This window comes from Colossoma macropomum, unplaced genomic scaffold (assembly GCF_904425465.1).
Source record: "Colossoma macropomum unplaced genomic scaffold, Colossoma_macropomum, whole genome shotgun sequence".
Taxonomy (NCBI): Eukaryota; Metazoa; Chordata; class Actinopteri; order Characiformes; family Serrasalmidae; genus Colossoma; species Colossoma macropomum.
In genome coordinates, this window is record NW_023494802.1 from 7,399 (window position 1) to 111,811 (window position 104,413).

Consider the following 104,413-nt stretch of genomic DNA (forward strand, 5'->3'; position numbering starts at 1 on the left):
TGGAGAAAATTACCAGGTGAACTTACAGTTTTCCTCTAAAGAAACAGAGCACTCTCTATTTGAACATTTTAATAGCTTGTGCAGTTAAAACAACACCAAGCTGAAGCTGACTTTTTATTTATATTCCAGTTACATACCAATTATATACCAATTACTTTCTTGTGCACTTTTTAATGTGGAACAGAAAATTTGAATAAGGCAACTTCTCAAATCAAATCTTCAACTCTAATTTTTATATAAGTTATATAGTATTTTGAAAATTCTTATCATGAGTAGTCCCACTAATCTTCATGTATGCCATTATGTCTGTCATGGTTAACAGTGTATCATGGATTTTGTGATTGTAAATTTGTGAGTTCAAACCATGCATTCAACATGGTGGTGGTAGTATGAGGGAAGACTGATTAAGGGAGGCAGGAGAACTCTGAGAACTTGGGCTGGAGTTCTGGGCAGCTTCTGCCTGTAGCTAGAGGGCCAGATCCCCCCTCAAACCTGTAGTAGGATTAAGAAACTGGGAAGAGATGGGGTAGCAGTGGGGATTATGAGCCCTTCGTCATAGGAAAGGAAGGTGATGTGAATTTATAGGGGGTTCATTTGGAAGAAGGGGTTTCAGACATGCCCCCCCTCAAACTTCAGTTATATCATAACTACATTAAAACTCTTAATATACTACCATACGCTACTTACATGCTGTCATTAAATGGTATTAAATGTATTACTGTTACCATTTTCTTTGGTGTTCAATGTTAACATGGCATTCAATTTGCTGAAGAATGCACAAAGCCGTGTTTAGGACTTAAATATTAGGACTCTGGACTTGGCTTGAGACTTGCTGGGACTTGAACTGAGACTAGACTGTCTTGACTCAGGACCTGAGTATCAAGAATTGAGATGTCCTCCTACTATGGTGAGATCCTCACCTAGATTCCCTCTCTATCATCACATCCATCCCGAACTTCTAATATGTCACTGTTACCTGAAATAGTGTGACGGAAACAGAATGTCAAATTCAAACTTCATGCCACAGCTTTTTAAAAAAAAAGCGTCGAGCCACTTTACCTAAAAATATGAACATACATCTAGAAGATGAAGAATATTTCAACATGTAGTTGGTTTCAGCATCGCTCCAAAAGTGTTTTGCTGTATCTCGCAGCAATGCCGCTTGCTCATTTCTGGTACCGCAGTCTGTTTTTGCACATGCGCAGACTGAGAAATCTGAAAGAAATCAGAGTAAGAGTTTACATGCACTGAGAAATCTGATTACTGAGCTAAAATCCAGCTCTCTTTATCAGATTTCTTAATAAGATTTCTAGACCTTACTCCGATCTAAGAAATCGGAGTCTGCTGTTTACATGACCATTTGAATAATCGGATAACTGCAGAAATCCGATTATGACTGGATTACATGAGTGCATGTAAACATGCTCACTACAAACACACTGCCTCATTAAACACACATGACTCAGCGCATCAGCTAATTAGCAAGAATTTCATGAACGGAATTCAGGGTGTTAGTTGACACCAAAATGCGAATCTCTGCAGCAATTTGCCTGGAAGGTCCCCAGTTTGGCATGCCTGTTATAGAAGAAAGGGGACGCAGAGTTGTTAGGTCTGTTACTTTCCTATTAGAAAGTATCTGTGATGACGTAAAAGTTCAGATGACAGACTATGAGTGTATGTAATGCATGACCAGTAAAAGCAACCTTGCGTTTGAGCTGCACCAAGCCTACCGTTTTTTCATTTCACCACATTTACATCAGGTATGCCGCTCATACATCTGGACATAAGACCTCAGAACAGATTATTTGGGGGTCTGGCTCTCTAGCTTAAAGCAGAAATCACCTGTAACTCCAGCCCAAGTTCTCAGAGTTCTCTCCCTTCTACAGTCATACAATCTTCTCATGCTACAACCATGTTGAAGACATGGTCTGATCTTACAAAGGATCTCTTACATCTCTCTTATGTGTGTGCGTTTTCTGCAGCATGAGAATGCCTCAGTGCAGATGTTTGACCACCTGGTGAAGGTGAATAATCTGATGCCTGAGATTGTGAAATATGGCCTTACAACAAATGACCTCACCTTCATCAAAGAGCAAATTGAAGGGCCTCAGGACGACACCGCCTCGGGCAGTAAGGTACTTCTGAGCTGATCTCTTCCAAGTATGGGACATTCCACTAGAGTAACAATATTTGTGTTTTATTGTTACATGTTAATAGGTGTTGCTATGCCAGTTTTTATGGGGGCTCTAGCCCCCCTTAAATGTTATCTAGCCCCCCTTTCCCAAGTAAATGTACATTACTAGTCCAAATCATCCATTGTCCATTCTCATTCACAAAATACTGTAATAGCAGGGTGCAACATAAGTGAGGCGCTGCCTCTGCCATGCTATCAGAGATTGATTAATGTAATGTTCAACCAATCAGATCAGACCTTGTAAGCTGTAAGCCAATCATATCAGACCTGGGGGAGGGTCTTTAGTTTTGCTGTGCAAAGTAATTGGTAGTTTATATCCCTCAGTTCCTCAAGCTGTAGATGGAAATTAAGAGGCAGCAACTCCATCAGATTTCACCAGTTAAAACAAAACAAACAAACAAAAAAATGCATTGATTGATCATTATTTCCTTGATCAAATTAATGTATTACTAAACACAGGAGGAGGAGAGGCTGAAGGAACAGATCTGATAGAGATTAGTGATTATGAATAAAGTGAGGGAGAGTTGTATAAGCTTTGAATTAAAGTTAATGTTATATTTAAACAACTTAACTGAGAAAATATTAGTCACTATGATCATGAAATTGTCACCTAGCTTATTAAACAGGCCTACAAAGCAAAATCACACTCTTTCTGGCAGTTAACTGATCTATAATCTGTGTATTTGAATTATATATTTAGGACTTTGCAGTTTATCTAAAAGAGCGGGATAAAATTTACTTCAGTCCTTTGCTTGATCTGTGTCTGTTGTAAGTGTAGAGTGTTTAAGTCATACTAGCTCTGTCCTTTATACAAACTACAAAAAGCCATTTTGATATTTTTTCTGGCTGTTTCTACTCTAAAAGTTCATGATGAATATTTTGGGGCCATTAAAAAATTCTCTTGGGGGACCACACCCCCAGGCCCCTTAGTACAAGCTTAGCCCCCCCTAGTGATGCCCTTGAACATGTTCATGTACTAAAAATAGAGATGAGAGTGGGCAATTGACTATCATGGTCTTGGTACTTAACTGTCTGTGGTCTGAGGGCATTTTCTCAAATAGTTCATATCTTCTTAAATCCTCCTTTAAAGTCTCTTCATATAACATGATACTCATATGTTTCATATCAAAATGCTCCGTTATCTTCATCACTACTTTCCAAAACCGCTGCAGCAACTTCAGCAGCTATAAACTCTCTGCACGTCATTTCACATGAGTCTCCGATGTGGACAGAATGAAGAATGAAGGGTTTCAAGCGTGATGAGTCAGTCCTTAGTGATGTGTCCATTGGTCAGTTCCACGTGGTGAGAGGCAGATGATTTGTATCTCAGCCCCTCTTCATGGCCTCATAACTCCGGATCTTGTGATAATATGGAATGGAAAGGGCGACTCTACAGATGTTTGAACTGTATAGCTGGATTATTGCAAAGAGAGAGAAACAGATATAGAAACATCGAATTTCATGCACGAGTTTGTGGACCCCAGAGGGGTAACCAAGTAGAACACTACTTGAAATTCACAGATTTATTTTAGTTTGCCTAAGAACTGCCTGTTTTTGAACATGGTGCTACAGTAAAAATAGACCAGCGTTAAACAAAGTGTTTTACAGTTAGCAGACATTAGGAAATACTATCTGGGCTTCAAATAAACATTTCAAATAACCTTTAAAGGTACAGTCCCGTAATTGCACAATTTCACATCCCAGTCTAGTGGCTATTTCACTTTTCATGGTTAACTGATGTGCAGATCAAGCAGCATGTTGTTGAAGATCATCAGTAACTTTGTAAGGCTATTGATGTAGGCTATAATCTTGTTTATAAAGCACAACATACATTTCATTCATGTTTATTTTTAATTTCTGAGTAACTGATTTTTAATTTCAGAGAACCACAAAACTGTTCTAAATGCCATCACTAATTCAAATCTCACAACAGCCTTTCTTTTCCTCCAGTGGCTGTACAAGGGCAGATCGGAGGAGAAGTCTTTTTTGTATCAGATTGTGGCAAATAAAAAAAACGGCATCGACGTGGACAAGTGGGACTATTTTGCAAGGCAAGTTTATCATGCTGTTCAAATGTGCGCATGACGGTTAACAGTCATGCGCAACAGCCATCTGTTTCTCTGCATACGTTACCCTGTTCTTCAATAATCAGGGCCCCCACAGGACCACCACAGAGCAGGTACTATTGGGTAGTTGATCATTCTCAGCACTGCAGTGACACTGACATGGTGGTGGCGTGTTAGTGTGTGTTGCGCTGGTGCGAGTAGATCAGACACAGCAGTGCTGCTAGAGTTTTTAAACACCTCAGTGTCGCTGCTGGACTGGGAACCGAAAACATCCAACCAGCAGCGTCTTGTGGGCAGCGTCCTGTGACCCACTGATGAAGGACTAGAGGATGACCAACACAAACTGTGCAGTAGCAGATGAGCTATTGTCTCTGACTTTACATCTACAAGATGGACCAACAAGGAAGGAGTGTCTAATCCACTCTCACCAGCGCAACACAGTTTGCCAAACTGATTCACCTTGTTGGTCCTTCATAGCTTAGCAAGTGTAACTTTGCCCGGATTCGTCTAAAAAACTTTACAATGTGCTGCAGCATATCTGTAAATCTGAAAACTCACCCAGTTTCCCAAGAGTTTGGTGTAAAGAGTGACTCCTCCTCATTTCTCATACTGAAGACAGAAGAGGAGATGAGGAAGATCTATTAATGTGAGGAGGAGCATATACCAAACTAGAGCAGAGATTTTCCAGAACAATTATTAAACCAGTGAGCAGCCAGCCAAGATATTTCGCACACTGTGCCAGGGGTGTTCTTCTGTAGGGCTCTTTCATAAGGCCTGTCTGAGCTTCCATGTTGATTTGGTGCATTTAGGATAAAGTTAATGCTGTTTTTAGTTTTGTCTGTGATGTCACTGCTTGTCTGTTGAATATGCTGTTTGATTTCCTTAATAATAACTTTAAAAAATATTCTAGATTTTGCAAAAGAATTTCTGATGGAAATGTTAAATGTGAAAATTTTGCTTTGGCTGCTCTGTTCACTTACTGTCTTGCTTTCTCTTGATGAACAGAGACTGCTACCACCTGGGCATGCAGAGTATCTTTGACCACCTCCGGTTCCTTAAGTTTGCCCGAGTGTGTGAGGTGGAAGGGGAGAAGCACATCTGTAGCAGAGAAAAGGTGTGTGCCATGTCCCCTTATTCTAGGAAAATTCCAGAAATTTGTACTAGGAGTAGCAGGGTGTCAGTGTGAATGTATGAGTGGGAAGGGGTTTGGCAGAGGCTGGACAGTTGGGTGACACTTTATTTTGAGTGGTCCTTTTTGATACAAGATTTTCTTCCGACAGCAGGGATATGAGGGTTAGGGTTAGGTGTAGGGTTGAGGTTAAAGTTAGGGTTAGGATTAGGGCCAGGGTTAAGGTTAGGTTTTGGATAGGGTTGGGCAAGGTTAGGTTTTGGGTAAGGTTGGGTAAGCTTAGGTTTTGGTAAGGCTGGGTAAAGTTGGGTAAGGTTATGTTTTAAGTAAGGTTGGGTAAGGTTGGGTTTGGGGTAAGGTTAGGTTTTGGTAAGTCTGGGTAAGGTTGGGTAAGTTTAGATTTGGGTAAAGCTGGGTAAGGTTGGGTAAGGTTAGGTTTTGGGTAAGGTTGGGTAAGGTTAGGTTTTGGGTAAGGTTGGGCTAAGGTTAGGTTTTGGGCAAGGTTGGGTAAGTTTAGATTTGGGTAAGGCTGGGTAAGGTTGGGTAAGGTTAGGTTTTGGGTAAGGTTGGGCTAAGGTTAGGTTTTGGGTAAGGTTGGGTAAGGTTGGGTTTGGGGTAAGGTTGGGTTTTGGTAAGGTTGGGTAAGGTTAGATTTTGGTAAGGTTGGGTAAGGTTAGGTTTTAAGTAAGGTTGGGTAAGGTTGGGTTTGGGGTAAGTTTAGATTTGGGTAAGGCTGGGTAAGGTTAGGTTTTGGTAAGGTTGGGTAAGGTCAGGTTTTGGGTAAGGTTGGGTTAGGTTAGGTGTTTGGTAAGGTTGGGTAAGGTTAGGTTTTGCACTTCAGTGTATTCAGATGCTTCACTACTGCAACATCTCTGATATGTTGTTAATGTGTTACTGATAATCTTTTAAAAGTTTATTAATCATCTACAAAGGACCCCTCCAAATAAAGTGTTACCAACAGTTCTGCAGATTGCTGATAGTAAAACAGCTCTCCCTTAAAGGCAAAGGGTAACAGACAAAAGATACTCGCAATGTGCGTGCGAGGGGGGGGTCGGAGAAAAGTTGGACCGATCCACTGATTACCAAGAGCAAAACAACTCTCCTCTTAAAGTTGCAAACACCTGCCCCACATCGAGGTGGAAGCCAATGATGTGGCAGAAATTTTGGGGTGGCATCTGGGGCGGCCAGTCAGAATTCAGAGAAGACACAGGTCACTCCAGCCACAGCTTTAAAACCATGCATGGTCAGATGACCACACCCAGTTAACCAAACATTTTCAATGTGAGCTGGAAAAATGACTCTCTTACTATTGGCAGAACTGCAGTAGGAAACACTGTGCAAAATCACAGCTGGACCAGGTTAAAAAGACTTCATCCTCAGAAAATTTTACAGCCGTTTTAACACATATGCGGTTACTTATTGATGCTGGAGGACTGTCTTACTGTAAAAGGATAATATAGTTTGCTCTGCAGAATGATTTTACAGAAACAGGGTGACCAGTATGAGTACCAACATTTGAAGTTAGCAAGCAGAATTTTGTAATTTTGTCTTCAAGTTCATTGACTTTTAATGTGTTTTCAATTTTTCAACTGAACATAAATCATGTTTTATACAGGAAGTAGGTAACTTGTACGACATGTTTTACATGCGTTACCGCCTGCATTGCAAGGCCTATCAGCACAAAGTGGGTAACATCATCGAGTTTATGTGAGTACCATCACCTTTCTTTTGTTTTTGGATTTCTCCCTTATGACAACACTGTTGATGAATATGTTTTATCTACGTAAAGATACACAATGGAGTCTCTCAAACAAGTAGTGCTTTTCCACTTAAATCCCAGATTTATCCCGCTCTTATCAGAGCGTCGCCGCTCCCCAGTTTCAGTCTCCATTTGCCAAATGCTTTAGACGAGCACGCTAATGTTATTCCTCCTAATAAAAAGATACACGTTCAGCTCTGTCTCCTCATTATTCACCACCATCACTGTAATATTTCATCATTAACACAAGATGTAAATAAGAGGAGACAATAAGTTTGAGATTTTTAAAATGCAGAGTTAGAAAAGAAAAACATCTCACAAGTGAAAGCAGCGCTTTACAGTATAAATAAATGTAGAAGAAGAAAATAAATCAGTAATTTAATATAAATGACTGAACACTAGTGGAGGAAGATTCTGCTGTTATTGAAACAAGCTGTCTGATGCTGAAACAAGACTAAACTTGTATTTAATTTAAAACTAGTTCTTAATCTCAGAGCAGACATCTTACAACAGGACAGTGATTTTACGATTAAGATCCCAACCAGGACTGAGAGAGAGAGAGAGAGAGAGAGAGAGAGATTGGACCACTGAAGAACAAAAAACTACTATTTAAAAATCAGAAAGAAAATGTTTCTGAATGAGATAAAACTAAATCCGATAACAGAGAATGAAGAACCTCTGGAGAGGAAACTGAAGAAAAAAATTACTGTAAGACGGTGCAAACAGAAAGCTCTTCTAAGTCCAAGCAGTGAATATCAGTGTCATTTCATTCTCTGGTAGGTGAAGTATGTTGGGACATTGAATAAAATGTATTTTGTAAAATATGCCTAGTGAAAGAGAGAATGATACAGATTTTACCATTGAATTACTCAACTTTAAGATTTCCTGACTAATTGAGGCATAAAAGACAAATTCATGATCAGTTTCAGGAAATATGATTTTAATGATAGAAACTAGTAAATAACTTTTAAAACAAGATCATTAACCTTATATTTCCAGATCTTAGATTTTAAATCTTAGCAAGTACGGAACAATTTGCAGTGCACTGCTGTCTGTGTGTGTGGTAGGATAACAGAAGCCTTGGTGAAGGCAGACCCTCACATTGAGATCGAGGGATCTGAAGGAAAGATGTTCAAAATGTCAGAGGCCATAGAGGACATGGAGGCTTACACCAAGCTCACAGGTAACATCTGTTGCATTGCTTTTAACCATTAGCCTAAATTCGACTATGATAAAGTCTGTTGGCACTCTGTTTTTGTACAACAATATATTGGACCTATAAGGTAGCTCATAAGTGGTCAGTGAGTGGGGTTTCTAACAAAATGAAAAGTGAGGGTAAATTTCATACACAGTGCTGCTTGAAAGTTTGTGAACCTTTTTCCATTATGCTAATTGTTATGCTAAACTGTACAACAGTAAGGTGGAGTTACAAGAGCAAGGTTTCTGATAAAATGGACAGAGATTGTATATGTGTTATGTATCCGCACAGGTCAGTAAGTGGCAGTAACACAGTTGCCTGGCAAACAGTCAGAATGCAAAATATACAATATATAAATGATACCAAGTTGTCAGAAGGTGCAGTAATACTTTACTTTTTACTAAACCTGCTACAAAACACTGTCATAAATATGTCATCAAAGGTGTCACATGTTGTCATAAGTTGTCACAACAGATTCAGATTTAGTAATAAAACAGTAATTGCCTTTTTTAATGTCATGCCAGCTTAAGTCACATGCTATTTATGGAGTGTACTCCATTTCTGTTTCTTTAAAACCTATTACATTCATGATATCCAGGATTGTATGTAATGTAATGCATGTCAGAGGAATACATATTCAGAATACAAAAATTCAATATCTGTATTCAGTCCAAGTTACATTTTGTAAATGCTGTATTCAGAATTCAGTTACTTTTACATTTTTAGGAGAATTCTTTTAGAATACCTTCCAACTAAATAAATAGGGAAAGTGGTTAAAAAGGTGAGAACACTGTATGGACAGAGAAACAACTGAAAACACTCTTGGACCACCGAAAACCGAGGAATATGTTTGTGTTGTTTGTCACAAAGCTCAACATAACAGGAGTTAACATTTTCACATTTCTATACCACATCACCTCTGAAAAACTGTGGGCTATACGGTTGGCTAACTAGCTTAAGCTAACTACCTAAATATAAACACGTTTACGTGTGACATGGTCATCTTTTCCAAGTTGTTGTTCATCAAATGTAATAAGCAGCTGTAATTCACTCCCACTTTTTTGTTATTTTCTGACATGAAACCTGAAGAGGAGGGAACACAAGTTTACCTGATTTCTTTTTAGTTCACTCTCATGGTGTTTTTTTCTTTTTCCATGACCAGATGGATCGTTCCACTTCATCCTCTCATCCTTGACACGAGGGCAAAGTGGGGCTTTTGCGTAATTTATAGGGCCCTATGCATTGTACGTAGTGAGAGTAGAGGGCTCACTGGCTTTGACTGTTATATTTAATCATTTTTGTCTGCTAGAGTTAGTAGACTAACCACCGTTGACCTCCTCATCCTTTTCATCTCGTCAGCTTCTTCTTCAGTTGTCTCCTCAGCTTGCGAGAACAAAGAAGTACATATCGAGGCCTTGCCCACCATCGTTCTGCAAAGTCTTGACCTAGTCTAACCTCTGATTGGCTAGTACTCATTGCCCAATATGTAGTTTAAATGTATTCTGAATATGTTACTGAATGCATTTAGGACAGTGTATTCAGTATTTTGCCCAATTCTGATGATATCAAACATTATGACATATTTCCTGGCCAGTAATGGTAACATGACACTGTTATGTTGCTGGACAAAATCTGTGATGGCAGCGCATGACAGCGTGTGGTGTCTGCCATGACATGTTTATGGCATGATTATGTCAAAGTTATTCAGCAGGGTACAAGTAAAGTTTAAGTCAAATATGATCACCCATGTCCCATGTCGCGTCACACTCTGACCTCCTTGCTGGACATAAACAGGTCTCTTTATCTGGATACTACCATAACTAGAAGTTTAGAAGAAGTCTGCTTTGTTTGAACCATCTGAATGGCGAAAGACAAAATTAGCACTACTGTAATACTGTAATTTAGTTTTATGTTTATTTAATGTTAAAGCCATCGTAGGCATTTGATCAGAGTTTCATGCACTGCCAAACATATCTTGTCAAATCAAATGATCTTAAATCTAGTCTAAATATTTCTTATATTTCTCCTTTTGAGATGTTTGCAGGAATAAGATTATTTAACTTAATTCTAGACTTTTAAAATTTGTTTTACATAATTTAATTAAGCAAAATTATCTCACTATAGTGGCAGATAAGTTTACTTATTTTTAGAAATCTGCTTGAAATAAGCATAATTATCTGCCTATACAATGAGATCATTTTGCCTAATTAAATTTAGCTTAAAATGTGAAAAATCTCTGGAAATTAGTTAAATAATCTCAAAATCTTCCTGCAACCATCTCAAAAGAAGAAATAATAGATACTTAGACTAGATTTAAGATAATTTTACTTGGCAAGACATAAAGGTAATAGATTTATTAAAGACTTCCTTAGCTTGTAAGTGGGTCCCTCAGCCTGAAAGTGGCACAACATCCCCATCAGACTTTCATTCCTGGACCAAAAAGCCAGAAAGTAATCTGGATGGATGCTAAAAATGAATTAATCCAAACAGCAACAGTGGACAGAATTTAATCCTCATTACCACAAAGGAGCAGCCAGGATATTTGAAATTGGACCAAATATCCATCACGAGACATTGAACTATAGCATCTAGGTCTAGTTTATTCAAAGAACATGTTAAGTTCACAAAAGTGCAGTATTTGTAAATGTTTTGTGTTCATGGTCAAGTTTTTTAGATAGCTATCTAATCTTAGAAGTCTGATACATGTATGATTACAATAATTTGCCATGCTCTTTGACTCTGACCTGACCTGACTCACCCCTCCAAAGACCACATCTTTGAGCAGATCCTGTACTCCTCCAACCCTAAACTGAGCGAAGCTAAGAACATCCTCCAGAAGATCATCAGCAGACAGCTGTATAAATGTGTGGGACAAATCACACCTGAGACAGTCCTTGAGGCTTCACAGGTAAGAGACAGGATTAATTTATTACATTTAATTTAATTTAAATGTATTTCTTGTATCGATTAAAAGCAATACAAATATTTTTTTTGTACTTTCACTGCATGAAGTATACAGTGCTGTGAAAAAGGTACTGAAGAAAAAATTCTGCTCAGCCCTACCTGGCCCTATGTGAAAAAGTAATTGCCCCTTCAGGTGCAATTTAGATTCAGTTTCACTGCTACACCCAGACATGATCACTGCCAGACCTGCTAAATTTAAACATCACTTAAATTGAACCTGTCTGGCAATGTGAAGCAGACTAGAAGTTCTCAAAAAGCAGCACATGATGCCATTGCTGAGGCTCTGGGACTCCAGCAAACCACAGTGAGAGCTGTTATCCACAAATGGAGAACAGTGAACAATGGTGAACCTTCCCAGGAGTGGCCGGCCTACCAAAATTTCACCAAGAGCGCATCGACGACTCATCCAGGAGGGCACAAAAGAACCTAGACAAACATCTAATGAACTTCAGGCCTCACTTGCCTCAGTTAAGGTCAATGTACACGATCCCACAATAAGAAAGACACTGGGTGAAAATGGCATCCATAGGAGAGCTGCAAGGTGCAAACCACTGCTGACCAACAAAAAACCCACAAAGGTTCATCTCACGTTTGCCAAAAACATCTGGATGACCCCCAAGACTTTTGGGATGATATTCTGTGGACTGATGAGTTAAATGGTGGAACTTAACCATGGTGGAAGACATGGATCCTGTTACATCTGGTATAAAGCTAACACTGCATTCCAGCATAAGAACATCATACCAACAGTGAAACATGGAGGTGGTAGTGTGATGGTCTGGGGCTGCTTTACTTCTGCAGGACCTGGATGACTTTTTGGAATTGATGAAAACATAAATTCTGCTCTCTATCATAAAATCCTGAAGGAGAATGTCGGCCTGTCAGTTTGTAACCTAAAGCTAAAGTGCAGTTGGGTTATGCAGCAAGACAATGATCTGAAGCACACAAGCCAGTCCATATCTGAATGGCTCAAAAAGAACAAAATGAAGGTTTTGGGGTGGCCGAGTCAAAGTCCTGACTTGAATCCCATTGGATTACTGTGGCAAGACCTTAAAAGAGCAGTTCAGGCTTGAAAACCCCCCAGTGTAGAAATTCTGCAAATAAGAGTGGCCCAAAAGTCCTTAACAGTGATGTAAAAGACTCATTCCTTGCAAGTTATTGCAAATGTTTGACTACAGTTGTTACTGCCAAGGGTGGCACAACCAGTTATTAGGCATAAGGGGGCAGTTACTTTTTCACATGGGTGATATAGGTTTTGAATAAATCTTCAATAACCGGAATGATCATTTAAAAGCTGCATTTTGTGTTTACTTGTGTTGTTTTTATCTCATTAAAATTAGTTGGATGATCTGAAACATTTAAATGTGACAAATTAGCAAAAATAGAAGAGAAAAAAAAACTTTTTCACAGCTCTGTAGTTTAGATGCGGTTCCCTTTTTTTGCAGGAAAAGCTGAAAGAATATTCCAGTGAGGTGGCTAAGGCCAAACAAAGCAGCAATGATGTGGATCTAGAGTCTGAAGACTTCATAGTTAGGGTAAGGAAAAGAAGCCTTAGTCCTTTTTCTCAAATTTTCTAAGTTTTATTCTCTCTTTTTTAGATTGGCTAATCTTAAAATCTATATTTATATAACAGGTTGTTGACCTGAACTATGGGCAGAAGGATAAAAATCCCATCGATGAAGTCTATTTCTACTCTAAGGAGGACCCCACCATACCCATCAAGATCGACAAGAATCAGGTAAATTCTCAACCTCTTTTGTTCTTTTTTTTAAACCATTATAAACAATGACGGACATTGGTGTTGATTTCAGATTGTCATTCACTGTATCTTCACCTTTTTTGTCCTTCAGGCTACACAACCAAATTCTAGCAATGAAGCATGATAAAGTCATAAGAGATAACAGTCCTGTAGTTTATCAATCTGCATTTGCCTGGTGTGATGAACAAGTGCAGATTAACGCCAAGTCCAAACTCACAGTGGACGAGTGCGAGCGAATATTAGATTATCTCATCTTGAGTTAGGACATCTTAACCTACTCGACTGAAGTTGACAATCAACTGTCATGCCTGTTATCTAGCGACGGACCATACACACACAACCGAAACGTAAACACGCAATCAAAATAATATTGAAAATGTAAGTAACAGCTGCTGTTACTGATAAAAAAGATGAAAACTAAAGTGTAATGAACTGTAAGTTGTGAATACTGTGAGAGCGCCCCCTGCTGTTTATCAGAGCATCCCCGCTCCCCAGTTTCAGTCTCCATTTCCCAAACGCTTTAGCCGAGCGCACTAATGTTATTCCTCCTAATAAACAGACACACATTCCGCTCTGTCTCTTCATTATTTACCACCGTCACTGTAATATTTTATCATCAACATTAACACACCAAGGTAATAAGTGGGAGTCTGCAGCGTCTGAGATTTTTAAAACGCAGAGTTAGAAAAGAAGAACATCCCACAAGTGAAAGCAACGTTTTACAGTATAAATGTAAAATGTAAATTCAGTCCTTATTAAAGTTGTCAAGATTATTAAACTTAAACGTTTTCAGACTTTAGATGTTTCTGTAATGCGACCCCTGGGCTATAGCCCTGAATATTTTTTAACCAGCTACGAACCTCAAAATATTAACATACCACACCTTTCACCCCAGCTTGTTTGCACAATATTCTCATTGTCCATGTTTTCATTCAAGGGGCACTTCACCCATTCCTCAAGCTCCAGAGCTTTCCCAAATGCAGCTATTGACTGTAATGTTATTAAAAAGACGGAGAGAGAGTGAGTGTGTTTACATGCACTTAATAATCCGATAACTGCAGGAAATCAGATCTTGTCAGTAATCCAATCACTGCGCTTACATGTTCTTGAGTAATCAGATAATGGGGAAACTCCAGGTCTACCTGGCAGTAGTCAGACAGTAATTAGATTTCTGCTTTACAACCAGCCAATAAACTTAATAAAGAAGAAAACGTGACATAAACGTAACCTAAAGCTCAAACTTCATGCTGCAGCTTTTTGTTAAAAAAACATTCAGCACTTTACCTGAAAATATGACCATACCTCATCTAGAAGATGAATATTTTGTTCAGCACGTAGTTGGTTTCAGCATCACTCCAAAAGTGTTTGCTGCTGTCTCACGGCAATGATGCTTGCTTTTTTTTTCCGGTACTGCCTGCTGTTTCACACATGCACAGACTGAAAATTTTACAGGTTCTAAAAAAATCTGAAGGAGTCATAGAGTGAAAGTTTAAAGATAATGAAATTTGATTTATTTTCTGTGAGTGCTGCCACTGTACTACAGCCAATCAAATCATTACAACAGCTCGTTATGACATTGCATGTTTGGAAGTTGGACCAACCCACAAATGTATTTCTGCCTATACCACTGGTGGTACAGCACACAACCAACAAACGCCACAATAAACAAGATCTTATGTCCTGCAGCAAGAAGGTTTGTAAACCAACATAGGAGATGCTGTTAAGCTGTTACTGGCTTTGATGCTCTATCCTTCCTGCAGGTCTCCAAGATGCTGCCGACGAGATTTGCCGAGCAGAAGATCAGAGTTTACTGCAAGAAAACTGTCAAGAAGAGTTTAGAGGCCGCCAAAAAGCACTTTGAGCAGTGGTGCTCGGAAAAGTTCTCCAAACCTCTGGTACCTTTGACCTTCTTTACATAGACTGTGTGTCTGTCTGTGTCTGTTTATGTGTTAATCTTCTTGTTGTTTCCAGGATGGTGATGTCATGGCAGCAGAACTCACTGACCAGGACTGCCACATTGCTGACGACAGTGAAAGTGGAAGCCAAGTGCCACGCGGTTATAGAAGAATGACAGATATTTACAAGGCGATAAAGAAACACACAAATACATCAAAGTAACTGTGTGAATAAATGTACTTGCATTTGTTCTATTTTTCTTTCTTGGCTCCTTCTAATCAGATTGTGTTTTTGGGTACAGAATGGAAAGAATATAGTCAAGTCCTTAAGAATTTGGACAGTGACACAATTTTTGTAATTCTGCCTCTGTACACCACCACAATGAGTTTGAAATGAAACAGCCAAGATGTGACTGAAGTATAGACTTTCAGCTCTAATTCGAGGGGTTTAACAAAAATATTGCTTCAATGGTTTAGGAATTACACCCATTTTTTACATAGTCCCTCCAATGTGTCACTGTGCAAATACTTATGGACATGACTGTATTGCATTTTATTGTGTCTTTCCATAGTTTTTTTGCATTTAAATCCTTACATACCATTTCTTTTTATTCAAATTATTAATCGGTACGTTTGGTCTTTGTCTGCTGCCAATATGTTTTCTTTCCACCTCCTATAGAATGCTTATAGTTGAACCAGTGTGTTTAAGAGATCAGTACATAAAATTGTGTAGCTTTTTTTTTGAATGAGAAAAGAGTCAGATTCTTCAAATGGAAATTTCAAGTAATATCTGTACCATTTCAAACGTGCAAAAATTATGTTTCCACAGTAAAGTAGCATATGGCAACTCGAGTGTGGTTATTTGACTGCAGTTATAACATTACATAACATCAGGTATTAGCATATATCAGCATATATTATATATATCAAGGTGCAAATAAAGAGGTATACATGTGCAACTTAATGATCTGGTCACTTCATTTGACTAGTATCTGAATTGTATCCTGATAAGATTTTAGCCACATGCATTTACACTTAGTAGTCAAATATGGCTCTGGTTAGTCGGAACTGAAATCCGATTGCTGTGTGGGACAGAATATGTAAATCCATTTGTTTTGCGCCAATTGATTACCAATTTCTTTTGTGTTCGGTCTCTTCTTGGTTGCTATGTTTATCCATATAGCTCTCAAGCATTTTGTTTCATGTGGTGCCCAACCATGTGCATCTTTCATGATTATCTTCCTTGCAGACATGGCCAGTGACGTACTGCATGGGGAGGAGTTTCAGTTATACTGGGAGGGGTTTTGGAAAAACATGCATTTACACTACTATAACATGTGGCTCAAATGCTTCTCAGACCATCATCTGAAATGGTTTGAGCGATCAGATTTGTATCTGTTTTAAATGCATCTTAGGTGCATTTACACTTGCATTTTTATGTGGCCACATCCAGATATTATCCTGATATTCAAGATGCATGAAGTGACCAGGAGTAAATGGGGTCAAAGTCTGCTGGAATTAGCTGCTGGAGTAATTGATCATGACTGGCCAGGGTAGAGCTAGTGAGAGCTGGTTCAAAATGGGAGGGGCGATATCTGAAAGAATCCCTCCTTAAAAGATGGCTCCCAAAGCTCCAGGGCAGACCTGGATCATGGAGAGACTTGGGATGGATATTTAATCATTCAATCCTTAATCATTCATTCTTATTTTCTTTCCTTGCCTCCTTTCCTCGCATATTAGCTCCTCCTGAGGAATAAATGCAAGGATAAGATGCAAGAACAGAGGGACACCAAACATATTTGTCAATTCAAATGCCCTTCGCTCAACCATCACTTTAACAGATCTGCCGATAATAAACAACTATATTCTATTATCATCTGACTTTTCACATGGGAATGCTTACAATTCAACCAAATCAAATTTAATTCACTTTCATCATCCTTTGGCAGTAACATCCCATTAACTTTAATCATCCAAAGACTACACCAGGTGGATGCGGACCCATTTTCTGGCTCACAGATCATACTGCTTCCATCTTTGAGCACATATACATTCTTAAAGTGCACTTGGAGGAATCGAGGAGAGAGAACACTTGAAGAGGAAACGTGTGCAAGACCAGACCCTGTCAAAATTATGTTAAGACCAAGACAAAACCGAGTCCAAATGATGTTGAGACCAAAACAAGAGAGACCACATCATAGGCAGAGAGAAGACCAGAAGTTTGGTGTGGAAGAACTTGACTGGCCCTCACAGAGCCCTGACTTCAACCCCATTGAATACCTTTGGGACGAACTAGAATGGAGATTGCGAGCCAGATTTGTTGTGTTTGACCTCACAAATGCTCTTCTGGATGAATGGACAAAACGTCCCACAGACACACTCCAAAATCTTGTAGAAAGCTTCCCAGAAGAGTGGAAGCTGCTGTAGCTGCAAAAGGGGGACCATCTCTATATGTATGTATATGAATTTAGAGAGGGATTCATAAGTGCTTCTGTGGGTGTAATGTGTAGGTGTCCCAATACTTTTGTCCATATAGTGTATGAGATCCACCCACAGTTAATGCAGGCAGGATATCTAGAGGCAAGGGCAGTCTGGCAAAGAGCTCCAGAGTGGGGGCCAAGGGTGGAGCTAGGTTTGAGCTGGAGCTGAAAAGTCCATGTGCTGGCTCCTCTCAGTTTCCTGCAACAGGATGTAACTGTCGCTTAAAACTGGCATGGTTTTAAAGGTTTTTCTGTATCGACAAAATGCTTCTGATAAAAAAAGCATGCCACCAGCTGACTTAAAGGAATATTTCAGCATTTTCAATCAAATCTCTATCTGCAGAATACAGCTGATTACAAAGGGTTAACTCTGATGAGAGTGTATATACAACTGTAAAACCCAAACCGTGAGGCTTCTTAATAACACGGGACACAAGAAAAAAGCCATATTTCTGTATTTTCTTACTCCATGTCTTTTTTTTATTTAGTTTTTAGATACAGCACATAATGCAATCAGCAGGTACAAAGCCACTGTGTCTGAGGAGGAACTGACCATCGGCAAATATTATTAACGTCCACTCTCTCCTCATCACCACAATCTCTTAACACGCTTTAACTGCTGCTTATAGAGACTGTTCGTTTTTCTTTCTTTTATTTTTTTACTTTACTATGCCTTTTTATTGTCTTTTTCACTATTTATTTTCAAAAAAGAGCGCGGCAATAGGAAGAAGTTTACATACAATATTAACATATTCCAGAAAAAAAGGTTGGAAAGTGAAGTGAGAGGAAACTGCTGCTTAATTCAGAGTTATCTCAACATAACTGCACCAAAAGTACACAATGAAAACCCACAGGTTTCACAAAACACATTCCCTTCATATGAAAATAGATATTTAATGCATTTAATTGACTACATGTGTTTTTTTAGACTGAATCTATGGTGGTTTAAATATTTATCATGCATCTGACTCCAGTGGGTCATCACCGTGGGTTTTGGTCAGAAGGTCAGAAAGGCAAAAAACTTGAGATGTAAGTGCAAATTTGGACCACTAATCAACAGCTAAGTATAACTGAATCTGAAATATTTTTATATGAAAACTTTTTGTTTAAAAAAGCATAAAATGTTGGGAACAAATATACTTATTCAATTTAAAATGATTTATCCTATTTATCTGAACAAAAAAGAGCTTAGCAAATCTAACAGCACACCAAATGAACTGTGTATTATACTCCACAGTGGTCCAATCTAACTTATGCTGTTAAGATTAGGCAGCTTTTTTGCTCACCTTTAGCTAAAAGTGTCATTATTTTGAGTCCATTATAAACCACGGCCCTGAGAGCGCCCCCTACAGTAAGAGCTTTTCCTTCACTCCACTCTCCAACTGCATAAATGACATTGCTCCAAATGCACTTCATTTAGCGCTGGATCATTTTCATTAAATAATGTACATATCAGTAGCTAGGATGCTTTTTTTTTTTTAGAAAACAAAGTTGGAGTCCCACCTGATCATTTCCTAATCTTCCAAAAGTCATATCAAACATATCAAATAGGAAAATAAGAAATGCTCTAATGGCGTTGGATCACTAATAGCATGAGTGCACATATATAAAAAATGATAGTGAAATCCTTTGAGGAAAAAAAGTTAAGCAAAATACTAAATGACAATCTTCAGGTTTATTTACATTCAAAATGTGATAGTTGATAAGTGATTCATTCTCGCCTCACCGATTCTTCCTGGGTATCTCTTACATGACTCTTATCTGCCAGCATGACTCAAATTTTTTGAGAGCGTATTCGTATAGCTGGACTCTTACTAGCCTTTACGATGGAGAGGAGAGTCTAAACATGGGCAAGTGTTCCTCCACAACACACAAAAGAGTGAAGGAAACAGCTGCCGAAACAACAAACTCACACAAAAGTTATTTCACTTACCTAGGACCTGGCAGGTCAAATGGCTTTCAATGAAAAAATTCAAGAAAAAATTCCAACTTAATTTATGCAAACATGCACAATTTCAAACCTGTGTGGCAAATAGTTTTTTAGTTATGATTTTTTAAAGTTGACCCCAGTTGCCTCAACTATTTGTGGCCATTTATTTTCTTAAAAGAAATTTCTTTTTTTTTTCTCAATAAGGACAGGCATATCTTACTATTATATACTATTATATAAAGATAAATTTACAAGTTTGGTATTTGTACTTCATGGTTTAGTAATTTTCTAAGCATGAAGTATACGAGGAAAAAACTGATTTACAAATTTTCCTTTACAATGCTCCAGGAAGTCTATATCCCTTTTTTCAAGGAAACATATTCCACCATACCTTCAAAAAATCAGAACTGAAAAAATATTTGGAACACAGTTTTGAAATTTCGCATGGATGTAAGAGTTAAATAGATTTTTTTTTTACTGTTTTCTTTCTCCTCCGAAAAGCCATGATGTGGCCCGCCAAGTCCTAAGTGAATTGTGGAATAACTCACAGTAGTTCAGTTCCTTTGTGAGGCTCCACAGCTGCTTGTTATTGATGGACTGAACAACGCAGCAGGTTTTACAGTGTCTCGATGGTCATGGTTGATGGGACAGATGCAAAAAAGACACTTGGTACAGATAAAAAAGGAGGAACAGGAGCCATAAGAAAATTCTGTAAGGCATCTCATCAGGATTCCAGCACAAAATAGTGACTGCTTCAGCACTAGGGGTTAAAAACAGGCACGACCTCACACACAAATCGCTGTATTAGTGTTCATACTCACGACTGCCTCTCATGCGGTTAGTTGCTCCAGCAAATATAGAAAATGCTTAGCTTTCTGATTGAGTAAAAGCACAAAAAGCACAAAATTTGGCTCCACTGCTGCTGTTGAATTGACTTTTTTAAGGTTTTGCCTTATATCGAGTTGCAACAAATACACTACTTTGAATACATAACACCCTCTGGATGACAATACACCGGTAATGATATACATATATGATTCCTGAATCTTTCTTAATGGTTCAAAATGAGATACATCCATAAGGAAGAATTATAAATGTCAGACAAAGAGTTATACACTGTATGCATATGAGAGTAATAGAGTATTACTATAGTACAATGTGGTACTATAGGACATCGGATTTAACACATTGGGAAACTGGTTGTGATATAGACTAAACTGAAAAGGTTTTATAAGATTTTGCACTAAGTAAGTAAACTCTGAAATGTGTGCATTGAGGAAAATGTGTCTTGGGGTAAAGGTTTTGCTTTAAGGTACAAAAGGATGGATAGATGTGCAGATGTAAACCAGGCACTCAGACAGATAAAATCTTAAAAAATGCAAAATGTAACAAACAAAAATAGATACATTTATAAAAAAAAAATGTGAAATAAAATTCTATAAAGTGAAAGAAAATAAATATTTGAGTATAAAAAAGTGATATGAACATCATGAGAAAAAAAATCATCAGCCCCACATAACTTCTTATTTGTGGTATTGGTACTTTACTTAGACTTCAACCTACGTAACTTCCTCCTTCTTCCTTGACCACTCTTTCTTTCTCCACCATTCTCTCTGTTTCTTTTGTCTTCCTTTCCTCCCTTCTTTTTCCTCCCTGTCTCTTAATCTTCATTCTGGTGTGCAGTAATGACCCCTTTCACATTACACCACTTACAACAGAAACAGAACATTCCCTCAGACTTCCACACCACACCAGCAGCAAAAAACTGCAGATTTACAAGAAAAAAAAGATGTAGTGTGAAAGAGGCATAAGAACAGAGATGAGGACATGGCACTCAGTAACATTCCCTATGAATACCTGATCTATGAAACCGTATCATATAATATTAATGTACTAATGTTATAGTAATATCCACTTCAGAACAATGACTGGAAATCATTTGCAGTTTTTTTAAATGCATTATGCATCATAGATGTTGATATGAGATTAAGGCTTTGGTTACACTGCAACAAATCATATCTTGTATGCAAATGGAATCATCCTAAATCTAGTCAAAATATCTAATATTTCTCATTATAAGACGCTGCAAGAATGTTATGATTTAACCTAATCCTAGAGTTATTTTTACTTGCTTTAAGTAATTTTTAAGTGAATTTATTAAGTTTAAAACTCTTTCAAGAAGTAATGCGGACAAATTTCGATTTGATAAATAATGGCAGTAATTTTGCTTGTTTCATGAAATAATGATGGAATAAGACAATTTATCTAGATAAAACTACATATTACTTAAAGCGTGTAAAACATACCTAGAAATAGACTGAAAATTATCCTTCCAGCAATATCACAATGAGAAATATTACATGCTACAATATTTTTTCGCCAAGATATCATTTTTTGCAGCATGGGGTTCGAATTAAGAGTTGAATTTAGAGTTATTTTAATGCTGACCCTCAGACTGACCCTAATCCAAACCCCAGGAATCGCTGCACCCAGAGTGTTCACAAGAAACGTTACAGAAAGAATAACTGCTTGGTGGGAAGCAAACATGGGCCAGCAGGAGAGTGGAGAAGAGAAGAAGGAGGAGGAATACAGAATTAATCCCTCACTCACAGCCGTAAACACTTCTTTGGAGGTTTCAGTGATGTGGAATGTGTCTGGAATGTTCTGTTCACCATGTTCGTCAGATCAGTGACTGTTTTTTCATTGGGATGAGTCTAAAAGCCTGGACAGACTGAACTTATTTCTCTTTGACTATAATTATTTGATGATCTTATGTGTATTTACCTTCTCATGTTGGACTGTTGGATCAAAACTGATGGACAATAAAATGTTTGTGTTGTATATCAATGGAAATTAAGAAAACAATCAGCAAAACCAAGTGGAATAACTTGGATATTATTGCCGTTTGTCTTTACACTCTATAATGTTTACAGCATTGGTTACTATCACAAACAAACCATATTTAGCATCGTTGTTGCACCATAATAGCTTACACAATGCAGACTGAAATATGGTAAAATGTATTTTTAGATGTTTTGTTCAATGTTTCAGGTGATTAAAAGATTAAATTGATAGTGATCAAAACGTGCCTGTTTGTGATTTCTGAATGCTGCTGTTGTTTTCATCCTGAATGTGATCAACAACAAAGCTGAAAATCTGTGTTTGTTAACAATGAAGGAAGCCTTGTGCATGTTTTACACAGTGACAGAAAACAAGTTTAGCTCTGATTCTCCAAGTTGACACGGTTCACTGTGACCAGCGTGGATGTGTATCATAGCTCTTCTGGCAGCAGATTTAAACAAGTTTAAGGGGCCACCACCAAATTCATGTGATAGATCGCTCTTATCAACAGGGTTAATATAATTCTATAATTTTTCTACAACCAAATCAGTTTTGTATTGTTGAAAACAGTGATTCCAAATTTTTGAAAAGTTGTGGATACATTTTATGACATTGCATATCTCCAAACATCAAAGTAAGTTGTCAGTTCTCTAAAGTCTATCCAGGCCTTTAGACGAAAGTGAGTGTGAGTATGTGTGTGCTTGAAACTGCTCTAATGTTGTCGGCAGTGGCGAAAAATTTGCAGACGTTTTCAGTCCTGTCGTGTCTTGTGTAAAGATTTTCAGTCCCAGAATGCTCTGTTTCACACGGGCAGTATTGGTATTAATCTGTATGTGAAGGAATGCCAGTATTGGAGTGAACTTGTCAGTCCGTTCATGTTAGTTTCCCCCCAGGATGCCGGTGACGGAGTTGGGGAAGCTCATGCTCGGGGGAGGCATGTTGGGATTGGTGGGAGACACGGCCCCGGAGCTGTCGTGGTCACCAGCTTGGCCATGGTGGTCCCTCCGGCCGCTGTACTGACCAATAAACGAGCCGTCTTCGTTAAACTGGATGTCCACGCTGTCCCCGTACTCAGCTAGGCTGTCGTCACTTCCACGTTTGCTCTCCACACACAGCGACGGCTGGCTCATGGAGCGTTTCTCATCGTTATCACTGCTGAAGAGAGAAAAAGTTCTAGTTTTAAATGAACATAGTCTAGCAAACAATCAAATTTGCATAAATTTATTCCTTACCCCAAAAAGATATGTGGTGTCTGAAGTTTCCTTGGAGCACCAAGTAGCATGGTGCTACAAAATGCCTAAATGATTAGACAATTGCCTCAACTGTGTGGAGTTGCTCAGCTCTAACAGACCTGATTTTGTGGTTTCTGACACTGTATACTATAAACATAGACTATAGTATGGACAGAATTCAGGTCACTGTTGTTTTGGCTATGCAATGTCCATACGTTTTTCCAGATAACACTTTGTTATACAGTGTCAGTGATGAAGACATGCAGTTAGCACCATGCTAACTAGTGGGGTATAAGCTTCCATCGCTCCTTGGTCAGACTTTATGTGGCATATATAAGATTCTGACTGTGATTCTGATTATTATAACTTACCTCTCCAGTGATCTGCATTGTGAAAGCATTTGGGAGAATAAAAAGTAATCATTGGCCAAATTTCAGTGATAACATTTGAAGCAAATAAATAAACTAAATAATAACAATACAATTTAACAAATGTCATCACTGTCCAAAGAAAAACAAGTATCTCCAAAATAGTAACTTTACAGGAGAGGGCAAAAAACGTTCTTTACTTTTAATGTAAGTTAATGTAAAGAGATTTCCTACCGAGCAATTTTGGAGCATTTCTAATAGTCTACTCATCATGGACTGTTCTCACACAATGTCAAGAAATTATAATGACAAAAAAGGAGATTGGACAGCAATGATGGTTTTCAAGCCACCCAAGAGATAGAAAGACAACTGTAAATAAAAATTTAAATGATTTTGAAAAATCTTCAAATGACATATGGAAATTATTAGTAATTTAAAATCTAAGTAATTTGTAAGAAATTCAGGCAATAATGAAATAACAATTTTTAACATTTTTGACATAAATATAATACAATACATTTAGAAAAACAGATAAATAAATATCAGTGGTTTACATATGTGCAAATATTTTCCAGATTATGATTAAACACTTTAGAATAATTATTTGTCTAACAGCATGAGAAAAACCCAGAACTGACCTGTACTCTCCAAACGTCTCGTCCTTCATTGGTCTAGCCTCTGAGTCCACCCGGCCTTCCTCTTTATCTTTCACTGTAAACGAGCAAATAAATAATTTTTTTGAACAAAGGACTTTCCAAAGATTTTGACTCTGTGGTTTGTCTAAAAAATATGAGTTATTTCATAAATAATAAAATATGTTTTGGTAGATGTGGAGTGTGTACAGGTAAACCTACCTGTACCTATTTTTTCAGTTTGGGAGGTGTACACGACTGGAATATTACATTTTATACATGTATCTGCAATATAATTTGTTTCTTATGACTGAAAACATTGATTTAAAACTTCTGAACATTAACCGGTTATGTGCCTGTCACTGTAACAGTATTTCAGTGTGTGTTAACCTGAGTATTTGCCGCCCTTGCTTCGTTTGATAAAGCAGAGAATAAGCAGGATCAGTAGCAGCAGCACTATAGCGCTGATTAGTCCGATAAACCAGCCCTCAGAGGCAAAGCCATTCTTCACCACTGCAAGCTCTGAGAGTGAAGAACGAGAAATGAATGTTGAAGGAAGAATGAGAAAGAAAACAAGGCAAAAGGAATGTCAGCAAAAATAACCAGACAGCCTACCACTTACTATAAACCACACACTTGAAACTCGACCTTGCTCAAAAACTATGTACATCTGACTGGGGATGGTACTGATCCGATACCAGGTCCAGTGACCAGGCACTGGGCCAATATCATAGGAAAGAAAGGAAGAAATCCAATACGGTCACTAATCTAGTCGGAAAATAGTAAAGAATTGCTTGCAGGGCTGCAAAGTAATTTAATGTTTTTTATAATTAGGCACCTTTTAATGTTAATTGGTTTTTGCTTATGTGAGTACTGTTTACTATTAATAATATTATCAAACTGCCCAGGGACTGCAGACGAAACTCACGCCAACACACTCACACGTGTGTGACCCGCTGCACTGCTGCGATGTCATTTACCATTATATCAAGTGACCAGAACCATGTACTTCTAATAAAGTATACAGTGTATGCAACATCAGAGTATGTCATACCTGGCCCATTGGTCTGCAGTTCCTGCATCCAGATGGTTTCGTTACTGAGGCGGATCTCCAGCACGTACTCTGTTCCAGGCTGAAGGCCCTGGAGCTGGTAGAAGGCCAGAGCGGAATTCACCTGCTCCGATTCCTCCCAATGACCTTCAACTGAACACAAACACATACAAACGAAGGCTTAACACCTATTCAAACTAAGGCCAAATCCCATTTCACCCCTCGCCACTACCACTTAGCCATACTCCTCAGTTTTGTGAGTTCACGTCTAGGGGTAGGGTGTCCTGATTTTTGTTGAGATAGTGGAGTAGCGCGAAGTGTTAGGGCTACATGGCCCTCCAAACGGAGGTTTTTCAGAGGCATAACAGACGAATAATTTCTTTATGAGAACAAAAGAAAAACCGGCAAGATGGCTGCACAAGCCACCAAAGAAACCCACAAATGTGAGTATTTTCTCTGATAAAAAATTATGATAACCATTTTATTATCTTAGTTTAATGTTGTTTCAGTGTGCTATGTTCCTTCAGAACAAGCATAAAAAAATCTCTAGTATGCTGAATTCTTGGTAGCTAGCCAGCTTAATTTTCCGTTCCACCTTAAGTGGTTCAGCAGTTACATTTTGGTGCCTCAGGCATCGGAACTGCTGCACCAGTAGAGGTGGAACAGGAAAATCTGAACAACAAGCTGGCGAAAGAAGCCCTCCTCTGCTATCACTGCAGACTGGCAGGGTCGCCTACAAAGCACCGTAACCTGTTAATCAAGTAATGTTGCTTTTTATTTAAGGGTTGTCCCATTTCGTGGGGAAGACTCCAACCACCACCCCTTGTAACTCAGTTCCAAGGCGCAAGGTGACACTCAAAAACAAGGAGTAGAGGTAAAAATAAGAAAGGGGCTTGGGCCTAAGTAGCTTTTTTCCCCAACAAAGAAAGTGATATGACTGTTAATATCATAGAATTTCCCCACTAAGTCTGAGAACACACTGAAGATGCTGGAAGAGGACTGATTTCTAAAGTAGCAGCAACGATGCATTTTGCATTTGTGTATTAAGCACTGCAACTGTAGGGTGCATCACACTGGCTACACCTCTACAGATAGACACTGGCTGTCAAAAGTTTGGGTTCACCTAACTTAGCTAGCTTACACATTTTAAATGTAACACTAATAGGCATGTTTCATTTAACACTTACGTATATGTTTTCTTTTGGATATTAATACAAATGACAATTATTTCCAATATACAAACAATATCGCCTGTGCAAATACTTGTAATATTAGTGATGAAGCTACATTGTGAATAAAGTCAAAGGCCACTCTCACTTTTTTTAAACCAGCTTTGAAACAACAGCTTTAATTTGTGCTTTTAGCAATAACTATGATAAACTAAAACTTGAAGTAACAGTGAGACAATTTAAATTACAAAAGTAGGCAGTGCCCCAAATCTTTTGACGGGCGGCACATAATTGTATATAAATTGGTACATGAGTCATAAACAGACATTTATGAACACTCATGCAGACAGGATCATCTGTGTAAATAACTCTGTGTAAAGAAAATGTTTACATTAACATTTATAAACTATAGTAATGAATGCAGAGTTACGTATGTAATATAAATGTATAATTAGTTCTTAAGCATAGATCTTTCTAATAAAGTGCTATGCTCCTTGCTTTCCCCTCATCCCCTCTCACCACTCTTCCGGTAATGAACGGTGAAGCCAATGTTTCGGCGTCTGTGGCCTGGCACCCAGCTCAGGTTCACGAATGTTTCTCCTACAGTCACATTCACAGAGGATGGAGGCTCTGAACAAAGACAACAAAGTGCAAAAGTGATGAACAAATTCAAATTAAGCATCAGCAGAATAAAATTCAATGTAAAAATGCAGCTGAAGTGAATCGGCTGCATTGATTTTGGAATACTTAAAGTTTACAATCAATTATAATTTTAAAAAGTACACAACAAAAAAAAAGTTTTTTTATTGAATATTTGAATCACATAAAAAAAAACTTACACCACCAAATAGGGATTACATGAACTGAAATATGAAGTGTAGAGTTACCGCCGTCAAGCAAGGTGGAGCCGTTAACTCTGGCTGGATCTCCGTCTCCTGCATTAGTGAGGGCTCTCAAGTCGAAGAAGTAATGGCCCTGTGGGTTCAGGTTGCTCAGCGTGAAGTGTGTCTCTTTGGGATCATCAATGGGCATAGTTTGCAGTGTGCCAGGAATGTTCTCTACAACTAGGGAACCAGTAGGAAGGAAATGAGCAAAAAAAGATATTTCTGAATATTCACACTTAAAGAATAATGCTAATGTTATAACATTATAACATACTATAAGTATTCATCAATTGATTATCAGTAAGGTCCAAAGGTCAAATGCTGAGGGTTTTACTGGGTTTACTAGCTCAACTAGCCCCTTATCTTACCTTAAATGTTGAATATATTAGCTTGTTAACATGCACTTGGAATATAGCATATAAAAAATGACTTAAGATCTAAAAAGATCCTTCATTCCGTCATTTTAGAATGGCATAAAAGCTATCTTAAGATAGCTTTCGTGCTATTCTAAAATGACAAAATAAAAGAAAAACAGGACCTAAACACCTGCCTAAGTACCTAGACAGTTAGCTGTTTAGCTAAAATTTGCTAGCCAGGAGCTGTGATAGGTGAGATTTGTTTTGCTATTTAAACATCATTAGCTGTTAACAGCAATTACTAGTTGAATTCTTTGTCAGAAATGAACTTATAAACAGGTAACGTTAAAACGATTCCGGCTTAATCTTAGTCAAACAAGTACCTCTACAGGGAAAATATACTCACAGAGGTAACACAGAAGAAGACATACGTACAGAAGTAACATATTATAACATACTGTAACTGTACATCTACACAGTGGACCTATAAGGTAGGCATTTCTAATAAAGTGGCCAGTTAGTGGAAGCACAAGGTGAGTGCTTCTAATGAAGTGGTCAGTTAGGGGAAGCACAAGGTAGATGTTTCTAATAAAGTGACCCATGACTGGAAGTAAAAGGCAGAGGTTTCTAATAAAGCTAACGATTTAGTCTTATTATTCAGTGCTTTTGATTTAACTCTTAATATGTGTTTAAACAAAAGAAACTTCTGAAGATGCTGCTAGAACAGTTACATGTGAACAGTGAAAGTGAAACCTACACTCTTGGCACTTTAGAATATATCCTTTGAGGACTCCGTTCATCTTGTGTGGAGGTCTCCAGTAGAGGGTGAGCTCGGTCTTTGATGGACTCTCAAGCTTCCAGATGGAGGGTGGGCCAGGGACTGAAACCAAGAGGAACAAATTAAGAATTAATTTGTGTGCATGGTGATGAAAACACACAAAGAACATTTCAGGTGCTATTTTTTCCAGGTTTTTCCAATCATATGTGGCACAGAATTTAAGCATAAACAAATAAATAAAATACTAAAATAAAACCAAAAAAACCCACAAAACCTAAATTATTACACTCAAATCTTCTTGACTTCGATTTTCTTAAATCATTTTAGGCAAGTGTGTGATGATTTAAGCATGCAGCTGGCACCATGCTAATTGGTGGGGTATAAGTTTTCATGGTAGCTGCCTTAGCCTATTAGCTCCAGTGCTAAAACTAAATTAGCACAAGTCTTGGCTGACTGACTATATTTAGAGTAAGTGAGAAAACTGTGTAAATGTAAATGTAAATTCAAGTTTAGATGCTGGTTTGTGTTGTGTTACCTCCTTCTGGTGTGCTAAAGTGATAAGTCTCAGAGTGAGGCCCCTCTCCTTTGCTGTTGAAGGCAGTGATTGACAGCTGGTAATCAGAATAAAACTCCAAACCACTCAGAACCTCCTGTTCTTTCCTGTCTCCATGAACCACAATCACTCTGCTCTCCTCCTCTCTCTCCATGTCCCTCAGGGCCAGCTCTCTTTTACCTCTGTGATCATGGATGCCTTGTGGATGCAGTCTCCGCAGATAGATCTGCAAACAACAGATAAACAAATGTAGTCACAATAATGCCACTGAAAGGGAGCAGGTGGTTAACTTACTAATTAATATACACTTCCCGGCCACTTTATCAGAAACCCTCTCCTGTAGCTCCACCTTGCTGGCGCACAGTTTGAGACTATAGCTCATCTGTTGACAGTTTGTGTTAGTCATCCTCTAGTCCTTCATCAGCGGTCATTTTCTGACTACAAAGTAGCACTCAGCTGGATATTTTTAGGTGATGGACCACTCTCAGCAAATAAGCTTCCATAGATGAAATGAAATTCCAGGGGTCTACAAAAAGGTGGTATTAAAAAATTCTGGTTTACTGCACAGTGTCATCACAGCCAGTGCAGGACTCTTGTGCTGCTTATTTGGACTGCACCGGCCGTGTTATTGGCCAATAAAGACCAGATCACTGACCATTTTGGATGCTGCTATTTCAACAGATGAAAATACTTTTAATTGAATTTCAACAAGAAGTCAATGCTAGGGGGAAACATAATTTGTGCAGTGTGTAGATGTGCTATAAAGTTTTCAGCGTTGTGAAGCTGGATTGGGGTCAGTGGCCCACAACTTTTACCAAATTCTATATATTTTTCCCTAACTCACATTAACCTATTTCTATTAACACTACTGTATACTCCACCAACAACGCTGTGTCTGATACACTCAAACCAGCACCGCCCACATGAGTGTCATTGCTGTGCTGAGAATTGTCCACCACTGAATCGATACCTGGACACCAGCAGTCCTGTGGTCAGAAACTGACCAATGATAAAGGTTGTAGAGGGAGACTGATAACCTGTGAAGCAGCAGATGGACTACAGTCTGCAACTGTCCACCTACATAGTGGATCTATAAGGCATATATTTCTAATAAAATAGCGGGTGAGTAGTAGCAATTTATATGTATAACAAACACCATAATAACTGAGCAAGTTAGTGATGATTGAGTATGCAGACATACCTTATAGCCTAGCAAATGTCCACGTACAGACTCTCTACTGACTGCATTCCATGTGACATTAATAGCTGTGCCGTTAATCTGGGACACTCTAATCCCAGTTGGGGGCTTCTCAGGAACTGGGGGAAAGGAGGGATTTCACATAATTAGTAGCAAGCAATAAAAATAAGCAAAGAAATGGTCAATGTGTCTAGGTAAAGAGAGCTGTAAATGATTCTAAAATGACTGAGAAAGACACCATCAAAAATTAAGTTCAAATAAAATTAATACAGAGCATTATGCACTAATAAAATTAAGCTCTAATAAAACTGACATTCCGATTGAATGTATAATAAAATGACCATCCATAATATGAAAGGCATTATTTAGAAAAACGTACGGTCTTCTCCTGAATGGCCAATTTCAGAAGCAGGACTGGGACCTTCACCCAGCTTGTTAACTGCTTGCACCTTGATCTCAAAGGCAGTGAAGGTGCCGGTATTGTTGACAGTGAATGGTGGATGGAACACATAACCATGCTCCCATTTTAGTTGCTGGCCAGCCGACTGACGCCAAAACACCTTATACTTAAAATCTGGTCCATTAAAGTGTTTCCGCTCCATCTCCTGAAAGGAAGACAAAAAAAGCAAGTCAGAGAAGCTGTCTGTGTTGTTTTCTTATAACAATATGTTTCTTTTCTTGTGCTGATGGAGTCCTGCAGGGATGCACACTGCCGCTGCCGAGTATTGTTTAATGTCTCAATGTTATAAAAAAACCTAGAACAGGGGTGCACAACTCCGGTCCTAGAGGGCCGGAGTCCAGCACAGTTCAGTAATTTACCTACTAAGACACACCTGATTGCATTTATCTGTTAATTGACAGGTTTAGTGGGTTTGAGTAGAGAAATCTCCAAACTGTGCTGGACACTGGCCCTCCAGGACCAGAGTTGTGCACCCTTGACCTAGAAGCTCTGTGTTAATGCCTTGTGTATATTTATCTTATATAATAATCTTATATTAAGCAAACATGATCACTGGTATTAAAAACTATTTGTCCCCAGATGTTTGAGATGATATTGGTGACAATCATGGGAAAGATATTTAAAGTGGCGTCCTTAACCAACAAAAGGCGTTTCATTCATTCATCTTCTAAGCCGCTTATCCCCCTGGGTCGTGGGTAGTGCTGGAGCCTATCCCAGTACACTTTGGGGAGAAGGCAGGAAACACCCCGCACAGTCCACAGCAGGGCAGACATATACACTATATTGCCAAAAGTTTTCAATCACCCATCCAAATCATTGAATTCAGGTGTTCCAATCACTTCCATGGCCACAGGTGTATAAAACCAAGCACCTAGCCATGCAGACTGCTTCTACAAACATTTGTGAAAGAATGGGTCGCTCTCAGGAGCTCAGTGAATTCCAGCGTGGTGCCGTGATAGGATGCCACCTGTGCAACAGGTCCAGTCGTGAAATTTCCTCGCTACTAAATATTCCACAGTCAACTGTCAGTGGTATTATAACAAAATGGAAGCGATTGGGAACGACAGCAATTCAGCCACAAAGTGGTAGGCCATGTAAAATGACAGAGCGGGGTCAGCGGATGCTGAGGTGCATAGTGCGCAGAGGTCACCAACTTTCTGCAGAGTCAATCACTACAGACCTCCAAACTTCATGTGGCCTTCAGATTAGCTCAAGAACAGTGCGTAGAGAGCTTCATGAAAAGGGTTTCCATGGCCGAGCAGCTGCATCCAAGCCTTACATCACCAAGCGCAATGCAAAGCGTCGAATGCAGTAGTGTAAAGCGCTGCCACTGGACTCTAGAGCAGTGGAGACGTGTTCTCTGGAGTGACGAATCACGCTTCTCCGTCTGGCAATCTGATGGACGAGTCTGGGTTTGGCGGTTGCCAGGAGAACGGCACATGTCTGACTGCATTGTGCCAAGTGTAAAGTTTGGTGGAGGGGGGATTATGGTGTGGGGTTGTTTTTCAGGAATTGGGCTCGGCCCCTTAGTTCCAATGAAAAGAACTCTTAATGTTTCAGCAGACCAAGAGATTTTGGACAATTTCATGCTCCCAACTTTGTGGGAACAGTTTGGGGATGGCCTCTTCCTGTTCCAACATGACTGCGCACCAGTGCACAAAGCAAGGTCCATAAAGACATGGATGAGCGAGTTTGGTGTGGAAGAACTTGACTGGCCTGCACAGAATCCTGACCTCTTACCCATTGCACTACAGATTGAAAGATGTTTCATTCCAGAATAATTCAATTGGTTTTCATTATTATGTACCCCTGTGATTGTCTTGTGTTATAGGGACATAAATGAAAGTTATATAGGGACATTACCATTACACTGCAAGGAACCACAACTTAGTTTTAGTTTAGTTGTACAGCTTGATTAATCTACAGCAACCAGAAAAAACTTCAGTAATTCATATCAGTAATATATCTTTATCTAGTGTCTGTGTCCCACACTGTCCCAGAATGTTTCAGAGGCAATTAATGGGGCATAAACGATAACAAAATGAATTTAATGAATTGGTCCTTTAAGTTTAGAATAGGAAGCAGAGCAATAGAGCAATACAATCTGGCTGCAGACATGCACTCTCAGACAGATGCACTCTCAGCCCCAGTGACGCCATGTGCACATGCACTCTCTGCCACGACAGCAGAAGCGGCCCAACGGCACGTTAACTTTTGTTTTTTTCTGCTCCGCGACATCATCACCTAATCCACTGTTCATCCATAACACAGCTAGAGAATTAAATTGAATGTACCTTCTTGTTGTAAAAAGTCAAAGAACCCATTAAAAGTGTCTGTTGGTTCCTAGTGGTTTTCAGCAGTCACTGATGGTATTCTGTGTTTTTCTGTTGGGTTGATATCACCGTGTAAAGAATTCTGATCATTTAATCAGGTGAATTGGGACTGATTCCAGATACATTTGGTTTCCTTATGGTCTCTAACGGCAACCATCAAGCCAATTCCCGTTAGGAAGCAAAACCCTCAGGTTTTATTCCTAATGGTTTTGATCGTCTTCAGCAAGGCTTTCATGAGTTTCAGTTTGTTTCTTCTGTGAATAAACCCGACATTGTTGTCTTATCGTGATTTTATTTTGAAAGTTTCCATATTTAATGATCTTATTATCAGTATGACAACGTTATAACGTTATTCAGTGTAAATCTTGTTGCCCAACAGTGCGTGGTTTGCTGTTTTTCCTCATAAAACCATTAATAGGCTGGCGCTGGCCAGCTCAGGCTCAGAGTGCACAGTCTGCAGCCAAACCCTTCTCGTTTATATGTTCATAAAGAGTATATCTGCTCTCTGTGTACCTCCCATGTGATGACCATGTTGTCCGGGTCAGTGGACTCGCTCCTCACATTCTTTGGGTAAGCATCAGGTTCTGTACAGACACAGAAATAAAGTCATCACACAAAACAAATCGCTTACATTTTTTTATATGTGCAGGTGAGCTAGCATAAAAAACGATGTATTTTTCATTTTGTGATCATGTTCCACCAAAAAGTGAGAGAGGGGTATGGCTGTGCTAGTAACATACTTGCGGGAGGTGTTGTATATGATTCTGATGGCATGCTGAAGTCACTCATCCCGATCTCATTAACAGCTGCCACCCTGAAGTGGTAAGTGCAGAAAGGCAGTAAAGGAATCTCAATGTGGTTGATTTCTGCAGAAATTTGTTCTGCCACCTTCCAGCCACTTGCCTCTGAATGCACATCTTCTCTCATTTCTATCACGTACTCTACAGAATGGCAGAGAGGAACAGGCAGTAAAAAAAAATAAATAAATAATAATAATATGAACGTTTTTGATTACAAGTAATTTTCATGGTTTTATTCACACTCAAACTTATAATTTTCTATTATACTGTTAAAAGTCAGCAGTCTACTGAAATTAATATGATAAACATTTCTTCAGATTTATCTTCAGACAATCTCAGAGAACATGTGGACTATTAAAATATGGGCTAATGAGCGTTTCTTTTTAGTTTTTAATTACCCAACACAGGGCTGTTGTTTTCATTTCCAGGGGTCCAGGAGAGAGTGACACTGCGGCTTTTCTTCTCAGAGAGCTGGAGAGAGTGAGGAGCATCCGGCTTATCTACAGAAAAAATACGAGAAATTCCTACTGAGAAACCTGGGCCTGTCCCAGAGAGTGAATCAACAACTCTTACCCGTATTCACTCACTGATTCTGTAATTCAAGCATTCACTCACTTATTTTGTCATCCATTCACTCCCTTATTGTCTAAGTCACTCAGTTACTTACTTAATTCTTAACACTTAATTCTCTTATTTTCTAATTGATGCTCTCAAATTCACTGATTCACTTACAAATTCTCTAATTCTCACTTATTCTCACACACTTGTTCACTTATTCATTCATCTACTCCCTCACTGACTCACTCATTCACTCCCTCTCTCACCAATTCACCCTCTCACTCCCTCACTCACTAGTTCACTGTAAAAACTCAGGGATTCCAAGATTTTATTTGTTCGTGACTCACCAACCACAGTAAGGGACCCAAAGGCTATGTCCATGTCCAGCTCAGTGATGACCTCACAGCTGTAGCGCCCAGCGTCCTTGTGCTGGAGGTCCGTGATTTTGAGAGAACCGTTCTCAAACACTGTGTACCTGCGTGATACAACCAAACAGATTATTACACTCTCAAACCAGATGTGTTCTGTTTCTTTGGTTCCTGAAGCGGTATTTAAAGAACTTCTCAAATATTTTTAAACCTAATCTAATCAGAATTACCGCCTGCCCTTTGGCTTCTATCATAGTTTTCTAAGTACAGGGAAACTTATTGTCTGGAGTAGCAGATGGAGATAAGGCTTAAAAATGCTAAATCATTCCTTTAAAACTATAAAAATTTATGTTTACTCAACAAAATTTTACATTCAAAGCCAAAGAAACAATGACATTTTGTTTTGAGTTTGAGTTTTGCAGTAAAATTTAAATATCAGAGACATTATAGTTATTCTCTTTAAAAAAAAAAAACAAGTGTTTACTTGTCATCCTGCGCTGATGTTGTGATTTTCTGGCTGTCTTTCCTCCACACGATGGTGGGGTCCTTGAGCTGAAGGTCCACTTCATACTGGCACTGCATAACTCCAGACTGACCACGTTGAACCTGAAGGTGCCCTGGAGGGCTTATAATCTGAGTTCTGTCTGAAAAAAAAAACAAAAAATGGCCCATGTCAGTACACATATGGTACCTATCACTTGCTCCCAATTTTTCTATTTATTCATACACTGCTCATCAAAAGTTTGGAGACACCTACTGTTTCTAAATATTTGAACACAAATGAGCATGCTTTGTTTATGGCTACACAATAACTCAACATATTAAATAGCTGTTTAGATAATACTATAATTCCTTGCTCTGTTAAAGTGAACATACAGTTCTACCTTGGGAATAAAGCCCAAAGCCACGCATCTGCACATTTTATAGACACTATAATTTACCTTTCTATAATACTCCCATCTATTACAGAGGTCTAAAAAGTAATTCTGATCTCGAAACCAGACCCTCAGTCTTAACCTTAAGTGGTCACTCACTGCCTGTCAAAAGGATTCCTTGCATGTCATAATGTAATTTACCATATTAAAGCTTAATCAGGTTTATTTAGAGGAAAACAACAGCACATATGTAAATATTTACCCCAACATTAGTGACAGTGCTAGCTAGGGAATACGCTTGCTCATTTCCACCCATTGTTGTGATGTCATCACTCAAAAGCAGTCAAACCTTGTTTAACCCTCTGGGGTCTGCAAGGATTATCTTCATTTTTGCAAATATTCTTAAATTTGCCTTTAAAAGCAATTGAATACGAAATGATACCCACATATTACACTTTTAAAAATGTTTAGAACAATCTCAGCTCTCTCTATGATGAGGCCCTTTTGACCTGGAGCACTCTGTAAAGAGATAAATGGACCCAAAAGCTGAAAAAATGAAATCTGGTTTTAGAAATTCTTCATACGGCTTGTGAAAACAGTTTTACTCATGTGGACGATTGTTCTGGTGCTTGAAATGGGTTTATCAAAGTATAAGGGTTACATAAGTAGTGGAATGTATGAATAAAATAGCTGACAAATGTTCTCTTCATTGCTTTTTCCAAAACCGCTGCAAATTTCTACATACCACTGTGCCCAAGACGACTGAACAAAAAATGAAGTGTTTTCGCTGTGATGGGTCAGTCCTTTGTGATTTCCTGAGTGTCCATTAAAGCTCAACAATTTAACAAACCGTAACTTATCACATTAGCTTTTGTTAAACAGTGCTTTACTGACTGATTGTCAGGTAGCTGCTGTGAAACTGAAATAACAGAAGAAACTCACAGTCTGAAATAATATTAAAATTGCAGTATGGGGGGGCGGAGCTTTTTTATTACATGCTTCATAATTAATTATGGTGGGTTTTGATATGACAGCTTGCAAAACTGCATCTCCTTACTTACTCAGAACCTCCAGGATGGCAGTAATGGACAGGCTGGAGTTTTTCACTGAGCAGAAATAGGATCCTGCATCATCTTGGCTTACGTTCGTGATCTGTAATGTGCCGTTGGTCATCTGGGACATTTTAGGGTTGGACAGAACCGGTTCTGCTCCATTACTTTCCCTGAAAACAACACCAAAAATATAAATATAGTCACGGTACAGAGTGACTGAAACAGATCTAAAGACCAAAACAAGTCACCAAAACTATCACCATACAAGCAATGAAACAAGATACAAAAAATTTACATTAAAAAACGCAAACATTTTCGTTTGTCGACCAGCCAAAAATATCCAGCCAAAGACGACTCTGTGGTCAGAAACTGACCATTAACCTTTGTGTGGTGTTTGGGTCTGTGGGACCCATTTTCAATGTTTACCAAAAGAAAAAGTATTGCGATTTGTTATTATTTCAATCTCAGATTCCTTGGCCTTTGCTCATTTTCTGTGAAGAATATATAAAATAACACATTTTCAGTGACTTCACACTGTACACCCCCTACACATTTATATTACCCATGTGGTGCTGTGTCCCTTCACTGTATTCTCCTCCTACATCGCCTTCTGTGTGTGTGTTTGTTTGTGTATGTGTTTGTATATGTGTGTGTGTGTATGTGTGTGTGTATGTGTGTGTGTGTGTGTGTGTGTGTGTGTGTGTGAGGGTGGACAACATGGACAGGCTGCTGATGGGCTACAGCTGCTAAAGGAGAACCATACGTTGACCACTTGTGATATTGTAGCATCTGGTATTTTTACATAAATTGTCATGGCTGTATTGATTTAAAAAAAACAATAATGCAGTGGATCCACCAGACCACTGAGTAACAAACACATCAACACCACATAAGGGTTAATGAAGGACTTAGAGCAGGGGTCTCAAAGTCTGTTCCTGCAGGGCTGAAGTCCAGCACAATTTGGTGATTTACCTAGTTAGGCACACCTATTAAACCTGGCAATTAACTGATGAGTTAAATCAGGTGTGTTTGAGCAGAAAAATCACCAAATAGTGTGGAATTCTAGCCTTCCAGGAGCCGAGTGTGAGACCTCTGGACTAGAGGAGCTACAGATGAGCTACAGTCTCTAACTGTACAAGATGGAGCTACAAGTGAGGCATTTCTGATAAAGTGAAAACTAAAAAAAAATAGAGGAAAAATAATGTGTTTGTGTCTCACCAGCTGATCTTCGGTCGTGGAGAGCCGAAAGGTGCTGCAGTTGAGGGAAGCAGAACTGCCCTCTGTCACTCTGTAAATCTCCTCATCTTCAGTCAGCATCTGAGGGGGGAGCTCTGAGAGAGAGAGAGAGAGACAGAGAGAGAGAGAGAGATAGACATTAATGAGAAGAAAAGAAAGAAAGAACGAAAGAAAGAAAGAGAAAAAAAAGAAATGAGAAAAAAGAGAAAGAAAGAAAATTTAATGGGAAAATGGGAAAGTTAGACAAAACAGAAAGAAATAAAGAAAGAAGGAAAAAAGAAAGAATGAAAGAAACAACAAGAAAAAAAAGAAAAATATGTGAAAACGTAATACGTAAGAGTAAGATCAAAATAAATATGAAAAGAAAGATAGAGAAATAAAAACGAAAGACAAAAATGGGAGGAAAAAGATGAAAAGAAGAGTAAGTAAAGAAATCTTAGATATTTGTATGATTGTATTGCAATATTGGTTGTAATGGCTCTTTATTGAAGGAAACAATGTGGTGTCCTGTAGGGCTGTGGACAGTGACTGACCGATGATGTGGATGTAGGTGTTGATCAGGCTGCTTCCGTATATATTGGAGGCTTCACACTGATACACTGCAGTGTCACTGTAGTGAACGTTACTCAAAATCAGTGTTCCCCCCGTAACCTGCCGCCTCCAATCTTCATCCGTCTCTACAACACACAACACACACACACACACAGCAGGTTAGTAACACAGAACAGGGCTTCAGTGGAGAACCGTGACTATTCAAGTTAGAGCTTCAGCTCAGGCCATAAATGTCAAAACTCCAAATTGGGTAATTTTATTGGTTGTTTCAAGGTTTTAACCTTTTTTGGAGATTTACCATTTTATTTTAGACCAAAAGGGTCCAAAATGAGAATACAGATCTGTATGCTGAACGGACTAAAAAGCTCCACTGCAGTTCTAGAAGTTACTCAGTACTAAAGTTGGTTTTTGCTACGTTTTGTAGCTTCTACTTCTACTTAAGCTGTTATTTAGGAAAGGTACTGCAGCGTCCCGCTGCTGGCTTGTGCAGCCATGCAGCGCAGCCACACACGTGGACTCATGGGAGCGCTGCGGTCGCAGTAGCCCTGCGTTCACACCAGCAGCATTGCAACACAACAAGGCAGACTGGGGTCATTCATTTTGACCAATAGGAACTGAAAACTGAGCAGCATAGAACGCACTTTATCTCCGCCACCATGAAACGGTACGCTCCTGTTCTGCTTCCTAGATAACTGTTTCTACTAGAGGTGGAATAATGGCAGTGGTGCTTTCGTTGCAAATAGACAGTAATTGCAAAGACCAAATACTGTTTTCCTCACATACTGATTGCACAGACACAGGGATTAAATACAAATAAGCACACAAGCGATTTCTCACCAGGATTTTTATTTTTAGATGGAACGCATCTGATTTGTGCTTGGTGTCAATGAAACCATGGCAAAGTTCGAGTTAAGAAACACCCATCACCCATGGGTGATGAGCAATCAACGATTTGAACGCAGGGTAAGAGAGACTTTAACGCGTAAATAAGCTGTTGTTAGCTGAAAGATGTGCACATGTGCTATTTGTGTCATTCTGTGCTGGGCTGTGGGATAGTAATGTCAGTGTTAGTGCCAACTGTTAATCAGAAGTATATGGCTAGAAGAGACCTGCCTGCTATCTCGGCCATTTCAGCAGTGCTGAGTGGCAGTTCTCCCCTGCTGTGTTCAATAAAAGAGCATTTGCCTTTACAGTGCAATGTGTCCCATGTCTTCCTCTTCACCGACGCCACAGTACTTTTACTGCAGTCATCATTTCATTGCAGTAACAACGCTTTTACTGGAGGAGACTGTGTTTGTGTGTCTGCACCTGATATAGGTACTCCGTTGATTTTCCATGTGATATGAGGGGTGGGGATGCCCTCTGCTTGGCAGTCCAGCCGCACCGTCTCTCCTGCAGCGTACAGCTGACTCTGAGGCTTTTTAGTCCAGTACGGAGCGGCTGCAGAGAGAAAAACACAAATAATTTTCCTCTCAATAATACCTGAATATCAGAAGATGTAAAAGATGAATGACAGTGAGAGATGGAGCAAGACAGAGAAAGAATATGTATGTGTGCACTGCTGTTTAAAAGTTTGGACTCACTTGTCATATTTGCAACTGTTATTTGTTCATACAATGTGGACTTATAAATGGACCCCTAGAGGACTGCTTCAACCTAACTCACTAACTCACATAAGGCTGGAGCAAAAATGTAGGGCGTCTTGGGGCCTATGAGGACTGTTTTGAGAACCTATTTTATAAACTATTCACCAAAAGTTTAGTAAGTTTAACAAGTATTATTTCAAGATCTCTGTTAACAAGAAGTGAATAAAATGCACACCGAAAATCTGATTTCTTGCGTAGTTGTTCACCATCTTTGCACTGGCTGGAGAAGATGCTTTATTTATTAAACTGCCTTCAATTAACTGTATAAACTTAATTTGCTTTTCAAAAATTGTTTTCATATAAATTATCTTGTTATTTGTCAGTTGGCAAAACTTGGGCTGTTTCTTTTGGTCCATTCTTCATGAAATTTACACACAGTGTAAGAGACAACAGGTACTTCAATTATAAGTGTATAAGCAGTTTGGAAACACCTTGCTTTTCAAAAATGTTTTTCATACAAATCATCATATTTTATTTGTAGGTGTCTTTCCTTCCTCCCAATGACCTCTGGGACAGGCTCCAGCACCCCCCGCGACCCAGAAGGATAAACCTCTTAGATAGTGAGTGTGTGTGTGTATATATATATATATATAGTTTAACTAAGAACACTATAATGTGTGCATGCACGTGTTTGTGTATAATTACCTTTCACTTCAACTGTATATAAGTGTAATAAGGACCCCTGTGAATTGTTGGCTGTGCAGGAATATTCTCCATCATCACTCTCCAAAATTTCCTCAAAGCGCAGCCAGCGATCAAAATTCTGCACTGAGGCTCTGTCAGGAGAAAGTGGGCCATCTTTTCTCTCCCAGGTCACAGTGGGAGTGGGCCTGGGGCAGAAATATGAAATATGACAAATAAGGATGTAATTAGTGGTGGATGGTTTTGATAAAACTAAAGTATTACAATCATAGGGTCATAATATCAAATGATGTTTAAATTATTAGCATTAATGAATTTAAAGAAGGAAACATACTGTTTAATTAATGTTTACACATTCCAAACTGTTCTTCACTCTGAAGCATACCACAAATTACATAGGTTTTCGTTGTTGTTATTTAAATTAATATTGTTGTGTGACAGTGGCATATACTTACACTACTGTTTGAAAGTTTGACATCCCTCTTTTCAATAAAAAACTATTTGTTTTCAGATAAATGTATAAAACGATTCTAATATTCCAGTCCTGTTCAACTAATAATTAGTAAAATCGATAAAGAAATGTTGAAAATAATAACAGAACTGTAGAAGATTCTAAAATGACAGAGATTTCTGTATAACTTTGGGAATAAAGTTAAAATAAATAGAATATCCAGAGATCACAAGTAAAATAAAAAAACTAACAAAAATAGGTACATACAGTATATTACTTATAATTTAATTAAAAAACGGAACTGTTGAGGAATCTAACATCTTGTAATGTTTAAATCCAAACTATTTATGATATTACTGTATATAATATAACAAAAAATGTCAATAGGGCAAGTGATTCTACGTTAAATGCACATCACCCAGTTTTCAAGTTTAGTGTACATCACCCAGTATTGGTAAAAAAAAAGTCATAAAAAGGAACAGTGAGAATATGTAAATGTGTGTAAGGTTTGAGGAGACATGATACAGTATGACAATTTATATTATAGTGTGATATATACTTTTGTAAATGCTTGCTTCTACTGTAGGTGTGTTTTGAGCCAATGGGTTTTCTATTCTGGCTCAGTGAGCGTTGTACTTACAGGCCATGTGGAATGCACTCCAGTGTCAGGGTCTGTCCTCGGAGGGCAAGGTAGTGGCTGCGTGTGCCTTCGGGCCGGTGGAGACGCGGCTTTCTGTTCTTCACCACCATGTTAGCTTTAGATAAAACAGACAAAGCCAATGAATGGTGGAATAGAGCATATTCTGATATATAAGCAGTACAGATGTTGTTTTTACTGCTTATCTTAGATGTCTTACATATTGATTGTGGTCTTTTCTAGTGAAGCTTACAAGAATGTATTTAAAACTTTAATTCTATTGTTAACAAGAACCACATATGCATTTCTGAAGTATTTTAAAGAACATATCTCCTACATTTTTCTTTTATCCCCCCCACCCCCCGGAGGATAAGCTAACTGTGTTCAGGGCCACAGAATCGTTCGGTGGGATGATGTAACGAGCTAGCTGTTCATTGATTGGTTCTACATTTACATCTGTATCGTGACACCGTATACTGCAGCATTATTTTACAAACAGAAAACAATCAAATAAGCAGTGCACTATTTATATCCTTCGTTCAACATCAAAGCTCCAATCTAGCACCAGTTTCTAAATTTTAAACAGCGCCTCTTAACCAAGAGAGGGTAGCAGGTTAGTATGGGCTTAGCTAATATGCCTCCAGCTCTGCTCACCACAGAACAGGTCAGATTCTGACAAACAAAACCTTTACTGATGCAAGTTTAGATCATGATGATTCAACTCTGTGGAAGTGAAGTCGAGTGGCTGGTATTAGAGGTACAGAAAGCTACAGAAAGCTGAAATTAAACCTATTCTGGCTGTTTTTGAACTGTAGTCTCCTAGCCAAGCTAATGCCAGCTGGCAGCTCTTTCCTAGTTAACTTAGCTTAGCTAAATCCAAACACCCCAGTACTGGTTCGATTCGACTAACTGGTGATCTGCTATCACAAGTATAGATGATAAAAATGTCTAACAGCAAGAGCAAAGTCGTCTAATTGGTGCTGGAGTGACCAAAAGCCGAAATCAAACCTGTTCTGTAGTGCCTAAAGGTAATACAAGCACACAGTGCCTCTCACTGTAGTGCAGGCTCAGTTCAAGCAAACAGATGTTTAAAAACACCCATTTAGAGTATAAAGACTCAGGTCTGAGATGACAAATTTGAATGTCTGGTGTTTAAGTGAAAGAAAGACAAAAAACAGAATCATTCTGTGGTGACGTGAGCTGTGTCCTGCTGGGATACGCCACTGCTAGTATAGCTAGCCAGCTACAGGTGCAACCCACCGCAGAAAAGGCTCAGTTTCGGTAACTGATGCTTAAATAATTATAAATTATAAATGCTTAAATAGTGTTTAGATGGTAAAGAATCTGAGAGCACACCGCGAGACCAGTGTCGGAGTTTTTGCAGCCCATTTTGAACTGTATGGACTGGAAGTGAATGGCATGTTTTGAAACTTTGACAATGGTTTACTTAAAACTCCTCTTTTCAAAAAAATGAGGGAAATTAGGTTTTTAAGCTGCAAGCATTGTAATTTCCGTGATGACAACCAGGTTGCTGGTGCCACCTAAGCCAGTTACTTTGTACACTTCATGGTTAGATAACCACCTTTGTAATGTATAAGAAGAACAGAGGCCTGTGGCGTTTCCAGTTGTCAGAGGACGTGGTAGGCATGTCAATTAAATTAGAATTTTATTTATATTGCACCATTTACAAATGGATTAGACATGGTAAAGTCGCTGGATGGCTATTATTGTAGTTTTGCATCCATCACACCTACCTGCTGTGTTTTTTTTTCAGCACCGACAAGGTTTTAACCAAGAGCCTACAAAAGGATTTAGACAGGGATGCTATTGTAGGTTTCTTTGGCACTGGGATAATTTAACGTGGGGATTGTAGCCTAGAGCACGGACGTCTTGCCAGCAGATTTACAAAAAAGCTTCTCTGCACATGTTCACCCTCAATAGCATTCTGCTCTGGCTGTCTCAGGGTGGTGAGACCAGCTGGTTGTTGGTGGGAGCCGTGGCTATAATGGTTTCTTCTGTATTGTTGGTGTCAAATCAAGCATAGGAGGCATAAAGCTCATCTGGCAGAGAGACATCAGTCGCTGTAACACATTTGGCTGTCATAGTCTGTGAATGCTTGAATGGTTACTGAATTACTCAGACAGTCTTTCACCAGAGAGCATCCATGGTTTCTTGGCTGGGGTGTTATCACCACAAGACTGTGTTATCGTTCACAGTCCTGACCAATCGTATTATTTTTTATATTAAGACAGTCATTGGGAACTTTGCTGCTTAATTGCATGTTTAGTGGTGCGAAAGAAGCCAAAGATATTTCAGATTCAGACAGACCCAACCAGCATCCATTTGGAAGTTTTATTACAGCTGTTACAGGTATTGTCAATCGGGATATTAAAAAAAAAAGACCTATCAGCAAATTTGAACAATGAATATGTTCCTCACCAACAGATTAGAAACTAGAGCATAAGAGCAAAAAAAATTAGCACCATATTTAGGGAGAGCCAATAATGCTTGCTGCACATCTACCTACTGCCATTTTGGGCAACATCCAAGATTAAAGCGAAGATCTAAGTGGAACAACTAATCCCTTTCTAAAAGAGAATGGTCACACTTCTAAGACCGGGTGGCTGACCATCTGTTTAAACAGTCATGCTGAGAAAGATTGACCATACAATGCACCAAAAAATGTTGCTACCTGCTGATGTGACAAGGCACAGTATCTTATTAACTGAATAGAATTAAAAATAGAAAAAAAGATTTTAGATTATATGTTAGGTATTTCATAATATAATCCAACTGCAAAACAATTTGAATGCATAAACTTCTGCTAATGTTATGATTAGTATCTCTAGAGCTTATGTTTCGTATGGTTTAGAGAAGTGCAATTTGGGTACTCACATGGGTTAACCTGCAGGGAGATAGGCTCTTTCGGTAAAATGGTTCTGGCGGGGACGTACTGTGCATTGCAAGTATAATCGTCTCTGGTGTCAGTAGCCAGCACATTGGCAAAGTATAGATTGCCATCCAGACCAATGGTGACACGTTCACTCTGACGAATATGCAGCAACTCTGAGGAAAGACAAGAGAGCTGTTAGGCTAACATGGCAAATGCTAAACTACAGCTTTAATTACTATCACTAAGGAATTCAGTTTAATTCAGCTCAGACCAACCCGACAAACAAAAAAAGAGCTTGTCTGAATGAATATGACGATGGAGAGGCAGATATTTGACTCACTCTTGTCCATCCAGTGTATGTATGGGACCACTGAGCTTTTAGGTGGATTACAGTGGAGAACCACACTGTCCCCCTCATTCACCGTCTTTCTTACTCTCCTTTCTTTTGGCAAGATTGGAGGGGCTGTGGGATACAAACATGAATACATTAGTTAAGAGCACTGGCAACTAAAGTGAGAGCCCATAATAAGAGTTTACAGAATTTTGTTGGGTCGCAGTCAAATTCAGACAGAATTCTGTCTGTCTACAGCTGAATTCAGGCAAAATATTTTATCAGATTTCAGCCGGGTTCAGACAAAATTTTGTTGGGTACAGTTGTATTCAGACAGAATTTTGTGGGGTACAGTCAGGTAAAGATGTAATTTTGTGTGGTACATTCGGGTTCAGACGGAATTTTGTGTGGTACATTCGGGTTCAGACGGAATTTTGTGTGGTACAGTCGGGTTCAGACGGAATTTTGTGTGGTACAGTCGGGTTCAGACGGAATTTTGTGTGGTACAGTCGGATTCAGACAGAATTTTATCAGCTTTCAGTGGGGATTGGAAAAAAATTTGTTGTGTACAGTTGGGTTCAGATTCAGATAGAAATCTGGTGGGTTATAGCTGGGTTTAGGGGTGTCAAACTCAGCCACGAAAGGGGCCATATCAGCAAATCTGTGGGCCAGCTGTGTTTTTATTTAACATTTTGCCATGACCCGAATGGGCCATTGTTTATTCAAAATATGCCAAAACTGCGTAAACTGAGTAAAATAGGCACTGAACACTTGTTCAAAAATAATTCTAAATAAAAATAAACTGTTTTATGTAGTTTTTGTAAAACTGCCTATTTGCTTGAACTAGACACCAAGCATCTTTTCTTTTTGTGTAACCGCTGGCCCATAGATTGTTGTTGGGGGTCAGAACATACACTATGCTGCAGTGCATGCTGGGGACTGTAGTGCATCTCAGGGTAAAATAGGCTAATAAGAAATTAGAAATAGATAGATAATAGATAGAAATATTATCTAGAAATAGAAAATTAAAATAATTTTTGGGCCAAATAGGACTGTGTCACAAGGCTGACTTGCGTTTGACACATAGGGTTTAGACTGAATTTTGTTGGGCTACAGTCAGTTTTTGGTCAAGTTACAGTCGATATGGATTCTAAGCTTGGTGCTGTGGGAGAGATCTGCTTGATTAAATCTCTTACTGGCACCCTAGACTCTGGATTCAAAACACTCTTGCTACGCAGACTACTGAATGACATCATGCTATCCTTGTTACTAAGTAATGGTTGTCTTGGTAACAGGGAGGCTGAGTCAGCCGAGGCCACAGATGCTCTCTGGTTTGCAGTGCATATCATGAGTCACAGCACCGTACAGCAATTCTGACTGTATAATCTTTACTGAGACCCTATTTTCTTTGCCATTTTCCTCTAGCATAATTATGGTTAGTAGTCTCAAAAGTTCTGCAGTGAATTCACAGAGGTTTCACAGTGAACAAAATTTTACAGTGAAGCTAAGAGGAGTCTGTTTGCATAGGACCAGCAAATACACTACCAATTAAGAAATAAACCAATCTTTAGTATTGAGGGTAACATTAAATCTTGCCCTGTCAAATCTGCATTGCTGTTCAATTTGTAGAAAACAACTAAAAATATTATTCCTAAAACTGTTTACTTATGACTTTGCATATCTACAGCTCAGGGTTAGTTGTTTTGGAATTGCAGGTTTCTTGGACTTACATCTACATGACTTAAAACCAGCCATTACTACCACCAGTTACTATGACAGGATTATTATATTTAATCATTATATTTTGTTATTTTTATCTTTTTTTTTTTGTTTGTTTTGCTTGTTATAACACAGCAGTAGGAAATTCTAGTTTTACATTTCAAGAACAGCAAAGGTCATTTCCACTCACTGTTCCCTTATTCCTATAATGCAGTTATAAGTTAGTTTTGAGATTTTAGATAACATTAGAACTTACTGTAGGTCAGCAAGAGTTATACTGAAATGGTTGTACAAAAACAGACAGCAGAAGGGACTCACGCTCCGTGATGAGCTCGATCACGTCAGATATGGCCGTTCCCAGCTCATTTGAGGCAAAGCAGCGATACTTCCCCTGGTAGTACTTCAGATCTTCACTCTCATCTGCTGTGACAGTCCCAGAACTAAACGAGTCTTCTTCAAACAACTCCCCATCCTTCACCCACCGAAAACTGAGTGAACGGAGAGATTGACAACCAGAGGAGAAAAGATGGAAGCAGTTTTAGAGACAGTAAAGTGAGCAAGTGAGCGATTCAGTCAGAGGAAAATAATGTCAATAATTCTGTCTCATGATTTCACTTCTTGTGTCTTTCTTTTTGTCGTGTTTTTGGAAGGCCTGCAAATCACACCAATAGTGGGGGAAGAATTTAGGCAACTAAGACTGAATGCATGTGTTCTATAATTTGAAATTTATTTGACCTAAAACAGGGGTCTCAAATTCTGTAAGGGACATTAGCCAAGTGGTCTTCCGAATCAAGTACGAATAATAATAATATTAAATAATATTATTACTATTTGCAATATATAAAGTTGTTCATAACATTTTTTAGTGTTCAATTGAATTAAGTAAACTTCTATTTAACAAAAGAACTATATGGGACTCTTACTGTGATAGTGCTGGTCCTGCTGAACATGAGTAAAGTTACTGGGAGGGAAGTGTTGGCACTTAATTCTGCGTTCTCAGTGGATTCATTTGATAATTGAATTAATTACTTAAATCCGAGATGCTGTATCTACTTCTGTGCCCTGAATGAATCCACAAAGTCAGGGTTAACTAACTATCAGTCTAAATACAATAATAGCTATACAGGTATACACTCCTAAGGAAATGTTTGGGTGACACTGGTCAAATTTCTTGTATTTATTGATGTTTTAAGTGAAAATGAGTTAACACTAAAATAAGTTAACCTCTAGTTATCCTCTACAGAGAGCACACGTTTGCACATTTTAATGCACAATTACAGTTTAGAGGCTGCTTTTAACATATTAAGTAAAAAAGCAATAAAATGCAGCCTGAGCAAAAGTTATGGCATATTTTATATTTTATTTTTTTCCAATATATTAAACTCAAATAAACAGAACTTGTGCACTAAAATTTGCAGATAAATGTTAACTTTGTTCCCTGTTGAGGATGTGTTCACTTCTTTTCACTTAGAAAATGATTCAAAAGATATGACCAGGGGTTATTTGACCAGGGGTGTTCAAACTTTTGCATACAACCACAGCTAAACAATTATATGTTTTCATTTGAATGGTTCTTCTTGCATGCAGGGCTCTGTTTTTGTTTTTATCAGTATAAGCATCAGCGTAAGCTGATTGTTCATTGTTGTTTAATCAGCCAGTATCTGGTAAGTTAAACAACTATACCTGTCAGATGTAAATATATAGCCACAGAAAAATGGAAAAAAACAACTGATTTGCAGGCTGGGTCGAAGGTTAAATTATAAATATATGAAGTGTTTCGAGGCAAAGGTTTATGTTTAAATTAAATCATAACACATCTTCCCTCCATAGCATGATGTATTTGTGAGCGAGACAGTATGAGGGAGGGTGTCTCTGACATTTCACAGTGTCCATGTTTTCACTATTATTCTTGCATAAATAAAGTAAAAAACCTTTACGACCAGTGATACAGACGAGAAAAGTTGCCTGTTTCTTCCTCCATGTTTCTGGAGTGTCTGTTTTCAATTATGAGTATGAAACTGAACAGAAGGACATGAACTGCAGTTCACAGAAGATTTCATATAACGCATTTTCTGTCCCTGTGTTACACTGACTTGACCTAACCTACTTATCAAGAGCAAATAGGATACAAGGTTCAAAAGTGTAATTCAGATAAATAGCAGGAGGTTTCATTTAATGAACCGTCTGATTCTAGGCAGGCTCTCTGTCAGCAGGCTTTTTTATTTGTTTGGCTCAGTGTCTAATACGGGAATTCAGATTGAGCAATCTGGGAGACGTCTACAGTAAATAAAGCAGCTGTCGCCCCCCTAAAAAGCTTTACAGATGCCATTTGCAACCACAGAGCTGACGCTGGTTTTTCGACATTCGTTTAATAGAGTCCAAGCTTTCAGCTGCATTTATCTGCATTGCAGATTTCCAGTTGAAATGAATTCCTCTATGCAAAGTGAAGTAATCATTTGTTAGTTTGCTACACCAGTTAAACAGTTGAGGGGTGATGTATTATACCTAGTGTATAAACTGATTTTGCAGCATTTGTGTTTACTGTTCACATAATATTAAAAATTACATTTGCATTAGATAACATCAAGTTATGATAAGCCTCTAGTCCTTTAGGTTATAATTGTTGCAGGATCCAGTCAGTTTGGCTTCCACTGTTTGCAAAATATCAAGAATGGGCAGAAAACAGGGTTGAAAGAGGGAGTGAAGGAGAAGACTGAAGGAGTGTAAAGATGACAGAGGGTTACTTACCTGGGGGCGGGGTTACCCTTGGCCTCACACTTCAGAAAAACATCATCCAGGTAGAAGGCTGTGTAAGACTCTGGCTGAGACGTGATTACTGGAGGCTGTTTGACTACACAGGGTTAAAGTGTACAGAAAGTAAAGCCACAATGAAAATCAGATAAACAGTCTTCAACAAATCCAAATAAAACAGGGAAGGACTGCTGGACTGAAAAAGCAAATGAAAAGGCAGAGACATTGAGAAAGGTATTATGATGAAGTTAGAGCACTTACGGTCGTTAATTACATCTGTCCAGCCAGAGGAAAGTGGCAGGAGAAAGAAGAGACAAACAAAATTGAAGACATTTAACAAACAGTACATGCTTCTACCACGCTAAATTCTAGAGCTGTTATCCGTTATTAATCTCAAGATTAATATCCAACACCTACTATGAATTATTCAGTAACTATTGAATGAATGAAGAATTGAAGTGTGGATCCACATACAGACTCTTTGAGCAGCAGTAGGCAGTTTATCAGAAATTCTACTTTTTTAGTGTTATGCCATAAGTAAGTGCAGATAAAGCAACGTACAATCAGTCCAAACGTGTCAGGCCTGGTCCTCACATAAAGCCCGGAATCAGCAGCTCAACAGCTGCTACTGACAGCATGAATGACTATAATATTTACTTTTGTATTTTTTGCTGGGCGAGAGAAGCTGCTGCGTCCACACCATATGTTTATGCATTTATATGTTTTTCAGTTCTATTTGTACTATGTTGCTGTACTACTTTATTATGTTTGTAAATACATTACATTTATGTCAGTTGCTAAATATGGTTTTATTAAAAGTAAATTCCATAATAATAATTACCTACAAAAATAGATGTACTTAAAATAGTTTTGTGGAAAAAATCATATATAAATGCACTATACATTGACATATACCATCAAAAATTGTTATTACACCTAGACATAAATTTTTGTCCATACTGCCCACTGCTACCTTAGAGTATATATTATTTTATTAGACTTAAAAATAATATATATATTATTCTTATTAGAGTTTATATTAGTAATCTGTAAGTTCAGTCGTTATAAGAGTGACAAATCACAGTCTAGACCCACATTCAGACTCTTAATTCAGAGTTTAAAAGATTAATGATCATAATCATGATTAAATCATAAACATACTGGTAGTGCTTATAAACCAGGAATGAAGGCTGGTGACTAATGAACGACGACTAACACAAACTGTGCATCAACAGTAAGATGGAGCTATAGGGAGGGGTTTCTGATAAAGTGGCCAGGGATGTCGAGGTCCATTGTTCGATGACACATCAAATTTGCTCATACATCAAACCCTTACCCCAAAATGGCCAATCAGCCAAGACATGTTTGGTTTCTGAGGTTCACTTCTTTAGTTTCAGCACTGGAGGTATGAGGATAATGCAACTGTATGCTGTATTTAGACACCGCATGTCAGTGTTATCCATAAAAAACAGACAAAACTATAGACAAAGTTCAGATTTCTATATGGTTATTACTGTTTTAAGTAATGTTAATGTACTTTAGTCACGTTACCAGATAAAGGTGTGTCACACAGTGTCAAAAACCACATAATTGAGTCTATTAGAGATTACTAAACAGCTCCACTGGTTGGAGGTCAGTGTGTGATGACTAGACATGCAGGCTAATTGGTGGGGTATATGCTTTCATTAATTGTTAGCTACATTAGCATTTTAGCTCTAGTACAAAACTGAAGAAGCAAACTTGAGACACCAAACATATTGACCACATTTAGACCATCAGGGGGAGAATGTGTAAATTTGATTTTGCTGAATTATCCCCTTGAGGACATGAGTCAGTTCTAGAACTTTTGTGGAGACTTACAGTCTTTGGGTATAAGGATGCCTCCTTGGGTTTGTCCCAGAAGGAGCAGCAGAAAAACAGAGAACAGCAGCTGAAGGCTGGGGACTCTGAGCTGCCCTCTAGTGGCTGCTGGCTGACACTGCGCTGGAGGCATTGTTCACTGTCCCATCAAACGTCCACCCTGTGTCCGTCACTCCCACACACTCATACAGACACACACGGGCACACACACACACACCACCACGCTGAGGGGAGGGGAGGCACACGGGATGTGTGTGTAGGTGTGTCTAGAGTGTGTTTGAAGAAAATGGATCTTCTCTGAATCTCCGGTCCACGCCCTTCTGCTGTGAAAGAGAGAAAAGGAGAACGGGAGGGGGAGGAGCAGGGTAGAGAGAGAGAGAGAGATGGAGAAGAAGATGGAGAGGACATGGAAAGGAAAAGAAAAACAAGAAGAGGAAAAAAGAAAGACAAAGGACAGAGAAAGACAGAATTAGTCTCATTAGAATTCAAACACACTCTAGAATTCATTAGAATTGGAGAGAAAAAAATGTCTTGGCTTGGACTGTTTATCATTCAAAAATTTCTGGTACTGATACCCAGACTTTCCTACCGATTTTCCAACTCCTTCATCTAATGTCTTTCTGCAGCCACCCTAGAGAACGTTCTACTGTCAAATGGAAACTGACTCAGATATTGTGAATTGATGTGATCAAGTAAAATATTTGTACCCCATAACTCTGCTATCAGATGAACTACAACTGTGATGTTTCTCTGTGTGTGAAATGATGTGACACTGTGTTGAGTTGCTAGTGAGCAACTGGGGTGAAATCGGAGTAGTGAGAATCCCCTGCTGTGAAAAACAATTCACACCTCTCCACAAAGATGGCCGTGTCAAGATAAATGGGCAACTGCAGCTTTCTTCATATCAAACAATCCTGCCCAACCGACACAATAAACACACAGCATTTAAACACAATAACAACACTGTTGACCTGCTCACTCACCTACAAACATTTAACAGCACGTTACACAAAAGCCTCAACTACTATACATAATATAAAATATGTTACAATAAAAAATTATTAAAAGATACAGAGAAAATGAGACTCCTAACAACCACCTGGAAGACCTGGTAGACACCCAAACTGCCTCATCAGATAAATGACACTTAAAGCTTTCATCTTTGAGAGAGAGGAGAAAATCAAGCTGCTTCAGATCTGAAAACATTCACAGATGTTTCTGTCCATCCTTCTACTATGTCAAGAAGCCTCACTGAGAAAAGGAGACAGACACATCAAACAAAGAAGCTGAACAATGGACTGACCACCCCAGAGTCCAGACCTTAACATCACTGAATGTGTTTGATTACTTCAGAAAATGATTGACCAACTTCTAAGATGTGGAAAGATTTCCCCTCAGATTTATTTGAAAAACTGAAAGCGAGACTCCTGAAAGCAACGGAAGGTGTATTAAAGGTTTAGAGTGACAAATACAAAATATTAAAAAATGTATTATTATTTTTAGGTGTTATTATATTTAGTTGTTGTGGCTTCTGTGTAATTTCTTTGTTAATTATATGTTTTATGTTTTTTCTGGCAATAAAAAAATAAATAATATGCACTTAATGGTCATTTTGACTGAAAGTTGAACAGATGAATAGGTGGGACAGATTTTTTACAGTGTAGGAAATTTGGTATTAATTAACGCAGATTTTTTGGTACATGGACTACTGAAGTAATTCGGTCGGTACCGCAGAAGTACAGAATTTTGTTACCCAGCCCTAGTGCAGCTGATCAACTGCAACTGGGGTTAAGGAGAGAAATCTGTGTACATTTTTTTTTCTTTTGGAAACAATCAGGTCTCAATGAAGAGCAAGCTAATGATATGTGCAGCACATGATGGAGCAATTGGTTTGTTGAGCAAACAAAAGGAAATATAATGCTACTGTTATAAGAACAAGTGGATTAGAGAACAGCACTGCAAATCACACTCACTCTGATTAATAGGACAACAGAGCAGCATTAGATGAGGAGAGATCTGCAGTGAGCATCTCAGAAAGCCACTTTAAATACAAACTAATAGCTTTGATAGGCGAGTGTGGCAGCCTTGTTTTCTTTCCTCTGCTCTTCTCCATCCCTCGCTCTATCTCACAATCCAGCCTTTCCCTTCAAAGCAGAAATCGATAAAACCAGACCTTTCCATCACTTCCCACAGATTAGTCATATCTTACAGTCTAAATCAGCCGTACACAAACATAGATAATCAGGTCTGGCCCTTCAGAGATAAAGGCTCCAACAGAGCTTCCATAATCAACCAATCAGACTTTGGGCTTTTAAAGGAGATGTCCAGAGAAAAATCAAATTTGCCTCTTCTCCCTTTACCATAAATATAGTCAATCAGCCAGGACATGTTTGGTGTCCTTCTTTATAACGTTATCTGTAAAAATAGACCAATATAGAGAGAGAATTCAGGCTTTTTTAACTATGTGACATACTTTAGTTCATGTTTACAGATAACAGTGTGTCATACAGTGTCAGAAGCCACATAATCAAGTCTAACAGACATTATTTTGAGGCAAGTGTACAATGATAATAACAGACAATAAGAGATGACCCCAGTCCCTACTAGTTATGGGTATGGGGCTGATATGATAAAATGCTGGAAGGGGAGGTAATAAAAAAGGATTGAATGTGTCTCAATCCTGCAATAAATCTATCCTGAAACAGCACTCATTCTCACTGTGTGATGTGATCTTGTTAGCAGTGGGGAAGTAGAGTGATTGAGTAGCTTCAGTACCATAAACTACTTTTAGATCAAGTGAACTGTTTTAATTAAAAACAGCTTATTTTGAGTTGTTTCAAAGAAAAAATATCAGATCAGTATTTATACTCAAGCTTTCAATACTGGTAACAATTTTGGCAATATCTAGCTGCGATTTTTCCGATCAGTATTGTGATTACGATTTAAATTGTGATTGTTTTCTATAAATTGAGGTCAGCATACACTTCTTCTGGCTTGAGGGTTGAGGGCTTTACACACTTTGCCAGCCTACTAGGTATTTGTGTTTGTAATATCCCACCACATGGATGTTTGGTTGCTTCTGATTCGTCAAAAAAGCAGTTCACAAGCTCCACGTTATCATCTCTGATACATACATAAGCTTCTATTACTTGTTTGCTACATTAGCCTCAGTGCTTCAATGTGAAATTAAGGCTGGGAATATACTAAATGACATTAAAAATCATAGCAGATTTCTAAAATGGAGAGCATCACAAACTTAACATCAGTCTTTCATAGAATTTTTGTCTTTTGGTTGGCAAGGCACACACACTAGACAATAAAGCAAAGCGAGTATAACACACATACATTTACTAGGTAAAAAAACAAAAAATCCCAGAGCTGCCCCATTATCATGCTACACGAAGTTAAACTGGACTGGAAAAAAAACAAACTGAGGATGAATTGGCGGTTGAGAAACACAGATATCACTGTGAGAGCTGGAGAATATTTCACTACAAAATGGAAGCTGAACTGAAATTGTAAAGACAGTGGCTCGCCCTCTGTACAGACCGCCGGCATACACGTCTTGTTCCTCTACTCTTATAGCTCTCTTATCGGCTGTTTCCTGGTTGATTCAGGACACGTAAACGTTTTAAGTCATAATAATCAAACCTGTCTGAAAATATTAGAGGGCCTCAGATCACTCCAGTGTTCGAGTGAAGGGTTAAAGATTGACTAAAGTCAGATTGCGATCGCTTTAGCTGGTGAAGCTTTGTCAGGGGGGTTAATCAGGGTTTAAAATAGGCTAAACGTTGTATAATGTAGGTCTAAGGCAAACTTCAGATAGCAAACATGTTTTGGCTGACATGTGGGGTAAGAGAGGAAATAATGCAAATTCAGATTTCTGCCAAACTATTGTGTCAACATTCTCCTCATTTGGTGGTGAACTCTACTAAACTGTGTACAAAAATCACATTTGGACACTGCTAAATGTGTACATTAGTGAACCACAATGTTATTAGTAAATGACTGTGAGCTGTAAATGTCCTGGTGTGTTTAATAATGGAGGTACTGTAGAAGGACAGCTGCGCCTCACACACACACACACACACACACACACACACACACACACACACACACACACACACTTCACCCCCTTTCCAAACCCTGTAATTACCCTGCGTATCCCGGCCCTGCATCCCTCCCTCTGAGCTGTTCGCTGTTGTAGTTAATTCCCGTCCCATCGAACAGCCTATTGTCATTCACCACCTCTCGACCTCACACACTCACACACTCTCTGTCAGGGTATAGATACAGACACACACACACACACACACACACACACACACAGAAACTGTGTAAAACCATTTATCTGGGCAGTAAGTGTGTTCATGCTAGTAAAAACATTATATTAGGGAAAAAAACAAAAAAATTGTGGTGAAAAGTAACAAGATTTTCTTTTTTTTAGAAGTTTTTTTTTAGAGTTTTTTTATAGAAGAACAAATGTTTGGTTGCCAATTTCTCCACAATATTCCCAACCATCATATGGGATCCATCAGCAGCAGGCCTAATTTAATCTAATGGATTAATTAAATGGATTTAATGGACTGGATTGATTAAATAAATTAGGTTTTGGATGGGAACTGTAAATACTGGACTTCCTCAATCTGTGTGAATATTTCATAAGCAACTGACCAAGGGATTTTTTTTTATTTTGAAATGTTTTATTATGATAAAATGTTTTATTATGATGGTGACGGTATGAAAAATAAAAAAATTAAAAATATTTGTATTTCATTAGAATAAACCCCAAATTAACTGTATTTCTCTACTGAACATTTTACTGATCCTCATGTAACTGAGTGTTTGAGATGTAAACAGAGTGATTCAGAGTGGTTTGGTGTGAAATGGTTCAGATTTCTTTACAGTGGTTCTGATAGGAACCAGGGGTCACCATGTCTACAACACAAATACAGACATTTTATTTACTATCCAAAACCACCAGTGAACCTATACATGTCTTCTGAGTTTTATATGGAATGCTGATGATGGTAAAATAGTGGAAAATCTGAAATAATAAGTTTTCTTTGGGGATTATTTGGCCTCAAAACACCCTGCATATTATGTATCCCTCCACCATGAATAGATTTTAAGGCCAAAATCTTCTCAAAACTATCTTAAAAAATGTCTCAGTCATCAGGCGGTGAGTTCATAACCATTACATGTAATAACTTTCTGTGAGGGAGCTTTTAGAGGTGGACGTCTGGTTCCTATCATCACCACTGTGAACAATTCTGACTTGGCAAGTTTCTCTAGAACAGAGCATTTTACACCAAACCACTCTGAATGAGTTTCTTAACCATTTAATTATGCAGACATTTTGGAAAATCAGTGGTTGTCCTCTTTAAGGTTAAGTTTAGGTAGCGCTAATCAGCTACAGTATTACTTGAGTAAATGGAAGTCCTCACTAAAACACTCTTTTATTTTTCTTTACATTTTTTAATTAGGGGGTATTTTTCCTTGTGGAGAGCAGCCAAACGTTCCTACACCCACACACTGTTCATGTTTTCATCAGACAGGGGGACCCCACAAAGAGATAAATACACACACGCATATTAATCAATGCTATGAAAGATTTATTCTCAGTCTGTGTTAGATCTTTACAATCATGTTCAGCAGAGTGGAGCCAGTCTTTCAGAAGATGAAGTCATGCTTGCCTGCACACACACACACACACACACACACACACGCATGCACAGTTCCATTGCTGTGGTAGTGTGATAAGGCAGCAGAAATAGCTGTTGTGAGGAGGTGTTTTCCACCCCCTGCCTCGTACTGAAATCACCTGACTGTTTTTGCCTTCAGGGATTCCTCTCACACACACATCTGTCACCCTGTCCTTGGGGGTGTGTGTCACCTGGCAGGCGCATTTCCACGTTAAATAAACCAAACATGACGAGAACAGCACTAAGGGAAGTGCATACAAACATACAAAAGCCTGAAGATACTCTTCTATGTGTGAGTAAACGTGTAGTTTGTCTCTATAAATGCATGACAGTGTTTTCCCACAGGACAGAAAACTCACCTAGACACCTATTCAATAACTGTAGAATAACATTCTCCTAGACAATAATGAGACAGACAAAGGAGACTTTAAATGTCTCTCCTGCTGTTCTGATATGTTGAACCAATGCCTTTGGTTTGAATGTTCCAATAAACAGTTGGTCTCTAAGCCATCTCACGCTGCCTGTATGAGGGACCCTCGCCACAAACACTTTTGCTGTCCTCCATTAATACAGAGGCAATCGGCAAAACTGTAAATGAATAATCACCAGACATGTGTCTGTGGCAAGGTGAGGCTGCTAGTGCAGAAATCACACAACAGCATCAGGGAGACAACGTCAGTAAGAAAATCACCCTGATGTTTCTTCAGGGAGAATGCTACTCGTCTCAAGCTGATAACTCTGAAAATAGACAGCTATTTCAACGATATTCCACCAGGACTGAAAATATTGGTGGAAAGTCAACAGAACAAGATAACAGAGGACAGCAACTTTAGTCAAACACCACTTGTGTGTACTGTCCACTTCAGTAGAACCAGAGCGGATATTCTCAGCTGCTGGTCTGACTGTAAACAGACTGAATAGACTGACCCCTGCTCATATGGGTATTTTGGTAAGAAACATTGGGTATGAAATTTAGGGCACCATTTTTTATCTGTCCAAAGGGACACAAATCTTCTCTGAGAACCATGAAAACAACAAGCTTATCAAGGCAATATACAGTTGCTGCATTGAAAAGTTTGTGAATTTCACAGCGTCATGTTAGAAATTCTTCACCAGTTTTCTTGGAAGATTTTAGTAGCAAGTAAATGAGATACCTTTACTTGTTGCATGTCAGTTGAATAACCTTTTTCTGTAAAAGAAAATGGTTCTTGGTCAAGCTCTCCTGATGATAGGCAGAAATCTGCCTTGCGAGACCAGGCTCAAATGAACTCCAACAAGAGTAACATTAGCTAGCTCTTGTGTTAGATCATGTTAGCTAGATAATTAGGTGTGTCATCATTTTATCTGTCAGACTTATTCCACTAAGAAACGTATAATGCCTGCACTCACACATGTGCCATTCTTTATACTATAAAATTTCATAAAAAGAACTTCTGTGAAAGGCGAGTCTTCCTCAGCGTCTAACGTTTAAAATTTTGCAAATGGGCAACTGATAACAACCAAGCTCGCACCAGCATTTAGGAGTTCCAGCCTAGGCAGTGTGTGTGTGCATGTGTTTGAGGGGTGGGGCTTCTGCCAAAATTGATGACTATGTCTTTAATGGCATGTGCATCTTCATGACTGTGAAATTTGTCTGAGTGCACACGACTGTGTGTGTGTGTGTCCAGCTATTCCGCCTCATTAAATATTCACAAGCACCAGCTGTGCCACTGGGTAAAATGGGTGGGGGCGGGGCATGAGTGCATTAATCTTTGCCCCGCCCCACCCCACTCCCATCCCGCCCTGACCCACACTCCCCTGAGATTGCTGTCAGCAGACTGAGGTGAAGGAGACATGGAGGAGAATGACAGGAATAGATGACTACAGGAAGGAAAGACAGATTCTGAGAATGTAGAAAGAATGAAGAGATGATGCAGAAGAAATTATTCATAACACTGACCTCAACACATTATACACACCTTTACCCTTTCACCATCACCGCACTACAGTAATATATGGCAGCAAAGGTGAAGGTGCTGCATATTATACAGACACAGAAACATGCAAATGTACAGAGACACACAAACCAGTAATCTTACAGAATTCAGCCAAAAAAGCCACATAACACACATAAACAAACATATGATGAAGAGACCATCCATTTATTTCTAGTCAAAACGACCTATTAAGTACAAGCTAAAAGAAGCCTCAACAACTAATTATAATGTAAAATAATAATGTAAATATAATAAACAAAAATATAATGAACTTCTGTTTTTTCCCCACTTATTTTTCCTTGACTTGCCACTTTCTTGTGCAAGTCAATTGTCTTATATCCGTTTTTTCATACAATTTTATGAAATTACATTATAAATATTTTAACACATTTACAAATTATATTAGCATTCTTAATGTAATTTAGCTAAAAGCCACACATACAACACATATAACAGAATCCTAACATTATGGATCACTACTCTTAACTGCAAATAACCTCAGATTCAGTCGCCACACAACACAATCTGTGCATTATCAAGCACGATTATGAACGCATTTCAGAAATGGCCTGAGCATGTTAGGGCACCATACCAAATTCAAATGAACTGTCATAATAACACATCCACACACACGCTGTGGCTCATTAATACATAATGAACCTGTCAGTCTGATGAAGTGACCTTGAACTGAATGTTGAGTGGAACTGGCAAGGAGCAATAACTGACAGCAGTAACCTGACGCTGATTGTATCGTGTAGTCATGACTAAATTCAGCTAGATGTTATGAAAAATGTAAACCAGTTTTATTAAAGTAGACAAAAAAATGAGGCTTTCCATTATGTGGTCCGACCACCTAAGAAATAGAGATGAAAAGCCCCCATGACACAACATGATCAAATGCAATTTATTTTTTGATTTGTATTGTTTTTCACAGCAAATTATACCTCCATAAGAAAACTTTATTTTATATTATAAAGCTTCTACTTTATTCATGTCAAATAATTGAAGCAAAGCAGACTACTCTAAAACTTTCTTTCTATAGTTAGTCTACAATGGTAGGTCAATACGGAATGTATAAAATTAGATATTTTTATCCCTTTAATGCTAATACGTTCCTTTTATTTCTGCAGTGTGCATTAAGGCCAAATGCCATGTTTTTTTACAGTGCTGGAAAGAGAATGCTGCAGCAAATTTCTTACATTCTCAGCATTTTCCTTGTTATCTGCATTTGAGGGTAACCCTAGCCCCCCTGGTCTCTAGTTCTACTTAAATCACTTCCTCTCTGCTTTATTTTCTATATTAATCCCCCTTTCCTCTCTCCTCCCCCTCTATCTGTCCATCTCAGGCCAATTTACTGTCCCCCCCCCCCCCCCCCCGCCCCCCCGCCCAGCTGTCTCTCTGTACGCACACATTCCTTGTACGTCTAGCACCTTCACTAACCCCTTTTATGTTCATATGTGTATTTATCTCTATCTGGGGACCAAATCCACTCAGGATGATGAAAACATGAACATTGTATCAGCCCAAAAATGCTTTTCTTTCTCCAAAACAGCAGCTTTTATTAGAAAAGTTTAAAGATTACTAAAGTTAACGTTTCATATGTTAGGTTGTTAACGGACAAAGAAATCAGTAGTACTACTAGTCCATAGAAGTCGTGGTTATCGCTAGTGATACAAAAATAATGCCTTTATATCAATTATTTCTGACTCATAAATTGTGTGCAAATACAGTTTATAAACTTTCATTCATGCCACATTTGCATTTTAATATAAAAGGAGAAATCTGATTATGCTTAAATGTTACTGTTGTGTGTCCAATCTTGTTCTACAGAAAGAATAAAACATAATTTTTATTTTGTCTTGTTTTCATCACTTTATCACTTTAAAACAGAAAAAAAATCTGTCCAGATTTGATACATTTAAATACAAAAGCATACGTAACTCATGAAATGAATATGAGATTAATTATGTAATTGTGTAATTACAATAAAATTGTATGGCAAAGTGACAGTAATGCTTAAGACTCAAGATTTTTGTCTGGCAACGTATGTGGACGCTTGACCATCACACCTGTATGAGCTTGTTGGACATGCCATTCCAAAACTACAGGCAATATGGACCTGTTCCAAGGCAAATCTAACAGGGCAGAAATTTCACAAACTGGCTTGTGGCAAAGGTGGAACCCATCAAAGTGTTATGTTTAGAGTCACTAAGCTCATCAGTACGACCCTTTCTAATGTTGGTGTTTGTCTAGAGACTGCGTAACTATGTGCTTGATGCTATACACCTGTGAGCAATGGGTGTGGCTGAAACACCTGAGCTAGATAATTAGCAGGTGTGTCCACAAACGCTTGGCAATAAAGTGTACCTATAACACCTAATATGAGTCAACCTATATGACTTTTCTACTATAAAAAAGACTATTTGAATGCCATTTAAAATGTAATTTAAAAACAAATTTACAGTGGGAATATAACAAAAACTAAACACTCCTTGAAATCTGTGTATGCTGACTTAGCAGCAGCTAATTTACTGCAGGTAACATTTAGTTTAATGCAAAATCAATCCTTTTCAATGTGTGTATGATATCAATATTCTCTAACTAAAATTTGAGAGGGCCACGCTTGAAGCTTGTCTTATAAAATTTCCATCTATACCTCCCTTTTCCTGCAAGATGTTTCCGCTCCCCATATCTTGCTTCAACAAGGTGGGATCGGGCCTTCTAGCTTAAAGCTGAAGCCCGCAGAACTCTAGCCTAAATTCTCAGAGCTCTCGCCCATCCTTCAGTCATTAAAGTCTGTTCTCATACTATAACAATACACTGACGGTGTGGTCCAAACTCATAAACAACAACTGTGTGTATCCTAAAATGTCGGACTGTGTTTATTCCAGTGTAATACAATTTAAAACAGACACTCTGTCTGAGCATCAGTTTGGTGTCCAGACTCAAAACTGCCTAAAATGCTGCAACACCTGAACAGTTCATTCCAAAATGTGACAGATCTATCATACAAAATTATGGTAATTTATTTTAAAATGAGAGTTCTAGAGAAACTGACTCAGATTTCTTTACAGTGGTAGTGATAGGCACCAGGGGTCGCCATGACTACAACACAAATATAGACATTTTATTTAGGCCAAAGTCTTCTCAAAACTTTGGTAAAACAGCATACTGATAACCATTTCATTTGTAATATCTCTTTGTGAGGGAGCTTTTAGAGGTGTATGTTTGGTTCCTATCACCACCACTGCGAACAATTCTGAATGGGTAAGTATCTGTAGAACAGAGCATTTCACACCAAACCACTCTGACTTTGTTCACATCTCAACCATTCAGCTGTGCAGAAATTTTGAAAAACTGGAGGACATTCCATTTAAACAAATAAGTTTTCCTGTAATGTTATCATTCATGCTTATCTGCTGGATGCAGAGGTTCCATTAAAAAAATACAAAGTGAATTTGATGTGATTCATTTTGAAACTTTTCAATTTTAGAGCAACTGTGTTGAATAAACAGTACTGATAGTGGATTGATCACATCTGGCTGATACCCGATCTGTTTAACCCCTTAAACGGCCAGGGCTCACCAACGGGCCTTAAGTTTTACTACACACTTCTATAACCTAAGAACGGTTCAGCTGGTTTGCACTGTAGTCCCTGTAAGTTACTAAATAATAAGCCTTAGTATATAATCAGTCTGGGATTTTAAAAGTTACAAGATCAGTATTGTTGCCAATACCAGTCCAATGTATCAGATCAGGACATCACTACTGAACAACAGAGCTTTAGTCCACTCTGCCGTTACTCATTAGAAAACTAGCGCAAACAATGACTGTGTTCACTCAGCTAAGAGTGTTGCAACAGAGTGCAATTTACACTGCACAGCACACACACACTCAGGGAACCGAAAATCATCTGGAGACATGAATCACTCACGGGAAAAAGGCAACTCCTTGACTCTGTTTCCATGACAACGGGACATCCCTTGGCACCTCGCCATGACAGAGACGAGTGAGAATAGACTACTAGACATACATAGATGTAGATACACACATACAAATAAGGCTAAACGATTTGGGGAAAATGTTTAACCGCAATTTTCTGTTCAGTATTTGGATTATGATTTAAATTGTGATTAATTTTGATAGATTTGGCTCCAGGTCTGCTGTATTGGCAAAAAAAGTCTGGTTGACGCTTAAATGATGAAGGTAGACTGCCAGCTAGTTGTGGTTATGATGAATTATGCTCAATATCATCAGAAACATGAACTAACAAGATAAAAAATGTCAATTTAAATTTCAGGTAAAATCTTCTTCATAATCAAATGCTTAAGATGTAAACAAATGCATTCAGAGTGGTTTGGTGTGAAATGCTCTGTTCTAGAGAAAGTAAATCAGAATTTTTCACAGTGCTGGTGATAGGATCTAATGTCCACCTCTTAAAAGCTGCCTCACAGAAAGTGACATGAAATAGTTATGAATACACTGCCTGATGACTGAGACATTGTTTTATGATAGTTTTGAGAAGATTTCGACCTTAAAATCCATTCATGGTGGAGGAATACATAATATGGAGGGTGTTGTGAGACATAATAGTACCCAAATTTTACCATCGTCAACATTCTATATAAAAAACGTGTCGGTTCACTGGTGGTTTTGGATAGTAAATAAAATGGCTGTATTTCTTTTGTAGTCATGGTGACCCCTGGTTACTGTCACCAGCACTGTAAAGACATCTGAACCATTTCACACCAAACCACTCTGAATCACTGTTTACATCTCAATTTTTAAAAAGTTGGTGGAATTCCCCTTTATGTTATCCAGCTGTATTAAGAAATCCTGTTTTATAAATCCCTCAGCTTTCACTTCCAATGCACATAAGACTAAATGGACTGCAGTAAAAGTGAAATATTGATGATTGTCTGGCAGCCAGCCTGACTCAAACAGCCATCTGGAGAGACTGACTAACCAAGCCGGAAATGAGGCATCATGGGGTTATTGCATTAAACTGAAGGGTCATTAGCACTGACCTTATCCGCTCTCTCTCTCTCTCTCTTTCCTCTCTCTGCCATAACCTTCGCTCTCAGTTTGTTTTCTCAAAGTGATAGTTTAACCAAGGATAAAATGTGCTTAGTTTCCCCCTTTATTCAAAATGTAGTCAACATGTTTGGTGTCAGATGTTTGCTTTTTTAGTTCTGGCTAATGTAGCTAATATAGAATGGTCAGTGTTGTGGTACTGTATGTAAACAAGAAATCTACCTATTTTTCAAAATTTCTGCATAGGTCACTCATTATGATGCAAAAGAAAGTAATTCAAGGTAGTCTGGTGTAGAATGCTCTGTTCCATAGAAACTTACTGAATCAGAATTGTTCACAGTGTTGGTGACAGGAACACAGACATTATAAAAACATTTTTGATGATGAAGAGATACAGGCAGGGTGCTGTGAGGCAAAACAGTATTTTTTATTTATTTATTTATTTTCCAGATGTACCAATCTTTTGCCATTATCAACATCACAACCACTGGTTCCTATCACCACCACTGTAAAGAAATCAGAATTGATGTTTCACTACAGTGAACCGTTTCACACTCTGAATGACTGTTTGCATCACAATGATTGAATTAGACAGACTTGGATAATAAGTGGAATTGTATAACCTTGAATTTCATCCCTTTTTTAAGTTCGAAAGGTGATATCCCTTCAATCAGCATCTCGAGACATCCTCTATGACCTTTGCCCCACTGAAGTGGAACCTCAACCTTCATCATGTCCCACAGGACCACCCATTACTGTGTTTCAGCACAAGGTCTTACATCCACTCCTAACCAGGGCAGATGCTGGAAAAGTGTGCCTGTGTTTTATATATATTGTCCTGTTTTTTCTTAAATAGTTTGTTTTTGCAAATGTTTAATAAAAAAAAATATTGTACACAGTTTCTATAGTTGTTATAGTTCTAGTTCTATAGTTTCTGGTGCATGTTGTTCATTCCAACTTGTTTGCAAACCTAAAAAAAAAAAATATATTGTGACATATATTGCATCTCCTCAGGTACCACGACATGATATTTTTGCTGTATCGCCAAGCCTTATATTAATGCATGATTTTATTCCAAGTTACTTTGGACTACTGTTCCATTTCTACTGGTCCATTCATCATGAAATGTTCACATAATGTAAAGAGCCACTGGTGTTTTTAAATGGTGTCAAAAAATGAAAACAAAAAATGGAGTTGCAGGGTTTTGATATGACAGCTACGAAATACACATTGTATTTATGTGTGCTAGTAGGATTGCATGTGCAATGTCTGTCAGAAGGATGAGTTCACAGAAAAAGTTTGGTAACAGTGTCTTCTTTTCCAGTGTATTTGCTTAAACCTTTGACCGGTAGTGCCTGCATGCATGTGTTGTTGAATTTACAGATTTTAAAAATACACAAAACCTCGAACAGGATCAGGAGTCCTGAGGCCAATGAACCAGTCATTACTAGAACTCCAGATCCTGCTTAATGTTTTGTGTATTTCATTGGCCAACAAGTCAAAAACAGCCTTGACAAGCACTTCAGTCTCTAACAATGCCAACATTCAAAACAGTTCTGCAACAATATTTGATCACTCATGAAACATTTCATTGCTCTCCATTCTGATACTTTTTCTTTTAACTTTACAGTATTTGACAGTCCTAAATACAATCCGGATGACTGTTTTACATGAAGAGTAATAATCCAATTATTCCTAGAGTATCTCTCTAAATTTTAGTGTCAACCCAATCCATCATGTTGGATGTGTCCAGAACATAAGGCCTGCCGCTCCTTGTCCATTCACTCTGATAGGCTGCACTCAGATGCCTAGTTTTGTGTCATTGAGACTGTTTCAAAGACACTAAATAAGGGATGCTTGAAAGAGAGCTATACAGACCTTTATCAAAACAGCCTTGCAACTGAACAACCTACTGCGGTATTGTGGTAATTCTGTCTCTTATGATGTCACACATCCCAAGCAGGTGTATGATGTCACTGCCTTGTATCACAACCCGAAACCGTGACAGTGAGCAATTCTGGCGCTGTCTGCTTGAGCCCGGTGTGTTTTCTATCCAGAGACAGTGACGCGTGAAACACACTCCCCATTATTCCACAAGCCCCACGACCGGCTGCGTTATAATGAGCCTCTTATTCCCCATGGACATTTTCTCCGATAACTTAATAACCATGCGTAATCTGGTGACCCTAAAAGGGCCCCGCCGAACAAAAGAAAGGGACGATGAGGCCTCCCCCTTCACTGTGTCTTTCTTTCAGCCTATCTCTTCATTAGGACACGCTTCTCCATGACAACCCAAACATTTACAACCTGCCTAATTTACTCTCAACCTGTCACAACATGTCCTCCTCCAAATTCAAAAGATTTCTCATCGGGGTGATTATACCCTACAAACGAAACGTTTCCTTCACAACTAAGACCATCCCTTAATTTGGATGCATTTTAGATGCTAATGAAGCAGCAACTAGCAAAGAAACAGACGTCAACTGGATAAATATCAATGAAAGAGACTGTATTGAAAAGACAAAAGTATAATAGACTGTAATTGATGGTTTTGATATTGCATTCTATGCATTATATGTGCAAGAATTGAAACTGTAAAATTATTACACTGCCCTTATTATAAATGTGGTCAATTAGTCAAGACATGTTTGCTTCTTTAGTTTTAGCACTGCAACTTTGAGGCTAAAAATGGTTTGTTACCATTCTTTTTCCTTTTATTACCAATTTGATACCGCTACAATTATCTACAATCATATAATTTTTAGGAAACTTCTAACACAAAATTGGCATCATGCAAACTATAAGCTTAAATAATTGCACAAATTTTGTAGGTTCAATTCAATGCATAGTAATCGATTATGTCATTAAGAAGCCCAGACACCGTTCTGGTAGGCAAGCTGTAACTCTGAGTGTGCTGTGATAGAGATCGTCTCTTCGTCGTTGCTGAAAGTACAACCCAGCAGGTCGGTGAAGACCAAGCATAACAGACAAGAATGACCACGTAAACGATGAAAGGATATGTGGAAACTTAGATCTCTCTATCTTTTGATAGATTTCTCCAGAAAATGCTCTGAGGAGAAGATCAGCTTGATTGGTGCGTCCGTTTAACCTGCCTATCTCTCAAGTTCAGAATATTCCAACGTGTGGTTTTACAAAAACTAATAAAAATGGCTGCCAAAACTGTCAAGCTGATGATTGATTGTGATATAAATAATAACAAGTTAATTGTCTTTTCCTAAAAACAAGCCTAAAAAGGTGGATTAGCCATGATTTTCAATTCAATTCACAGTATTCAATTACATTATTAGGAAAGCCCCGTTGCCGTACTGGTAGGCAAGCTGTAACTCTGACTATGCTCTGATAGAGCTTGTCTCTTTACCGTTGCTGCAGCTACAACCAACCAAGCAAAACAGACCAGAATGACCATTAAAAGATATGGGGAAACTTTAGATATCTCCATCTCTGCAGCTATAACCCTGAAGGTGGGTGATGACCAAGCAAAACAGACTAAAATAACTATGGAAACTTTAGATATCTCTCCCTCCATCTCTATCTCTATCTCTATCTCTATCTTTAGACAGAATTCTCCAGAAAATGCTACGAGGAGAAGATCAGCTTGATTGGTGGATCCATTTAACCTCCATATCTCTCAAGCTCAGAGCGTTCTAATGCAAGAGATTTTACAAAAGCTAATAAAAATTGATACCAAAACTGCCAAACAATACACACCAAGCTGGAGTTGGCATTAGGCCCATCATGATGATGAAATTTTAAAGGATGATTAGTTGCGATATAAATAATCGCGATTAACAATTTAATTGTTATGTCTTTTCTTAGAAAAACAAGCCTAAAAAAGACTTCCTAACAGTGTTTACTTAGTAGCTCATACTGGTTGTACTATCAAAACAACACATCACACTGTTGTCCACAGTTACAATCATTTGTAGTGTCGAGCAAAGCAGAATGTTTTTTGAGAGAAAATATAAACAAAAAACACTCATTCTGCTAGCATACATGCTAAAAACAGTATTAGCTACATGGCTAACAAATAAACATCACTCAACACATTACAGCATCAACTTTTCCCATGAGTCCCATGATGTGTCTTACTGAATGTATTTACTGTTTTCTTTTATTAATATTTATTTGCCTCAGCCCAACATACTCCAATGAAATCTAACAACTGCAGTAAGTTGTAGCAGCTACAAGCGGCACAGCAGAGCTATAATCAGCTGAACGCCGCACAGTTCTATACCTCACCTACTACACTAATGTGCCCTTCTAATGCAACTGCATTGCTTTTTACATACAAAATCAAAGCAGTAAACTCATGTTGGTTAATACACTTTAAAAATCTAGTTTTAAATGTATTTAAAGTATTTAAAAAAAATACTTTAAATATACAAAATAATAAAACACTGTGAACACTTAGCCTGATATCAGACATTATTACCATGAAATTACACACACACACACACACACACACACTCTAGAGGGTGAAATCCAAAGGGCCTTTGTGCCATTCCATCATTCCAGTGAAACTCTGTTTATGCCAAATCTCTGAAAAGCTTCAGCACGAACAGGCAGCTCTTGCCAAAGCACTTCCTGGAAGGAGCAGATAATATAAATGTGTAATTCACCCCCCCCACACCGTATCCTGTAAGAGACTTCCACCCACTGTCTGCCTGTTCAACTGTCTCTCAGGCACAGTGGCCATATGAAAAACGCTCTCTCTCTCTTCCTGCCACTCATGCACACATACACTGGCTGTTTCTACTGGCAAAACCAAGAAGCATATCCTGCCTGTGCGAGCTTGAACAGCTCCAGTTAGCAATGAGGCCTCAATGAAGGCCATTTTACTGATGCACCACTCTGAAATAAGTGCTGATTGTTTGTGAAGGACACAAAACTTTGGAGAGCTTGTTAGTTTATGTCAATAATAACATTAATGATATTTGTTTTTCATCTTATTATAATTACTATTAAGTTATGTTAGACATGAGAAAATGTTGGGGAGAACATTTAGAACAAATAGAATTATGTGTAGTTTTACTGTAAAGTGTTTTAAAAGCAAATGTTTACTGTGAAGTGATGTAACTGTAAAAAGTAACTGTAACACTTTTGTAAAGTGGTGTAGATAAAGTCAAACTGTAAAGTGCTGTAACGAAAATTCTCCTGTAAAGTGCTGTAACTGTAAAGTTTAAGTTTAAAGTTGTCTAAGATTCTCCTCTAAGATTCTTCTGTAAGATACTGTAACTGTACAGTTAACTGTAAAGTGCTGCAACTGTTAAGTTAAAGTGCTCTAAATAAGATTCTCCTGTAAACTGCAGTAACTGTAAAGTTGAACTGTGAAGTGCTGCAACTGTAAAGTTTAACAGTAAAGTGCTGCAAATGTAAAGCTGAAGTGTAAAGTACTCCAACTAAGATTCTTCTGTAAAGTGCTGTAACTGTAAAGTGCTGTAATTATAAAGTTGAACTTTAAAGTTCTGTAACTGTAAAGGTGAACTGTAAAGCACTGTAACTACAGTTTTACTGTAAAGTGCTGTACTCATGCATCAGTAATAGCTGCAGCCTGATAGTTTGGTGGGTCGTTTTTATTTTCCATTCCCATGTGTCAGATTGGCTATCTGCTCAGCTCTTACCATGATAATGGACTGGATTTCACTCTCTCTCTGTCTGAGTAAGAGGTATTGAAGAGTGTAATGGTATCCAGGATGTTTTTTTTCCCTTTTTTTATTTGAGGTCAGAAAGCTCAGTGGGGAGATTTGTACTTAATGAAATACGATCTTCCTGAGGCGTAATAGACTTAATTTGCTCCTGCCCTCCTTCCACTTGCTATTAGGAGCTGCCTGACATTTAAATGTTAGACAAAAATATGATCCTCATAACTTTATTTTCAACAACATTAATTGATCTGCTTTAGTGAAATTCACAAAATAGTTATAAGATGATAATTTGCAGAGTTTGCTAACTCTGGAGCGTCAGCTCAGCTCAAAAGTCAGAAATTAACTAATTTCATTAAATAGGCCACTTTCAGGTATCAGTTTTCATTGAAGTGGGTCATATTAGCATTACATTAGCATAAACACACTACATAAAAATACAAAAATTACACCGACAAGCATCATTTCGTCTGGGAATACCCCTAGACGCGTTAGAAAACTTATGATTTGGTATCAATCCTCATTGGAGAAGACCTAGAAAGTTCACTGTTTTGCATTCCTATGAGTTTATCCCCCAAAGTCTCAATTAAAAAATAAAAAAATGAAATTAATAAAAAATACCATTTCTTGGCTAAAAAGTATATGCACCTGCCAGGAGTTTAATGGATTTTAATTTATTCTGTTAACTTTCAGAAACAAAAGAAGGTTAAATATAATTAATCTATTTATAAAATTGTTCACTGAAGTACGTATGATTTTAATATGCAGGGTATTAAATATGCAGATTTTATCAGTGAGTTTCATAAAGTCTATGGAAATGACAAATAATAAATATGTATGCATTTTTTCTGTGTGTGTGTGTGTGTGTGTGTGTGTGTGTGTGTAAGGTGTAGATGCCTCTCCCTCTTCTCCAGTCGCCATAGCAACCAGCCGACTCCTGCAGCACACGGCAATTTTTCTTTTCACCATCCCCCAATTTTACCATCCCCCACTCAGACCACACCTCTCTCTCTCTCTCTCTCTCTCTCTCTCTCTCTCTCACTCTCTCTCTACTGCTGTATCTTTTGCTCTGTTCCAAATGACTGTGTGATATTCGAAAGAATCTGCTGCATCTTTGTACAACTCCTTTATTGCTCAGCTTTAAATACATATTATAATAATAAAAGTGATTTTTATTAACACTGTTATTATTTTTTATTAATATATCTGTATAGTGCTTTTAATAACCAAAGGTAACATGTAACATTAAAAATATGAACTAATTAGCAAGGGAAAAAGGTGGATTTAATTTCTATGCTATATATTTAAATATCCTTTTCAAACTCCACTTTGAATAATTTGTTAGCTGGACTTCAAAAAGAAAACTGCAAAATATGATGTGTAATTTAACTGTCAATGCTATATGATAGTGCACTCTAACCACATGAAGTACAGCAGTTATGTGATATGGCATATCTGATAATATGACTGTAGCTTGTTTGGATGGTGCTGCACTGTCCTAAACTGACCCTGTTCTCAGTCTCTTGACTTCAGAGCTACTCTTTCAAACGTATTGATCACACACCGAACTTGGCACAGAATCGAATGTGAAATGCCCCTTACAATTAAGCTATTAAGCTGATTACATTAATGCTATTAATTAACCTTTTTATATGCATGGAAATTCACATGTATCATTCCTATCAAGAGTGTGTAAGCGACAACCAAAAGTCATTAAATAAATATGCAGCCGGTCGTTAAAAGAGTTAATTAAAGTACTGGAAGAGATAGATCAGTAGGTAATATGATACTACAGTGATAAAAAAGAATGAGATTCAAATCTGAAGTTCACCTCTACTGAGCAATCATCAGAAATTGAAACATGGTGAGAATTGTAACATTTATTTTTTATAGACAGAATATATGTTTCTAAAAATATAAACATGCTTCTGTATATTTCAAAGACAGCAGGGATGCAGCACATGATGCTCTTCATCAAATATGTTTAAAATATCAGTCAAATCTGAATATCTGTCTGATGTTATGTTTTGCATATTGGCATTTGCTGATGCCGATATGATTCTCATATAATTGTGCATCCCTAGAAGAGAATCTGATTAGAAAATACATAGAAAAGCACCATGTGTGCACCCTAGAGCAGGCATGTGAAACTGGGGACCTTCTGGGCCAAAGTGCTGCGGAGATCAGCATTTACCCTCATCTAACGCTCTAAATTCAGTTCATGAAGGTCTTGCTAATCAGCTGATGAGCTGAATCAGGTGTGTTTCATGAGGCAGTGTGCTCAAATCTGCAGTGGTTTGGCCTGCGAGGACTGGAGCCTGACACGTGAACCTCGAAAGGAGATACAACTCAAAAGATATGCATAAATCTAATTTAAAGACAACAGCAGAAATTTGAAGAGTGCATTTATCAAGTGTTGCTTCATGAAGGGGTGCTGCGTGATTCATTCAAGAATTGATCAAGATGTAACATGACCCACACAGTGTAAAAAAATATTTGACATTTTATCTTAAAAAAGATACTAATCTGTCTGCTCATTTTACTGAGCTCCATGAACTTTAAATAATTAGCTGACAAAATGTTTGCCACCGGTTATTGTTCTGTTAACTCACTATTAGAAGTTCACTGACCTCAAAAGCTACGGTACTTAACTCTTATCTCTTTAGTGCAGTTGACATTTTTTGTGGTCTTGGTGTCAATCAGTGTTAATTAGTGATATTATTCTGTTATTCATCTTAAGACTTATTATTTTGCCAGTATTAATTGTTCATTGGAATGAGAAATTGAAGTATGGGCCCACATACTGACCCTTACAGTTCAAGTGGTCAAGAGATCTTACAGGTTTTCATACAGCAGGCCGTGTAGTGACACTTGCTGATGTGTACTTATGGCTTGTTCATGGTCTGATGTGATTATGTTGACTGAAGAGAGAGTAAATGGCTCGATGACAGATTATAAGTGACATGTTACAGGGGACAGGGAGGTAATATTTATCAGGGACCTCAAGGCACATTTCAAACACTTCATGGTGACTTTCTTTAGCAACACTGACAAGTTGTTAAAAAAAAACTTGACACTCAACAAGGTGACCAGGACATGACAGGCACTAAAGGTCAGCAATAAAACAATATGTTATGGTTATCATGATAACATCACAATAGGCCTTTCTGAACATATATTGTTTAGGGTCAGTTTTTCTAAAGCACTGAACAACTGCATAGATCATAAAAAGGAGACTTAGACCAATTATAGAGAACCTGTAAACAACAACAAACAGTGACTGCATAGTAAACTCCAACTTTAACAATTCTTAATTGTGATTAAAACATCACTGTGCTCATACTCAATGCAGCTCTGTTGTTTCACTGGTGTATTTTGTCTGTTCAAACCTTACAAACTAAATATTGTGATACATATTGAACATTTATAAAAAAAATTCACAGTGCATTTTTGCCATTTCCTCTGCCAATAACTGGCACACAATCTCCTACAGAACGCAAGCCAGCATTAGTGCATCTACACATTCAGAGCAAATGAAACCAAATCCACAGTTCTATAAATAAATGGAGGCAGCTGGAGAGCTTTGGGAAATATGACGACATTCCGAGAAAGAGAAGGAGAAAAAGACAATGATGGCCGAGGAGGCAGAAAAGTGAGGAAGACTCTGCAAGCTTTTTTGGATTTATAAACCAATATATGAGCCAAAAACAGTAGCTGCCTAGCAATAATCTCATACATTAAATAAACACATCTTTCATCAGGAAAAACACAGCTTAGCTCAACTCTAATAAAGCCATATTGCAGTGAGGCACTAATCAAAGTTATTAACTGAATCCATCCTACTTACACATTAGCTCGCAGGGCTGCTCAGCATAGCATTTGTAAATCATTACAGCAATACTAGCCTTTTGCAATATCGATATTGGAGAATGCCGCAATATGCAAATGAGCCCTCAATCAGTGTTTTTCTTGTGAGTTATGAGTATTTTGACCAATCACAGTTCCAAATGAAATTAAGTTATATGTTAAGTTAAATCAAAGGTAAATGATTTCGGTCAAAATAATGCATGCTAATTGTCACATAAACGTGTTTTACAGTCATAATATGTAGAAACATAATCACTGGTGTTTATGCAGCCCTGTTAGTTACATATCAAAGTATTGTGATTTTGTGTTTTTGTCATGGCCCACCCTATTAAAATCTGAGTCGCTTCAATTAATAGATTACTACTCTGGTTAACAACAGACCAACAAAAACTTTGCATCAATCAAACGTCCAACGTTATATCTGCTGTAGTCTTCTGAAATCACAACATCCGTAAGATTTATTCATCTGCAAATCAAGTCTGGTAAGCTGTCTCCAAAAAGAAAGTGTCCATACTTTTACAACAACATTCCATCATTATAAATTAGACAGCTTTGTGCCTTTAAAACACTGCAAGTCTACAACTTGTTTCCTCCCTAATCTTTCCTCTAATAGACTCTTATTAGTAACGCCTTACAGCCTGCAGTCTCCAGTTCACTTGAAATTGCATAATGCATCAAAAGCTTGCTTGGGTTTGTACTGTGATTGGATTTGGCTCTCACACAACCTCTGATAACAAGGAAACTTGAAACAAAACACACTGAATGTCCTATTATCCCTTAACAGTCTACAGTATAGTAAGAATTTAATGGGTGTTTAATGAAATTGTAAATGAAAATATAGCTGTGAAAAAATCCAAAACTAAAACCTGTAAGTTTAAAAGATAAAGATAGAGTAAAATATATTTTCTTATTTACATAAAAATATCTTTGAACATTCCTTCACTGAGTTCACTACAGTTATATGTGAAGGTAAAGTTGAATTTGAAATAAAACAGAACTAAAATTTACATGCAAATGTAAAGAGAAGCTGGAATTTTTTAATTAAGTTAACAAAAACAAAACATGATTAAAATAGAGATATGAGGCTTTATTTCGACGGTGACAATATATACATTTTCTGGCTCCTAAAAAACAAAACGTCCATACAGAAAAGCAGAGTTAAAATTAATTAAATCCAAGCCAAGCCAAGAGAGCCCAGCAGTGCCTCTACTTCCTGCAGAGACTGAAGAAAGCTCATCTTCCCCCTCCCATCCTCACCATGTTCTACAGGGGGACTGTGGAGAGCATCTTCAGCAGCTGCATCACGGCCTGCTTTGGGAATTGCACCGCCTCCGACTGCAAGACCCTACAGCGAATAGTGAGGACAGCTGAGAAGATCATCAGGGTCTCTCTCCCCTCCATCATGGACATCTACACCACACGCTGCATCCGCAAAGCCACCAGCATTGTGGACGACCCCATCCATCCCTCACGCAGACTTTTTTCACTGCTGCTAAACCCCTCACACACACACACACACACCTCTTTTTGATGCTTTACTTGCATTATCTGGAACATTGCTGCTATCACTGTGTTCTAATCAGGTACTGTACATATCCTACCTCAGTAACTGCTGTGCTATGTATGTTATAATCTGACTGCGTATTCTCACATATCACAGCATGGTAAATATCTTTTCACTTGTTGGCGCTGCACTGTCCGGTCTGTTTACTGTGTCTAAGGTTTGTTTTAATTATCCTATTTATTGTATTATTTCTAGTTTAATGTTTTGCACACTTATGTCTGCACATTTGCACCTTGTTCCTGGAGCAACGTAATTTCGCTTCACTGTTTACTTGTACATAGATGGAATGACAATAAAAGCCTCTTGACTTGACTTAAATGCCTAGTAGCCGATCAGGACCCTGACAGTTGACCCTTAAGCTCACCTTATCCGGCTGTTTCTGCCGCTCAGAGCTGCTGCTCAAATGTCACCCTCCATCGACTGGCCTGTGAGAGACACCAGGTTTACGTGACTAAATCTAATCTACTGACTTCTGCTGTTCTGAAATACCAAGGTTTCAGTGATGAAGCAGCACAGTCACCACAGCTTAAACTCGTCATGTCTAAACAGGGAGGATTACTGTGTCTCCAAGGTTTGTTTTCTATTTTTAAAGATTCTTCACCTGATGGGGGATGTGTATTTGTCTGCTAAGATATAAACTGCTCAGAGATCTTGGAAGCAAAACCTAAACAGAAACAAAAACAAACAAACAATCTCACACAGAGTCAGCCACACTTCTAATATCCTTTATCAGACTTAATGTTTGTAGCTTAGAAAGAGATGGACATGGTAGCCAGTTTTAAGTTTATTATGGAGGTCAGTTAATTTACATTTATTTTTTGAATTTCGGCATCTTCTGCATGTTTTGATTTTTGTTTAAATATTAGTCTTAGTGGGATTGTTTCCTTAATACATAACACGCACACACACACACACATTTTCTAAGCTGCTTATCCTTCTGGGTTACGGGGGGGGGGGCTGGAGCCTATCCCAGCGGTCATAAGTAACTCATAATATAGAAAATATCTGCTTTTCTAGACGTACAGTCTCTGTTTATTTGGAGTACACTATAACCCCTATTGGTTATTTACAATTTAATAGAGTAACACCTTAAAATCCCAGGCTTATTACATACATGAAAGCTTATTATTTGATAACTACAGGGACTTCAATGCAAACTGGTTGAGCTAATCTTAGATCAAAGAAGTGTGTAGAAAAACTTTGGGGCTGCCCTGGCCCTTTTAAGGATTCTCTAATAAACATGTATTATTAAGTGTGGTTTTGATAACTACATAAATATATCGCCCTTTAGCACAGGTTAGCACGTTAGCCCAATTTAGCACAGAACATGTTTTCATGTTAGTCTTGAACACAAGGTTACCACAACATCTTTCCCAACACTAAACAAAACAATCCTACATTATTTCCACTACAAGCTGAGGTATAAGCAATAATTTGGCAAAAAAATCTAACACATTTTTTTCGACCTTAGCATTTTATAAAATTCACCTAAGACAACCTGAGAAAATTCTGCCAAGAATCAAATCAAATTTACACAGTCGATCAGCCAAGACATGTTTGATGTCTGAACTTGGTTCAATAGTTTTACAAAGGAGCTACGAGGCTATGAGCTATACGTTGCATAGCTAAAAACATCAGTAGCCATCTTGAAACCAGAGGTATGTGAGGACTTTAGTCCATGTTTATGGATAACAGTGGGTAACAGTGGGTCATACAGTGTCATAAACAGCATAATCAAGTCTATTAGAGAAACAGGACAGCTCCACATGGTTTAAAGAAATTCTAGCATGCAATGTTAGCACTGTGCAAACTGGTGGGGTAAAAGCTTATATTACTTGTTAGCTACTTTAGCTTTACAGCTCCCATGTTACAACTGAACACTGTTAGAAATAAAAGGTCAGCCCCACTCAGAATGAAATAGGATTGATTACATGGCTTTTCTTGAATGAAGTGGACTCAACTTGAGGACACAAGAGTTCACACAACTCAAACTTATTAGTTGACTCAAAAATTCTTCTAATTCTTTAGTTCTGCATCTCAGTTAAGGTTAAATTAAATGAACATGTCTTTTATACTCAACTTCCCCACCTGCCAGGACTCTTTCCATCACACAACCCCGCTAGACATTTTTCCTCTTGGGTACACACTTACAGCTGGCTAAGGCATTGCTGGCGTTCAAACTCACAACCTCCAGTTGGGATGACAGCTTAGCCCACTGCACCACTCAGGAACACATGAAGCAACTCAGATTTTGTGTCTACAAATGTTTAATACACTGGGGAAAGTATTTGTTGTTTTAACTTCAAAGTATGGCATCGTCTCATATGGTACAACTGTCTGATAATTGATGCCGACATCAGGAGATTGTGAGTTTGAATCCCAGCAATTCCACAGCTGTCCATTTCCGGAAGCCCAAGAGGAAGATATACCAGATGGACATGTTTGATAGAAGGAGTGCCAGCTAGTGGGGAAACTGAGTAAATAAACACAAATTCAGTTTTGTTTATCTAACTGAGATGCAAACCTGGAAACTGGTAGCTGGAAGAATTTTTGAGTTAGTCAACTCAAGAAAAGCCATGTAATCAGTTCCTATATCATTTGAAGTTGAGCAGTGATACAGTGAAGAAGCAAACATCACACACCAAACATGTCTTCGGTGATCGAGTAGAGTTGGTGTAAGGAAGATGTAAATTTGATTTTTAAGTGAACATTATGAAACGTTTTAGTCCTCCAGGCTCGTAAACACATCACTTAGATGCTAATAAATGTCTGTGTGTCAGTGAGACAGATCGAGCCAGTTAAAATCTATAAACACACCGAATGCCATTGAATTTTGTTTTCCAATCAGTTACAGTGTCTCACGCTTTTAGTGATGCCGAAGGTTTAAATCTTTAAAACCGTGGCTTCACATTCAGTGTCTTAATTTAGTGCACAACAGCAACATCCAGTGTGTGTAATGAGATTACTTCTGTCAGTGTGTTTGAGTGTGTTCACAAGCAACACTGCTAATTCCCTCTCATTAAGCAACTAATGAACACGTCATAGCTGTCAATCATACATGCCCTTCTTCCAGGAAGCACAAATTAGGTAAATGCAAGCAAATCTTTCCTGCATCTTTCCACTCAGTATGTGTATTCACATCCCACACACACACTCAGCACATCAATGCGAATGTATTTACTTCTTTCTGGCTTTTTCCCTCGTAGGCTCCCACTCTTTCGTCTTGCACTCACACACACATGCACACAGTGTTTTTAATGTTTTTTTAGCCCGTTTGTCATTGGTGGGTTGGATGTCACTATGAAGCAACTGCACAATTTCATGTGTCTCAAGACACATGATTATTATTTAATTATTAATAATAATAATTATTATTATTATTATTACTATTACTACTACTACTACTATTGTTATTTTTATTATTTTGAGATGACTGATAATATCGGGATCATATCGGTATCAGCAAATCTTTGCTTAAAAAGAAAAATATCTGACCGATGTTTAGATTTGGCTATTACAAATAAATCTTGATGATGTATTTACTGAACTCTAAAAGAACAGAATGTTTTAGATGCTAAAATGTCTGCAGTTTAATAATGTTACAACCCTACAGTAATAAACTTCTCCGTAGCGGTAAGTAAATAACACTTTATAAATGTTTATGTATACACTTCGGCAGATATGTACAACAGACATGAAAAATATCGGCCCACAATTCTCATATCGATGTCTTCCTTTCTATAACTCACGAGTCCAAGAACTTGTCACATGCCTTTCCAAAAAAAGAACAACAAAACAAACAAAAACACATACTCACATCAATGCTGTTGTAAAGAGGCGGAGTCTGCGATGATTTACCACAGGAGCAAGTCAATTAATCCAGAGATGCTATAAGGGTGTGACCCCTATAACCCCAATCCCCTTCCCCCTGAGGGGCTGATTTTACACCAGCTTCCTGCTCAAATGTGGTTCAGCTCAGAGATAAGACAAGAGATAAAAGAGTAAAGACCAATAATAAAGTCTGGCTGGATCATCATCAGCTTCAAAATACTAGCTGAAACCTACAAGATATGGAATACTGAAGAACGATGCTTTTGTCTTTGCTTATAAACAACAACATATAGACCAACAACTAAAATGTTAAAAAACACTCAGGAAATGGTACAAAACAAGCTTAATATACTAGTAGTACAGCTACTACTAATAGAAACCTATACCTGGAAGCAAGTATTACAAAATTCACCCAAAAATACATGACCACTCCTACTGAGCCTCATACATTTCCAAAGTCAAGAAGGATGAGAGTCTGTTTTATAACTACTGAAATAAAAGTGGATACTGATGATTACTGTAACTTTTGTAAAACTGCACACGCATTAGCAGTCAAGAATTTAAATTCACTGTTTCAATAATACAAAATAAACTACATTGCCAGTAAATGCATAAAGTGATTTTGATATGATGCTATGAACTTTATGAATGATGAATAGAGCTGTAGATGATTCTAAGCTCTTAACTTGCGTAGCTTTTTTAATAAAAGAGTTTCATGTAGTATGTAAACATTGTTAAAGTTTCTAAATGTAATGCTCACTCACCAGTCCATACAGTTTATAAATGGAAACTAAGCTGGAAAAACAGCTAGTCTTTGTGATGTCACATAAACAAATCTATTTAAATATATCTGCCTATTCAGCCTACAGACGTTTAGCTCTGTGCTTTGACAGTGAAGTTACATAGTGTGTCTCAGCCTGGACTGCTTTTTGAATGAGATACAATACACACATATATTTATGAGACTTTTGCCTCAAAACACAGAAGCATTCTCAAATACTGAACAGGACACTATGTGAAATTCTGTTTCCATTCACTTCAGAAATATTATGAAAGAGAGAAAAAGAGAATTCCTCTCATATTTCAGTATAAAGGCCTCATTCTGTCAGCAGAAAAAAAAGAAAAAAGAGAGCAATTCAGAATTAGACGATTGTAACGACATGGACAAAGGTTGAGAAGAAGTATGAGAAAGAAGCAGAAAGGGGAAAAAGGAAAAAATGTCATAAAAATGTTTTACCCAAAACTGATGTTATGATGTGATAAAACAGTGAAGATGAGATACTGAGAGCAGATGCAAAACACAAAGCACAAACAGACGTTAAAGAAAAAAAAAAGTAGTATATGTTTAAACGTTAATGGAATATGCTGACTAAATAAGCTAACATGGCTAACAATGAATGGAAGGCAATGTATCATTTGCACCATGCTAATCTCTGTCCATTTGTTTGCATTCAACGTGATCTTTTTTGACTAAACTATTCCTTTAGTACTTTATTTCCTGGATCTTCCTGCAGTGTCTCTTCACAGCTTATGGCCTAATGTGAGTGGAAATGCTGTCAAAACTACTAAAGAACCTGCAGATCTTTACAGGTGACTGATGGGATACTACATTCCTTCACCAACTTGCTGGTGTTGTTTGGCGTTTTTATTCATATACACAGCATGTATATATAACCTATGCACGTACATCAGCCACTTTTATTCTGTTTTTCAGTCCTTTCACTCCTTAAGCTCTGTTAACCGCTCCTTTAATCAGAATATATTTAGTATTTCAAATTCATGCATTAGAATTGCTTTTGGAATTCAGACACCGCATCTCTTTCTGATACTGATTAAACACATTAGACATTAGACAAAAACATTAAGGACATCTAATGCTGATAAACTGATAATGGAGACATTAAAACCCAAATACATTATCATTAATAAGTAATGCAGAAAACTTTGAAACAGTTTTGCATAGTATTGATTTTTCTGTGTTAACATTATATCCTCTATAGATTATATAGCCACCTGATGTATAAAGGATGAGAATAATATAGATTTGTACTTGGAGTGGTAGACAGAGAAAGAGCCTAAAATGAACTTTAACCTCTTAACAACATACATATATGCACACAGATAGAACCACATTTCAGCTGTAGTGTGTATAACAATCATTAAGTGTGTTTTATGACTATATTAATATATATGACAGCTGATACTGGAGACATTAAAAGCAACCTTTGTTATCATAAAAAAGTCTAAGATAGCTCTTGTGCATCTTTATTTTGAGTATAGTTGTTATCTCCAGCCAAAGTTTGTGCACCCCGGTTACATTTCATGTGTTGTTGCTCTTCTTAGCGAGCTTTGCACATTTTATTGCACGATTACTATTTGCTGAATTCAACATATCAGGAATAAAAACAGTATGTTGCCAGTAATGGCACATACTGCACAAAGTTAAGGCATATTTTCCATTTTATTTTTTTGTAATATAATAAACTCAGCAAACAATTAGAACTGGCGCCTTGTAGAGAAATGTGTCACCGGTAGAGCAGCAACAAAATCAACCTTTTGCATACAGTCCAGTATTTATACTGGAACTGATTAAGCAGGCTTGCAGCTGTTGTGTCACAGTAAGTCTGCATGCTCTAAACTGTATGCACTGCAAGAGTAACACACTGAATAAACTTTAATATACTGCTCAAATGTGTACATCATTTCCACATGAATACAATATATTACATCAACCAAGTTATTGTTCTTAAATCAAGTAAATTTAATGCATTTCTTTTTGTCACAAACACTGAAATGCATTCACCAAGCAGAGCTGGGCAATATGACGATATTTATCGTTATCAAGATTAATTTAGGTCACAGTACAGGGTTCCACTCTTTTTAGGAAATCATTTTTCCTGGACAATCTCCATAATTTATATACAAAGCAGTTGTTGCTCATGAAAGGTCATAAAACGAAGCACAACTACCGACTTCCTGAACAAAGTAAACACCTGCAATAAAACAATATAAACCCCTAACAGTCACTTACTGACTGACATACTGACACACACACTCATACAAACCAATGCTTAATCAATCATTGTTGAATAGAAAGTCACACCAAAGTATTAAAGCTGAACGTTTCATGCTGCAAGTAGCCGCACTCAATAGGCGTTCCGAAGCAGTGCCCACGTATCTTTCAGTATGCAACACTATAGCATTCCAAACTATGATTGGGAAAATAGGCTAGAATTTGCACATCAGAGTTTTAATGGACAAAGTGTACACTTTTCCAGAATTTTACCAAACTTTCCAGGACATTTCATCAAATTGTAAATATTTTAGGCGTTTTCCAGAACTGGAAAACTGCTCTAGAAACTTCCAGGTTTCTACGACATCTCGTGCCATATCATTTAACCTCAATCCAAAAAAAAAAAACAACACACACACACACGCATGCACAACAGCATGGGTTGTAAGTCCAGTATAATTACCTATATATACCTCATCCTGCATGGATATGAGAATGTTCACAGCATAATGTTATGAAACATCAGCATGTATGAAAGGATAAAAATGAAACATTTAGTGCATATTGTGCTGCTTTAGACAGATGTAGTGTGATCCGCCCTTTATCATGCAGGAGTTATGGCCCATGCTGCTGTACACGTATTTTCCAGCGAAAAGAAGAGCCTTCATCCACACGAAAAAGCCTACCATGTGTCTCCCTCCCCCAACAACTTTCTACTTTTTAATCTATACACTATGCATCCAATCATTAATTATTTCCCTTCTACATATACTTACACTGCAGGACATCATGCTATATAAATATAATTCACCTTTATGGAGGGCCAAGCCTATGCCTCTCTCTCTTCCTCTCAAACACATACACATGCTCTCTCGCCCAAGAACAAGTTAGATGGAGTGTGTACCACCCTGCTGTTCTAAAATACAAGAGCTAATCAAAAATAAATGCTGAATTTCTCAATATGTCTGTCTTTAGTGACCATTTGTGCTATCTCCCTACTGATCATATTTTATTTATAGCGAAAAAGGTCTTCCTGCCTGCGCACCACATTATTAACTATTAATAGCCATACAATAATCTGCATTATTAAATATTAACAGCCATACAGTCCACATTATTGAACATAAATACAGATAAAAATCAGTTCACCTTAGTATACACTTCCACATACACAATCTCCTTCTTCAGTGCGCCAAGCCTACGCCTCACACACAAACACACACACACACACAGACACACACACACACACGCACACACGGAAGGTGTGTTTTCTTGGATACTTAGCACCTGCTCCGCTCATAAACATGTGAACAGATGTGGTTTGACAGTCTCCGAAGTATTAATCAGAACAGGCCTTACCTTTATAGGTGTCTTGTCCTTTCTTCTAGTGAGACACACCTTTCTCTCTCTCTCTCTCTCTACTGCTCCCACCATCCAATGGGTAGACTGCACCTTCTGCTATGATGCTGCAGTGATGGAAAAAACACACCCTCTCTCTCTATTTCTCTCTCTCTTCAGCATCCCCCTCTTTCTCCTCCCTTCCCTCTTTTCCGTTTTCTGATTCGCTTCTGCCTAGAGATGACATCACCTCTCTCTCTCTCTCTCTCTCTCTCTCTCTCTCTCTCTCTCTCTCTCTCTGTGTCTTTGTAGCAGCCTGCCCCTCCCTTCTCTGTCTGCTGGCGAGCTCCAGCCATTCTCTTTGATGATTTTTTTCCCTCTCATGGAGATGATATTTTTTTCAATGAAGAATAAATACATTCAATTAATGTTTGTTTTATACTGTTAACACTGTTAACAAGTTATTTGAATCTGTACCAACAACAACATGACATCCATCCAATATTTTCCATGGAAATATAAAATCCAATAAGTAGAAATATCATGCATTTTGATGCATTTTGAACACATATAGTATATACCTTTTATATCATTCTGCAATCGCTCACCAAAAACAGAAATACATGCATTTTAAACCTATTAATTTTCTGTTATGATTACTGTCATACCAGCTTTGAATCAACACAGTGCACACTGGGACCAAAAACAATGTGCACTCTCTTCATTCATTAAGGAGCTTCTATATCATTCTAGCATTCACCAGAGTAAAAATAGAATTGAATGCATTTAGAATCAATTACTTGTCATTATTGCTGTCAAACCAGATCAGTATAATTACCTCCAAATCAACATTTCGACCAAAAACAACATGGATCTCTTGCATCCATCCATTATCCCACATGGAGATTAAACGTATTGTTATATGTTGTCAGTATATTTCAACATATATGTTGAATTAGGGCCGGGCAAAAAGATGATATTTATTCTTTATCGTGATAAAATGTGCCACAATGTGTTTTACTGCATATCATGGATATCAACAGTACTTACAGAACACTTATCACCTGCATGTTTTATTACCAAAAGGACAATAATCATGTCTAACTGAATTTAGAGCAGTGCAATATGTGGAACTTAAATGGGGCACTAGTAATTTTTTCAACAGTTCCAGCTTATTACATTGCGTGATGAGTTTTCAGGTGAATCGTTCCATATTTATTGCGTATTGTGAAACTGTATGATGATTTTTTACGATGATTTTTGCAATACACTTTATATAACAAATGTATAACAAAGCTGGATACGTTCTGTTACTTTTCATTATTATAGTATTAATCATCTCCAAATCAACAGAATCCATGCTGAAAATATTATGAAACTTAAGTACCATTCTGAAAGCACAGACTAAAAATAAAACTGAATGGATTTAAAAATAATTACTTCTCATTATAAGTGCCACATCAGGTCAGTATAAATCAACTCCAAATCAACTCAATCCACATCTGGACCAAAAACAATGTGGCCTCACTTCTTTATAATGCAATGTAACATACTGCGATAATTGACTACCATCATAACTGGATCAGTTACTTTTCTTTATTATAGTCACACCAGGTCAGGATAAACACCTACTAAACCCACACACTGCTACAGTAAAGGCGTCAGCAGCCCTACCACGCCCTGCCCCACCCCCCCTCTCTTTCACGCACTTCTTTTCCAGCGCAGACAGATGGACTGTGCTCAGGGGGTGATCCCCACTGACTCTGTTATTCTGGTCCAGTTGGTGGATTACAAGTGAACAGAAAGACAAGTGTGGAGGTCATAACCCTCTATTAGCCACTGGACAGAAGAGTGGCTAGATGCTTTAAACACTTTTATTGCACCTGCATTTGCGTAAACAACACCGCTGGTAGAAAGGATGTCACGATACGCATATTAACCCTCCCTTACCTAACACCACACCATTGATCCATCTGTCATGTTTGTCTTCTTCTCTTTTAACTCATTACTGCAATAAGCAAACTTAACTGCAATAAGCAAAATGTAAAATGAAAGCAAGCAATGTTCTAAATTCTAACTTGGTGGCATAACGTATTTCAAAGGAGGCACAAGTAATGTTTGTTAATTTGTTAACTATGCAGCTAATAAGTGTTTTTTTTTTTGCTCATACTTTAACGCTCAGTAAAAGTTGTAGCATTGCTTGACTCCAAACCTGACTGTGGTAGTTAACATAACATAACCAAGATGCAAGATGGATAATCAACCAATTTGGCCATTTTAGGCTTGTCCTTATAATTAAGTCGAGTCAAAGTTTATTAGCTTTATACAATAAATAAAAAAGACATTTTAATTTTTTATATGAGTCTTAATGCTCAGCTAAAATTTCATTATCGTGACAGGCCTAATTACTACTTATTTCATTCATTTTCACTCATTTTATATTATTATGTAACTCATACCTGCTCTGTCTATTGGTCAACTAATTTGGAATGACAAGTCTTCTGACATGTAGCCATGCCCCCCATAAACTGTGAACTGCCACTAATATGGTGGAACACGTCATACTGAGTGCAGCCTCATCTTTAAGGACTTGTAACAATATAAAACAATATAATTGTTTTTTTTTTTTTAATTTCTTAAATATCTAAGATTAGTTCACTGTTCTAAAGCAGCATTAAGCAAGAATTGGTCATTTTCTCTCTTGGGCTCCTCCTAGAGTTGCGGAGTGTATTTCACTTTTACACCACTGTCATAAATACAAATTGTGCTTTGATGACAGCTGTGCACATGCATTTGTTGACAAATTGAAGGACACAGAATCCCTTGCATGCATGTGCATCACGCAGGCATATATACGCTACAGGTTACGCTCGCAATTTTGTTTTTTTCTATGCGTAAAACCAGCAAAATCACAAGTGTAATCTGTAGTGTCCATACAGCTGCATGAGGTGCGTGCATGCAAAGGGAAGTCGGATTCTGCTGGGGAGTCAGAATTCAGCCACAAGTAAAAGCCAGTCTGAGATTTAGGCTTATATTATATTGTATTATATGTATCACTTTGTCAAATCTGTGTATCATTATACCTCTAGCTGATAATGTGTACAATGTTCACTTGGTAATTACCAAAACCAAAACTACTTACAAAAGCAGAATCCAAACCAACAATCCACACCAACACCAAAACTCAGAAAAAAGGCTCACCAATTTACAAATGCACTACAGTCAAATAAACAACAGACTCTAGAGAGCTAAAAATAAAAATATTGGAAAGTTAAAGTCAGACATTCCTCTATGGAGCACCGAGCCTGTGTCTCCCACAAGCACACGCACCTAATCTCAGAACAGAGAAACTGTCAGTGGGCACAGCTCTCAGACACTGGGTGGTTGCCGTGGAAACAATCCTATTGACCACACCCGGGTTCACGGTGTCCTTGTAACAAAGGACAGCTCATGGCAGGACGTCAGCCTGAGTCATCTTTGATTAAAACTATAGTATGAAGAAAAGTCGAATTTAGTCAGTTTCCTTCTTGCCACAAATTTAGTTTTGTGCTGAATAAACATCACGAGCATCACACTGTTCTGTGCCTGGGACAAGAACCAAACAAAACAATATACATGGCATTCTTGTAAAATACATGTCCAATATATACTTGCACACGCAGTATAAGCACTGTCTGTTTGTTTCTTTATTTAAGCAATAAACAAACATTATAAGGAAGGACCTGCAACGACCTCATGTTCAAGAGACTTGCCATTCAATTCCTGCCACTGACCTTGAATAAAATGTCATCTTTACATGACAATGGGCCATAAAGGGTAACATTTTCCATAAAAACAATACATGGAAAATGTCAAACATCGAATGTAAACCCCCCTTAAAATTAATTTTTATATAAATTTTATGTTTTTTACATACAGCATAACTAACTACATTTTCAAAGTCTTTTTCATGTTCGCTGCTCTCTGCTGGACTATCAGCATTAGTAGGGTTTCTCTTCCTATGTTATACAAATTTGAAGCAAATTTCCAAAAAATTGGTAAAAAAGGCAAATTAGTAACTGTTTCCATCAACTACAGTTATGCATAAATTCCTGAAGATGACGCACATGCACATGGCATTCATCACAATAGGATATAATCCTTTCTTAGCTCTTAGTAGAGCAGTTTTACAGCCCTCTGACAGCTGTACATTGCTGTAGTTTTAACAGTTCAGAGGTGCTGGGTGGAGCAGACAGAGGACCATTTAATGAGGGCTGAAGTTGCTGTTTCATTTCACCGTCGCCCACTGAACACCTACGAACACAAGTCTAGACGTAACGTTGATGGCTGTGTCTCAATCTGCATACAATCCTACAATAAGTTTAAAGTAGTAATAGCACCATTGGCAACATACTGATTTGCCATACTATTTAGTTCTGTAAATGCAGTTTAAGATGCAGCCTCTAATTTTTACCTGTAACTCTTTTTGTTGGCTTCAGATGGATCAGAACCATGACCTTTGCTCCTGGCACATCATCGCATTTCTGTCACCATTTTTCAGATTTTTCCTTTATTAATAACCTTTTTTCATATAACAGCAAAAACATTTTTTTTTCAAAATTCTTGCTTTCCACCAGATTTTTGAAGTACATTTTCAGAATTAATACATAAAAGTGGTGCATGGAAAACCTGTTATTAAGAACTGAAATATTGCATTTTATTTTATTTAACCTTTATTTAAGCAGGTGAGTCATTAAGAACAACTTCTTATGAACAAAGTTATTTATAGTAGTGTTTACAATGGCAGTGCACTATTACAAAATAACATTCATAATTCTATAAAATACAAAAAATGCTCAGTAGTTCCCAACCCTAGTCCTGGTGTCTCCCCTCTGGTTTCTAATAGGCCTGCGTCTTTTAATATTTTCCTGCTCTAACACAACTGATCATTAAAAAGGCCTGCCTGAGCTGAAGCACTGAAATGTACAGGAGAGAAGGGTCTCCAGTACAGGATTGGAAACCACTGGCCTCAATCTGTCCTTTTCATAATTGGGCTTTCCATCCACCTATTTTACAGACCTTGGATGAGGTGGAAAAGTTGGTTTATTAACAATGGAGAAATGTGAGTGTGTTTAAATACACACCATTAATATGATTATTCAAGAGGTAATGTAAAAGGAATTCTCCAATTTCTGGAGAATCGGAATGAGGCTGCTGGCGGATTTCAAGAAATCTGATTTTTCAGTGCATGTAAGCCCCCACTCTGATTTCTTTCATTTTTCTTAGGCGTGTGCTAGGCGTAGAGCTGACATGGAAACATCAAGCAGCGTTTAACAAACCACTCACGGGATGGCAACAAAACAATTTGGAGAGAAGCTGAAACTAACAGCATGCTTGAAGAAATGAAGAATTTGAATATTTTTCATCTTCTAAATGATATACATTCATATTTGCTGGTAAAATGACTATGAGTTCTAAAAAGAAAAGCTGTGACACAAACTTTGAATTTTACATCACATTTTCTTCTGTGAGCTTACTGGTGGGTTGCAAAGCAGAAATCTGATTATACTGACTCATGCATACCTGGAGTTTTCCCATTATCTGAAATCCCCAAGTACATGTAAATGCTTTGAACAAATTACTGATAAAATCTGATTTTCTGCAGTTATTGGATTATAGAGTGCATGTAAATGCACTCAGTGATGCAAAAAAAAAACAATGACGCAGAGGTCAAGGAAGCCGCTTGTTTGGTACTACATTCTCTCACAACTGTTTGTCATGGTGGTGTTTGCAGAGCTTCGATCAGTCCTCATTAAATGCCTGCTTTGCCCTAGTGTTGGGGCGTCAGTCATAAAACTGCTGTACTCAGAGCTAATAAAGGTTTAATTGCTTCCACTGAATACACCACACACCATGAGTTGCATTTTGTCAAAGACCAACATGGCTCTTGTCTTGCCCCATAGGTCATAAAAGTGTTGTGTCATCTTCAGAAATTTGTGTAACACGAGATATAATTTCAGCTGCTTGTATTGCAACAGCTCTGCGGTTCAATGCAGCATCCTCATTAAAAAAGAAATTACATTACAAAATGATAAGATTATTTACTGGATTATTCCAAATCATACTCAATTAAAGCACCAGGGAACCTAAATCTGTGTTTTCTTTCTAATTAGGTTAATCTTGTTCTTGCAGGCAAACAGTAAACATGTATTAAGTATAAACTTTGAATAATGTTCCAATGACCACAAATTACTATACTGATGACACAAATTCATTTATTGAGGCCACAAATTACTTTACTGAGGCAACGAATTCACTTTGGCAAGAAATTATTATATTAATATCACAAACTAACATTTTGAAGCTATGATTACGCCATGAGATACTTAACTTGTGGCCTCCATGTATTAGTTTGTCTATATTTTAGTACATTATGTTTATTTTACTATATTATATTTTATACACTACATAATTTTATTTTATTCATTCATTATATTGTTGATTTATTTCTTTATTATACAACTGTTAGTTCCGGCCACGCAAGCTGATTGGTTGAGAAGCGTTCTAACCGTGCTGTTATTTCGCCATAACATCACAGGTTTTTCACAAACACTGTATCACTCCAATGAGATGCCATTGCTAAGCAACGCCTTTGACAGCTGTAGAAGACGCTCAAGCCATTTGAACGTTTTTACTTCTTACTTTGAGCACAAACAGAAAATGGACACTTTTAAGATCACATTTGACCGACAGCCGGTTTGGTCAGACTCTGAACATGAGACTACACTAAATTCCGAAACTGTCAGTTGGTCTGTGTAAGGAGCTGGAGAACGAACTCTTGGCTGTGCAGCGAGTGAGTGGAGCTCGTTACTCTGACGTAGCAACAAGCTGCTTGTTAAGGATCTATAATTTGGCGGAAGGAACTGCTAACATTAAAACATATTAAATGCCACATTCACCACCCAATTTATTTATTTCTTATTTTATTTATTTAACTGTTGTATAAAAGCAATAGAACACTCGAGGTTGTGTGTTATCACGAATAACATCAGCCGTGATTTTATTCCGCGATAATACACTCCCTCTCGTCTTCTATTGCTTAATTTATTCACCATGTTATGTCACACAATCAGACTGTAATCACCGCATCACCTTAGGAGCTCTGTGTTATTCATTAACAGTGATTAAAAATACTCAAACTGTCAGGAATTTTTCCAGATTCCTCATGTCCTGTGTAGCCTTGAATTAGCCTGGCACATAGTTTGAAACAGGACTTCAAAAATTTAGGCTAAAACAACAGCAAGGACAACACTATAAAAGATGAACTAGAAATCACTGTTTAGGTGATCTGGGATCAGCATCTGGCCCATCTGCTGCTAAAACAGACCTACTACATGATGATTTACATGCACAAGCTAATGCTAATGCGCAAACCTAGCGCTAGTTAGCTATAGCTAAATGCTGTTGTCCAGCAAATATAAAACTCCAAATAACTGACCTGAACTGAACTGAACTTAGCCCTCATTTTCGCTATCACATCTCTCTGCCTCAAACACCTAAAGAAAAATAACAGTAAACATTACCGTCGACGTTAAACTGCCTTAGCTATAATGAAGCAATGCTAGGACGCTTGGTTAGCGTTAGCATTAGCTCTTCTGACTGACTAAACTGACAAAACAGCCAGCAGGCCTCGATAAATAAACACGGACTGGAGTTCAGTCACTTAATTAGTACCTACACATCATTATGTTAGTTCTGTTAAAATATGCCTGAATTTGGATTTTATGAATAAAAACTGAAGGAAATCGATTCCTCTCCCGTAGCGCTTCTGTACTGCCGGTCAGCGCTGATCCGTTAAGATTCCGTTAATTTTTAAAATTTGAGTGGTTGTGTGCGCGGGCTGCAGCTATGCTGTTAGTGATTGCGTGTTGATTCCAAAAGAGTTGATTCTTTGACTTCAGCACAGGAGTCAGAGCCGACTCTTGGCCAGTGACTCTGAGAGTCGACTCTTTTACTCTCTGACTCTTCGGCTGAGAGGACATTCGGACTGAAGCGTGAGTTGAGTTCGAGTAGCGCGAGTTTTTTTTACCAGCATTATGATCATCACACACTGCTCATCAGTCGCACTGAGAGTGGTTTCATGTGAAATGCTCTGTTGTAGAGAAACTTACCAAGTCAGAATTGTTCACAGTGGTGGTGATAGGAACCAGACAGAAACCAGAGTTTAATGTTATTACATTAAATGACTATGAACACGCTGCCTGATGTTTGGCTTAAATGTATTTTTAAAACACATCTAGGCTGAAGAGGTACATGCAGGGCTTTGTAGGGCAAAACAGTCCTCACTTGACACTGCAGGGTTTTGTGCAGGCTATTAAATTACATATCATTTCATACTTTTTAAAATATTAACTGAATTTACTTTTATGAAATAATGTATACATAGTTGCTGTCATGCCAAAAACACTTTTCTCTTCTTTTTTCTTTTTTACATAATTTGAAAACACCAGTTATGCTTCACATTCTGTATTAATTCCAGTTTTGATGAATGGGCCATTAGAAATGGTTCAAAATGAATGGCATAAGGCCCACATTGACTTTCATTATTAGTTAAGAATGTTTTTTTTTTCTCTTCTTGTAAAGTTACCATTTTGGAGATCCCTGGCGACAGCAATTAATTCATCGTCCTGTCCTTCCTGTTATATGAAAATTGACAGCTAAAGGGTTTGGTTTGTGATGTTACCAACACATTCACACATACCAGCCTATGGTAGTTTAGCCCCACCTATTCACGCTGAAGTTATAAGGAGTGTTTCAGCCTGTTTCAGCCTACTTTTAGAATGAGGCGCAATAGGGTAGCGAATCAGAACACAGCGCATTTACATTTGTCAGTCTTAGGGCGCTTTTAGGCCTACTGTGTTTGGTGCGGACCAGTCAGCGTTTTTATTTAGTTCTGTCTTTTTTGAACAGGTGTGAACAGTTCACCCATAAGCATGGTCCTCTAAAAACGCATTTTTTACACTGGTGTGCACATGTGTAATTCGTGCACTATATGCTACGCAATGTGAAAACAACTGAACCAAATAAAAAAAAGTCACAAAAAACTAAACTAAGTGTGAAAACAGCCTTAACCCTTTAATGTTCTGCTCAACCATTTGGTAGAGCCTGTTTTTTCTAATGAATAACATGTAAGCACAGTCATTCAGAGTGGTTTGGTGTGAAATGCTCCATTCTAAAGAAACTTATTGAGTCAGAATTGTTCACAGTGGTGGTGAAAGGAACCAGACGTCCACCTCTAAATGCTCCCTCACAGAAAATTATTACATGAAATTATTACATTAGTTCTTACTAGAACCAGAAAATTTGACCATATCATCCCAGTTCTATCAAACTTACACTGGTTACCAGTTACATTTTGCATTGATTATAAAATTCTCTTACTGACTTATAAAGCTGTAAATGGACTCGCCCCTCAGTACCTAGGTGAACTTCTCTCCCATTGTGAACCATCACGCCTACTTAGATCACAAGGTGCTGGCTTACTTTTAGTACCTAGAATTAATAAAGTTACATCACTGGGGAGAGCCCTCTCATACAAAGCCCCCCAGCTTTGAAATAGTCTTCCTGTTAATGTTCGGAACTCAGACACAGCCTCAGTGTTTAAGTCTAAAAACGTACTTGTATAGTCAAGCCTTTGGTAATTAGTTTTCCCTGTCGGTTCTATACCTGCCAGAGTCTCTGCTGCTCTGCTAACACTGTAATCTGTGATCAGTCACCCATTACAGAACTGACTCTCTGTGTGTTTTTCCTTTTTTTCTTTTCTTTGCTGAGTTGAACAGCTGCCCATCCTGTGCGTCTGATGCTGCTGCCTCTTCTGCCTTGATCGAGTGCCACTGCTGCCAGCCCTCTGGACCGGCTTGACCACCATTGAGCTTCATGCTGTACAACGCAGTGCAACCTCACCCTCACATTCTGACCCCACTGATGCTGCTGCATAAACTAAACTAATCAAATTAATCATTTGCTCCACCTGTTTTCCCCGTTTTTGTACTAACAATGTTTACTATCCGGTGTCGACCAGAGGAGGATGGGTTCCCCTTCTGAACCTTGGTTCCTCTCAAGGTTTCTTCCTGTTTCTCTTAGGGAGTTTTTCCTTGCCACTGTCGCCACTGGCTTGCTCATGGGGGCTTGGACCTGGATTTCTTTCTATAATGCTAAAATTTTTTTTGTAAAGCTGCTTTGTGACAACACCTGTTGTAAAAAGTGCTATATAAATTACCTTTATATAATTGCTTACCTATTTACCTATATTAAATTGCTTGCTTTTGAATGCACTGCCTGATGTCTGAGACATTGATTTATGCTAGTTTTGTGATAAAGTTTTGGCCTACAATATACATTTAATTGGTTTCATTCTGTGCAGATGGGCTGATATAAAATGCTTCAGTTTTTCTCTTCTGGTCTTTATCCTGCAATCCTCTTTCTCACAAACCTATGCTGATTTTTCTTGAATTGAGTTTCCAGGCTCTTACCAGCCCAACATGGCATTATCTACATGTCTGCCTCTGTCTCTTCACTCCCCCTTCTCCCCACCCCCTCCGCTTTTACCAGAATAATTCACTTACCATAAGAGGAGAAGGACAGAGAAATCAATATCTACAAAGATCACCAGCTTAAACGGCTCAGACCAAACTGGAACCCCCACCCACTCTTCTATTATTCTTTTCATAGACCCACAGATGGACAGACAGAAGGACAGACAAACAGACAGGCATGCAGGTAGATAGATAGATAGATAGATAGATAGATAGATAGACAGATAGATAGATGGATAGACAGACAGACAGATAGACAGATAGATAAATAGATAGATAGACAGATAGATAGATAGAGAGAGAAATAGATATAAAAAAAGTGTATGTTGTGTTTTGGATGCTAGTATGATGATCAACCAGCATGTCTGTGCTGGGTGACCAGCTAAACCAGCACCAGACCAGCACTTGACCAGCATGAACCAGCATAAACCAGCCTAGACCAACATGTAATGCTGTTTTTTTCATCAGGGAGGCTAATATAGCTGAGCAATGAAGTAATGAGGTAGGGGAAAATTTGGGTACTTAGATTTTTGGCCAAACATATATATATATATATATATATATATATATATATATATATATATGATATAATTTGTTTTATAAATATAAATACAAATAATTTTAGAATATCTGCCCATAATTCAGTGAAAACAGTCAACTATTAGCATTCCAAGTATAACAGCATACTACCAGTGGCTACTAACTTCCATTGTAAGCAACATTGGCATGTTTGCTCAAGCTATTCTTTTATAAGGCTCATGCACCTCACACAGCTTGCTCTATAACATACTCTATAATCGCCTCTGGACAGTTCCATTTTTTTTTGTTCTTTGGGAAGATTCTGGAGTGCCCATGATTTGGACCCCATAGATAATCTTTAGTGACATTTGAAGAAGGTGGTTGCAGCACATAAACCCAAGAATATTAGTGAAATGGATTCCATTGCCCTTGAGGTATGGGCTAAGATTTCTCAGGAAAGTTGGTGTCTGGCTATGCATCACGTCTGCAGCAGGTTGTAACAGCAAAAGGGTGCTATACTAAGTACTAAAGATGATTGTCATGAAGGGTTTAAATAATTCTGAGACTGACAGTAGTCAAAGTGGCACTTTGTGCTGAATTTGGACAAAATACTTGTTCTATTAGTTGTATTGAGCTATTTAAATTGTTCTTGTTTGTATTGGTTTATTGCAATCAGCTGAAAGTTTGTACATTTTGCCAATAGACCTAATTTGCAATGGGGGTTGAATAATTCCAACTGTTTTATATATAACAGGCATGTAAAAAAACATATTCCCCACTTTGTAGGCTGCAGTTTTACATTAACACTTTCTTTATAGGCTTAAAGTCTGTCTTTTATTATTAGACCAAAAAAGGTTCCACCAAAAAGGGTTCTTCTATTATTACAAGCTTGATATCATAACAATAACTGAATACTGTTTTGGTGTTAAATACAAACATTACATTTCCAAAATGGTTCTATAGAATCATATACAACACATTTTTCATCAATCTAAAGAGCAATTTCACCATGCAAAGAAGCATGAAATAGATCTGAAGAACTCCTGGAGAAATATCTTTTTAAGTGTGTAGATAAAACCTTAAGATTAAAGAAATTCATCATTTATTATCGTCACATAATAGAGTTGCACGTAATAGTGTTGCACAAATTTCATGTTTTTTTTAAATTTAATTTCTAAATAATTAAACTGTTAAGATGTAGTTTGGTTTGAAATGCTACAGTCTGCCAAGTCAGAATTATTTACGATGGTGGTGAGAGAAACCAAATGTCTACCTCTAACAGCTCCCTCACAGAAACTTGTACTGTGTGTCCACCACATGCTCTCGTGTTTCAAGAATGGGCATTAGGGGCATGGTATGCAGAGTTGCGCCACACATCACGCCTACCTTTGTAAAAGGGATGTTAAATGTTTTTATTGTTGCTGTTGCTGTTCATTAGTTTAAGTTGTGTGTACATGTTATTTGTTTTATTTTGTGCTATCATGGATCTTATGTCTACCATGGAGAGAAGACTTATTGCTAGAAGTGAACTTTTCATTTCTCCAGTCTTGGTATGTGCCTTTATGCTGGTGTAAATAAAAGAGCACTTCTCGTAGCAGAAGCCACACTGCTGTCAGAAGTGGGATAGGGCTGGCAAGAAGTGGAACGGCGCTTCAACAAACTTACAGGCAGATAGTGAAGCAAAAGAGAAGCTGGCAAAAGAGAAGGTGGTGGAAAAGAAACCAGTGAAAGAAGCAGCTTGGCAAGGCAAGGCATGGCGATGCAGAAAGAGGAGACACTGTGCCAGACAGTGTTGCGAGCCTAAGCTGGCAGGGTAACAGAAGCCGGTTGTGAAACTCGGCTGCCATCGCAGACTCTGAGTCTAGTGCTTATTGACACAGTTTCCCTGCTACAACCAGGCATGCTTCCGCAGCAGTCCACCTGAGCCGTCTGAGCCAAGGTAACTCAGCTAACTCAGTCCCTGTAGCAGCACTGATGCTAGATTCAATGGCAACAAAATGTTTGGTTCATTAATTGCTCTTCTGAAAATGCTCTTTTCTAGTCTGGTAATGCACTCTTCCTTACATTAACTGACATTTTACTCATCTCATGTTCGTTGTCTCTGAAGACATGTTACATTCCCTCCATTCTTCAGACCCATAAATATTATAAGCCAAAACACAAGCAAATATTATAAGCCAAAACACTCTTACCTTTAACAACAGCTTCTTACAGAACACCTGTCTGTCTGTAGCTTGTTCAGTGTCTCTGAAGACATGTTACATTCCCTCCACTCTTCCGCAGTGGTGGTCTGGTTGTTATGATTGTGAAATGTTTTGTTTGCTGCTCTTTGGCTGAACACTCCTCCATTAATTCACTTTCAGTAAGAATGACTCAGCAGACGGGAAAGATTTAAAGGCCATGCTGATGTACACAACACAGAAGGATGAAGAGTGAACAATCGAGCAGTTCAGAGAGTGTAATGAATCATGAATGTGACTATATTACACAACAGTACAAATATGTGACATTCTAAGAAGAATGTTCTGGGAAACCAAAGGATTTTAAGAATGAAACTGTGCATTCTCTCAGAGTTTGTTGGCTGAGTTGGAAAGTTTGTGTTCTGCATAAAGTCCTATATGTATCCATCATCTACTAAAGAAAATATGGGTCTGATTTAAAGATTTTATACATGTAATTTAAAATGGTTCCTAAATGTGTCTGCTATTAGGTTCTGGGAGCGTTTATGTATACATATATGTACATATATATGAGGATACCAGCTCTGAGTCTTCTCTATAATGCTTACTGAGAGTGGAAAACACATGGCAAGGGATATGAGACCGTCATATGAACAGTTATTGCATGAATACTTTATACAGTTTTTAGCTTGTTTGTCACCAAACTCCTAGATTAACAGATATGCTTCAGCACATTGTAAAGTTTTTCAAAGGAATCCGGGCAGAGTTACAGTTTCTAGACTATGAAGGACCAACTAGGTGAATCAGTCTGATACAGCATGATCCTAAGGCAGAGCAATGCTGCAGCTCTAGTTACCAAAGATAGAAGCTGATTGTGGGCGAAGAAGCTAACGGACAGCATAATGTCAATGTAATTTTTTTTTCACTGACCCTACTAAATTTTGATTTTGAGACATTTATGGGGTCCAAGACGTTAATTAGGGGGTCCCGGACCCCTCCAGGACCATATGTGTTTCACATCTTGGTTATTAGACTTGTTTGACTTAACACAGAGCTGTGCAGACTGATCGCCGCCTTGCTTGGTACGGTGCATGCTGATTCATTTTTTTCTCTCTCAGTTTAACATGCTGACCTGAGAAATGTAATAATCCAGTTTTCTTCTTTTCTCTGTGTCTCTAATGTGGACCTCCTTGCGAGTTTAGTGAAGGTGCAGATGAGCCAGATGTGCAGAGCGCTGAGGGAGCCTAACGCTGTTCAGGTAATGCTGGTTTTAAATGAAGAACGCTGCAGGTCACTGCAGCAGCTCTGATGACTGGAAATCCCCTCAAGCTTAGGGTGTGAACTCCAACGAATGTGAAACTGAACGTGTGATTCAGATGTGTTTCTGCCATCTAGTGGACAGAATGTAATCTAATCTGTGTATGTGCTGTATGGCCTGGTTTATCCCAGGAGAGACTTTGTATATTTATGCTCACACTATTTTACATCTTCAAGTTTGATGGTAAATGTGATTTTAAAGCTGTGCATAATCTGAAAGACTCAACTTCTTATTGTCTTGTTACATTTTGATGTTTTCTTAATGTTCTCATTGCAGGATGGTCAGTGACTTTCTTAGTCTCCATTTAAAACAAGTATTGATACTGAGATAAAACTGCAACATAATCTCCATTTAAAACACGTATTGTTACCGTTGTTGCATCTTAGATGACTTTAAATGCTTCAACTTTACCTTAAGTTTATTGTGTAATTTAAATTTCACATTTAACAAGTTTAACATCATAACAATAATCATGCAAAATACATTTTTCTGTATGTATTAAACACATAATAGCGTTCAGATTTTTTTTGTTTGTTCTTTGTATTATGTTCAAGTTATTTGTGACCTATGCAAAGGAAAGTTTATTGCAAGCACGTGAATGCAGTTGCAGTTCCAAGTGAGGAATGTAAAACAAAAAAAAGTTAATGTGATACACACACATATATATATATATATATATATATACATATATAGCGCATTTCTCAAACCCACATCAAAGTACTGGGACACCTACACATTACACCCACAGGAGCTTTTATAACATCCCTCTTATATGACATTGACATGGAGTTGCAGCTATAACAGCTTCCACTTTTCTGAGAAGCTAGATTTTGGAGTGTGTCTGGAGGGAATTTGTGAGGTCAGACACTGATGTTGGGTGAGAGGGCCTGGCTCACAATCTCCGTTCTAGTTCATCCTAACCTAAAGGTGTGTGATGGGGACAGAAAAATGCTGGAACAGAAAAAGGTCTTCCCCAAACTGTTCCCAAAAAGTTGGAAGTGTACAATTGCCCAAAATGTCTAGGTCTGCTGAAGCCTTAATATTCCCTTCATTGGAAACAACCCCATAGCATTATTGCTCCTCCACCAAACTTACAGTTGGCACAATGCAGTCAGGCAGGTAACGTTGTCCTGGCACTCAGGTAGGGGTGTCCCAATACTTTTGTCCATATGGTGTATATATACAGAGAGAGAGAGAGAGAGAGACAGGGAGAGAGAGAGAGGCATTATGTGACACATACAAACTAATGCTTTATATAATACCACTACAACTGCTCTACTGGCAAATAACTGCACTGATGCCACTCTCACTACCCTAATATCATTCTGAATTCCACTGAAGCTATTTTATTGCTAGTATTTTGCTCTAATGCTTTAGCTGTCCTAATCCCACTTAGACTGCTTACATGAACACATAACCTGCAAACACTCTGCCACTCTTACTGTCTTAATGCCTTGATGGCTGTAATGCTATTAGGTCTGTGCTACAACTTACTGCCACTATCAGAGCCTTAATGCCACTTTGATAAGGAAAACTGAGTGAGTCAAACTGACGTCGTACTGGTGTTTTTGCTGTTGTAGACCAGCAGGAATGCCAATGATCACTTTCATTGATAGCCAAATTAGCATTATTGACTGAGCTACTGCCTTAAGTTTAGAGCTAAGAGACAAATTTAGAGGTCAAAGTCACTAGGATTCCTCTCAATAAGGGGATCACTGTAAAGGGGTGTCAGTGCTTGTAACTGTTTATAAAGAGTATCTGTATTCTCTGTGTACCTCCCATGTGATGACCATGCTGTCTGGGTCAGTGGACTAGCTCCTCACATCCTTTGGGTTAGTATCAGGTTTTGTACAGACACAGATATAAAAAGACAATCCTTCATTTCATCAAGCATGTATGTGGTTTCATTGTCACTCCAAAATTGTTTTGCTGCCATCTCATAGCAATGCTGCTTGCTTTTCAAATCAAATCGAATCAAATCACGTTTATCGTCGCATCACATTTACACAGGTGGAAAGTGAGTGAAAATCTTAGGTGCGTAGCCCCCTTGTAGAATTTAAATACAAAAAATATAAATATCTAAGAAGAAAAAGAAATATATATACGCCGACTCTGAACATACACATATACACAATATACACTAGTATTGCACTATTCCAATGTACAGTTATACAGTAATAAGTTATGAAATAAAACAATGAAATGTGCAGTTGTACACATTCTGTATGTGCAGTTAGTCTGAGGTAGATAAATAAATGAGATGCAGGTACACAGGGATAGAATACTGATATAGAAATCTTCCAGATTATACAAGATGTGGATATGAGACGTACAAGATGTCAATCTATATGTGTAAGTACAGATTTGCTAGATTGAAGGGGCAGAGGATCAGAGTGAGTCTGATGAGATGTGGATGAGATGTACATTGTCCATGGAGATGAGGTGCAGTGACAGGCCTGTCTCAGAACAGGCTGGTTCTGGACTTTATGTTTCTGTACCTCCTCCCACTTGGCAGCTATGAGAACAGACAGTGGCTTGGGTGGGTGAAGTCCTTTAGAATCCTCCTGGTCTTCCTCAGGCAGTGGCTGGTGTATAAACCCAGGAGGTTTGGGAGCTGGACCCCGGTGATGGGCTGGGCTGTCCGCACCACCCTCTGCAGAGCTTTCTGATCAATGGCAGTGCAGTTTCCATACCAGGTGGCGATGGAGCCTATTAGAATGCTCTCCACAGTGCATGTGTAGAATGTTCTGAGGATGCGGGGGTTCATGCCAAACCTCTTCAGCCACCTGAAGTAGAAGAGGCGCTGTTGTGCCTTTTTACCACCCGTGTGGCGTGTTCGCTCCATGTCAGTTCCTCTGAGATGTGAACACCGAGGAACGGAGGCTCCGTTGATGGTGATGGGGGTGTACACTCTCTCTTGCTTCCTGAAGTCCACTATGAGCTCCTTGGTGTTGTTGACATTGAGAGAGAGGTTGTTCTCCTGGCACCAGTGTGTCAGAAAGCTGACCTCCTCTCTGTAGGCCTCCTTGTTGTCATTGGAGGTCAGGCCCACAATTGTAGTGTCATCTGCAAATTTGATGATGACACTGGAGCTGTGTCTGGCTGAGCAGTCGTGGGTGTACAGAGTGTACAAGAGAGGGCTGAGCACACAGCCCTGAGGAGCTCCGGTGTTAAGGGTCAGTGAGGAGGAGGTGATGTTGCCCATCCTTACCACCTGGCGTCGGCCCGTCAGGAAGTTCAGGATCCAGCTGCACAGAGAACTGTTCAGACCGCTTAATGTCGAGCCTTGAGGGCACGATGGTGTTGAATGCTGAGCTGTAGTCCACAAACAGCATTCTCACATACGTGTTCTTTTTGTCCAGATGGGAGAGGGCAGCGTGTAGAGTCAGGGATATTGCGTCATCAGGTGATCTGTTCTGTCTGTAAGCAAACTGCAGTGGGTCCAGAGTGGCAGGTGGTGGGGAGCAGATAAAGTCTCTGACCAGCTTCTCAAAACACTTGCTTATGATGGAGGTCAGAGCAACCAGGCACCAGTCATTTAGAGTATTTACCCTGGCTGACTTTGGAACTGGCACAATGGTGGCCAGTTTGAAGCACGCGGGAACAACCGAGAGTGAGAGAGAGAGGTTAAAAATGTCTGTAAACACTCCTGCCCACTGATGTGCACAGGCTTTTTTTTATGGTATAGTCATCTGTTTTTGCACACACAGACTGAGAAATCTGAAAGAAATCAGTGTAAGAGTTTACATGCACTGCGAAATCTGATTACTGAGCAAAAATCCGATCAGATTTTTTAATCAGATTTCTAGACTCTGGTTTAAAAAATCAGAGTATGCTGTTTACATGACTGTTTTAATAATCAGATAGCTGCAGAAATCCGATTATGATTGGATTATTGAGTCCATGCTCTCATTGTTTATTAATTGCAGCTGGGAAAAGATGATCACGTCCCGTGTAAATATACGTTCATATGCGCGTGTACGTAATGAAGCTCACACTTTGCAGTAGCAGCCCCTGTGCAGTCCAGTCCAGTCCAGACACTATATGGCATGATGGCTCACTCCTCATAGGAGCTCATTATTTTTAAACAAGACAGTGATGATCTAGACTCTCAGTCAAGGTTTAGTTACAACTCTGACTAATGCAGAATGGAAAACAATGGATGAACATTGATTATCGATTAAATATTGAATTTAAGACATATTGGCCAATTTGGATGCAAATCTCTCAGTAAATAATAACCATCAAGTATTCAGCCAAGCCAGAGTATACATAGCACTTTGCAGTAGATTTGAAAATGTATAAAAGGAAATCTGAGTTTGATTAGGCCTGATGCAGGTGATAAAATTAATAATATCCTTATTTATAATTTTTAGGTTCTCTGCTTATGTTTCTCAGAATTTATGTTAATGTTAATATTCACTTTTCTTTAAGATTCTATAGAAAACATTCTATTAAATGAATATAGTTTGTTTATTCCTCATTCTGTTCTGTTCAGGTCTACTTGTTCTCAGAGTGACAGATGGAGCAGACTGGTTTAAAGGAGGGAAGATTGTAGTGGGAGCTATGGGATGTCAGGTGTGACTGTGTGAGAGCTGCAAATGGTTTGCATGGCTCAAGGGAGGTCAGGACTGGCTCTGACTGGCTGTACACTACAGATGTAGCAGATGGAGATCAGGCTAAAAATGCTAAAGCATTCCTTTAAAGCTATTAATATTTACTCAACATAATTTTTACATTTAAAGCCAAACAGACCATGACATTTTGTTGTGAGTTTTGTAGTAAAATTGAAATATCAGAGACATTATGGTCATTCTCTCTAAAGGTCACAACCACAGAAATTATATTCAAAAGAATGGTTTGAAAGAAAGAGATACATTTTATAAAGCCCAAAGCCATGAATTTACACTTATTATAGACACCAAAAATGTTACCTTCACATTTCTATAATAACCCGATCTGTTATAGAGTTAATAGGAGTAATAACGAGTAGTACAACCAAAACCCCTCCCAGTACAACCAAAACTCCCCTCAGTACAACCAAAACTACAACTGAAATTCCTCCCATTAAAAATCTAATCCCCTCCCAGAAAAACTGAAACCCCTCTCGGTACAACCAAAACTCTTTCCTGTAAGAAGCTAAATCCCTCCCAGTAAAACTGAAACTCTTTACTTCACTGATTATGTGATCGGTGTTTGAGAGGATAATCATGTGGGACGCACACAGACCAAAGGAAACAAATTGCTTAATAGCAATATGGACAGACACTACTGTACAAAACAAACTGGAGATGACTTAATAAACAGTTGCTAAACTCTACTTTGCTAAGGGTTCTGTAGTAAAGGGAATGTTTCTATGTGAGTTCTATATATAACTATTTCATGTTTAAGGGATTCTTTGCATAGTGAAATGGTTCTTCTGACTGATGGAGAATGTATTGTACATGGTTCTATATTATTTTAGTGTTCAGCTAAATCAAGTAAACTTGTAATTAACAAAGGAACTACATGGGACTCTTATTTTGATAGTGCTGGTCCTGCTGAATGTGAGTGAAGTAAATGTGAGGGAAGTGCTGGCAGTTAATTCGGCGATTTCAGTGGATTCATTTGATAATTGAATGAAATTCTTAATTCCGAGATGCTGTATCTACCGCTGTTTCCTGAATGAAGCCACAAAGGCAGATTTAACTAACTATCAGTTTACAATAAAATTAAAATAAAAGCAAAGTTAGTTAGCTGGCAGGTTAAATTACACATTACATCTTATCTCATCTTATCTAAATCATCACTCAATAAGCATTCATACTGCATCAGGCTTTCATTTCAGTTCATTTCACATCGTAATTATCAGTTTAAGCTGATTTTTGTTATGTTGGGTAACCAGCCAGAGTGTTTGGTGTGTTAAGCAAATATACCTGTCAGATGTAAATATTTAGCCACAGAAAAATGGAAAAAAGATTAAATTGTGCATATGCAACGGGCTATATGAAGCTGGACCTGATTTGAAATTTGATGTTTAAAATAAATCATAACACATCTTCCCTTTGTAACATCAACGTGTGAAACACTTAGACCCCCTGATGGTCTCAAAACCAAAATTCTGGGGGGTCCCTGATAATAAACTCATGACGTTATGCTGTTATGCTGCAAAATAGATGCTTAAATACAAATTCAAGGAAAGCTCATTGTTTAGCTGCTTCACCCACAACCAGCTTCTGTCTTTTAGAGCTG

General features: G+C 38.2%; 2 protein-coding genes across 2 annotated transcripts in view; one reads left to right on the forward strand and one right to left on the reverse strand.

Moving 5' to 3' along the window:
- The window catches only part of samhd1 (SAM domain and HD domain 1), a gene marked incomplete at its 5' end in the record, with an annotated part of 22,028 nt that extends 6,223 nt beyond the window's left edge, over positions 1-15,805 (forward strand). The window contains 10 exons of the mRNA XM_036591223.1: positions 1,983-2,135; positions 4,145-4,245; positions 5,266-5,374; positions 7,005-7,096; positions 8,216-8,331; positions 11,115-11,254; positions 12,756-12,845; positions 12,944-13,048; positions 14,830-14,964; positions 15,041-15,805. Coding sequence (XP_036447116.1) covers positions 1,983-2,135; positions 4,145-4,245; positions 5,266-5,374; positions 7,005-7,096; positions 8,216-8,331; positions 11,115-11,254; positions 12,756-12,845; positions 12,944-13,048; positions 14,830-14,964; positions 15,041-15,187 — 1,188 coding nt within the window. The remainder of the gene's footprint in view (positions 1-1,982; positions 2,136-4,144; positions 4,246-5,265; positions 5,375-7,004; positions 7,097-8,215; positions 8,332-11,114; positions 11,255-12,755; positions 12,846-12,943; positions 13,049-14,829; positions 14,965-15,040) is intronic.
- A 2,096-nt stretch (positions 15,806-17,901) lies between these two features.
- On the reverse strand, positions 17,902-85,239 carry l1camb (L1 cell adhesion molecule, paralog b). Its single transcript, XM_036590748.1, is given in 30 exon segments — positions 17,902-23,370; positions 23,819-23,830; positions 24,454-24,526; positions 24,838-24,969; positions 25,502-25,651; positions 27,187-27,297; positions 27,555-27,731; positions 28,665-28,787; positions 29,221-29,464; positions 30,440-30,555; positions 30,816-31,041; positions 33,743-33,813; positions 33,970-34,170; positions 34,428-34,529; positions 34,935-35,062; positions 35,440-35,599; positions 36,892-37,052; positions 38,101-38,129; positions 38,131-38,213; positions 38,652-38,795; positions 39,979-40,110; positions 40,962-41,146; positions 42,050-42,164; positions 44,942-45,112; positions 45,280-45,402; positions 47,308-47,477; positions 49,738-49,840; positions 50,002-50,016; positions 51,601-51,923; positions 83,613-85,239. Coding segments are annotated over 29 exon segments (3,867 nt in total). The 5' UTR covers positions 51,734-51,923; positions 83,613-85,239; the 3' UTR covers positions 17,902-23,093.
- Between the last annotated feature and the right edge of the window lie 19,174 nt (positions 85,240-104,413).